Source organism: Dendrobates tinctorius, unplaced genomic scaffold (assembly GCF_039654945.1).
Source record: "Dendrobates tinctorius isolate UK_male_01 unplaced genomic scaffold, ASM3965494v1 ptg000468l, whole genome shotgun sequence".
Classification (NCBI taxonomy): domain Eukaryota; kingdom Metazoa; phylum Chordata; class Amphibia; order Anura; family Dendrobatidae; genus Dendrobates; species Dendrobates tinctorius.
Window position 1 is genome coordinate 1,198,210 of NW_027362130.1, and position 123,341 is coordinate 1,321,550.

The window sequence follows — 123,341 nt, forward strand, 5'->3', positions numbered from 1 at the left end:
TGAAATATATGTAGATAATAGGGGAGTGAACACATATCCCATATAAACAGGTGTATATTATATTCCCTGTGCTTTATAGGTGTGGAATGAATATGAAATATATGTAGGTAATAGGGGAATGAACACATATCCCATATAAACAGGTGTATATTATATTCCCTGAGATTTTTAGGTGGGGAATGAACATGTAATATATGTAGATAATAAGGGAATGAAAACATATCCCATATAAACAGGTGCATATTATATTCCCTGAGCTTTTTAGGTGGGGAATGAACATGAAATAGATGTAGATAATAGAGGAATGAGCACATATCCCATATAAACAGGTGTATATTATATTCCCTGAGCTTTATAGGTGGGGAATGAACATGAAATATATGTAGATAAAAGGGGAATGAACACATATCCCATATAAACAGGTGTATATTATATTCCCTGAGCTTTTTAGGTGGGGAATGAGCATGAAATATATGTAGATAATAAGGGAATGAACACATATCCCATATAAACAGGTGTACATTATATTCCCTGTGCTTTATAGGTGGGGAATGAACATGAAATATATGTAGATAATAGGGGAGTAAACACAAATCCCATATAAACAGGTGTATATTATATTCCCTGAGCTTAATAGGGAATGTGCATGAAATATATGTAGACAATAGGGGAATGAACACATATCCCATATAAACAGGTGTATATTTTATTCCCTGTGCATTATAGGTGGGGAATGTGCATGAAATATATGTAGATAATAGGGGAATGATGCACATATCCCATATAAACAGGTGTATATTATATTCCCTGAGCTTTATAGGTGGGAATGAGTATGAACTATATGTAGGTAATAGGGGAATGAACACATATCCCATATAAACAGGTGTATATTATATTCCCTGAGCTGTATAGGTGGGGAATGAGCATGAAATATATGTAGGTAATAGGGGAATGAACACATATCCCTTATAAACAGGTGTATATTATATTCCCTGAGCTTTATAGGTGGGGAATGAGCATGAAATATATGTAGATAATAGGGGGATGACCACAGATCCCTTATAAACAGGTGTATATTATATTCCCTGAGCTTTATAGGTGTGGAATGAACATGAAATATATGTAGATAATAGAGGAATGAACACATATCCCATATAAACAGGTGTATATTATATTCCCTGAGCTGTATAGGCGGGGAATGAGCATGAAATGTATGTAGGTAATAGGAGAATGAACAAACATCCCATATAAACAGGTGTATATTATATTCCCTGAGCTTTATAGGTGGGGAATGAGCATGAAATATATGTACGTAATAGGGGAATGAACACATATCCCATATAAACAGGTGTATATTATATTTCCTTAGCTTTGTAGGTGGGAAATGAACATGTAACATATGTAGGTAATAGGGGAATGAACACATATCCCATATAAACAGGTGTATATTATATTCCCACAGCTTTATCAGTGGGGAAAGAACAGGTAATATATGTAGATAATAGGGGAAAGAACACATAGCCCATTTAAACAGGTGTATATTATATTCCCTGAGCTTTATAGGTGGGGAATGAGCACTAAATATATGAAGGTAATAGGGGAATGAACACATTTCCCATATAAACAGGTGTATATTATATTCCCCTGAGCTTTATAGGTGGGGAATGAGCATGAAATATATGTAGATAATAGGGGAATGAACACATAGCCCATATAAACAGGTGTATATTATATTCCCTGAGCTTTATAGGTGGGGAATGAGCATGAAATATATGTAGATAATAGGGGAATGAACACATAGCCCATATAAACAGGTGTATATTATATTCCCTGAGCTTTATAGGTGGGGAATGAGCATGAAATATATGTAGATAATAGGGGAATGAACACATAGCCCATATAAACAGGTGTATATTATATTTCCTGAGCTTTATAGGTGGGGAATGAACATGAAATATATGTAAATAATAGGGGAATGAACACATATCCCAAATAAACAGGTGTATATTATATTCCCTGAGCTTTATAGGTGGGGAATGAGCATGAAATAAATGTAGATAATAGGGGAATGAACACATATCCCACATAAACAGGTGTATATTATATTCCCCTGAGCTTTATAGGTGGGGAATGCTCATGAAATATATGTAGATAATAGGGGAATGAGCGCATATCCCATATAAACAGGTGTATATTACATTCCCTGAGCTTTATAGGTCGGGACTGAGCATGAAATATATGTAGATAATAGGGGAATGAACACATAGCCCATATAAACAGGTGTATATTATATTCCCTGAGCTTTATAGGTGGGGAATGAGCATGAAATATATGTAGATAATAGAGGAATGAGCACATATCCCATATAAACATGTGTATATTATATTCCCAGAGCTTTATAGGTGGAGAATGAACATGAAATATATGTACATAATAGGGGAATGAACACATATCCCATATAAACAGGTGTATATTATATTCCCTGAGCTTTATAGGTGGGGAATGAGCATTAAATATATGTAGGTAATAGTGGAATGAACACATATCCCATAAAAACAGGTGTATATTATATTCCCCTGAGCTTTATAGGTGGGGAATGAGCATGAAATATATGTAGGTAATAGGGGAATGAACACATATCCAATATAAACAGGTGAATATTATATTCCCTGAGCTTTATAGGTGGGGAACGAACATGTAATATATGTAGATAATAGGGGAATGAACTCATAGCCCATATAAACAGATGCATATTATATTCCCTCAGCTTTATAGGTGGGGAATGAGCATGAAATATATGTAGGTAATAGGGGAATGAACACATATCCCATATAAACAGCTGTATATTATACTCTCTGAGCTTGGTAGGTGGGGAATGAACATTAAATATATGTAGATAATAGGGCAATGAGCACATATCCTATATAAATAGGTGTATATTATATTTCCTGATCTTTATAGGTCGGGAAACAGAATGTAATATATGTAGATAATAGCGGAATGAATACATTGCCCATATAAACAGGTGTATATTATATTCCCTGAGCTTTATAGGTGGGGAAAGAACATGTAATATATGTATATAATAGGGGGATGAACACATATCCCATATAAACAGGTGTATATTATATTCCCTGAGCTTTATAGGTGGAGAATGAGCATGAAATATATGTACATAATAGGGGAATGAACACATAGCCCATATAAACAGGTGTATATTATATTCCCTGAGCTTTATAGGTGGGGAATGAACATGTAATATATGTAGATAAAAGGAGAATGAACACATATCCCATACAAACAGGTGTATATTATATACCCTGAGCTTTATAGGTGGGGAATGAACATGTAATATATGTAGATAATAGAGGAATGAGCACATATCCCATATATACAGGTGTATATTATATTCCTTGAGCTTTATAGATGGGGAATGAACATGTAATATATGTAGATAATAGGGGAATAAACACATATCCCATATAAACAGGTGTATATTATATTCCCTGAGCTTTATAGGTGGGGAATGAGTATGAAATATATGTACGTAATAGGGGAATGAACACATATCCCATATAAACAGGTGTATATTATATTTCCTTAGCTTTGTAGGTGGGAAATGAACATGTAACATATGTAGGTAATAGGGGAATAAACACATATCCCATATAAACAGGTGTATATTATATTCCCTGAGCTTTATAGGTGGGGAATAAGCATGAAATATATGTACGCAATAGGTGAATGAACACATATCCCATATAAACAGGTGTATATTATATTCCCTGAGCTTTATAGGTGGGGAAAGAACATGTAATATATGTAGATAATAGGGGAATGAACACATAGCCCATATAAACAGCTGTATATTCTATTCCCTGAGCTTTATAGGTGGGGAATGAGCATGATATATATGTAGGTAATAGGGGAATGAACACATATCCAATATAAACAGGTGTATATTATATTCCCTGAGCTTTATAGGTGGGGAATGAACATGTAATATATGTAGATAAAAGGAGAATGAACACATATCCCATACAAACAGGTGTATATTATATACCCTGAGCTTTATAGGTGGGGAATGAACATGTAATATATGTAGATAATAGAGGAATGAGCACATATCCCATATATACAGGTGTATATTATATTCCTTGAGCTTTATAGATGGGGAATGAACATGTAATATATGTAGATAATAGGGGAATAAACACATATCCCATATAAACAGGTGTATATTATATTCCCTGAGCTTTATAGGTGGGGAATGAGTATGAAATATATGTACGTAATAGGGGAATGAACACATATCCCATATAAACAGGTGTATATTATATTTCCTTAGCTTTGTAGGTGGGAAATGAACATGTAACATATGTAGGTAATAGGGGAATAAACACATATCCCATATAAACAGGTGTATATTATATTCCCTGAGCTTTATAGGTGGGGAATAAGCATGAAATATATGTACGCAATAGGTGAATGAACACATATCCCATATAAACAGGTGTATATTATATTCCCTGAGCTTTATAGGTGGGGAAAGAACATGATATATATGTAGATAATAGGGGAATGAACACATAGCCCATATAAACAGGTGTATATTCTATTCCCTGAGCTTTATAGGTGGGGAATGAGCATGATATATATGTAGGTAATAGGGGAATGAACACATATCCAATATAAACAGGTGTATATTATATTCCCTGAGCTTTATAGGTGGGGAAAGAACATGTAATATATGTAGATAATAGGGGAATGAACACATAGCCCATATAAACAGGTGTATATTATATTCCCTGAGCTTTATAGGTGGGGAAAGAACATGCAATATATGTAGATAATAGAGGAATGAACACAGAACATATAAACAGGTGTATATTATATTCCCTGAGCTTTATAGGTGGGGAAAGAACATATAATATATGTAGATAATAGAGGAATGAAGACATAGCCCATATAAACAGGTGTATATTATATTCCCTGAACATTATAGGTGGGGAATGAGCATGAAATATATGTAGTTAATAGGGGAATGAACACATATCCAATATAAACAGGTGTATATTATATTCCCTGAGCTTTATAGGTGGGGAAAGAACTAGTAATATATGTAGATAATAGAGGAATGAACACATATCCCATATAAACAGGTGTATATTATATTCCCTGAGCTTTATAGGTGGGGAATAAACATGAAATATATGTAGATAATAGGGGAATGAACACATAGCCCATATAAACAGGTGTATATTATATTCCCTGAGATTTAGAGGTGGGGAATGAACATGTAATATATGTAGATAATAGAGGAATGAGCACATATCCCATATAAACAGGTGTATATTATATTCCCTGAGCTTAATAGGTGGGGAAAGAACATGTAATATATGTACATAATAGGGGAATGAACACATATCCATACAAACAGGTGTATGTTATATTCCCTGAGCTTTATAGGTGGGGAATGAGCATGACATATATGTAGATAATAGGGGAATGAACACATATCCCACATAAAAAGGAGCATATTATCTTCCCTGAGCTTTATAGGTGGGGAATGAGCATGACATATATGTAGATAATAGAGGAATGAACACATATTCCATATAAACAGGTGTATATTACATTCCCTGAGCTTTATAGGTGGGGAATGAGCATGAAATATATGTAGATAGTAGGGGAATGAACACATAGCCCATATAAACAGGTGTATATTATATTCCCTGAGCTTTATAGGTGGGGAATGAGCATGAAATATATGTAGATAATAGAGGAATGAACACACAGCCCATATAAATATGTGTATATTATATGCCCTGAGCTTTATAGGTGGGAAATGAACATGAAATATATGTACATAATAGGGGAATGAACACATATCCCACATAAACAGGTGTATATTATATTCCCAGAGCTTTATAGGTGGGGAAAGAACATGTAATATATGTAGATAATAGGGGAATGAACACATTGCCCATACAAACAGGTGTATATTATATTCCCTGAGCTTTATAGGTGGGGAATGAGCATGAAATATATGTAGGTAATAGGGGAATGAAAACATATCCCATATAAACAGATGTATATTATAATCCCCTCAGCTTTATAGGTGGGGAAAGAGCATGAAATATATGTAGGTAATAGGGGAATGAACACATATCCACTATAAACAGGTGTATATTATATTCCCTGAGCTTTATAGGTGGGGAAAGAAAATGTACTATATGTAGATAATAGGGGAATGAACACATAGCCCATATAAATAGGTGTATATTATATTACCTGTGCTTTATAGGTGGGGAATGAACATGAAATATATGTAGATAATAGGGGAACGAGCACATATCCCATATAAACAGCTGTATATTATACTCTCTGAGCTTTATAGGTGGGGAAAGACCAGCACATATCCCATATAAACAGCTTTATATTATACTCTCTGAGCTTGATGGGTGGGGAATGAACATGAAATATATGTAGATAATAGGGGAATGAGCACATATCCTATATAAATAGGTGTATATTATATTCCCTGAGCTCTATAGGTCGGGAAACAGAATGTAATATATGTAGATAATAGGGGAATGAATACATAGCCCATATAAACAGGTGTATATTATATTCCCTGAGCTTTATAGGTGGGGAATGAGCATGAAATATATGTAGATAATAGGGGAATGAACACATATCCCACATAAACAGGTGTATATTATATTCCCTGAGCTTTATAGGTGGGGAATGAACATGAAATATATGCAGATAATAGGGGAAAGAACACATATTCCATATAAACAGGTATATATTACATTCCCTGAGCTTTATAGGTGGGGAATGAGCATGAAATATATGTAGATAATAGGGGAATGAACACATAGCCCATATAAACAGGTGTATATTACATTCCCTGAGCTTTATAGGTGGGGAATGAGCATGAAATATATGTAGATAATAGAGGAATGAACACACAGCCCATATAAACAGGTGTATATTATATGCCCTGAGCTTTATAGGTGGGGAATGAACATGAAATATATGTAGATAATAGGAGAATGAACACATATCCCATAAAACAGGTGTATATTATATTCCCAGAGCTTTATCAGTGGGGAAAGAACAGGTAATATATGTAGATAATAGGGGAATGAACACATAGCCCATATAAACAGGTGTATATTATATTCCCTGAGCTTTATAGGTGGGGAATGAGCATGAAATATATGTAGATAATAGGGGAATGAACACATATCCCACATAAACAGGTGTATATTATATTCCCTGAGCTTTATAGATGGGGAATGAGCATGAAATATATGTAGGTAATAGGGGAATGAACACATATTCCATATAAACAGGTGTATATTACATTCCCTGAGCTTTATAGGTGGGGAATGAGCATGAAATATATGTAGATAATAGGGGAATGAACACATAGCCCATATAAACAGGTGTATATTATATTCCCTGAGCTTTATAGGTGGGGAATGAGCATGAAATATATGTAGGTAATAGGGGAATGAACACATATCCCATATAAACAGGTGTATATTATATTCCCTGAGCTTTATAGGTGGGGAATGAGCATGAAATATATGTAGATAATAGGGGAATGAACACATAGCCCATATAAACAGGTGTATATTATATTCCCTGAGCTTTATAGGTGGGGAATGAGCATGAAATATATGTAGATAATAGGGAATGAACACATCCCATATAAACAGGTGTATATTATATTTCCTGAGCTTTATAGGTGGGGAATGAACATGAAATATATGTACATAATAGGGGAATGAACACATATCCCAAATAAACAGGTGTATATTATATTCCCTGAGCTTTATAGGTGGGGAAAGAACATGAAATATATGTACATAATAGGGGAATGAACACATATCCCACATAAACAGGTGTATATTATATTCCCTGAGCTTTATAGGTGGGGAATGAACATGAAATATATGTAGATAATAGGGGAAAGAACACATATTCCATATAAACAGGTATATATTACATTCCCTGAGCTTTATAGGTGGGGAATGAGCATGAAATATATGTAGATAATAGGGGAATGAACACATAGCCCATATAAACAGGTGTATATTACATTCCCTGAGCTTTATAGGTGGGGAATGAGCATGAAATATATGTAGATAATAGAGGAATGAACACACAGCCCATATAAACAGGTGTATATTATATGCCCTGAGCTTTATAGGTGGGGAATGAACATGAAATATATGTAGATAATAGGAGAATGAACACATATCCCATATAAACAGGTGTATATTATATTCCCAGAGCTTTATCAGTGGGGAAAGAACAGGTAATATATGTAGATAATAGGGGAATGAACACATAGCCCATTTAAACAGGTGTATATTATATTCCCTGAGCTTTATAGATGGGGAATGAGCATGAAATATATGTAGGTAATAGGGGAATGAACACATATTCCATATAAACAGGTGTATATTACATTCCCTGAGCTTTATAGGTGGGGAATGAGCATGAAATATATGTAGATAATAGGGGAATGAACACATAGCCCATATAAACAGGTGTATATTATATTCCCTGAGCTTTATAGGTGGGGAATGAGCATGAAATATATGTAGGTAATAGGGGAATGAACACATATCCCATATAAACAGGTGTATATTATATTCCCTGAGCTTTATAGGTGGGGAATGAGCATGAAATATATGTAGATAATAGGGGAATGAACACATAGCCCATATAAACAAGTGTATATTATATTCCCTGAGCTTTATAGGTGGGGAATGAGCATGAAATATATGTAGATAATAGGGAATGAACACATCCCATATAAACAGGTGTATATTATATTTCCTGAGCTTTATAGGTGGGGAATGAACATGAAATATATGTACATAATAGGGGAATGAACACATATCCCAAATAAACAGGAGTATATTATATTCCCTGAGCTTTATAGGTGGGGAAAGAACATGAAATATATGTACATAATAGGGGAATGAACACATAGCCCATATAAATAGGTGTATATTATATTCCCTGAGCTTTATATGTGGGGAATGATCATAAAATATATGTAGATAATAGGGGAATGAACACATATCCCACATAAACAGGTGTATATTATATTCCCCTGAGCTTTATAGGTGGGGAATGCTCATGAAATATATGTAGATAATAGGGGAATGAACACATAGCCCATATAAACAGGTGTATATTACATTCCCTGAGCTTTATAGGTGGGGAATGAGCATGAAATATATGTAGATAATAGAGGAATGAACACACAGCCCATATAAACAGGTGTATATTATATGCCCTGAGCTTTATAGGTGGGGAATGAACATGAAATATATGTAGATAATAGGAGAATGAACACATATCCCATATAAACAGGTGTATATTATATTCCCAGAGCTTTATCAGTGGGGAAAGAACAGGTAATATATGTAGATAATAGGGGAATGAACACATAGCCCATTTAAACAGGTGTATATTATATTCCCTGAGCTTTATAGATGGGGAATGAGCATGAAATATATGTAGGTAATAGGGGAATGAACACATATTCCATATAAACAGGTGTATATTACATTCCCTGAGCTTTATAGGTGGGGAATGAGCATGAAATATATGTAGATAATAGGGGAATGAACACATAGCCCATATAAACAGGTGTATATTATATTCCCTGAGCTTTATAGGTGGGGAATGAGCATGAAATATATGTAGGTAATAGGGGAATGAACACATATCCCATATAAACAGGTGTATATTATATTCCCTGAGCTTTATAGGTGGGGAATAAGCATGAAATATATGTAGATAATAGGGGAATGAACACATAGCCCATATAAACAGGTGTATATTATATTCCCTGAGCTTTATAGGTGGGGAATGAGCATGAAATATATGTAGATAATAGGGAATGAACACATCCCATATAAACAGGTGTATATTATATTTCCTGAGCTTTATAGGTGGGGAATGAACATGAAATATATGTACATAATAGGGGAATGAACACATAGCCCATATAAATAGGTGTATATTATATTCCCTGAGCTTTATATGTGGGGAATGATCATAAAATATATGTAGATAATAGGGGAATGAACACATATCCCACATAAACAGGTGTATATTATATTCCCCTGAGCTTTATAGGTGGGGAATGCTCATGAAATATATGTAGATAATAGGGGAATGATCGCATATCCCATATAAACAGGTGTATATTACATTCCCTGAGCTTTATAGGTCGGGACTGAGCATGAAATATATGTAGATAATAGGGGAATGAACACATAGCCCATATAAACAGGTGTATATTATATTCCCTGAGCTTTATAGGTGGGGAATGAGCATGAAATATATGTAGATAATAGAGGAATGAGCACATATCCCATATAAACAGGTGTATATTATATTCCCAGAGCTTTATAGGTGGGGAATAAACATGAAATATATGTACATAATAGGGGAATAAACACATATCCCATATAAACAGGTGTATATTATATTCCCAGAGCTTTATAGGTGGGGAAAGAACATGTAATATATGTAGATAATAGGGGAATGAACACATAGCCAATATAAACAGGTGTATATTATATTCCCTGAGCTTTATAGGTGGGGAATGAGCATGAAATATATGTAGGTAATAGTGGAATGAACACATATCCCATATAAACAGGTGTATATTATATTCCCCTGAGCTTTATAGGTGGGGAATGAGCATGAAATATACAGTATGTAGGTAATAGGGGAATGAACACATATCCAATATAAACAGGTGTATATTATATTCCCTGAGCTTTATAGGTGGGGAACGAACATGTAATATATGTAGATAATAGGGGAATGAACTCATAGCCCGTATAAACAGGTGCATATTATATTCCCTCAGCTTTATAGGTGGGGAATGAGCATGAAATATATGTAGGTAATAGGGAATGAACACATATCCCATATAAACAGCTGTATATTATACTCTCTGAGCTTTATAGGTGGGGAATGAACATGAAATATATGTAGATAATAGAGGAACGAGCACATATCCCATATAAATAGGTATATATTATATTCCTTGAGCTTTATAGGTGGGGAATGAGCATGAAACATATGTAGATAATAGGGGAATAAGCACATATCCCATATAAACAGCTGTATATTATACTCTCTGAGCTTTATAGGTGGGGAAAGACCATGAAATATATGTAAATAATAGGGGAACGAGCACATATCCCATATAAAAAGCTGTATATTATCCTCTCTGAGCTTGATAGGTGAGGAACGAACATGAAATATATGTAGGTAATAGGGGAATGAACACATATCCCATATAAACAGGTGTATATTATATTCCCTGAGCTTTATAGGTGGGGAATGAGCATGAAATATATGTAGGTAATAGGGGAATGAACACATATCCCGTATAAACAGGTGTATATTATATTCTCTGAGCTTTATAGGTGTGGAATGAACATGAAATATATGTAGATAATAGAGGAATGAACACATATCCCATATAAACAGGTGTATATTATATTCCCTGAGCTGTATAGGTGGGGAATGATCATGAAATGTATGTAGGTAATAGGAGAATGAACACACATCCCATATAAAAAGGTGTATATTATATTCCCTGAGCTTTATAGGTGGGGAAAGAACATGTAATATATGTAGATAATAGAGGAATGAGCACATATCCCATATAAACAGGTGTATATTATATTCCCTGAGCTTTATAGGTGTGGAATGAACATAAAATATATGTAGATAATAGAGGAATGAACACATAGCCCATATAAGCAGGTGTATATTATATGCCCTGAGCTTTATAGGTGGGGAATGAACATGAAATATATGTAGATAATAGGGGAATGAACACATATCCTATATAAACAGGTGTATATTATATTCCCTGAGCTTTTTAGGTGGGGAATGAGCATGAAATATATGCACTGTAGGTAATAGGGGAATGAACACATATCCCATGTAAACAGGTGTGTATTATATTCCCTGAGCTTTATAGATGGGGAATGAGCAAGAAATGTGTGTAGGTAATAGGGGAGTGAACACATATCCCATATAAACAGATGTATGTTATATTCCCTGAGCTTTATAGGTGGGGAATGAGCATGTAATATATGTAGATAATAGAGGAATGAACACATATCCCATATAAACAGGTGTATATTATATTCCCTGAGCTTTATAGGTGGGGAATGAACATGAAATATATGTAGATAATAGAGGAATGAACACATATCCCTTATAAACAGGTGTATATTATATTCCCTGAGCTTTATAGGTGGGGAATGAACATGTAATATATGTAGATAATAGAGGAATGAACACATATCCATATAAACAGGTGTATATTATACTCTCTGAGCTTTATAGGTGGGGAATGAACATGAAATATATGTAGATAATAGAGGAACGAGCACATATCCCATATAAATAGGTATATATTATATTCCTTGAGCTTTATAGGTGGGGAATGAGCATGAAACATATGTAGATAATAGGGGAATAAGCACATATCCCATATAAACAGCTGTATATTATACTCTCTGAGCTTTATAGGTGGGGAAAGACCATGAAATATATGTAAATAATAGGGGAACGAGCACATATCCCATATAAAAAGCTGTATATTATCCTCTCTGAGCTTGATAGGTGAGGAACGAACATGAAATATATGTAGGTAATAGGGGAATGAACACATATCCCATATAAACAGGTGTATATTATATTCCCTGAGCTTTATAGGTGGGGAGTGAGCATGAAATATATGTAGGTAATAGGGGAATGAACACATATCCCGTATAAACAGGTGTATATTATATTCTCTGAGCTTTATAGGTGTGGAATGAACATGAAATATATGTAGATAATAGAGGAATGAACACATATCCCATATAAACAGGTGTATATTATATTCCCTGAGCTGTATAGGTGGGGAATGATCATGAAATGTATGTAGGTAATAGGAGAATGAACACACATCCCATATAAAAAGGTGTATATTATATTCCCTGAGCTTTATAGGTGGGGAAAGAACATGTAATATATGTAGATAATAGAGGAATGAGCACATATCCCATATAAACAGGTGTATATTATATTCCCTGAGCTTTATAGGTGTGGAATGAACATAAAATATATGTAGATAATAGAGGAATGAACACATAGCCCATATAAGCAGGTGTATATTATATGCCCTGAGCTTTATAGGTGGGGAATGAACATGAAATATATGTAGATAATAGGGGAATGAACACATATCCTATATAAACAGGTGTATATTATATTCCCTGAGCTTTTTAGGTGGGGAATGAGCATGAAATATATGCACTGTAGGTAATAGGGGAATGAACACATATCCCATATAAACAGGTGTGTATTATATTCCCTGAGCTTTATAGATGGGGAATGAGCAAGAAATGTGTGTAGGTAATAGGGGAGTGAACACATATCCCATATAAACAGATGTATGTTATATTCCCTGAGCTTTATAGGTGGGGAATGAGCATGTAATATATGTAGATAATAGAGGAATGAACACATATCCCATATAAACAGGTGTATATTATATTCCCTGAGCTTTATAGGTGGGGAATGAACATGAAATATATGTAGATAATAGAGGAATGAACACATATCCCTTATAAACAGGTGTATATTATATTCCCTGAGCTTTATAGGTGGGGAATGAACATGTAATATATGTAGATAATAGAGGAATGAACACATATCCATATAAACAGGTGTATATTATATTCCCTGAGCTTTATAGGTGGGAAATGAACATGTAATATATGTAGATAATAGGGGAATGAACACATATTCCATATAAACATGTGTATATTATATTCCCTGTGCTTTATAGGTGGGAAATGAACATGTAATATATGTAGATAATAGTAGAATGAACACATATCCCATATAAACAGGTGTATATTATATTCCCTGAGCTTTATAGATGGGGAATGAACATGTAATATATGTAGATAATAGGGGAATAAACACATATCCCATATAAACAGGTGTATATTATATTCCCTGAGCTTTATAAGTGGGGAATGAACATGTAATATATGTAGATAATAGGGGAATGAACACATATCCCATATAAACAGGTGTATATTATATTCCTTGAGCTTTATAGATGGGGAATGAACATGTAATATATGTAGATAATAGGGGAATAAACACATATCCCATATAAACAGGTGTATATTATATTCCCTGAGCTTTATAAGTGGGGAATGAACATGTAATATATGTAGATAATAGGGGAATGAACACATATCCTATATAAACAGGTGTATATTATATTCCTTGAGCTTTATAGATGGGGAATGAACATGTAATATATGTAGATAAAAGGGGAATGAACACATATCCCATATAAACAGGTGTATATTATATTCCCTGAGCTTTTTAGGTGGGGAATGAGCATGAAATATATGTAGATAATAAGGGAATGAACACATATCCCATATAAACAGGTGTATATTATATTCCCTGTGCTTTATAGGTGGGGAATGAACATGAAATATACGTAGATAATAGAGGAATGAGCACATATCCCATAAAAACAGGTGTATATTATATTCCCTGAGCTTAATAGGGAATGAGCATGAAATATATGTAGATAATAGGGGAATGAACACATATCCCATATAAACAGGTGTATATTACATTACCTGTGCTTTATAGGTGGGGAATGAGCATGAAATATATGTAGATAATAGGGGAATGAGCACATATCCCATATAAATAGTTGTATATTATATTACCTGAGCTTTATAGGTGGGGAATGAACATGTAATATATGTAGGTAATAGGGGAATGAACACATATCCGTTATTACCAGGTGTATATTATATTCTCTGAGCTTTATAGGTGGGGAATGAACATGTAATATATGTAGATAATAGGGGAATGAACACATATCCCATATAAACAGGTGTATATTATATTCCTTGAGCTTTAGAGATGGGGAATGAACATGTAATATATGTAGATAATAGGGGAATAAACACATATACCATATAAACAGGTGTATATGATATTCCCTGAGCTTTATAGGTGGGGAATGAGCATGAAATATATGTACGTAATAGGGGAATGAGCACATATCCTATATAAACAGGTGTATATTATATTTCCTTAGCTTTGTAGGTGGGGAATGAACATGTAACATATGTAGGTAATAGGGGAATGAACACATATCCCATATAAGCAGGTGTATATTATATTCCCTGTTCTTTATAGGTCGGAAATGAACATTAAATATATGTAGATAATAGGGGAATGAACACATATCCCATATAAACAGGTGTATATTATATTCCCTGAGCATTATAGGTGGGGAAAGCACATGCAATATATGTAGATAAAAGGGGAATGAACACATATCCCATATAAACAGGTGTATATTATATTCCCTGAGCTTTTTAGGTGGGGAATGAACATGAAATATGTGTAGATAATAAGGGAATGAACACATATCCCATATAAACAGGTGTATATTATATTCCCTGAGCTTTTTAGGTGGGGAATGAACATGAAATATGTGTAGATAATAAGGGAATGAACACATATCCCATATAAACAGGTGCATATTATATTCCCTGAGCTTTTTAGGTGGGGAATGAACATGTAATATATGTAGATAATAGGGGTATGAGCACATTTACCATATAAACAGGTGTATATTATATTCCCTGAGCTTTATAGGTGGGGAATGAACATGAAATATATGTAGATAAAAGGGGAATGAACACATATCCCATATAAACAGGTGTATATTATATTCCCTGAGCTTTTTAGGTGGGGAATGAGCATGAAATATATGTAGATAATAAGGGAATGAACACATATCCCATATAAACAGGTGTATATTATATTCCCTGTGCTTTATAGGTGGGGAATGAACATGAAATATATGTAGATAATAGGGGAGTGAACACATATCCCATATAAACAGGTGTATATTATATTCCCTGTGCTTTATAGGTGGGGAATGAGCATGAAATATATGTAGATAATAGGGGAATGATGCACATATCCCATATAAACAGTTGTATATTATATTCCCTGAGCCTTATAGGTGGGGAATGAGCATGAACTATATGTAGGTAATAGGGGAATGAACACATATCCCATATAAACAGGTGTATATTATATTCCCTGAGCTGTATAGGTGGGGAATGAGCATGAAATATATGTAGGTAATAGGGGAATGAACACATATCCCTTATAAACAGGTGTATATTATATTCCCTGAGCTTTATAGGTGGGGAATGAGCATGAAATATAAGTAGATAATAGGGGAATGACCACAGATCCCATATAAACAGGTGTATATTATATTCCCTGAGCTTTATAGGCGGGGAATGAGCATGAAATGTATGTAGATAATAGGGGAATGAACACATATCCCATATAAACAGCTGTATATTATACTCTCTGAGCTTTATAGGTTTGGAAAGAACATGATATTTTTGTAGATAATAGAGGAATGAACACATATCCCATATAAACAGGTGTATATTATATTCCCTGAGCTTTATAGGTGGGGAATGAACATGAAATATATGTAGATAATAGGGGAATGAACACATATCCCATATAAACAGGTGTTTATTATATTCCCTGAGCTTTATAGGTGGGGAATGAGCATGAAACATATGTAGATAATAGGGGAATGAGCACATATCCCATATAAACAGCTGTATATTATACTCTCTGAGCTTGATAGGTGGGGAATGTACATGAAATATATGTAGATAATAGGGGAATGAGCACATATCCCATATAAATAGGTGTATATTATATTCCCTGAGCTTTATAGGTGGGGAAAGAACATGTAATATATGTAGATAATAGGGGAATGAACACATATCCCATATAAACAGGTGTATATTATATTCCCTGAGCTTTATAGATAAGGAATCAACATGAAATATATGTAGATAATAGGGGAACGAGCACATGTCCCATATAAATAGGTGTATATTATATTCCTTGAGCTTTATAGGTGGGGAAAGAACATGTAATATATGTAGATAATTGGGGAATGAACACATATCCCATATAAACAGGTATATATTATATTCCCCGTGCTTTTTAGGTGGAGAATGAGCATGAAATATATGTAGATAATTGGGGAATGAACACATATCCCATATAAACAGCTGTATATTATACTCTCTGAGCTTAATAGGTGGGGAAAGAACATTAAATATATATAGATAATAGGGGAACGAGCACATATCCCATATAGACAGCTGTATATTATACTCTCTGAGCTTTATAGGTGGGGAATGAACATGAAATATATGTAGATAATAGGGGAATGAGCACATATCCCATATAAATAGGTGTATATTATATTCCCTGAGCTTTATAGTTGGGGAAAGAACATGTAATATATGTAGATAATAGGGGAATGAACACATATCCCATATAAACAGGTGTATATTATATTCCCTGAGCTTTATAGGTGCAGAATGAACATGTGATATATGTAGATAATAGGGTAATGAACACATATCCCATATAAGCAGATGTATATTATATTCCCTGAGCTTTATAGGTGGGGAATGAGCATGAAATATATGTAGATAATAGGAGAATGAACACATATCCTATATAAACAGGTGTATATTATATTCCGTGAGCTTTATAGGTGGGGAATGAGCATGAAATATATGTAGATAATAGGGGAATGAACACATATCCTATATAAACAGGTGTATATTATATTCCCTGAGCTTTTTAGGTGGGGAATGAGCATGAAATATATGCACAGTAGGTAATAGGGGAATGAACACATATCCCATATAAACAGGTGTGTATTATATTCCCTGAGCTTTATAGGTGGGGAATGAGCATGAAATGTGTGTAGGTAATAGGGGAGTGAACACATATCCCATATAAACAGGTGTATGTTATATTCCCTGAGCTTTATAGGTGGGGAATAAACATGTAATATATGTAGATAATAGGGGAATGAACACATATCCCATATAAACAGGTGTATATTATATTCCCTGAGCTTTATAGGTGGGGAATAAACATGTAATATATGTAGATAATAGGGGAATGAACACATATCCCATATAAACAGGTGTATATTATATTCCCTGAGCTTTATAGGTGGGGAATAAACATGTAATATATGTAGATAATAGAGGAATGAACACATATCCCATATAAACAGGTGTATATTATATTCCCTGAGCTTTATAGGTGGGGAATAAACATGTAATATAGGTAGATAATAGGGGAATGAACACATATCCCATATAAACAGGTGTATATTATATTCCCTGAGCTTTATAGGTAGGCAATGAGCATGAAATATATGTAGGTAATAGGGGAATAAGCACATATCTCATATAAACAGGTGTATATTATATTCCCTGAGCTTTGTAGATGGGGAATAAACATGTAATATATGTAGATAATAGGGGAATGAACACATATCCCTTATTACCAGGTGTATATTATATTCCCTGACCTTTATAGGTGGGGAATGAGCATGAAATATATGTAGATAATAGGGGAATAAACACATATCCCATATAAACAGCTGTATATTATACTCTCTGAGCTTTATAGGTGGGGAAAGAACATGAAATATATGTAGATAATAGGGGAATGAACACATATCCCATATAAACAGGTGTATATTATATTCCCTGAGCTTTATAGGTGGGGAATGAACATGTAATATATGTAGATAATAAGGGAATGAACACATATTCCATATAAACAGGTGTATATTATATTCCCTGAGCTTTATAGATGGGGAATGAACATGTAATATATGTAGATAATAGGGGAATAAACACATATCCCATATAAACAGGTGTATATTATATTCCCTGAGCTTTATAGGTGGGGAATGAACATGAAATATATGTAGATAATAGGGGAATGAACACATATCCCATATAAACAGGTGTATTTTATATTCCTTGATCTTTATAGATGGGGAATGAACATGTAATATATGTAGATAATAGGGGAATAAACACATATCCCATATAAACAGGTGTATATTATATTCCCTGAGCTTTATAGGTGGGGAATGAACATGAAATATATGTAGATAATAGGGGAATGAACACATATCCCATATAAACAGGTGTATATTATATTCCTTGATCTTTATAGATGGGGAATGAACATGTAATATATGTAGATAATAGGGGAATAAACACATATCCCATATAAACAGGTGTATATTATATTCCCTGAGCTTTATAGGTGGGGAATAAGCATGAAATATATGTACGCAATAGGGGAATGAACACATATCATATATAAACAGGTGTATATTATATTTCCTTAGCTTTGTAGGTGGGGAATGAACATGTAACATATGTAGGTAATAGGGGAATGAACACATATCCCATATAAATAGGTGCATATTATATTCCCTGAGCTTTTTAGGTGGGGAATGAACATGAAATATATGTAGATAATAGGGGAATGAGCACATATCCCATATTAACAGGTGTATATTATATTCCTGAGCTTTATAGGTGGGGAATGAACATGAAATATATGTAGATAAAAGGGGAATGAACACATATCCCATATAAATAGGTGTATATTATATTACCTGAGCTTTATAGGTGGGGAATGAACATGTAATATATGTAGGTAATAGGGGAATGAACACATATCCGTTATTACCAGGTGTATATTATATTCTGTGAGCTTTATAGGTGGGGAATGAACATGTAATATATGTAGATAATAGGGGAATGAACACATATCCCATATAAACAGGTGTATATTATATTCCTTGAGCTTTAGAGATGGGGAATGAACATGTAATATATGTAGATAATAGGGGAATAAACACATATACCATATAAACAGGTGTATATTATATTCCCTGAGCTTTATAGGTGAGGAATGAGCATGAAATATATGTACGTAAAAGGGGAATGAACACATATCCTATATAAACAGGTGTATATTATATTTCCTTAGCTTTGTAGGTGGGGAATGAACATGTAATATATGTAGGTAATAGGGGCATGAACACATATCCCATATAAACAGGTGTATATTATATTCCCTGTTCTTTTTAGGTCGGAAATGAACATTAAATATATGTAGATAATACGGGAATGAACACATATCCCATATAAATAGGTGCATATTATATTCCCTGAGCTTTTTAGGTGGGGAATGAACATGAAATATATGTAGATAATAGAGGAATGAGCACATTTACCATATAAACAGGTGTATATTATATTCCCTGAGCTTTATAGGTTGGGAATGAACATGAAATATATGTAGTTAAAAGGGGAATGAACACATATCCCATATAAACAGGTGTATATTATATTCCCTGAGCTTTTTAGGTGGGGAATGAGCATGAAATATATGTAGATAATAAGGGAATGAACACATATCCCATATAAACAGGTGTATATTATATTCCCTGTGCTTTATAGGTGGGGAATGAACATGAAATATATGTAGATAATAGGGGAGTGAACACATATCCCATATAAACAGGTGTATATTATATTCCCTGAGCTTAATAGGGAATGTGCATGAAATTTATGTAGATAATAGGGGAATGAACACATATCCCATATAAACAGGTGTATATTATATTCCCTGTGCTTTATAGGTGGGGAATGTGCATGTAATATATGTAGATAATAGGGGAATGATGCACATATCCCATATAAACAGGTGTATATTATATTCCCTGAGCTTAATAGGGAATGTGCATGAAATTTATGTAGATAATAGGGGAATGAACACATATCCCATATAAACAGGTGTATATTATATTCCCTGTGCTTTATAGGTGGGGAATGTGCATGTAATATATGTAGATAATAGGGGAATGATGCACATATCCCATATAAACAGGTGTATATTATATTCCCTGAGCTGTATAGGTGGGGAATGAGCATGAAATATATGTAGGTAATAGAGGAATGAACACATTTCCCTTATAAACAGGTGTATATTATATTCCCTGAGCTTTATAGGTGGGGAATGATCATGAAATGTATGTAGGTAATAGGAGAATGAACACACATCCCATATAAACAGGTGTATATTATATTCCCTGAGCTTTATAGGTGGGGAATGAACATGTAATATATGTAGATAATAGGGGAATGAACACATATCCCATATAAACAGGTGTATATTATATTCCTTGAGCTTTATAGATGGGGAATGAACATGTAATATATGTAGATAATAGGGGAATAAACACATATCCCATATAAACAGGTGTATATTATATTCCCTGAGCTTTATAGGTGGGGAATGAGCATGAAATATATGTACGTAATAGGGGAATGAACACATATCCCATATAAACAGGTGTATATTATATTCCCTGAGCTTTGTAGGTGGGGAATGAACATGTAACATATGTAGGTAATAGGGGAATGAACACATATCCCATATAAACAGGTGTATATTATATTCCCTGTTCTTTATAGGTCGGGAATGAACATTAAATATATGTAGATAATAGGGGAATGAACACATATCCCATATAAACAGGTGTATATTATATTCCCTGAGCTTTATAGGTGGGGAAAGAACATGAAATATATGTAGATAAAAGGGGAATGAACACATATCCCATATAAACAGGTGTATATTATATTCCCTGAGCTTTTTAGGTGGGGAATGAGCATGAAATATGTGTAGATAATAAGGGAATGAACACATATCCCATATAAACAGGTGCATATTATATTCCCTGAGCTTTTTAGGTGGGGAATGAACATGAAATATATGTAGATAATAGGGGAATGAGCACATTTACCATATAAACCGGTGTATATTATATTCCCTGAGCTTTATAGGTGGGGAATGAACATGAAATATATGTAGATAAAAGGGGAATGAACACATATCCCATATAAACAGGTGTATATTATATTCCCTGTGCTTTATAGCTGGGGAATGAACATGAAATATATGTAGATAATAGGGGATTGAACACATATCCCATATAAACAGGTGTATATTATATTCCCTGAGCTTAATAGGGAATGAGCATGAAATATATGTAGATAATAGGGGAATGAACACATATCCCATATAAACAGGTGTATATTATATTCCCTGTGCTTTATAGGTGGGGAATGAGCATGAAATATATGTAGATAATAGTGGAATGATGCACATATCCCATATAAACAGGTGTATATTATATTCCCTGAGCTTTATAGGTGGGGAATGAACATGAAATATATGTAGGTAATAGGGGAATGAACACATATCCCATATAAACAGGTGTATATTATATTCCCTGAGCTGTATAGGTGGGGAATGAGCATGAAATATATGTAGGTAATAGGGGAATGAACACATATCCCTTATAAACAGGTGTATATTATATTCCCTGAGCTTTATAGGTGGGGAATGAGCATGAAATATATGTAGATAATAGGGGAATGACCACAGATCCCATATAAACAGGTGTATATTATATTCCCCTGAGCTTTATAGGTGGGGAATGAACATGAAATATATGTAGATAATAGAGGAATGAACACATATCCCATATAAACAGGTGTATATTATATTCCCTGAGCTTTATAGGTGGGGAATGAACATGAAATTTATGTAGATAATAGGGGATCGAGCACATATCCCATATAAATAGGTGTATATTATATTCCTTGAGCTTTATAGGTGGGGAATGAGCATGAAACATATGTAGATAATAGGGGAATGAGCACATATCCCATATAAACAGCTGTATATTATACTCTCTGAGCTTGATAGGTGGGGAATGAACATGAAATATATGTAGATAATAGGGGAATGAGCACATATCCCATAAAAATAGGTGTATATTATATTCCCTGAGCTTTATAGGTGGGGAAAGAACATGTAATATATGTAGATAATAGGGGAATGAACACATATCCCATATAAACAGGTGTATATTATATTCCCTGAGCTTTATAGATAAGGAATCAAAATGAAATATATGTAGATAATAGGGGAACGAGCACATATCCCATATAAATAGGTGTATATTATATTCCTTGAGCTTTCTAGGTGGGGAAAGAACATGTAATATATGTAGATAATAGGGGAATGAACACATATCCCATATAAACAGGTGTATATTATATTCCCCGTGCTTTTTAGGTGGAGAATGAGCATGAAATATATGTAGATAATTGGGGAATGAACACATATCCTATATAGACAGCTGTATATTATACTCTCTGAGCTTTATAGGTGGGGAATGAACATGAAATATATGTAGATAATAGGGGAATGAGCACATATCCCATATAAATAGGAGTATATTATGTTCCCTGAGCTTTATAGGTGGGGAAAGAACATGTAATATATGTAGATAATAGGGGAATGAACACATATCCCATATAAACAGGTGTATATTATATTCCCTGTGCTTTATAGGTGGAGAATGAACATGTGATACATGTAGATAATAGGGTAATGAACACATATCCCATATAAGCAGATGTATATTATATTCCCTGAGCTCTGTGGATGGGGAATGAACATGAAATATATGTAGATAATAGGAGAATGAACACATATCCTATATAAACAGGTGTATATTATATTCCCTGAGCTTTATAGGTGGGGAATGAGCATGAAATATATGTAGATAATAGGGGAATGAACACATATCCTATATAAACAGGTGTATATTATATTCCCTGAGCTTTTTAAGTGGGGAATGAGCATGAAATATATGCACTGTAGGTAATAGGGGAATGAACACATATCCCATATTAACAGGTGTGTATTATATTCCCTGAGCTTTATAGGTGGGGAATGAGCATGAAATGTGTGTAGGTAATAGGGTAATGAACACATATCCCATATAAGCAGATGTATATTATATTCCCTGAGCTCTGTGGATGGGGAATGAGCATGAAATATATGTAGGTAATAGGGGAATGAACACATATCCCATATAAACAGGTGTATATTATATTCCCTGAGCTTTATAGGTGGGGAATGAGCATGAAATATATGTACGTAATAGGGGAATGAACACATATCCCATATAAACAGGTGTATATTATATTCCCTGCTCTTTATAGGTCGGAAATGAACATTAAATATATGTAGATAATAGGGGAATGAACACATATCCCATATAAACAGGTGCATATTATATTCCCTGAGCTTTTTAGGTGGGGAATGAACATGAAATATATGTAGATAATAGGGGAATGAGCACATTTACCATATAAACAGGTGTATATTATATTCCCTGAGCTTTATAGGTGGGGAATGAACATGAAATATATGTAGATAAAAGGGGAATGAACACATATCCCATATAAACAGGTGTATATTATATTCCCTGAGCTTTTTAGGTGGGGAATGAACATGAAATATATGTAGATAATAGGGGAGTGAACACATATCCCATATAAACAGGTGTATATTATATTCCCTGAGCTGTATAGGTGGGGAATGAGCATGAAATGTATGTAGGTAATAGGAGAATGAACACACATCCCATATAAACAGGTGTATATTATATTCCCTGAGCTTTATAGGTGGGGAATGAGCATGAAATATATGTAGATAATAGGGGAATGAACACATATCCCATATAAACAGCTGTATATTATACTCTCTGAGCTTTATAGGTTTGGAAAGAACATGTAATATATGTAGATAATAGGGGAATGAACACATATCCCATATAAATAGGTGTATATTATATTCCCTGAGCTTTATAGGTGGGGAATGAATATGAAATATATGTAGATAATAGGAGAATGAGCACATATCCCATATAAACAGGTGTATATTATATTCCCTGAGCTTTATAGGTGGGGAATGAACATGTAATATATGTAGATAATAGGGGAATAAACACATATCCCATATAAACAGGTGTATATTATATTCCCTGAGCTTTATAGGTGGGGAATGAGCATGAAATATATGTACGTAATAGGGGAATGAACACATATCCCATATAAACAGGTGTATATTATATTTCCTCAGCTTTGTAGGTGGGGAATGAACATGTAACATATGTAGGTAATAGAGGAATGATCACATATCCCATATAAACAGGTATATATTATATTCCCTGTTCTTTATAGGTCGGGAATGAACATTAAATATATGTAGATAATAGGGGAATGAACACATATCCCATATAAACAGGTGTATATTATATTCCCTGTTCTTTATAGGTCGGGAATGAACATTAAATATATGTAGATAATAGGGGAATGAACACATATCCCATATAAACAGGTGTATATTATATTCCCTGAGCTTTATAGGTGGGGAAAGAACATGAAATATATGTAGATAAAAGGGGAATGAACACATATCCCATATAAACAGGTGTATATTATATTCCCTGAGCTTATTAGGTGGGGAATGAGCATGAAATATGTGTAGATAATAAGGGAATGAACATATATCCCATATAAACAGGTGCATATTATATTCCCTGAGCTTTTTAGGTGGGGAATGAACATGAAATATATGTAGATAATAGGGGAATGAGCACATTTACCATATAAACAGGTGTATATTATACTCCCTGAGATTTATAGGTGGGGAATGAACATGAAATATATGTAGATAAAAGGGGAATGAACACATATCCCATATAAACAGGTATATTATATTCCCTGAGCTTTTTAGGTGGGGAATGAGCATGAAATATATGTAGATAATAAGGGAATGAACACATATCCCATATAAACAGGTGTATATTATATTCCCTGTGCTTTATAGGTGGGGAATGAACATGAAATATATGTAGATAATAGGGGATTGAACACATATCCCATATAAACAGGTGTATATTATATTCCCTGAGCTTAATAGGGAATGAGCATGAAATATATGTAGATAATAGGGGAATGAACACATATCCCATATAAACAGGTGTATATTATATTCCCTGTGCTTTATAGGTGGGGAATGAGCATGAAATATATGTAGATAATAGTGGAATGATGCACATATCCCATATAAACAGGTGTATATTATATTCCCTGAGCTTTATAGGTGGGGAATGAACATGAAATATATGTAGGTAATAGGGGAATGAACACATATCCCTTATAAACAGGTGTATATTATATTCCCTGAGCTTTATAGGTGGGGAATGAGCATGAAATATATGTAGATAATAGTGGAATGATGCACATATCCCATATAAACAGGTGTATATTATATTCCCTGAGCTGTATAGGTGGGGAATGAGCATGAAATATATGTAGGTAATAGGGGAATGAACACATATCCCTTATAAACAGGTGTATATTATATTCCCTGAGCTTTATAGGTGGGGAATGAGCATGAAATATATGTAGATAATAGGGGAATGACCACAGATCCCATATAAACAGGTGTATATTATATTCCCTGAGCTTTATAGGTGTGGAATGAACATGAAATATATGTAGATAATAGAGGAATGAACACATATCCCATATAAACAGGTGTATATTATATTCCCTGAGCTGTATAGGTGGGGAATGAGCATGAAATGTATGTAGGTAATAGGAGAATGAACACACATCCCATATAAACAGGTGTATATTTTATTCCCTGAGCTTTATAGGTGGGGAATGAGCATGAAATATATGTAGATAATAGGGGAATGAACACATATCCCATATAAACAGCTGTATATTATACTCTCTGAGCTTTATAGGTTTGGAAAGAACATGTAATATATGTAGATAATAGGGGAATGAACACATATCCCATATAAACAGGTGTATATTATATTCCCTGAGCTTTATAGGTGGGGAATGAGCATGAAATATATGTACGTAATAGGGGAATGAACACATATCCCATATAAACAGGTGTATATTATATTCCCTGTGCTTTATAGGTGGGGAATGAGCATGAAATATATGTAGATAATAGGGGAATGAACACATATCCCATATAAACAGGTGTATATTATATTCCCTGTGCTTTATAGGTGGGGAATGAGCATGAAATATATGTAGATAATAGGGGAATGAACACATATCCCATATAAACAGGTGTATATTATATTCCCTGAGCTTTATAGGTGGGGAATAAGCATGAAATATATGTAGATAATAGGGGAATGAACACATATCCCATATAAACAGGTGTATATTATATTCCCTGAGCTTTATAGGTGGGGAATGAGCATGAAATATATGTACGTAATAGGGGAATGAACACATATCCTATATAAACAGGTGTATATTATATTTCCTTAGCTTTGTAGGTGGGGAATGAACATGTAACATATGTAGTTAATAGGGGAATGAACACATATCCCATATAAACAGGTGTATATTATATTCCCTGTTCTTTATAGGTCGGGAATGAACATTAAATATATGTAGATAATAGGGGAATGAACACATATCCCATATAAACAGGTGTATATTATATTCCCTGAGCTTTATAGGTGGGGAATGAGCATGAAATATATGTAGGTAATAGGGGAATGAACACATATCCCTTATAAACAGGTGTATATTATATTCCCTGAGCTGTATAGGTGGGGATTGATCATGAAATATATGTAGATAATAGGGGAGTGAACACATATCCCATATAAACAGGTGTATATTATATTCCCTGAGCTTTATAGGTGGGGAATGAGCATGAAATATATGTAGATAATAGGGGAATGAACACATATCCCATATAAACAGGTGTATATTATATTCCCTGAGCTTTATAGGTGGGGAATGAGCATGAAATATATGTACGTAATAGGGGAATGAACACATATCCTATATAAACAGGTGTATATTATATTTCCTTAGCTTTGTAGGTGGGGAATGAACATGAAATATATGTAGATAAAAGGGGAATGAACACATATCCCATATAAACAGGTGTATATTATATTCCCTGTTCTTTATAGGTCGGGAATGAACATTAAATATATGTAGATAAAAGGGGAATGAACACATATCCCATATAAACAGGTGTATATTATATTCCCTGAGCTTTTTAGGTGGGGAATGAGCATGAAATATGTGTAGATAATAAGGGAATGAACACATATCCCATATAAACAGGTGTGTATTATATTCCCTGTGCTTTATAGGTGGGGAATGAACATGAAATATATGTAGATAATAGGGGAGTGAACACATATCCCATATAAACAGGTGTATATTATATTCCCTGAGCTTAATAGGGAATGAGCATGAAATATATGTAGATAATAGGGGAATGAACACATATCCCATATAAACAGGTGTATATTATATTCCCTGTTCTTTATAGGTCGGGAATGAACATTAAAGATATGTAGATAATAGGGGAATGAACACATATCCCATATAAACAGGTGTATATTATATTCCCTGAGCTTTATAGGTGGGGAAAGAACATGAAATATATGTAGATAAAAGGGGAATGAACACATATCCCATATAAACAGGTGTATATTATATTCCCTGAGCTTATTAGGTGGGGAATGAGCATGAAATATGTGTAGATAATAAGGGAATGAACACATATCCCATATAAACAGGTGCATATTATATTCCCTGAGCTTTTTAGGTGGGGAATGAACATGAAATATATGTAGATAATAGGGGAATGAGCACATTTACCATATAAACAGGTGTATATTATACTCCCTGAGATTTATAGGTGGGGAATGAACATGAAATATATGTAGATAAAAGGGGAATGAACAGATATCCCATATAAACAGGTATATTATATTCCCTGAGCTTTTTAGGTGGGGAATGAGCATGAAATATATGTAGATAATAAGGGAATGAACACATATCCCATATAAACAGGTGTATATTATATTCCCTGAGCTGTATAGGTGGGGAATGAGCATGAAATATATGTAGGTAATAGGGGAATGAACACATATCCCTTATAAACAGGTGTATATTTTATTCCCTGAGCTTTATAGGTGGGGAATGAACATGAAATATATGTAGATAATAGGGGAGTGAACACATATCCCATATAAACAGGTGTATATTATATTCCCTGTGCTTTATAGGTGGGTAATGAACCTGAAATATATGTAGATAATAGGGGATTGAACACATATCCCATATAAACAGGTGTATATTATATTCCCTGAGCTTAATAGGGAATGAGGATGAAATATATGTAGATAATAGGGGAATGAACACATATCCCATATAAACAGGTGTATATTATATTCCCTGAGCTGTATAGGTGGGGAATGAGCATGAAATATATGTAGGTAATAGGGGAATGAACACATATCCCTTATAAACAGGTGTATATTATATTCCCTGAGCTTTATAGGTGGGGAATGAGCATGAAATGTATGTAGGTAATAGGAGAATGAACACACATCCCATATAAACAGGTGTATATTATATTCCCTGAGCTTTATAGGTGGGGAATGAGCATGAAATATATGTAGATAATAGGGGAATGAACACATATCCCATATAAACAGCTGTATATTATACTCTCTGAGCTTTATAGGTTTGGAAAGAACATGTAATATATGTAGATAATAGGGGAATGAACACATATCCCATATAAACAGGTGTATATTATATTCCCTGAGCTTTATAGGTGGGGAATGAGCATGAAATATATGTACGTAATAGGGGAATGAACACATATCCTATATAAACAGGTGTATATTATATTTCCTTAGCTTTGTAGGTGGGGAATGAACATGTAACATATGTAGTTAATAGGGGAATGAACACATATCCCATATAAACAGGTGTATATTATATTCCCTGTTCTTTATAGGTCGGGAATGAACATTAAATATATGTAGATAATAGGGGAATGAACACATATCCCATATAAACAGGTGTATATTATATTCCCTGAGCTTTATAGGTGGGGAAAGAACATGAAATATATGTAGATAAAAGGGGAATGAACACATATCCCATATAAACAGGTGTATATTATATTCCCTGAGCTTTTTAGGTGGGGAATGAGCATGAAATATGTGTAGATAATAAGGTAATGAACACATATCCCATATAAACAGGTGTATATTATATTCCCTGTGCTTTATAGGTGGGGAATGAACATGAAATATATGTTGATAATAGGGGAGTGAACACATATCCCATATAAACAGGTGTATATTATATTCCCTGAGCTTAATAGGGAATGAGCATGAAATATATGTAGATAATAGGGGAATGAACACATATCCCATATAAACAGGTGTATATTATATTCCCTGAGCTTTATAGGTGTGGAATGAACATGAAATATTTGTAGATAATAGAGGAATGAACACATATCCCATATAAACAGGTGTATATTATATTCCCTGAGCTGTATAGGTGGGGATTGATCATGAAATGTATGTAGGTAATAGGAGAATGAACACACATCCCATATAAACAGGTGTATATTATATTCCCTGAGCTTTATAGGTGGGGAAAGAACATGTAATATATGTAGATAATAGAGTTATGAGCACATATCCCATATAAACAGGTGTATATTATATTCCCTGAGCTGTATAGGTGGGGAATGAGCATCAAATGTATGTAGGTAATAGGAGAATGAACACACATCCCATATCAACAGGTGTATATTATATTCCCTGAGCTTTATAGGTGGGGAATGAACATGTAATATATGTAGATAATAGCGGAATGAGCACATATCCCATATAAACAGGTGTATATTATATTCCCTGTGCTTTATAAGTGGGGAATGAACATGAAATATATGTAGATATAGGAGAATGAACACATACCCCATATAAACAGGTGTATGTTGGGCGGCGTGGTATGGCAGGCGAGGAGTGAGGGCGTGCCGTGGAGAGGCTCCCGCTCCTATAGCGGTAACTGATCAGAAAAGAGCCCGATACAATGCCCTTTACCCCGATGCCTACCAGGAGGAGCAAGGGGAGTGTGTCCACCGGTACCGCAGCGCCCGACAGGGCTCCCCCGAGCATCTCCCGCTACCTTTCGATGATGGACGCGGCGTGTGGAACGCAGCCGTCCCTGCCGGTGACAGGAGGCAAGGCACAGGAGGCAGGAGAGAAGCCCGGGGAGAAGAAGGTACACGGGGAACCCCTCGGGGATCTGGCGGTGCGACCGCGGAGGCCTCACAGGAGATGAGGCGCTCTCCCCATGATAAGATTGCTGAGCCCCTGGGGATCCGTCTCCCACAGGGAGACCCCACAGGCATACAAACACAACCACGCGCCAGTGAGACAGGCGGGAACTCTGGAGAGACTTCTGCAGAACTCCCCACGCTATGTCCACAGGGAGACATTATTAATCCCCCAGATACCAATATTAATGCCTCCATTAACACCTCCAGTGATTCTTCAGCACAAGGGGAAGCGGAGCCCATGATAAGAGGGCAAGCAGACTACGCTATGTTACCTACCCATCAGGTTAGACTGCCATTTAACACAGCTTCGCCGTCTGTCTGCCAAATGGATGCATCCCTACTGCCACAATACGGGACATCGGCCCCTCTGTTTGTAGGGCACTCCACGGCACCCATGAGAGTCGATTTCAATCTACTATATAGCAAAATAAAAGACATCCCGACGAAACAGGATATGGAACAGTACATTGTCTGCTTGGAATCTTCCTATAAAGCTGAACTTTCCATACTTAAAGATGATAACCAACAATGTGGTGAGAAAGTTGAATCTCATGACCAGCTCCTGGCCTCCCTAAATGAAAGAATGGAAGCTGAGGAGAATATCACAGCAGCTCAAGCCAGACAGCTGCATACCCTAGCAGAAATGCTGGATGATTCGGAGAACAGGGGACGTAGGAACAACATAAGAATTCGGGGGCTACCCGTATCTATACCTCCCCAGGAGTTAAATTTTACTCTGAGAGGCATCTTCAACTCGGTGTTGGATAGGCCCCAGGACACTCCACTGGAATTGGACCGTGCCCATAGGGCTCTGGGCCCGCGTCCTAGCGAGCAGGACCCACCGAGGGATGTGATATGCCGGGTACATAAATACCAACTTAAAGATGCGGTCATGGGGGCAGCCAGGAGGGCGAAGTCCATAAACCACTCGGACACCCGCATACAGCTTTTACCAGATTTATTCAGATGGACCTTGCAAAGACGCAGAGCTCTATGCCCCCTTCTGGAGGAGTTGCGGCAGCGTGAACTTTCTTACACATGGGGGTTTCTGTTTTGTCTTCGAGTACAGAAGAGAGGCAGAGTACACCGACTGAGCCACCCTGGCGGCATTCCAGCCTTTTCGGCCGCCTTGGATATACCTGAGGTGGATATTCCTGAGTGGCCATCCCTACCATCGTTTTATAGAATGGAAGACCCTCGCAGAGGTCCAGATCCTCAACCTCAGCGTAGATGCGGGAGATGGCCCAATGGACATGGGCGCGTATATCTAAGAGAGGAAGAAGCTGACTGATCATCCAGTATTGTTCACCTCAATTTTTTCTATCCGATTTGACGTGGGTCTACATATATTTGGATGGGGGTGGGACTCAGGGATCTTTGCTACGAGTAATACAGGGCTAAAATGTAAATATGCTTACACTATCAGATGATTCCCCTCCTCCATTCCTTCCTTTTCTCTTCACCCCCCCTTCCCTTTTGCTCCCCCCTCACGCCCTTAGACAGTTAATTCTTCATATTAACTACTCCCACAAGCTTTTATTAGTGGATTAATGTGGGGCGCCCTAGTCTAAAGGGAAGACTTGTTTTCTAAAAGTTATGCTGTTTTAGGATTATAGATTGGGGTGCCTTTAAACAATGGCGGGTTTGGTTGGGTTCTATTTTTTGATAACACTGAAAGTAATTACGAAATGGGATGGGTCACAGCTCATGTGTTCACAGTTAAGCTGGGTTGTATATGGCCGGTATCCATCTGACTCACTGCTTTAGAGGTTCGCGACTGATATAACGGGGTCGGAAACCGGAGGAGACGGCGTCTCCGACTCTTCTTCTGTCGTACACTTACCCCCCAGAGGGCTGCTTGGCCATTGAGGCGTGCAGCAATTAACAATAACCTCCACTAGGCTCCAAATTGTTTGTTGGAGTGTGCCTATCCACACTCGTATTGTTATAATTGCTTTTACAATTGTTTTCTTTAACCCTTACCTATATTTTATTGTACCTACTTCCCCCTATTAGCTTCCTCCTCCCCTCCTCACAGCGGGCACCGGACTCCGAGGCTGACCTACTCCTCTTGGCGAGGTCTGTGTTCTTGACTTCGGACTACAAACACAATGCCGGGTAAGAAGGCCATGCAAAAGATTATATTGGGCTCTTTGAACACTAGGGGCTTTAATATCCCGCAGAAGCTGTCACAAATCCTATATGGTATGCACAAGAAAAGAGTAAACGTGCTGATTCTGCAGGAGACACACTTTAAGAGTGGACATGTCCCTAATATACATGATCGCCATTATACAACCTGGTTCCATAGTGCCAACCCGGACTCACGATCCCGGGGGGTGTCTATAGCGCTCCATAAATCCCTCCAACATACAATGTTGGACACGCTGGTCGATGCGGAGGGCAGGTACGTGATCTTGAAAATTCAGATTTTTTTCAACAACATATACTATAGCAGGATGGTACGCCCCCAGCCAGGACCAAATCCGAGCCACTAGATCGTTCTTAAAGACAATGGCTGATTTCGCTGAGGGGGTTGTCATATTAGGGGGGACTTTAACCTGACTCTTAACCCGACATTAGATTCCTCAGCATCAAAATCTTACCTATCTCTTCGTCAGCTGTCCTCTTTGAAAAGAGACCTTCATGACCTGCGTCTTACGGATGTCTGGAGACTTTTTAACCCCAACGGGAAAGATTATACGTTCTTCTCCTCACCACATAACTCATATGGCAGAATAGATTTTTTTCTCCTTAATCATTGTGCATTGGCGTGGGATCCGAGACCATCTATTGGAAGTTTCCTATGGTCGGACAATGCTCCAATCTTCCTGAATATTAGTCCTCCTGATTCAGTGACACGACAGTGGACATGGAGATTGGACGATAACCTTTTAAAGGACCCTACCTGTGTGGCCAATGTTAAGACTACCATAGCAGAATTTTTACAAGATCACACACATGACATCACTGCCATGCCTATCAAATGGGAGACTCTTAAATGCGTCCTTAGAGGGGCTCTAATTAAACATGGTTCTCGCTTGAAACAAATGAAAAGTAGGGAAATTATGGACCTCACGGAGAGGATATTAACATTAGAGACGAAACACAAGAAGGATAAGGAGACGAAGATGTTGACTGAACTGATCAAATGCAGAGACGATCTGAAGTCCCTGCTAAATGAGAAGTCCCGACATCAAAGAAATCGCTTTAAGAGTATATTATACGGGCAGGCTAATAAATGTGGACGCCTGTTAGCTAGATTTCTACACCCCCGTAATCAGACCACATATATTCATTCTCTCCAGCGACATCGTGGCCAGACAACGTCAAATCCAACGGAAATTCTAGATATAATGCGGCGTTATTATCACACACTGTACAATATTAATTTTGATCGCTCCCCTCATCCGCCTCTAGACCCCCAACCACACATAGAATCATAATCACGCAATAGTTATGGAACATCTTGCGGTGGTGATTAGGAAGAACCCCAGTGTGCACGGTTTATGGGTAGACCATGTTCATTATAAGGTCTCTCTTTATGCGGATGACCTCCTTCTGTATATATCCCAGCCTCACATTACCCTCCCATCATTGATGGAAGAGTTTCAAAAATATGGAGCAGTCAGCAACTTTAAGATTAATTTTCAGAAAACCAAAGCCCTTAATATATCTTTGAGACAGACAGAGCTTACAAGAATCATGGGAAATTTCCCCTTTCGGTGGAAGGTCAGGGCTACTTGGGCGTTCAAATTCCTTCTGACATGACTGACCTGTACAAATTAAATTACTTGCCCCTCTTAGAATCGACCTTGAAACGTTTGAGGGAGTACGGACGGAAGAATATCTCATGGTTTGGCAGGATGAACTCAATTAAGATCGATATTCTCCCCAGATTTTTATACTTGTTTCAGGCGGTCCCGATTGTACCGCCAAAAACATTCTTCCAGACCATCAGATCGGCGCTGATCCGGTTTATCTGGCAGACCTCTAAACCCCGTCTAAAGTACTCTATTCTGACTGCCCCGAAGTCCAGGGGTGGCGCAGGCCTCCCTGACCTTGAGTTATACCATAGGGCGTCCATACTGGCACGTTTATTTGATCGGCAATTCGGTCATCACTCCAAACAGTGGGTTCAGCTGGAACAGACATCTTTTAATGTTCCACTGCGCCACCTCCCATGGATCCGACGCTATGACTCGGTCACAAATGATTCTGAGGGAACTACAGGTTTCTTGACTCGAGAAGTTTTACAGTTATGGAATCGTGTTAAAACCAGAAAGAAATTGATCAGCGCTCTGAATCCGCTGACACCAATATTTTGTAACCCGGATTTTCCTCCAGGGTGTCACAGAGACCAATTTCTGGGTTGGCATAGAAGTTCTGACTTGCGTCTGGGACAGGTGTTAATAGAAGGGAAGGCTCCATCTTGGGAAACCTTAACGGAGGGGTCCCCCACGGGAGCACTTTCCTGGATGGAATATAATCAGCTGAGATCATTTATTCGGGGACACTTGGGCGACCGTTCTTCTCACCCCCCACGACGCGGTTTGAAAACTTACTATCACAAGACCCTCCTTCTCATCTGATTTCTCTTTTATATAAGGAACTTCATTCAAAAGACACGGATGCGGCTCCAAGTTACTTCCGAGCATGGGAAGAAGAGATGGGACATAAATTTTCAGCTGAAGACCTTGACAAACTTATCTTATATGTTCCCTCCTCCCCGCAAATTGCCATCCTATCAATCCTTCCAGGTCCCATATCCACTCAGAAAAAAAGCCTTCTCAGATTTTGCATTACCGCGGCGCGCATGGTAAATCCACGCCAACAACACCACCGACTATGGCAGAATGGGTGACAGAATTTGCAGACATCTTCCGTACGGAGAAATTAATGGCCGAAATGGAGGGAGATAATACCCGCTTGGTCCATGTGTGGCAGCCTTGGATATTATTAAGGCTACTTTCACACATCAGGTTTTCGGCGTCAGGCGCGATCCGGCGTTGTGCCGGAACGCCGGATCCGGCAAATGTTTTGTAAAACCGGATGTGACGGATCTGGTTTTCTGCCGGATCCGTCTTGTTCTTGACAGACAAAACCGGATCCGTCTCATCCGGTTCATCCGTTTTTCTATCCGTTTTTCGACGGATTACGCCGGATCCGGTTTTTAAAAACACCCCTTGTGGCCTTCCGAACGGGATTGGCTACTGGAAAACTATATATAGCGTATTCCTACAGCCCTTCTTTGACAGGTTGTAGAGGAGAAAGTGCAGGTTGGAGAGAAGAGCAAGTTACTGGCGAAGATGGATGTTGTGATTGGAAATATTTTGAAGAATTTGGCGGATTTTACAGCGGAGGCGAATCATTTGAGGGTGATTGTTCTGGAGAAGGAGAGAGCGAGACAGCAGCGCATCAGGCATCGTAGACGACGTTTGTGGATCCACCCCATCACAGCCAAGAGAATGACACGTGGGGTCTATTCTACACTCTGCATGGACCTTCGACGAAACCCGGATAAATTTTTTGGATATGTTCGGATGAAAATGGAGAATTTTGATTACTTGGTGGAGCGCATTGCACACCTCATAAGAAAAGCGGACACCTATTGCCGCTTCTCTGTTTCACCCGCAGAGCGTCTGATGGTGACTTTAAGGTAAGCCACATTTATTGGATGTGCTCGCATCAGAGCACACTTTCACTGCAGTCTTGTTCGTGGTAGTTTGTATCTCCAAGTGTTATAGCTGAGTTTTGGTATGTAATGCTGTGATTTAAAACTAATTGATTGTTTTTTAATTCCCCACAGATTTCTTGCAACTGGAGAATCCCTTTCGTCACTGCATTTCCAGTACAGACTCGGGATTTCCACCATATCTGGAATAGTGAAGTACACATGCCGTGCACTGTGGGACTCCTTAGCTGAAGAGTTTTTACCAGAGCCCACAACAGAGAGGTGGATTGAAATTTCAGAAAAGTTTCAACAGATATGTCAGTTTCCAAACTGCTTGGGCGCTGTGGACGGGAAACATATCCGCATTGTAAAGCCAGCCGGATCGGGATCGGAATATTTCAATTACAAGAAATATTTTTCAATTGTCCTCATGGCCATCGCTGACGCGGAATACAAATTTATTGCTGTTGATATTGGGGCCTATGGCCGCTCCAATGACTCTCAAGTTTTCAAACTGTCTGCCATGGGGCGTAAACTGTATGGAAACACCTTCCAGTTCCCACCACCTAGACCGCTGCCGCAAACATCTGGTCCACCTATGCCATTTGTCTGTGTAGGGGATGAAGCCTTCCAGCTGTCAGAACACCTTTTGAAACCGTACTCTAGCAGAGGATTGACAAGAACAAAACGCATTTTTAATTACCGCCTCACAAGAGCAAGAAGAATGGTTGAATGTACCTTTGGTATTCTGACAGCCAAATGGCGGGTCCTATTGACTGCGATCAACCTCAAGACAGAAACTGTGGACGAGGTGATCAAAGCTTGCGTGGTACTCCACAATTTTGTTATCTGCAAGGAACCCATTTCCATTGAGGACACCTCTGAAGAAACCACCTTGCAAGATTACCATGACATTACCACTAGAAGTTCTGTGACGGTTTCAGTAATGAGGGACAATTTTGCACTATACTTTATGTCACCTCAAGGCAGAGTACACTGGCAGGATGACAGAGTGTGAAAGATTTGTGCCCTTAACCAAACTTGTGTACCTTCTGTACCAACAGTATATACCTTTGCCAACCAAAGTTGGCTATCTTGTCATGGTCTCTATTTTTAGCTTTAGGCCACAGGTGTGTACCTGGTTGTGTTTTATGCAAAGTATTTCACCTTTTAACAAAAGTTGTGTACATTGTTAGGAAATCACCAACAATAAACACAACTTTTTAGGTGAAATACTTTGCTTCAAACACAACCAGGAACACAACTGTGGCAAAAAGCTAAAATTTACCCACAGTTATATACCTGGTTTTGAATACCTTTTTACCTTTTAAATACCCTGTATTTAACCTTTTTTTTAAACATATTTCGCCGCAGAAAGAAATGACAGACAACCAGTGTAAACAATAATTTAACTTTTATTTAAAATATTTTTTTTTTGTAAACTGTTTTTAAAGTTAAAAAAACTTTTTTAATAAAGGTTTGAAACCAACTGGGCATTTTTATTACAAAACACATCATAAATCTGTGTAGTGTGGGGTGGAAATACTGCTGGAGGGGCTGCGGGACACTTCGACACTGGGAGTGTGGAGAGAGGATTTGGATCGTGGTGGGGAAGGAACAGTTAGAGGTGATGGTGTGGAAAAAGCTACAGAATGGGTGGACATGTGGGAGGCAGAAGAGGTGGTGGGCGGTGGAGTGGAGGGTTGGGCAGGGACTGTAGGAGCAGATGATGTTGATGGCAAGTTGTATGGGGAAGGAGTTTGGTACGGGGAAGGAGTTTGGTACGGGGCAGGTTGCTGGAAGTGGGGAGATGTCTGGTACTGGGGAGGTTGCTGGTACTGGGGAGGTTGCTGGTACTGGGGAGGTTGCTGGTATTGGGGAGGTGGATGGTATGTAATAGGAGGGGGAGGATGGAAAGTGGCTGGAGGGGGTGCAGATGTAATAGGAGGGGGAGGATGGAAAGTGGCTGGAGGGGGTGCAGGTGGAGGATCTACTGTGGTGGGAGGAGGAGGTTGGGAGGTAATGTGCTGGAGAGCACCGTGGCATGAATGCATTACATGCATCTGCTGGGTAGGAGATAGCGTTTCCATGCGCTCCACAACAGACCTGAAAAAGGTGTGGTTTGGCGAAGATCTTGCTTCTGAATGTATGGTTTGCAGAAGTGTCTTCACCTCCAGAATGGAGTTGATCTGCTGAAAGCCTGTGGAGATTTGCTCTGACAAGACTTTTAGACAGTTCTGGAAAGATGCATTCAGATGCAAGAACTCTGGCGCATAAGTCTTTTCCTGACCCCTCTGCCGCTGCCGACCAGTACCCGCAGGTGTACTAGAGGTGGCAGGGGCAGAAGGGTGGGGTAAAGGGAAAGCGATCTCCTCACCAGCAGCTTCATGTAATGTAGGCGGCCACGATGCTCCTGTGCTGGTGGGTGGGACAGATGGGTCGAATGTGTGGGAAGGCTGGGAGGGTGCAGATGTACCGGGGCGGTCGAAGTGTCCCTCGGTGCCGGTCTCCTCAGGGATCGCCTCAGAAGGGTCCAATCGTGCAGGCTCCCGAGTGCTGCTCACCGTGCTGTGGAATAAAGAGAAAAAAAACAATTAAAATAGTGACATGGTATGGCCCTGGCTGAAAAAAAAAAGTTACATCTAAACAATTTTTTGTCACATGTGGTGTGTAATATTTACCTTCTGGTGACCATTGTATCCCGGAGGAACGACAGGGCTTGTGCGTACTTGTACTTGCTCCTGCGTCCTCCAGATCCACTCGGGGCCCGCATCTCTTTATTGAACTCCTTCTTGAAACGATCCCTCACAGACCGCCACCGCTTCACAATTCTCTCCCCTGAAACGAGAAAGGACAAAATGGTTAGTATACAACATCAGTGTTTCCCAAACTCCAGTCCTCATGGTCCCCAGGGGTCATGTTTTCAGGATTTCCAAAGTAAATAGAAATCTTGAACACATGATCCGTGGGGACCACGAGGACTGGAGTTCGGGAAACACTGGTTTAAATCAAGCAACCGGTACTGTATATACTTACGCTCTTTAATCTGGGCCCGAGCATCGAGGTCCTCCCAGCGGTCCACAAGGAGCGAACAGATTTCCTCCCAGAGTCGTCGGGTAACGATAACGTCAGCGTGGCGGCGGTCAGCCATATTCCAGAGCAGCTCCCTTTCTCTGACGAGATCGATGAGGTGGTCCACATCGATTCCTCCATCCTCACCGTCAGAGTCGGGAGCACGCTGTGAAGGCTGTTAAAGAAAAAGACAAAAATAACATAATTAGCCTCCACAAAAGAAATGAAATAAAAAGTGCAAAAAAACAAAGCAAAAATATTTATACTTACACGCTGGTGACCGCCGCGTTGCTGTCGCCGACAACCCTGGGAGGCACTGCGAGGACCTCTTGGCCGAGCACCAGATTGGGAAGACTAGAGAAGAAAACAAAAAATGTTATGTCTTTGGATGTAGGCATTTGTTTGCTGTGTGTGGTCTGCAGAACATTGTTTTCTATGTGTTGTGTGTAGTGTGATGTTGTGTTTCTGCGTTTGATGCCAAAATCTTACCAATTGTGAGCCCACTCCAGGTGTCTGTCCACCCCTTCCTTCTTCTTCTGGGAGCTCCTCTTCATCTTGTGATTCCTGTTTTGAAATAAAAGGCAATGAATAGACATATATTACAGAGATGATGGATTTTGGAAATAAAAACTTACCGTCAAACGTTGACGATGCGAGGGAGGGCTCCCAGAAGAAGATGTGCTGTCCTGTTGATGGCCAGACTCCATGGCTGTGGGTATTGCTGCTGCTGTTGCTGCTGCCAGTGATGCCATTTCTGCTGCTGCTGCTGCTGCTGCATCTCTTGGGCGGCTGTTGAATAAAGAGAAACAAAGGGCCAATGAATATCTTGATATTCCATGGCCCTAGTTTGGAGGAATGGGGGATTTGATAATTACCGTCTCTCATCTGCTGCTGGACTCCCCTCCTCAGCATGTTCCATTTGCTGCTCCATTTGGCGTGGTGGTGGTGCTGATGGTGCTGCTGCAGATGTCTCCTGCCTTCTCCTGCTCCTGGTTCTTGGCTTGGGTGGCATGTTGGGTGTGGCTGAGGGTCCCACTGTCTTGCTTTTATATATGTCTTGTGGGCAGAGCTACTGAGCATGCTCAGACCAAAAAAACCGGATCCGGCCACCGGATCCGGCTGTCGCCGGATCAGGCGCATTGCGGCGCTCATAGGCTTTCATTGTGTGAAAAAGCCGGACACGCCGGATCCGGCGTGTCTGGCTTTTTCGCCGGAGACAAAAAACGTTACAGTAGCCGTTTTTTCCAGACGCCGGATCGCGACACATTGCCGGATCCGGCGAAAACCGGATAAAACGCATGGCCATCCGGCTCGATCCGGCTCTAATGCAAGTCAATGGGGGGGAAACTGGATCCGGCATTGCATTTCGCCGGATCCGGTTTTTGTCAAAAGCGCCGGATCGCGCCTGACGGCGAAAACCTGATGTGTGAAAGAGGCCTAAAGGAAACTCTCGAATTACCTTGCTTGGTCGAGGGAGCAAATTAAGGGTCGACTCGGAGGCCCGAGGTCCGATCTCCCCCTCCCCCCTCCCACCCTTTTTCTTTCCTCTCCCCGCCATACCCCCTATGAGGTTCTTATTTCCCTTTCTTAGTTTTTTCTTTCAATGTTTCTTGAAGTACACCTCTGCTGGTTACATGTGAGACATTGTTAAACACGCTCGCAGTTACTACTCTTTTATATTTGTTTATTAATGATGTTGATGTCCCGGAAGAAACACGGGGCGGTGTGACATCTCTTCAGGTTGATATCTGAATACGAGTCAACAATGTATAACAAATGTATATACAGTTTAGATTAACAAACCACGGGATGAAATACGTTTGTCCTCTGGTATATGACAGTACTGATGAATATGCACCGATTTTCATTCAACAGAGGAATTACGAGCCTTAGAACCAGAAGATATCTCGTCCTTATAAGAGAATGATTATTGTAACCTAATATGCCTTGGGGTACACTGTTTGTTGTCTTGTACCTTGTTACGTCTAATTGTTTCCAATAAAATAGATTCAACATAAACAGGTGTATGTTATATTCCCTGAGATTTATAGGTGGGGAATGAGCATGAAATAAATGTGATGATTTCCTAATTGTCTACATAATATTCATGCTCATTTCATATCCAAGATGCATAAGAAATCTATAATACCTCTCCATGTCTTTGGACCTATAAGTTACTATGTTCATTCTTTTTCTTCATTCCTTTTCTTCTATCTTTTTAGTCCGTCCCCGGAGTCTTTTCTAGGTGGTGAGATATAGAGATAAATCCCGGTAATGACCGGAGCCGGCTGTAGGTGGTATGTAGAGGTAATTCACGGTATTACCGGGCGCTTCCTGTAGGAGAGAGTATCACTACTTTCAAGGCCACACTCGCTGCAGCAAAACAAACCTACTTCTCATCTCTCATATCCTCCCTGTCTCACAACCCTAAGCAGTTATTCAACACCTTCAATTCTCTCCTCTGCCTCCCAGCACCTCCTCCCTCTCCACTCATCTCAGCTGAAGACTTTGCCTCATTTTTCAAGGAGAAGATTGAAAACATCAAAGTTTTGGTCGACAACCCCCAGAGCCCTTCCTCCTAACTGCCCTGCCCTCCTTCTCCAAAACCAACTTCTCCACCATTGAAGAAGATCGACTCTCCACTCTACTCTCAAGATCACATCTCACTACCTGTGCACAAGACCCGATCCCATCCCACTTCATCCCAAACCTCACCAGTCTTCATCCCAACCCTAACCCATCTCTTCAACCTATCACTAACAACTGGTGTTTTCCCCTCAAGCTTTAAACATGCCTCAATCACACCTATCCTCAAAAAGCGCTCTCTTGACCCATCCTCTGTATCTAGCTATCGCCCTATATCACTTCTCTCCTATGCCTGAAAACTACTGGAACAACATGTCCATCTTGAACTATCCTCCCACCTCTCTTCTTACTCCCTCCTTGACCACTTGCAATCCGGCTTCTGGCCACATCACTCCACTGAAACTGCCCTAACTAAGGTCACCAATGACCTACTAGCCGCCAAGAGCAAGCGACACTACTCTGTCCTCCTCCTCCTGGACCTGTCGGCTGCCTTTGACACAGTGGACCATTCCCTATTACTACAGACCCTCTCATCTCTTGGTATCACAGACTTGGCCCTATCTTGGATTGCTTCATACCTAGCAGACCGGACATTCAGCGTCTCCGATTCGCACACCACCTCCTCACCGCGCCCACTATCCGTTGGAGTCCCGCAAGGTTCAGTCCTAGAACCACTGCTCTTCTCCATTTACACCTTCGGCCTCGGACAGCTCACTGAATCACACGGCTTTCAGTATCTTCTCTATGCTGATGACACACAGATCTACATCTCTGGACCAGATATCACCTCCCTACTAACCAGAATTCCATAATGTCTGTCTGCTATTTCATCCTTCTTCTCCGCTAGATTTCTAAAACTTAATATGGACAAAACAGAATTAATCATCTTTCGCCCATCTCACGTGACCCCCCCCCCAACGGACCTATCCATTAAAGTAAACGGCTGCCCACTCTCCCCAGTCCCACAAGCTCGCTGCCTCGGGGTTATCCTTGACACTGATCTCTCTTTCAAACCACATATCCAAGCCCTTTCCGCTTCCTGCTGACTTCAACTCAAAAATATTTCACGGATCCGTACATTCCTCAACCAAGAATCTGCAAAAACCCTAGTCCATGCCCTCATCATCTCCCGCCTTGACTACTGCAACCTCCTGCTCTGTGGCCTCCCCTCTAACACTCTCGCACCCCTCCAATCTATTCTTAACTCTGCTGCCCGACTAATCCACCTGTCCCCCTGCTATTCCCCGGCCTCTCCCCTCTGTCAATCCCTGCACTGGCTCCCATTACCCAAAGACTCCAGTTCAAAACCCTAACCATGACATACAAAGCCATCCACAACCTGAGTCCTCCGTACATCTGTGATCTCGTCTTCCGGTACTTACCTGCACGAAACCTCCGATCCTCACAAGTTTTTCTTCTCTACTCCCCTCTTATCTCCTCTTCCCACAATCGCATACAAGATTTCTCCTGCTCATCCCCCTACTCTGGAACTCTCTACCACAACATATCAGACTCTCGCCTACCATGGAAACCTTCAAAAAGAACTTGAAGACCTACCTCTTCCGACAAGCCTATAACCTGCAGTAACCACCGATCGACCAAACCGCTGCACGACCAGCTCTACCCTCGCCTACTGTATCCTCACCCATCCCGTTGTAGATTGTGAGCCCTCGCGGCAGGGTCCTCTCTCATCCTGTACCAGTCGTGACTTGTATTGTTTAAGATTACTGTACTTGTATGTATAATGTATACCCCTCCTCACATGTAAAGCGCCATGGAATAAATGGCGCTATAATAATAAATAATAATAATAATATAGCTGTAATTTCCGGTTTTACACAGATCCTCCTGTAGGTGGCGGTATATTGGGTAGATCCAGGTATTATCTGGACTTTCCTCTAGATGGCGGTATATGAATGGCGAAGTCTATGAGATCCCTGCGCACTTGGTTCATGGTCTGTAGTGTCACTGCTCTTTCTGTAGAAGGCGGCGCTGTCTCGTTCCTGTACTTGTTTCTGCCGTCTCCTAACATGGTGCAGTTACTCGGCTATGTCTCTAGAGGTCAGACCAGTTGCAGTCGCCGCTCTACCTGCTGTTGTAAGCATGGGCGCTCTTTACATATTGTTGTGCATCTATCATTAAAGCCTACAATCTCCATGGTGATTATAGACGTTCTAGTGTAGTTTATTCGTCTCTATGGTAAGGTGAGTGACAGCAACGAAGACCGGGAGCTGTCACCCTGGGAAATGTGAGGAGAGATCAGAGAGAACTGCCGGACAGAGAGGTGAGTGTGCGGAGTGGGGGGTCTTTGGTGGGCGCTGTACTGACGAGGAGACTTGTTCTCTGGAAGCTGGGGCGAGGTGTTTGGTGGGGGGGACACATTCCTGCAGTGACTATATGGGGGTGGAATCCCTGGGTGTGCTGTTTGTTTGGGGGGATGGTATCCTTGGGTGTGCTATATTTTCAGGGTGTGGGGGGCGGTATCCTCAGGTGCGCTGTATATTTGGGGTGTGGGGGCGGTATCCTCAGGTGCGCTGTATATTTGGGGTGTGGGGGCGGTATCCTCAGGTGCGCTGTATATTTGGGGTGTGGGGGCGGTATCCTCAGGTGCGCTGTATATTTGGGGTGTGGGGGCGGTATCCTCAGGTGCGCTGTATATTTGGGGTGTGGGGGGGCGGCATCCTCGGGTGCGCTGTATATTTGGGGTGTGGGGGGCGGCATCCTCGGGTGCGCTGTATATTTGGGGTGTGGGGGGCGGCATCCTCGGGTGCGCTGTATATTTGGGGTGTGGGGGGGCGGCATCCTCGGGTGCGCTGTATATTTGGGGTGTGGGGGGGCGGCATCCTCGGGTGCGCTGTATATTTGGGGTGTGGGGGGGCGGCATCCTCGGGTGCGCTGTATATTTGGGGTGTGGGGGGGCGGCATCCTCGGGTGCGCTGTATATTTGGGGTGTGGGGGGGCGGCATCCTCGGGTGCGCTGTATATTTGGGGTGTGGGGGGGCGGCATCCTCGGGTGCGCTGTATATTTGGGGTGTGGGGGGGCGGCATCCTCGGGTGCGCTGTATATTTGGGGTGTGGGGGGGCGGCATCCTCGGGTGCGCTGTATATTTGGGGTGTGGGGGGGCGGCATCCTCGGGTGCGCTGTATATTTGGGGTGTGGGGGGGCGGCATCCTCGGGTGCGCTGTATATTTGGGGTGTGGGGGGGCGGCATCCTCGGGTGCGCTGTATATTTGGGGTGTGGGGGGGCGGCATCCTCGGGTGCGCTGTATATTTGGGGTGTGGGGGGGCGGCATCCTCGGGTGCGCTGTATATTTGGGGTGTGGGGGGGCGGCATCCTCGGGTGCGCTGTATATTTGGGGTGTGGGGGGGCGGCATCCTCGGGTGCGCTGTATATTTGGGGTGTGGGGGGCGGCATCCTCGGGTGCGCTGTATATTTGGGATATGGGGGGCGGTATCCTCGGGTGCACTGTATATTTAGGGTGTGGGGGGGGGCGGTATCCTCGGGTGAGCTGTATGTTTGGGGTGTGGGGGGCAGTATCCTCGGGTGCGCTGTATTCACATTCCTGCTGTGACTATATGGGGGTGGAATCCCTGGGTGTGCTGTTTGTTTGGGGGGGACGGTATCCTTGGGTGAAATGTATTCACATTCCTGCAGTGACTATATGGGGGTGGAATCCCTGGGTGTGCTGTTTGGGGGGACGGTATCCTTGGGTGTGCTGTATTTTCGGGGTGTGGGGGGCGGTATCCTCAGGTGCGCTGCATCCTCGGGGGCACTGTATATTTGGGGTGTGGGGGGGGCGGTATTCTCGGGTGAGCTGTATGTTTGGGGTGTGGGGGGCGGTATCCTCGGGTGAGCTGTATGTTTGGGGTGTGGGGGGCGGTATCCTCGGATGAGCTGTATGTTTGGGGTGTGGGGGGCAGTATCCTCGGGTGCGCTGTATTCACATTCCTGCAGTGACTATATGGGGGTGGAATCCCTGGGTGTGCTGTTTGGGGGGACGGTATCCTTGGGTGTGCTGTATTTTTGGGGTGTGGGGGGCGGTATCCTCAGGTGCACTGTATGTTTGGGGTGTGGGGGGGGCGGTATCCTCGGGTGCGCTGTATATTTGGGGTGTGGGGGGGCGGTATCCTCTGGTGAGCTGTATGTTTGGGGTGTGGGGGGGCGGTATCCTCGGGTGAGCTGTATGTTTGGGGTGTGGGGTGGCGGTATCCTCGGGTGCGCTGTATTCACATTCCTCCAGTGATTATATGGGGTGGAATCCCTGGGTGTGCTGTTTGTTAGCTGGGGGCTATTTTTAAAGATCAATTCCTAGAAGGGTCTTACAGGCGGTGACAGGTGCTGGCTCCATTCATGTCACGCTGTCTATCATTCCTGAAATATGCCAGCTGTGCCTTCGGTGCCCCTTTCGCCCCTGTGTAGTCGGCCTGGCAGGTTGGATGGGGGCTCCTACAAGTTCTTGCACCCCCATCTCTCTGCCCTTAAACAGACACCTGTTATCCTTTCACATACGCCTTTGTGGGCTGCACCGACACTGAGCCCCTGTGCCATGTCCCTGTTCCGCCAGCCCCCGGGGGTGACTAGTGCAGATGCCAGTCTGTGCCCACTGTTGGCAACTCCTGAACGCTGCTCTGTGTGGGTCCGGTGATAGAGGGCTTCCCCGACTGTTATTTCCCAGAATCCCCTGAGTGTGCAGATTCAGCTGTGAGGTCAGGAAGTAACGTGCTTCCTCTTCTTATTTCTTCTCTCTCACTTTCACCGGCTGTGTCTCATCCTGTCGCTGCCACCGCGCCATCCTCTGCTCTGCCCTCAACGTCCTGGCCATAACTTTACCAGTCGTCACCAACCTCGGCTCTGACCCAAGCGTCCCCTGCCCTAGCCATAATTCACCAGTTAGCACCATCCCCAGCTCTGCCCCATGCATATCTGGCCCTGACCATAACTTTACCAGTTGGCACCATCCCCACCTCTGACCACAGCGTCCCCAGCCCTGACCATAACTTTACCAGTCGGAAGTGTCCCCGGTACTGATCACTTCATCTCCCGCTCGCTGATCTCAGGCCAGAAGGACCCCCAACAGCTGCCCTGCCACATTTCAGGGTGAGCCGCTGCCCCATTGGCTTGTGACCTAGAATGTCTGTGTAGTGTCTAACTACTCCAATTTCCACTAATAATTTGATAGGGTTGTGTTCCACCATGAATGAGTCTGTTGTGTCCCCCCAGTGCCTGTGAGATGCAGCCATGATGGAGGATGGGCCGCCGAAGCTGGTGGATTACTTTGTGGTCGCGGGGTTGACAGGCACATCTCGCCCACTGGAGGAGGAGAATCGGCAGAGACCAGCACGGCCGGCAGAACTCGTCACCGATGTGGCCGTCATCATCCGCTCTCAGGCCGAGGAGGTGCCACATGGATTCACCTGCATCGAGAAGACCCCAGGGGGCCACACGGCTGACCTCAGCTCCAGCTTCATCACCAACCAGCAGATGTACCTCTGCTACCGCCGCAGCCGGGATAAGACGCCAATCACAGAGCTGGGGTGAGGGTGCCCCCCGAGGAGAGTGGATGCCATTTTCTAGCAGGTAATAAACTGTGTGTTCTCTTCACAGCGTCCACTACGAGGGAAAAGAGACGCTGCGCCCCGGCTTCCAAGTCATCGACACCACCCCCTACAGTCACTCTGCCAACCTGAGCTCCGGGACCCCCGGCCATCCCAAGACCTTCCTAACCTACAAGCGGGCACCTGAATCCCTGGGGCTGAACACACTGGGCGTCATGGACATCTGCGTCATCAATCCCAGCAAGGGGGACAGCACTCCACACACATTCTGCAAGGTAGACCGGAACCTGAACACCAGCATGGTGAGTGCTGACGGCCCCTCACCCCCTCAGACCGTCCACCGCTGACCTCAGAATAGTGACTGCAGCTCTGGAGGTGACTGTTTCTCATGTCTGCCGTTCTCTCTCCCTCAGTTGGGGCCGGCTCTGTCGCTGTTGGTGGTGTCGGGCTGATTGTCAGGGCGGCCCCTTCTTCTAACGTCTGACGTTCTCTCTCTCCCTCAGTTGGGGCCGGCTCTGTCGCTTTTTGGAGTGTCGGGCTGGTTGTCAGGGTGGCCCCTTTTTCTCACGTCTGACGTTCTCTTTCAATTTGGGCCGGCTCTGTCGCTCTGGGCTGGTTGTCAGTGTGGCCCCTTTTTCTGACGTCTGCCGTTCTTTCTCCCTCAGTTTGTGCCTGTTGTGTCGCTCTCTGCGGTGTCAGGCTGGTTGTCAGGGCGGCCCCTTTTACTCAAGTCTGCCATTCTCTGTTCCTCCGGGCCAGCTCTTTTGCTGTCAGGGAAAACTGATCAGTGCCACACAGGAAGGTGTCCTGGCCAAAGGTAACTGCTCCTGAGGTAGTGGGGAGGTAGTACCCATGGCCGAACAGACTGATTGGACTGTGGATTGCCCATGAGATTCCTCTCGCTGGACACTTGGGGATCAGCAAAACTAAGGCCCGGCTGTCTTTGCACTACTATTGGCCAAAATTGGGGACAGATGTAACGAACTACTGCCGCTTCTGTACCACATCTCAAAGACTGGGGAAGTCAGAGCCTGCTCCCAATGCTCCCCTGATCTCTTTCCCAGTGATAGAGGAACCTTTTCAGAGGATCGCTGTGGACATTGTAGGACCACTGGCCATACCCAGCAGCTCTGGTAAGCGTTACATCCTTACTGTGGTAGAATATGCTACCCGGTACTGGGAGGCAGTGGCTCTGTTCTCAACTAGGGCAATTAAGGTGGCGGATGCCCTGTTGGCCATTTTCTCACGGGTAGGATTTCCCAGGAAGATGCTTACTGACCAGGGAACTCAATTCATGTCTCACCTAATGGAGGGTCTCTGTAATAAAATGCAGGTGAAGCGTCTGGTATCGAGTGCATATCACCCCCAACCAATGGTTTGTGTGAGCGCTTCAACGGTACCCTCAAACAGATGCTAAAAATGCTGGTTGAGACGCAGGGATGCAATTGGGAGCGGTACCTCCCACACCTGCTATTTGCTTACCAAGAGGTTCCGCACGCCTCAGTGGGGTTTTCCCCCTTCGAGCTCCTGTACAGCAGGCGAGTCCGGGGACCCCTTGGGTTGGTACGGGAATCCTGGGAAGAAGAGCTGAGCCCTGACTATCGTGGAGGTTGTCATGCGCTTCCGTGACAAGATGCAGACCTTGACGCAGTTGGTACATGACGACATGGTGCAGGCCCAGGCTGACCAGAAGCTCTGGTACGACTAGGAACGGACCTACCAGGTGGGTCAGAAGGTGTTGGTGCTTATTCCCCGTGCTAAAGGATAAGCTTCAGGCAGCCTGGGAAGGCCCGTACGTCGTACACAAACAGCTCAACCCAGTAATCTATGTGGTCACACTTGACCACGCTCAGGGTAGGCGCAAGGCCTTCCACGTCAATATGATAAAGGCTCATTATGAACGTGGAGCCTGTGTCCTACAAGTCTGTAACCTGCCCGAGGATGGGGAGGACGACCCCATTCTGGACACGCTGGCCCAAACTAAGATCAGCTGGTCCATAGAGAACGTGGAGGTAAGCGCCTTGCTATCCGCACTCTAGCAGTTGCAAGCTGCCCTAGAATCCTTCCGGGCCATGTTTTCCAACACACAGAAAGACTGAGGTAGTGGGAATCATGCCCCAATCCGGCGGACATCTTATTGGATCTTGTACGAGGTGCAGCACGTTATGCGCCAGGAGATGGATGAGATGTTACAGTTGGGGGTGATTAAACGGGCGTGGGCCTCACTTGTAGTCCTGGGATCAGACCACCCGGTTCTGTGTGTACTACAGGGGGCTCAATGCCATAACAGCCTCCGATGCGCACCCAATGCCACGCAACGAGGAGCTGCTTGAGCAGTTAGCTGGCGCGCGCTATCTATCCATTGTGGATCTGAGCTGGGGATATTGGCAGATTCCCCTGAGCCCCGAGGCACAGGAGAAGTCCGCCTTTATCACCCCCTTTGCACTGTACGATTCCATGGTCATGCAGTTTGGTATGAAGAATGCACCTGCCACATTCCAGCGGATGGTCAACCATCTGCTTCAGGGACTGTAGAGGTGCACGGTGGCATACCTGGATGATATTGCTCTCTTCAGTTCCACCTGGGAGGAGTACCTCGAGCGCATCCACCAAGCAAGCCTGACCATCAAGCTGAGAAAGTGCCAGATGGGCATGAGCGAGGTTCACTACCTGGGACACCGGGTAGGCAGGGGATCTATGAGGTCAGAGCCTGGGAGAGTTGTCATCCTGGCTATCGGGTCCTGACCCACCCCCAGGACCAAGAAGCAGGTGATGTCCTTCTTGGGCACTGCAGGGTACTATAGGCACTTTGTACAAAACTATAGTAGCCTTGAAAGCCCTTAACAGACCTCACCAAGGAAAAGCTACCCCATACAGTTGATTGGACAAACGACTGTGAGGTGGCTTTTATGGCTTTGAAAACAGCCCTGAGCAGCTCTCCTGTGCTGAGGGCTATCGACAGCAGTCGGCCATTCTTAGTACAGACCGACGCCAGCGAGTTTGACCTCTGTGCTCTGATCAGCCAGGTCGACTCGGGGAACCAAGAGCACCCTGTGTTGTACCTGAGCCGGAAGTTCCTGCCGAGGCAAGTGGCCTATTCCACCATAGAGAAGGAGTGCCTGGCCATGGTTTGCGCCCTGCAATGATTGCAGCCCTTCCTGTACGGGCGCACCTTCACCGTGGTGACCGACCACAACCCCCTGAGTTGGCTGAACACCCTGTCTGGCACCAACGGAAGGTTGCTACGCTGGAGCCTTGCCCTCCAGCAGTACGAATTTACTGTTAAACACAAAAAGGGCAGCGAAGATGGCAACGCAGATTGGTTATCCCGGCGGGGCGAGCCCACAGAGGTGCGCATGGAGGAGTACCGAGAGGTCCTGCCTCCGTAGCGCAGTTCAAAAGGGGGAGGTGTCAGGAAAATACGAGTTAATTCCTAAAATCTTAGATATCATACAGTGCTCCTGCTGCCCCACCCCCTTTGGCTTGTGCAGTGTAACACTGAGCTCCACATTGCAGCCCCCCTCAACTGCAAGACTCCCCCCCCCCCCCACACTCTCCACTGTGTAAATCTATCCACTCTCCCCCCCCCTTCAGCTGTTGGTCACTTTTTTACCCAGACCCGGTAAATGCATTTCTTTTTTCCAGCCACATGGGCCTTTGTCTATTCCAGATCAAATTTAATAAAGCACGATAATCCTAGAGACAGGAAACATATATTTTTAGAATCTGTATAATTAAAGCTACGCACGGCAGCGTTTTGTGACTTCTAGGGTCACCAGAAACCGAGGAAATGGTTTGTGCACCCCAGTGACACGCAGACGCTCATCTGGGGGGGTTTGTCAGATGCCAGCTGTCACAATTCCGCCGCTGACACCGGTATGTCACGGACGGAGGGATGACATGCACTGCCAACACACGGCTGTCACAGGCACAGGGGGGGCTTATCTTAGTTATCCAACCGCTGGCACCCTGTGATAAAAACAGCAAGCTAGCCTTGACCTAACAATTTATCGCAGGGGGTTATTTTGGATGTCCCACCACTGCTAACAATCTTCCACGAACTGTGGGGATTTATGTATATCCCACTTTTTCAGTTCCACTTTGGAACTCGCAGCTCTCCGGCGCCCCTCTTACCCTCAGGTCAGTCAGGGAACTACACCTGGGATAATGGGTCGCCGGCCGGCTGCTTCAATGAGGTCTGGCCACCCGGCACGCTGCATTGAGGGAATTCTAAAATGCTCTGGCCGCAGCCACCCAATTAGCTTATAAAATCCCTTTCCGTCACAGCAAGCAGTACCCGGGGCCCAGACCACACGTCGCTGCCACCAGCTACGATTCTCTTGATCAATGAGTTAATTAAGAGGGTCCGTAGCAAACCCCCAAATTAGTAGCGTAATTATCTTAAAGGGGATCTGTCACCCCTTTTTTGAGATATCATATAATGATATCATTCAATTGTGTGTCACATAAGGATTTTCTTAGTACTTTTGCTTCCCCCTGACCCCGCACCTTTCATGCATAAATACCTTTTTTATATCGGTTCAGATGTATGTAAACTGCCACGGTCCGGTCCGCTGGGCGGGGCTTATTCAACTGCTCGCCACCCTGTCTTGCTCTACACAAGTAGAAATACGTAGAGCAAGACCTGGGACAATGTAATAAAGTTAAAAAAAAAAAAAAAAAAAGTGTAAAAATAATTTAAAAAAAATCGCTAAATAAATTAGTAAAAAAAAAAAAAATCCCCAATAAATTCATTTTTTGAAAATAAAAAAAATAAAAAAAATAAAAGTACACATATTTGGTATCGCCGCGTCCGTAACGACCCGCCCTAAAAAACTGTCCCATTAGTTAACCCCTTTAGCGAACCCCTTAAAAAATAAAAAACGAAGCAAAAAATAATGATTTATTATCATACCACCGAACAAAAAGTGCAATAACGCGTGAAAAGAAGATGCATATCAATATCCATGGTACCGCTGAAAACGTCAGCTTGTCCCGCAAAAAACGAGCCGCCATACAGCGTCATCCGCAAAAAAATAAAAAAGTTATAGCTCGCAGAATAAAGCGATGCAAAAATAATTATTTTTTATATAAAATAGTTTTCATTGCATAAAAGCGCCAAAACATAAAAAAATGACCTAAATGAGGTATCGCTGTAACCGTACCGACCCGAAGAATAAAACCACTTTATCAATTTTACCGCACGTGGAACGGTGTAAACTCACCCCCCCAAAAGAAATTCATGAAACGCTGGTTTTTGTTCATTCTGCGTCCCAAAAATCGGAATAAAAAGCGATCAAAAAATGTCACGTGCCCAAAAATGGTACCAACAAAAACGTCAACTCATCCCGCAAAGAATAAGACCTCACTTGACTCGGTGGGTCAAAATACGGAAAAATTATAGCTCTCAATATGTGGTGATGCAAAAACTATTTTTACAATAAAAAGAGTCTTTTAGCGTGTGACAGCTGCCAAACATAAAAACCGCCATAAATAGTAAATCAAACCTCCCGTTATCACCCCCTTAGTTAGGGGAAAAATAATAAAATAAAAAGAAAATGTATTTATTTCCATTTTTCCATTAGGGCTAGGGGTGTGTTGGGGTTAGGGTTGGCATTATAATTGGGGGGTTTCCACTATTTGGGCACATCAGGGGCTCTCCAAATGCAGCATGGCGTCTGATCTCAATTCCAGCCAATTCTGCGTTGAAAAAGTCAAATGGTGCTCCTTCCCTTCCAAGCTCTGCCATGTGCCCAAACAGTGTTTTACCCCCACATATAGGGTATCAGCATACTCAGGACAAATTGCAAAACAGCTTTTGGGGTCCAATTTCCCTGTTACCCTTAGGAAAATAAAAAGATTGGGGGCAAAAATGTCATTTTTGTGGAAAAAAATGATTTTTTTATTTTCACGCCCAGGCGTTATAAACTTCTGTGAAGCACTTGGGGGTTCAAAGTGCTCACCACACATCTAGATATGTTCCTTAGGGGGTCTAGTTTCCAAAATGGGGTCATTTGTGGGGGGGTTTCCACTGTTTAGGTACATCAGGGGCTCTCCAAAAGCAACATGACACCCGCAGACCATTCCATCAAAGTCTGCATTCCAAAACGTCACTACTTCACTTCCAAGCCCTGACGTGTGCCCATACAGTAGTTTTCTCCCACATATGAAGTATCAGGGTACTCAGGACAAATTGGACAACTACTTTTGGGGTCCAATTTCTCCTTGTACCCTTGGGAAAATAAAAAAATTGATGACTAAAAGATCATGTTTGTGGAAAAAATACGATTTTTTTATTTTCACGCCCGGGTGTTATAAACTTCTGTGAAGCACTTGGGGGTTCGGTTCAAAGTGCTCACCACACATCTAGATAAGTTCCTTGGGGGGGTCTAGCTTCCAAAATGGTGTCATTTGTGGGGGGTTTCTACTGTTTTGGTACATCAGGGGCTTTCCAAACGCGACTTGGTGTCCGATCTCAATTCCAGCCAAAAACGTCAAATGGCGCTGCTTCCCTTCCGAGCTCTGCCATGCGCCCAAATAGACATTTACACCCACATATGGGGTATCAGCGTACTCAGGACAAATTGCACAATAACTTTTAGGGTCCTGTTACCCTTGGAAAAATAAAAATTGGGGGTGAAAAGATCATTTTTGTGGAAAAAATATGATTTTTTAATTGTACCGCTGTATGTTCTAAACTTCTGTGAAGCCCTTGTGGGTTCAAAGTTCGCACCACATATCTAGATAAGTTCCTTGGGGGTCTAGTTTCCAAAATGGGGTCACTTGTGGGGGGTTTCCACTGTTTAGGTACATCAGGGGCTCTCCAAACGCGACATGGCGTCCGATCTGAATTCCAGCCAATTTTGCATTGAAAAAGTCAAACGGCGCTCCTTCCCTTCTGAGGTCTGCCATGCGCCGAAACAGTGGTTCCCCCCACATATCAGGTATCGGCGTACTCAGGACAAATTGCACAATAACTTTTGCAGTCTAATTTCTCCTGTTACCCTTGGTAAAATAAAAAAAATTGAACCTGAAGTATTTTTTTTGTGAAAAAAAGTTAAATGTTCATTTTTTTTTTTTTTAAATATTCAAAAAATTCCTGTGATGCACCTAAAGGGTTAATAAACTTCTTGAATGTGGTTTTGAGCACCTTAAGGGGTGCAGTTTTTAGAATGGTGTCACTTTTGGGTATTTTCTATCATATAGACCCCTCAAAGTGGCTTCAAATGTGATGTGGTCCGTAAAAATAAAATGAGAAATCGCTGGTCAATTTTTAACCGTTATAACTTCCTAACAAAAAAAATTTTGGTTCCAAAATTGTGCTGATTTAAAGTAAACATGTGGGAAATGTTATTTATTAAGTTTTTTGTGTGCCGTATCTCTGTGATTTAAGGGCATAAAAATTCAAATTTGGAAAATTGCGAAATTTTCGCCAAATTTCCGTTTTTTTTCACAAACGCAAGTTATATGAATGAAATTTTACCACTAACATGAAGTACAATATGTCACGAGAAAGCAATGTCAGAATCACCGGGATCCATGGAAGCGTTTCAGAGTTATAACCTCATAAAGGGACAGTGGTCAGAATTGTAAAAATTGGCCCGGTCATGAACGTGCAAACCTCCCTTGGGGCTTAAGGGGTTAAAGACACATGTTCGTTTTTAGAGCATGATGACAAACTAATAAAGTTACAATTTATTCCCCAAAAGGGGGGGCAGTGATTACAGAGATAAAAGATCTTACAAAGTTGAGATGTTAGATATGTACAATGCAAATATAAAATAAACGGGATGAAAATAGAGGTTAACACTTACAGTTGCTTAGATGGTCTTAGGCTAACCATGTGGGGAGAAGGCGGAGCCACACGTCTCCACTCATCTGAGGACCTCTTGGCATGAGATCTCTTAGGTGGAATGACCAATTTTAGGGAGGTAATAACTTATAGCTTTGGGTTTGTGACATCACGAAAGGGGCGGTCTGGTGATGTTCCTCCCCCTGCGTTATGAGTTACAATTCTGACTACAAAACTTATAATGACTATATCTCACAGAGGGTACCTCGTATAAACACGCACATCGTATGATTTTCTTTAGCCTGTCAAAGCCAATAATTCAAGACCAAACATGTAGTAATTATGTCACACCGTTTAAAAGAAATCCAATTCTCGGTTTCTGTGGGTGCTGGAACAGTGGAAATTATGGGCCAGAACGCTGGTTTCGTGCCCTACGCAGATATGTGATTTTTATATCTCTGTTGAGTATCATTTTTGCGATCCAGTCTCTTTAATATTACCCATACTTATATCCAGCCGCATGGTAGGGAACAAAGGACACTCTTTTAACTTAGCTAATTAACATTCCTTAACTGGAGAGGAAGGAGCAGGGAATGTTAGCACAGGAAGTGTCTGGTGTCCTGTTACAGATGCAGCCACCAGATGTAATGTGTGTGAGCTGGGGGAGAAAGGAGGGGTTGCAGCTATGTGACAGTCAGAAGTCTCATCTGTAGCGTATAGAATGGGAGATTCTGGAATGTTCCAGAGAAGTCATATTTTATCATTACACCAGTAGTGCCAGCTAAGACGCTGTGCTGAAAGACCATTCTCCCTTAGGAAAGCGCTCCTCCCCTTTATCAACACGTCATCTGTGACTGAGAGTAAGCCTCTTATCTTAATCCCTTTTATTTATAACTGTTGTACATACTGTATTTTGTCTCCTTTTGTAATATCTTTTGTATTTTTGTAAACACTGCCTATATTTTCTGGAGTAAACTTATAAATTTACTAGTTTTGTTTTCCTTGCTCTATGATCAAGCTGTCACGCACTCCTTGCCAAAATACGCTACCGGTGGATGTGTTCCTGACCCAATATAGCAGGGGTCCCCAACCGCCGGTCCGCGGCCCAGCACCGGGCCGCTGCAGTACCCTTGCCGGTCCGCGGACACAAGGAGAGCCAGGGGCGGTCAGTGGCGTAGCGGGGGCTGGGGCGGCGCGCAGCAGTTCTTAGCGGCGGCCAGGGAGCGATCAAGCAGCTCCGCTGCCTGCAAGAGGGAATAGCAGGAGCGGAGCTGCAAGGACCCGTCCAGCTTCCTGCCCGCCGCCCGCGCTTCCTGTCTCTGACTGAGAGGAGCGCGGCCGCTGCTGTGTCAGAGCGAGGAAGCGCGGGCGGCGGGCAGGTGAGAGGAGAGAGGTGGTGTGTGTGTGTGTGTGTGTGTATGTATGTATGTCTGTCTGTGTGTGTGTGTGTGTGTGTGTGTGTTGGTCTGGGTTTGTGTAGCCTGGCCCTGGAAGAGATGGGGACATGAGGAGAAGGCCATGAGGGGAGTGATGGAGAGATGGCAGTGATGGGGTGCAGGCAATGATGGGGAGAAGGGAGTGATGGTGTGAAGGCAATGATGGGGAGAGGGGAGTGATGGTGTGAAGGCAATGATGGGGAGAGGGGAGTGATGGGGTGAAGGCAATGATGGGGAGAAGGGAGTGATGGGGTGAAGGCAATGATGGGGAGAGGGGAGTGATGGTGTGAAGGCAATGATGGGGAGAGGGGAGTGATGGGGTGAAGGCAATGATGGGGAGAAGGGAGTGATGGGGTGAAGGCAATGATGGGGAGAGGGGAGTGATGGGGTGAAGGCAATGATGGAGAGATGGCAGTGATGGGGAGAAGGGAGTGATGGGGTGAAGGCAATGATGGAGAGATGGCAGTGATGGGGTGAAGGCAATGATGGGGAGAAGGGAGTGATGGAGTGAAGGCAATGATGGGGAGAAGGGAGTGATGGGGTGAAGGCAATGATGGAGAGATGGCAGTGATGGGGAGAAGGGAGTGATGGGGTGAAGGCAATGATGGAGAGATGGCAGTGATGGGGAGAAGGGAGTGATGGAGCACTTATTCAAAACCTATGGTGAGTTGTCACATTATAAATGTTATTTAATTATAAGTATGCACTTCTACACTACAACCGTGTCCATAGCCCCGCCCCCTTATGACCAAAGCCCCGCCCCTGCCACACCTCCATCCCTGCCCTGCCGGGCCATGGAAGAATGGTCTTGCTTGAAACCGGTCCCTGGTGCAAAAAAGGTTGGGGACCACTGCAATATAGTCTTTAGTATCCAGCGAGGAACCGGTGGCAACAAAGTGTCCTGGTGATATTGGGAAACCCTGACAGTGACAGATCGGAGGTTTATGTGTGTATTTCCTGCCTGAGACTGGTGATATACATATCGCCCTCACTGCAGAGTACCCGATAGCCAGTACGCGACAAGGCAGCCTTTCCGGCGACTACTTATCCTAGGTGCAGTTCCCTGACTGTCCTGAGAGTAAGGGGGGCACCAGAGAGCTGCATGTTTCTAACCGGAACCGAAAAGTGGAAACACGGGAGTTATATATCACCCGACCATATATATAATATTTAAATTCCTGACTGGGGGCAAACTGCCTCCGGCATCCCTGACAGTCGCTCTTTGGAATGTCGGGCTGGTTGTCAGTGCGGCCCCTTTTTCTCACGTCTGCAGTTCTCTGTCCCTCAGTTTGGGGCCGGCTCTTTCGGTCTTCGTGGTGTCGGGCTGGTTGTCAGGGCGGCCCTTTTCTCTCACGTCTGCCGTTCTGTGTCCCTCAGTTCGGGCCGGCTGTGTTGCTCTCGTTGGTGTCGGGCTGGTTGTCAGTGCGGCCCCTTTTTCTCACGTCTCTCGCTGTCGGGGATGTCAGGGTGGTTGTCAGGGCGGCCCCTTTTTCTCACGTCTGCCGTTCTCTCTCCTTCAGTTCGGACCGGCTCTGTCGTTCTCGGTGGTGTCGGGCTGGTTGTCATTGCGGCACCTTTTTCTCACATGTGCCGTTCTCTGTCCCTCAGTTGGGGCCAGCTCTGTCGCTCTGGGGTGTTGGGCTGGTTGTCAGGGTTGGCCCTTTTTCTTACGTCTGCTGTTTTCTGTCCCTCATTTGGGGCCGGCTCTGTCTCTCTGGGGTGTCGGGCTGGTTGTCAGGGCAGCCTCTTTTTCTCACGTCTGCCGTTCCCTCTCCTTCAGTTCGGGCCAGCTCTGTTCCTCTGCTACAAGAAGGCGATGGCCAAGGTGCACAGCCTGGTGTATGAAGCAGGTCAGTTCTCGTCTAGCGCCTCCGGTAATGGAGGGTCAGCAGATTGGGTTTAACCCTGTCTTGTCCCCAGGGGTGATCAGCCGGTTTCCGGAGACGGACAGTGAAATGTTCCCTTTTCCGGAGTTGGTCCCGATCTTCTGTCTTCCGATGGGAGCCACCATCGAGAGCTGGTCGCTGAGCACCAAGTATCACCTGCCAGTCTTCTCCACCTTTGTGCTGACTGGGGCGTCCGGAGACAAGGTGAGTGATGGTGTGGTCTTGTATTAGCGTCGCTGGCCTGAGCGGCTGATCATTTGCTTCCTGTAGGTTTATGGTGCCGCCATCCAGTTTTACGAGCCGTACCCCCGGGAGAAGCTTTCTGAGAAACAGTGCCAGCACCTCGGCCTCCTCAGTGTTGTGGACAAGCGTCCGGTGAGCAGCAAGTCCGTCCAGACCAAGAAAAGCATCTGCGTTCTGTCCCGCTGGCCGATCTTCGACGTGTTCCAGAAGTTCCTGACTTTCATCTATCGGTACTCCATCTCGGGGCCCCATGTGCTTCCCATAGAGAAGTGAGTGATTACCAGCATGGGCGCCGGGTCTTCTTAGAGGGCGGATCACTGACTTCCATAAACTACAACACCCGCATGTCCAGTTGGAGACTGTAGCTTTTTCAGGTACTCCCATCTTCTTTTCACAGACACATATCCAACTTCATGTTCAATGTCCCCTTCCCGTCCCCGCAGAGACCCCGCATCCTGATCCAGGTGGGTATTTCAGAAAGTGTGTATGGTGCCACCTCCTTATTGGTGCCTCATCCTGCTCGACCTCACCCTCCATCTCTCTCCAGATGTCTCCGTATGATAATGTTCTGCTCTGCCAGCCGGTGTCCTCACCCTTGCCCCTCAGGTAAGATGGAGGTAGCAGACAGTGTATGTGAAACTCCCCCAGCACAGAGGGCAATATGCTCAGCCAGTGTATAGAGTGCATTTAAGGGACCTGTCAGCAGGATTGTGCTCAGTGACTACAGGCAGTGTCAGATTGGTGCCGTTATGCTGATTACACTGATACCTGCTCAGTAACTATAGGCAGTGTCAGGTTGGTGCTGTTATGCTGATTACACTGATACCTGGGGATGAAATCCATCTTGTGGTTTTTGTGTAATCTTTATTTTCAGTTTTGAGTTAATTATATGCTCGTGCTCCGGGGTAGCCTGTGTCTACCTGGTTTGTGAATGACTTGCTGCCCCACCCCCATTAGGTTTGTGCAGTGTACACACGAAGCCCCATGCACAGCTCACAAACATCCCCCTCACAGCAGCACCAGCCCCCTTTTTCTCCCTGATGGAATGTCCACTCGCCCCTCCCTGCAGGTAAACCAGCTTTGTGTAATGTGAGCTCCTGACGGGTTAAATATGACTTTGTTTAAGAACGTGTTTCTTTGTTCATTCAAACTCGAATTTAAAAACACAGAATAACCATAGGGGCAGGACAAATATATTTATGGAATCTGCATAACTAAAGCTATTCACAGCAGCATTTTGTAGCTTGTGTGGACGCCAGAAACCGAGAATCGGATTTCAGCCCGCCCGCCCCACCCAGACACGTCATGTCTGGTCTTAAATGAAAGAGAATGTCGCAACCGAAAAGATATTCCCCCCTTCCCCCCGTCATCTGCTAGCTTCTCAGCGATAGCTATGGCCAGTGGAAGTTTTGATAACTCTTCCAAAAGGAGCGTGCGTTCCCTGACTCAGCCCCCACAGTGGGGTCAGCTAGAGAAGAGCATAACTGTAGGATGCTCGATTTAAGAAGTTGTCTTTTGCTTGGAGAATCAGCTGTGCATTTGTACCCCTTTTTTCTGGGAAGTTTCTTCTCCCCCCTCATCTACATGGCATACTGGTGACCGTGAAATGCAAGTTCTTATTTTAATCCATTTATTTCTAACTGTCTGTATATACAGTCATGGCCAAAAGTTTTGAGAATGATACAAATATTATATTTTCACATGATCTGCTGGCCTCTGGTTTTTATGTGTGTTTGTCAGATGTTTTTATCACATACAGAAATATAATTGCAATCATATTATGAGTAACAAAAGGTTATATTGACAGTTAGAATGAGTTAATGCAGCAAGTCAATATTTGCAGTGTTGACCCTTCTTCTTCAGGACCTCAGCAATTCTCCCTGGCATGCTCTCAATCAACTTCTGGATCAAATCCTGACTGATTGCAGTCCATTCTTGCAAAATCAATGCTTTTATTTTGTCTGAATTTGAAGGTTTTTGTTTGTCCACCCGTCTCTTGATGATTGACCACAAGTTCTCAATGGGATTAAGATCTGGGGAGTTTCCAGGCCATGGTCCCAAAATCTCTATGTTTTGTTCCCTGAGCCATTTAGTTATCACCTTTGCTTTATGGCAAGGTGCTCCATCATGTTGAAAAAGGCATTGTTGATCGCCAAACTGCTCTTGGACGGTTGGGAGAAGTTGCTCTTGGAGGACATTCTGGTACCATTCTTTATTCATGGCTGTGTTTTTAGGCAAGACTGAGAGAGAGCCCATTCCCTTGGCTGAGAAGCAACCACACACATGAATGGTTTCAGGATGCTTGACAGTTGGCATGAGACAAGACTGGTGGTAGCGCTCACCTGGTCTTCTCCGAATAAGCCATTTTCCAGATGTCCCAAACAATCGAAAAGGGGATTCATCAGAGAAAATGACTTTACCCCAGTCCTCAGCAGTCCACTGACTGCACGTGTTTCTTTAGAGATAACCATGGTTAACAGAAGAGAAACAATGATGCCAAGCACCAGCCTCCTTTTAAGTGTCCAGTGGTGTCATTCTTACTTAATCATGACAGATTGATCTCCAGCCCTGTCCTCATCAACACCCACACCTGTGTTAATGGAGCAATCACTGAAACGATGTTAGCTGGTCCTTTTAAGGCAGGGCTGCAATGATGTTGAAATGTGTTTTGGGGGATAAAGTTCATTTTCTAGGCAAATATTGACTTTGCAAGTAATTGCTGTTAAGCTGATCACTCTTTATAACATTCTGGAGTATATGCAAATTGCCATTAGAAAAAATGAAGCAGTAGACTTTGTAAAAATTAATATTTGTGTCATTCTCAAAACTTTTGGCCATGACTGTACTGTATCTTGTCTGTTTTGTAACAACTTTTGTATTTTTGTAAAAACTGCCTGTATTTCTGGAGGAAATCTATAACATTTACTAGTTTCATTTTCCTTGCTCTATGAACGGAGTGCCACGTCCTCTGCGCTAAATTACGCTACCTTGTGGGTGGGCTCCTGACCGGATATTGGTTTTACTGTCAAACGAGGAGCTCGTGGCAGCAAAGTGTTCTGGGGGATTTGGGAAACCCTGGCAGTGATGGAACAGAGGTTTATGTGTGTATTTCTGGCCTGAGACTGAGAATATACAAAGCGCCCTCACTGCAGAGTGCCCAATAGCCAGTACACGGTAAGGCAGCCTTTCTGGCAACTACTTATCCTAGGTGCAGTTCCCTGACTGACCTGAGGGTAAGGGGGGCACCAGAGAGCAGCAAGTTTCTAACCAGAACTGGAAAGTGGGCTAGACAAGTCCCATATACTTTAGATGACTATGTAAGCGAAGCACCACGTGAAGACCACCCCCACACACACTCACAGGCCGCCCCGGAGCACGAGCATATCATTAACTCAAAACTGAAAATACAGAGTCCACAACAACCACAAGACGGATTTCATCACCAGGTATCATTATAATCAGTATAATGGTAGCTTACGGAGCACAATCCTGCTGACAGGTTCCCTTTAAGTCCCCAAGATTTGCCTCACCGCCATTTCCCTGCCCAAGTATAATGCAGTAATGATATGTCGCCCCCTTGTGACCTGGCTGTTGCGTTGCAGCGGGGCCAGTTACGTGACGTTCCTGCAGAACCTGGGCCCGGAGAATGCGGTCACCTTACTTCTGGCCGTCCTTACGGAACAGAAGCTGCTGATCCACTCGCAGCGGCCAGACGTGCTGACCAGCGTTGGAGAAGCCTTGGTGTCGGTGCGTAGTATCATTCCTGGGCATGATGGGGGACAGACAGGATGCAGTTTGGATTGGACCCCCTTCACCTCTTGTGTCTGCAGATTATCTTCCCACTCAGATGGCAGTGCCCCTACATCCCCCTGTGTCCGCTTAGTCTCTCCGACGTCCTCTGTGCCCCTGTGCCCTTCATTGTGGGCATCCATTCCAGCTACTTCGACCTCCATGATCCGCCACCAGATGTACTCTGTGTGGACCTGGACACCAACACCCTTTTCCAGTGAGTACATGTACGCCTGTAACCTGGGGGATGAGCATGAAGGGTGTTACTGACCACCGCTGATCAGTGGCTGTCACCTCCAGGAGTGAAGAGAAGAAGATCCCCTCGTATCAGACGCTGCCTCGGAAACCCTGCAAAGTGCTGCGCAACTGCCTGAACGACCTGCACAAGCAGCTGGACGAGAGTAAGGTGGCCCCTGTCTCCCCGTCCTGTCCCCTGCCGCATCCACTGCCGCCACTGACCTTCACCTTTTCCACCAGTGTACAACAAGCCCATGGAGGAAGCATCTCTAGAATTTCTACTCAAGGACTACGACCTGATATATGGGCGCCGGACGCAGCTGGAGCTGGATGTGCGCGCCTCCTTCCTGCGCTTCATGGCCTGTCTGTTTAAAGGCTACCGCTCCTATCTGCTGCCGATCACGCAGGCCCCGTCAGAGCGGACACGCGACTCTAGCAACCTGTTCAACCTGGATGGTAGGTGCGCAGTAATGGCTAATAACAGGGAGCAGTAGTGAGAGCGAGATCATCTGACCTAAGTCATTACTGCAGGATTTAGGAAATCCCGGGACCGTGCTCATCAGAAGTTCTCCACACAGATGGTGAGGACGCAGATGTTCATGCAGTTTATTGAGGACTGCTCTTTTGTCAGCGACCGCCAAGCTTCACTGGAGTTTTTTGACAATTGCGTGGAGAAGGTGAGCATCCCTGTCCCTTTCTTTCTCTTCTCCTGTCCTCCACATCCCCGACTCCCACTGCTCCTGCCCCACCCCTCTGGCCTCTGCATCCCCGACTTCTGTTTCTTTCTGTCCCTTGCTCTTGCTCCCCTGACGTCTCGGTGTCCTTGACTCCTTCTCTCCTTCCACTGCTCCTGCCCCATTGGCCCCCGTGTCCCTGATTCCTTCTCCTCTGTCCCCTGCTCCTGCTCCCCTGGCCTCAGTGCCCCCCACCCCTGCTTCTCTCTGTCCCTGGCTCCTGCTCCCCCTCCCCCAGCTTCCTCGTTTCTGACTCTTCTCCGTCCACTGCTCTTGTCCCCCCAGCCTCCTTGTCCCTGACTCTTGCTCCTCTCCTGCCCTCACCTCACCTCCACCCCCCCCCCCCCCCCTCGGTGTCCCTGACTCATTCATCTCCATCCTTTGCTCTATTCCCCCGCTGACTTCCATGTACCCGACTCTTGCTCTTCTCTGTCCACTGCTCTTGTCCCCTCAGCCTCCTCTTCCCTGACTCCGGTTCATCTCCCACCCCCGGCTTCTCCTTCTCCTCTCCATCCCCGGCTCCTTCTCTCCGGCTCCTTCTCTTCTCCGGCTCCTCCTCTCCGTCCCTGGCTCCTTCTCTCCGTCTCCTCACCATCCCCCACTCACCCACTCTCCTCCAAATTGTGTGTCTTAGGTGCAGGTGGACGGGGAGAAGATGGAGGATCTCCACCTGGTGGAGCTGGATGAGTCCCATCGCAGTGAGCACACCGTCTTTATCATGCCGGCAGAGGAGCCTATGGACCTAAGCGGATCAGAGCCTCCGGCACTATACAAGTCAGCCCTTTGTTTTCTCTTTGAATGCTTCCCCCTGTACAGCACTCCGCTGCTGAGACCACCCCGTACATCTCCCCTCACAGGTACGAGAGTTTCCCCGTTCTCCAGAGAGATTTGTGTGAGCTGCCGCAGGACTCCCTCATGGCACCCCCGAGCCAACTCAAAACCAGCGCTCCCAGCAGTCCATCCCCACGACGAACCAAACAGGTGAAGGAACGGGTTAATGCTGGCCATTTCCTCTTCCCCTCTGTTTCTGACTGGTTTCTTTCTGTCATTCAGGAGATCAAGTCCGCTCAGCGTGTAGCCCATATCTACTCCTCCATGCCCGAGATGTGGGCCAAATGCCTCCTGGGGCACTGCTACGGCCTGTGGTTCATCTACCTGCCCACGTTTGTCAGGGCAACGGTCTGCAAGGTGCGAGCTCTGCAGACGGCATACGATGCCCTGAAACAGATGGAGACTAAGAATGTCGTTTTACCTGATGAGGTGAGCAACCCCAATAAAGTACTGGCACAGGAGTTACACCTCCATCATCCGCAGTGGGTCCCCAAAGCTGCTGCTACATTGCTGTGGCGCCCCATTCGGTCTGTCCTAACACTATATTTTCCCCAGGTCTGTTACCGTATCTTAATGCAGCTGTGCGGTCAGTACGGGGAGCCGGTGCTGGCGGTGCGGGTCATGCTGGAGATGAGGAAAGCGGGGATCGTTCCAAACGCCATCACCTATGGCTACTACAATAAGGTGCATGATGTGGTGGTGACCCCGATGTGGTGGATGAGCAGTGTGATGTGATGGTGACCCTGATGTGCTGTGGGAGCAGCGTGAAGTGGTGGTGAACCTGATGTGGTGGGGGAGCTGCGTGATGTGATGGTGACCCTGATGTGCTGTGGGAGCAACATAATGTGATGGTGACCCCGAAGTGGTGGGAGAGCTGCGTGAGGTGCTGGTGACAGTGATGTGCTGTGGGAGCAGCGTGATGTGATGGTGACCCTGATGTGCTGTGGGAGCAGCGTGATGTGGTGGCGACCCTGATGTGGTGGGGCAGCTGCGTGAGGTGTGGTGACCCTGATGTGGTGGGGGAGTTGCCTGATGTGATAATGACCCTGATGTGCTGTGGGAGCAGCGTGATGTGCTGGTGACCCTGATGTGCTGTGGGAGCAGCGTGATATGATGGTGACCCTGATGTGCTGTGGGAGCAGTGTGATGTGCTGGTGACCCTGACGTGCTGTGGGAGCAGCGTGATGTGATGGTGACCCTGATGTGCTGTGGGAGCAGCGTGATGTGCTGGTGACCCTGACGTGCTGTGGGAGCAGCGTGATATGATGGTGACCCTGATGTGCTGTGGGAGCAGCGTGATGTGGTGACCCTGATGTGGTGGGTCAGCAGCGTGAAGTGATGGTGACCCTGATGTGGTGGGGGAGCTGCGTTAGGTGCTGCTGACTGTGATGTGGTGATGACCCTGATGTGGTGCGGGAGCAACGTGATGTGTTGACCCCGATGTGGGTGAGCAGCAGATGTGGAGATGACCCCGATTTGAAGGGTGAGCAGGGTGATGTGGTGGTCACCCTGATGTGGTGGGTGAACAGCGTGATATAATGGTGACCTTGATGTGTTGCCGGAGCTGCGTGATGCTGTAGTGACCCCGATGTGGTGGGTGAGCAGCGTGTTATGGTGGTGACCCTGATGTTGTGTGGGAGCAGAGTGATATGTTGACCCCGATTTGGTGGTGACCCTGATGTGGTGGGGGAGCTGTGTGGAGTGGTTGGGGAACTCCAGTGTTACTGAAGAAAGCATCGTGATGTGGTGGTTGCGGGACCCCATTGTGGGGAGGGGGGAATCGTGATGTCGTTAAGAGACCACACGAGATTGTGGGGAGTCGTGATTTGGGGGGACCATAGTATGAATGTGGGGGTCAGCGTGATTTGGGGGTACTCCGACCTATGTACTCACTGCTCTGTGTCCTCCACAGGCTGTGCTGGAGAGTAAATGGCCGTCCAGCAGTCAGAGCGGCCGGCTGCGCTGGGCTAAACTGCGGAACGTTGTCCTAGGAGCTGCCCAGTTTCGTCAGCCACTACGTCAGCGTTCGCCGGGGTCCAAGATTCCCCCTCCAAGTGAGGACTTGTCAAAAAGCAGATCAAGAGGTGAGAGGCCTTCCCAGAACAATGACCATTGGGTCCAAAGACGGTAATGGTGGTGGTGCAAGCGCTGGATGGCGGTACTTGACGTGTGTCACTATAGTATAATGAGTATCCTGATTTCCTGGGGTTTATATCTGTTGTTATGGAGAATTGACCACTGCCGCTTGACATAACTCCAGTCCTGATGTAGGAGAATATAAAAAGTCTGCACGCCCCAGTAAAATCCATAGTCTTTGTCATATAAACGGTCCTACCAGGAAGTAACATTTCAGGACTTTTTCCACTTCCATGTTGCCCATAATTTGTACAAATTCACTGAGAAGCAAACGGAAATTATTTTGGATGGAAAAGAAGTAAACGTGGTTGCATAAATCTGCACACCCTTCCATGACTACTTTATTGTAGTCCTCTGTGAATTTCTGGCAGCAATTTCTTGTCATTTCACCAGTGTTTGAAGAACATCTAGTTCTCGGTCATGTCCGTGTTGTGCACATTTAGGCCTCCTCTTGATGTCTTCAGTGTCCATGGTCGATCTGATGCCAACTTTCCACAATGAGATCCTTTGCTGTGTTGTCAGCCGTTTACGAGCTGAAAATGTCAGGAAAATGATCTCCCCAGTCCTGCAGGCCATCCCCCTTGCGCTGGGCAACCCCCTCTTTCTCCCTCTTGGTGAATTTCTACTCCCCCCCCCCCCCCACCCTTTCTTCAACCAAATGGTCATTCTGGAATGTGAGCAGAATGTGTCTTTCCCGCTGAAAACTCCTTTGTTATAAGCAGCTGACATGTGCCCGCAATAGGCGTGAGCGGAATCGCTATCTGCCTGCGCCCATTAACTAGTTAAATTCCGCTGTCAGCATTTAACTACCGCTTCCGGTCGCCGGGCTGGAAATGAGCGCATCGCCGACCCCCCCCCCCCCGCCGGTCACTTGATCAGGGGTCAGCAACGCGTTGCCTTGACAACCAGAGGGCTCATAGAGACCTCTCTGGTTTTTGCAGGCACATTGCTATGAGCGCCACCCTGTGGTCGGCGCTCATAGCAATGCTGTAAATCTGCTGCATATAGGTGATCTGCTCATCGCCCATATGTAGCAGAGCAGATCAAGTATGGCATGCTTCAAGCCTCCCATGGAGGCTATTGAAGCATGCCAAAAGTAAAAAAAAAATATAAAAAACCCTAAAAGTTCAAATCACCCCCCTCCCCTTCGCCCAAATCAAAATAAAACAATAATAAAAAAAAAAATCACACATGCACATATCAGGTATCGCCGCGTTCAGAATCGCCCAATCTATCAATAAAAAAAAAAAAAAGAATTAACCCGATCGCTAAACGACGTAGCGAGAAAAAAATTAAAAATGCCAGAATTACTTTTTTGGTCGCTGCGACTTTGCATTAAAATGCAAGAACGGGCTATCAAAAGAATGTATTTGCAAAAAAGTGGTATAATTAAAAACATCAGCCCGGAATGCAAAAAATAAGCCCTCACCCGACCCCAGTTGACGAAAAATGGAGCCACTACGGGTCTCGGGAAATTGCGCTTTTTTTTTTTAAGCAAACTTTGGAATTTTTTTTCACCACTCAGATAAAGGTGAACCTAGACATGTTTGGTGTCTGTGAACTCGTCATGACCTGGAGAATCATAATGGCAGGTCAATTTTAGCATTTAGTGAAACTAGCAAAAAAGCCAAACAAAAAACAAATGTGGGATTGCACTTTTTTCTGCAATTTCACCGCACTTGGAATTTTGTTTCCCGTTTTTGAGTACACGACATGGTAAAACCAGTGGTGTCGTTCAAAAGTACACCTCGTCCCGCAAAAAATAAGCCCTCACATGGCCATATTGACGGAAAATTAAAAAAGTTATGGCTATGGAAAGAAGGGGAGCGAAAAACGAATAATCGAAAAAAGCTCCGGTCATTAAGGGGTAAATCCTAGTAACATGAAAATTAGATGTTTGGGATTGGGGAGCTTGAAGCTATGCATGGCAGCATTGTGCGGCATTTAGGACCATCAAAAACCTGGGAAATGAATTTCTGCCCAACAGCAAATCGCAAATATATAGTGTTTGGACTCTAAAGAATGGTAAAATCACAAGGGAAAAAATAATGCCAATATCGTTGGCCTGTTAGCTTCCAGGCCAAAGATATAGAGAAAAGTAGTTTTTGATAACTTCCTGTCATGATCTGAATTTGATCTGACAGTTTTCCCGTCTCCCATGACGGCACACATGAGAGAGGGGATCCGCCCAGTCAGGACAGGAACCCTACTGAAGATAAAAGGGCAGTACCTCTCCCTCGCTTCAGTTGGGTTTCCTGTCCTGACAGGGACCCGTGCTGAAGACAGCAGGTCACACTTACCTGCCCCTCTCCCGTGCCGGCGTAGAAGATCAGGCTGGGCTCCTGAGCGCTGGGCGTCGGGATGGAGGAAGCGCCGTCCGCGGGTCCTCCGGGGCTCAGCGTCCGAGCGGGCGCAGGAACAGCACGGCGGGGGTCCTGGGGCTCTGCCATGGCTGCCGCGCCGCCCTCTCCCCCTCTGCCGGTGATTCCCTACTCTGGAGCAGCTCAGGAGCATTGAGGGAGCGGCCGCTTCCGGGTCGCGCTCCTCTGACGTCACGCGCAGGGCACGCTGGGGAAGGGGCGTGCCCGCGTGACGTCGGAGGCGGCGCCGACAATCCAAGATGGCGGCGCCCATGGTGAAGAACGCCGATCGGTGGAAAGAGATCCCGGCGGTATGGCGGGGGGGGGAGGGGCTGTGGGGGTAACCGGAGGAGGCTTAGAGTGCAGTGGATCCCCCTTACATAAGGGGGATGACCACAGAAGACGCACTCATGCCCAAGGCTTCAGAATGGAAGTGGGGCAAGACGAGCAGCGTCAGCAGCAGCGACAGCAGCAGCGGCAGCAGCAAGACCTCTCGCCAGATGCCAGGCCGAGCTACCAACATACCAGGAGCAGTCGCTCAAGTGGTGGGAGCGGCAGTCATAAGCGCAATCGGCATGACTCTGGGACGTCCAGGAGAAACGTCACGAGTGCATCTGAGGAGCCTCCGAGATCGGTACCCCTGATTGACAGCGGTGGTGAGTGATCTACGTGAATGTCACCCTTATGGTAATGGGGTTCCATTTTTTCTGTTTGATCACTAGGGGGCGAGGAAGGCCAGCAGCAAAACCAAAAATAGAGAATGCGCCCTATGTAAAAACCCGCTGGCAGATCAGTGGCAGAAAGATCTCTGCGCTGACTGTATTAACAGGACTATACAGGAGGAGACCCCTGATTTGGTGACTAGTCTGAAGGAGTTAATACATCAGGAGGTGAAAGGTTCCCTAAAGGCAGCCCTTAAAAAGAAAAGAAACCGTAGAAGGAGCACCGATTCAGAGGCCTCGCCAAAGCAGAAGGGGCGGGATAGATCTTTGTCCCCCTCCACCTCCTCTTCCTCTACGCAGTCCTCAGAATCCTCCTCGGACAGCGATATAGGCGGCCGTCCATGTTTCCCAACGGAAGACGTAGAAAAACTGGTCAAGGCCATTAGAGCTACAATGGGCCTTAAAGAAGAAAAAACTCCCAAATCATTAGAGGATGTAATGTTTGGAGGACTGGAGGAAAAGCAAAAGCGTACCTTCCCTGTAAATGATAAAATAAAAGCGTTAATTGACAGGGAATGGAAAAAGACAGAGCGGTCAGGGGGCTTACCTTCCACATCAAAGAGGAGGTACCCCTTTGACCAGAAGGACTCAGAAACCTGGGCTTTCCTGGCCGATTCCTCTGCAGACTCCGCAAGATTGACAGCTAGAGCAGCAAGCCTGTCAAATGCGGCAAGACGAGCCCTGTGGCTTAAAGGGTGTCCCGGAGATTTACCCTCTAAGCACAAGTTATGTTCCATTCCATGCGATGGCCAATTCCTCTTCGGGGAAAAAACTAGAAGAGATTTTGGAGCATGCGGGGGATAGGAAGAAAAGCTTTCCCCGATTTCCGGGAGAACCTAAGAAGCAGCCCTTTCGGAGGAGGAGATTTAACAGGGGTCGTCCCCCGGGAGATAGAAAAAGCTGGGACTTTAAAGAAAAAAAGGATCGGGCTATATGTTTAAAGGGCCCTCCACTTCCTCCAAAAAATCTCCCCAATGACATTGGGCCGGAGGTGGGGGAAGGCTTTCTCTCTTCCTTTCCGCCTGGGCAAATATCTCCCCCAGTACATGGGTCCTAAATATAATCAAGGACGGCTTAAAAATAAAATTCATCCGTCTGCCCAGGCATACCTTCATAATAACACCCAGAAGGAAAGCCCAAGAGCAACAGCTGGCCCTGGAGACGGAAGTCTTGGGACTAGTGAAAAAACAAGTCCTACAGGAAGTCCCAGCGCAAGAAGAAGGAAGGGGGTTCTACTCCCCCCTCTTCTTAATACAAAAACCAGACGGCTCTTGGAGAACCATTGTCAACCTGAGGAGACTCAATCAGTGGATAGATAATTGCTCCTTCAAAATGGAGTCAATCAACACGGCCACAAAGATCCTGTTCCAGCATTGCCTCATGGCAGTGATAGACTTAAAAGATGCCTACTATCACATCCCAATCCATCGGGAGTATCAGAGATATTTGAGAGTAGCGCTCTATATCCAGGGGCAGGTGAGACACTACCAATACGCAGCCCTTCCGTTTGGCCTGTCTACAGCCCCCAGGGTATTCACCAAAGTGATGGCCGAAGTAATGTCTTTTCTGCGATCCAGGGACATAGTGATCGTCCCATACTTAGACGACTTTCTGGTAATAGGGAGGTCGGAATCCCACTGCACACTTCAAGTGAAGGAAGTAATAGCAACTCTAGTAGGACTAGGATGGATAGTAAACATCCCCAAGTCAAGGATAACCCCAGTAAAAGAGCAATCCTTCCTAGGGTTGATATTGGACTCCGAGCAACAACGCTGCCTCCTACCAGAGAGGAAAGTGACCAAGATAAGAGGCCTAGCTCGCACAGCAATACAAAGACCAAATATGACACTGAGGAACGCAATGTCCCTTTTAGGCTCACTGACATCATGTATACCCGCAGTAACATGGGCGCAGTACCACTTAAGGCAACTAGAGTGGGAAGTCCTGTCAGCGCAGAAACAATTAAAAGGGCATTTAGAAGGCAAACTATGTCTCTCAGTGGCTGTAAGAGATTCCCTGCTCTGGTGGACTGTAGAAAAGAATCTAACAGCTGGTGTCCCGTGGCAAAAACCAGTCGAGGACATCATTACGACAGACGCGAGTGCCACAGGGTGGGGAGCACACCTGAGATCCCATACAATACAGGGGACCTGGTCATCACTAGAAAGCGATCAGAATTCAAATGTAAAAGAACTATGGGCAGTGGAAAAAGCCGTGAAACATTTCCTTCCCTTCAGGGCCGCCACACCCGGGTCATGACGGACAATCAGGCAGTAGTAGCCTACATCAATCATCAGGGGGGAACGAGATCTCGGGGCCTCATGCAAATATCAGATCTACTCTTCCAGCTAGCAGAACAACATCTGTTATCCATCACAGCATTGCACATAAAGGGGGCAGAAAATATACAAGCAGACTTCCTGAGTCGCAGGCATCTAAGACAAGGGGAATGGTCCCTAAACCCCCGAGTCTTCCAACAAATAGTTCAGGCCTGGGGCAGACCAGAAATAGACCTGTTCGCTACCGCACACAACTGGAAGGTCAGGAAGTTCTGCTGGCTAAATCCAAGGGAAAACCCCTTCGCAGTAGATGCCCTACAAATACCCTGGAAGTTCATCCTGGCCTATGCATTTCCCCCGGTAACAATGATCCCAGTAGTAGTCAGGAAAATCAGGGAGGATCGGGCAAGAATAATTCTTATAGCTCCTTTTTGGCCGAGAAGGCCTTGGTTCTCCCTTCTGAGGCTCATGTCAGTGACAGATCCATGGATACTACCAGAGATTCCAGACCTGCTTTCCCAGGTACCAATGGTCCACTCTCAGGTGAAGGGCTTCCATCTAGCAGCCTGGAATTTGAGAGGGCGCTACTGAGTCGCCAGGGATTCTCTCCAGGGTTAGTCTCCACCCTGTTGAAAAGTAGGAAACCAATAACATCCCAAATCTACGGTAGAATGTGGAAAAAGTTCCTAGACTTCTTGGGGGAACCTTTAGGGGATGTAGCTCCAGTGGGACCTATCCTAGAGTTCTTACAGTCAGGGCTGCAACTGGGGTTAGCCACTAACACACTCAAAGTTCAAGTCTCAGCTTTGGGGGCCCTATATAACTGCAATTTAGCAGCCAATAGGTGGGTGTCCCGGTTCATTAAGTCCTGTGGCAGGTCAAGGCCGGTCATTATCCCAAAGATACCACCCTGGGACCTGAACCTAGTTTTGGAGGCTTTAACCAAAGATCCCTTCGAACCACTACTAGAGCTGTCACCAAAGCTACTTACACTTAAAACGGTCTTACTGGTAGCCTTAACGTCAGCCCGAAGAGTCAGCGACCTACAAGCTCTGTCTATATGTCCTCCTTATACACAGATCTTGGATGACCGAGTGGTTCTAAGACCAGACCCGGCCTATCTCCCCAGGGGTAGCCCAAAAGTTTCATAGGACTCAGGAGATCTCCTTGCCGTCGTTCTGTAACAATCCCAGAAACCCGGGGGAGCAAAAGTTCCATACATTAGATGTAAGAAGAGCCATAATACAATATATGTCAATAACTAGTCAGTGGAGGAAAGATCAGTCCCTTTTTGTAGCCTTTCAGGGTAGTAGAAAGGGGCACGGGGTAGCTAAAAGTACCATTGCCAGATGGATCAGGGAGGCCATTATGTTATCCTACTCCGCAAGTGGCGCTCCGGTTCCAGAAGGCATCAAGGCTCACTCCACCAGAGCCGTGGCTACCTCCTGGGCAGAGAAGGCTGAGGTATCGATTGAGCAAATTTGTAAAGCCGCTACTTGGTCCTCACCTTCCACCTTTTTTAAACACTACCGACTTGATCTGTCTTCCTCTACTGACCTAACCTTTGGTAGAAGGGTGCTGCAAGCGGTGGTCCCTCCCTAAGGTGTCTTATTCTACAAAAGTCTCTCATGTGTGCCGTCATGGGAGACGGGAAAACACCAAGGTTACTTACCGGTAGCCGGTTTTTCCGGAGCCCATGACGGCACCTGTATATTCCACCCCTTTTCACTCCTTTGGTGTGCACTTTAGTTTGGGTGTTTTTTTAGTTAGATATAATGTGGTGATAGTTTTACCATGTGTACTAACCCGGGGGGCCTCTCATGCTCTGTAAACCAACTGAAGCGAGGGAGAGGTACCGCCCTTTTATCTTCTGTAGGGTTCCTGTCCTGACTGGGCGGATCCCCTCTCTCATGTGTGCCGTCATGGGCTCCGGAAAAACCGGCTACCGGTAAGTAACCTTGGTGTTTTAAAAGCACAGAGTGAACTTTTTTTTCCTTTTGGCAAGTTGCCAAAGTGACTTGACTGTCCCCGGTGGTGGTTAGTGGTATCGCACTTTAGGTTTAATTCACACATAATTATGAATCAGGTGTGGGGCTCTATAAATGAGTCTCAGGGTGTGTAATCACTGCTGGTGATATTCATTCATTGATTCTGAGTTGGTGAGAGCCTGGGGAAGGATGGAGCTGAGGAGGAGTCCTGCGCAGCTTAGCCAGGGGGGACGTGTGTCAGCTATAGTGTCTGGACGAAGGGCTGGCATGGCGTGGTGGGGTCGCAGTGATGGTGTCGGCAGGAAGTGTCTGCATGGACTGGTGGAGTGGCGACTATGGAGAGTGGCTCTCACCATGTGGGACTTGGCTGCTGAGCTGGACTCAAGCATGCTTGCCTTCGTGGCAGAAGCTGAACTCATCTTTGGGACTCTGTTACTAAGCAGCAGCAACTGGTGGTGGACTCTGCTCCAAGGCTGCACTATGGTGAAGGATCCTGTTATGGTGATGGATCCGGGTGGAGGAGAAGACGCACGCAGGTGGAGGGCTCTGTTGCAGGAGCATAAGCACAGAGCATAAAGTTAAGTGGTGTCCCCCTGTATTGTCTCTTTCCCTCATGTGTGTTATTAGTGCAGTGGTGGGATTAGTTTCCGCACCGACCAATTCCCTAGTGAGGGTTTAGGGTCAGGGCGAGCAAGGGTTTAAGGTTCGCGTGCGGCGACAGGTGCGGAGCCTGTATAGGGAACGTAAGGAGTGCAGGGACGCTGGCTCAGGGGAGCTTAGGAGGTCTCCACGTCCCCATTCCCTATCGCAGGGCCCACCATTGTTAATGTTTCCCAGGTCCCCCTTATTATTTAAATTCGCCGTACTGGAGGCGGGGTTTCCAGAATTTATATTAACGTGTAATACCTAAATTCGCCAGGTGGAGGCGGTGTATCCATCTGCACGTATTATTATTTAAATTCGCCACTGGAGGCGCTGTATCCAGGGTCACGTGTGTTATGGGTTCGCCTTGCGGTAACATCTGCGTCCAGACACACAGTGACCGTGACACTTCCAAAGTGATGTGTCCCTCCCCGAAAACAGCCCACGTGTTGTGGATTGTGCTGTGGATTTTTCCGCTCGGATTTTGCAAAATCCGCAGGTAAATCCGCAGGTCAAAAGACCTGCGGGGTTTATCTGCGGATTAGCCTGCGGTTTTGCCCTGCAGTTTGACACCTGATCATGGAGCAGGTGTAAAATCGAGGAGTTCATTCCCTAGCTCCGCCCACCCAGTAAGGTCATGAGACAGAGGGTATAAGTCTATGAAGCCCAATTAGGAAGTTGTCTTCTTGCCCAGGGAATCAACTATGAGAGGCTTTGCATTTTGACCTGATGATTTGGAACGTTTCCCCTCCCCCCCACTTCCACATGGCGTACCATTAACTGATAACTGTAAGTTTCATATCTTAATCCACTTTATTTTGTAATTGCCTGTATATACTGTATCTGTTGTAACATCTTTTGTAAACACAGCCTATTCTTTTTGGAGTAAAATCTATAACATTTACTAGTTCCGTTTTCCTTGCTGTATAAACTTATCGCCACGTCTCTGTTTTGGGGATTTGGGGAGACTCTGCTAGTGACGGAACTGAGGTTTTATGTGTATATTACCTGCCTGAGATGGGACATACCATATTTTCCGGCGTATAAGATGACTTTTTAACCCCTGAAAATCTGCTTAAAAGTCGGGGGTTGTCTTATACGTCGGTTGTCGTCTTATATGCCGAGTGCAAAAGGTGGGGGAGTGGTCCCGATTTTGAAGTGAGGGTGTAAGTGGTGTTATCATCCCCTTTTACCTTATTGGTGGCAGCGGTGCAGCAGCTCCTCATTCAGCAGTGTGGCGGCTCTGTGCTGGGGGTCGTCTGCTCCTGTTTGTTCAGCGTGGGGGCGCTGTGCTGGGGGGCGGCTGCGGCGGCTCTCTGTCCAGCGTCGGGGCTCCTCAGGCATTTCCCCATAGCCCGGAGGCCCAGGCAGCTCCATTGCTGCGATGGGGTGGCCTCCGGGAAAATGGCCGCTGGAGCCCGCGCGAGCTCAGATTTAGATCTCGTCCCCTGCGATCTCGGGACGAGATCTGAATCTGAGCTTGCGCGGGCTCCGGCGGCCATTTTTCCGGAGGCCACCACATCGCAGCAATGGAGCTGCCTGGGCCTCCGGGCTATGGGGAAATGCCGGAACCCCGACGCTGGACAGAGAGCCGCCGCAGCCGCCCCCCAGCACAGCGCCCTCACGCTGGACAAAGAGGATCCGCCGCCGACACTCAGCACAGAGCCACCACACTGCAGATGGAGGAGCCAACGATCCCCACAGCACAGAGACCCGCAGCACCGCTGCCACCAATGAGGTAAAAGGGGGATGATAACTCCACTTACACCCTCCCTTCTTCATCGGGACCACTCCCCCGCCACATGAAGATTGCTCCGCACCCGGCATATAAGATGACACAATCGTATAAGAAGATCCCCCGACTTTTAAGAAGATTTACTATTTTAACTGGAAAAGTTGGGGGGTCGTTTTATACGCCTGGTCGTCTTATACGCCAGAAAATAAGGTACATATCGCCCTCCCTGCAGAGTGCCCAATAGCCAGTGCAGCCAGGCAGACTACTTCTGGCGACTACTTATCCTAGGTGTAGTTCCTTGACTGACCTGAGGGTAAGGGGCGCCAGAGATCTGCAAGTTCCAAACCGGAACTAGAAAGTGGGATATAATAAATCCCTGACGAACTGGGGGCTACCACACATCCTCGGTTCATGACAGTCTCTTTTGTAATATCTTTTGTAAACACTGCCGACTTTTTCCGGAGTAAACTTAAATAATTTGTTAGCTTTGTTATACTTGCTTTATGATCAAACTGACACGTACTCTGTGCAAATTGACGCTACCTGGGGTTGGTTTCTGACCCGATATAGGCTTGGTAACGGACCAGTCTTATATCTAACGAGGGACTGGTGGCAGCTTAGCGTTCTATTGTTATTGGGGGATCCTGGCAAAGACGGACCATAGGTTTATATATGTATTCACAGCCTGGGATTGGTGATATACATACCGCCTTCACTGCAGAGTGCCCCGATAACCAGCACGTGACAGGGCAGCCTCTCTGGTGACTACTTAGCTTAGGTGCAGTTCCCTGACTGACCTGAGGGTAAGGGGGGCACCAGAGAGCTGCAAGTTCATGAACTGAACTAAAAAAAGTGGCTTTCCTGACAAATTGGTGGCAGTGCGGTGGGATCATAGAGCATTAGTGATCTGTTTTGAGCCATCGTTTCGCTCACTAAAAACTTGCATGGTTCTTGCGAGGACTCTGCGCAAAATGTTTTGAAGATCGAACTTGGTGTTTACTAGATCTGAAAAAATACTGTATATGTAGCAGTTACACCCTACCCCTCTTTGTTTTTCTGTCCTATCTTTTATTTGGCAATTATGGCTACTATGGGAGAGTTCTGGTATAACCAGAAGACCAAGGATGCTCTTATTGTCCTTATCGCTGAGACAGATTACTCCATGGGCAAAACCAGGCACCTAATGATTTCGGAACTGATGCAATGTGCCGCAGAGCCAGTCCGTCACCAGAGCCCTGGTGACGCAGAAGCCAGCCCAAGCGCAGGTGGTTGTCATGATCCAGGATGGGGTTTGTCTTTGGCCCGTACTGGTCAGACAGGGGTTAATTGTTTCTGCCTCTCTCTGGCAGAGGGCGGCTATTTAATGCTCACTTGACCTAGGTCCGGTGTCAGTTATACTCCAGCTCTCGGCTGAGTTAGTTGACCTCGTGCGTACGTGTGCCTTGTGCCTGATAACTTGTTGCTTGTTTGGTTTTGATCCGGTTCTGTCCCTGTTACGAGTTCTGCCTGTCCCTCTTGTACTGCGCTACCTCTCTGTGTATGACCCTCTGCCTGTGATTTGACTATTCTCTGCTCTTCCCCTTTGGTACCGCACAGCCCTCTCCGTGTACGAACCCTCGCTTATCTGACCTGCGTTTTTCTCTCCTCTACAACAGTTTCCCTGCAGTAGGTACATTACATCATCTGCAGCAGTAGGACGCTAAGCCCCGCCCCCTGCAGTCACATGATCGTAGGTCCTGGGACTCCTTACTATTTTCAGTGCAGCAGGTCCTGTCTGCTTGAACCATCACTACAGTATTGGACCCCGCGCTCTCCCATAGTGTGGGTAAGTCACCCTGCTCTGCGCGGCAGTTTGCCGACGCTGACAGGGTCCTGACATTAGAGTCCTGACATTATAACTGACCGTTACCAATTTTTTTTTCTCCGCTCCCCTTCTCCTGTGTGTGTGATGGATCCTATGCATGCTCTTTCTGAGCAGGTAAAGCACCTGACTCAGATGTCTCAGAAACTCCTGGGGGAACAACTAGCCCTGGCTCAGTCTCAGCAGCTGATCGCTGACACTGTGCAGGGGGTTTTATCATCGGGGGCTCGGGATGTTACATTAGTTTCCCCTGAGTCTCCGGTTAAGTTACCGGATACCTTTTCTGGAGATAAAAAGGAATTCAAAGTTTTCAAGGAGGTCTGTAAGCTTTTGTTTTCATTGAGACCACTCTCTTCTGGGGATGAAAGTCAAAGAGTGGGGGTCATTATGTCTCTGTTAAGGGGAGCCCCCCAGGCTTGGGCTTTCTCCCTTCCGACCACTGCCCCTGAGCGTATGACTGTGGATGCATTTTTTGAGGCCCTGTGGCATATTTATGATGAGCCTGATCGGATGCGTATGGCTGAGGACATGGTGATGAGTGTGTGCTAGGGGAAGCACTCAGCCGAGTGGTTTTGCTCAGAGTTCAGAACATGGGCTGCTGAGGTCTGCTGGAATGATGCCGCCCTCCGGGGCTTGTTCCGTAGAGGCCTGTCTGAAAATCTGAAAGATGCCTTGGCTCTCCACCCTCCGCCTGATTCCCTGGAGGAGGCTATGACACAGGCCGTCCGAATGGATCGCAGGCTACGGGCGAGGGGAGTGATGCAGATTAAGACCCCGTTATTCTCCCAAGGAAGGGGAGCCAGTCCTACATTGGAAACCATGGAGTTGGGAACCAACGACCTCAAGGAGAAAGAAAGGAGACAACGGCGCTTGGGAAAATGCTGTTTTCACTGTGGGGATTCTGGACATTGGAAAAAGGATTGCCCCTCCTGTCCACTGACCAACAAGCGACTGAGCCTGGGTGATTGTCGTGGAGGTCACCCAGGCTCTCAGGTACCCTTTTCTCCATTTTCAAAAATGTTGTTGCAAGTGGAACTTTGTTGTGGGAGTGTCTCCACATCCACTTCTGCCTTCGTGGATTGCGGATCGTCGTTGAACTTTATTAGCTCTGACATGGTATCCAGGGACTGTATGGTAAGAGACCCAGGAAGACCCCACTTCTTACCCCGAGACATAAAAAAGCCAGGCTGGAGTTTGCCAAAACTTACCTGAAAAAGCCTAAAACGTTTTGGAAGAATGTTCTCTGGTCAGATGAGACAAAAGTAGAGCTTTTTGGGCAAAGGCATCAACATAGAGTTTACAGGAGAAAAAAAGAGGCATTCAAAGAAAAAAACACCGTCCCTACAGTCAAACATGGCGGAGGTTCCATGATGTTTTGGGGTTGCTTTGCTGCCTCTGGCACTGGACTGCTTGACCGTGTGCATGGCATTATGAACTCTGAAGACTACCAACAAATTTTGCAGCATAATGTAGGTCCCAGGGTGAGAAAGCTGGGTCTCCCTCAGAGGTCATGGGTCTTCCAGCAGGACAATGACCCAAAACACACTTCAAAAAGCACTAGAAAATGGTTTGAGAGAAAGCACTGGAGACTTCTAAGGTGGCCAGCAATGAGTCCAGACCTGAATCCCATAGAACACCTGTGGAGAGATCTAAAAATGGCAGTTTGGAGAAGGCACCCTTCTAATATCAGGGACCTGGAGCAGTTTGCCAAAGAAGAATGGTTTAAAATTCCAGCAGAGCATTGTAAGAAACTCATTGATGGTTACCAGAAGCGGTTGCTCGCAGTTATTTTGGCTAAAGGTTGTGCAACCAAGTATTAGGCTGAGGGTGCCAATACTTTTGTCTGGCCCATTTTTGGAGTTTTGTGTGAAATGATCAATGTTTTGCTTTTTGCTTCATTCTCTTTTGTGTTTTTTCATTTAAGACAAATTAAATGAAGATAATAATACCGAAGAATTTGTGATTGCAGTCATTTTCAGGAAGAAGCTGAGTATTATCTGACAAAATTGCAGGGGTGTCAATACTTTTGGCCACAACTGTAAGTGGTTTTCGAAATTAGATCTACGGGGAGCGTATAACCTTATCCGAGTCCGGGAAGGAGATGAGTGGAAAACTCCTTTTCTCACTACTGAAGGGTTGTTTGAAAATTTGGTCATGCCTTTCGGTCTGACCAATGCTCCAGCGGTCTTCCAAAATTTCATTAATCACTTGTTCTCTGATTTTATTGGACGTTTTATGGTTGTGTATTTGGATGACATACTGATCTACTCACCTGATAAACAGGCTCACATTGGTCATATTCGGGCAGTTCTCCAAAGGCTTCGGGAGAACTGTCTCTTTGCTAAACTATAGAAATGTTTATTTTTTGTTCAGGAACTGTCTTTTCTGGGATTCATTGTGTCTGCTGAGGGGTATCGCATAGATCCTAATAAGGTGCAGGCCATTGTCGATTGGGTTCAACCTTGTGATTTGAAGGCTCTGCAGCGTTTCCTAGGATTCGCCAATTATTATCGCAAATTTATAAGGGGGTTCTCACAGGTGGTTAAACCCCTCACAGACATGACTCAAAAGAGGGCCGATATCAAGAATTGCGGCGTTTCAGTTTTTAAAAAATGTTTCATGTCTGCTCCGGCTCTTATTCAACGGGACCCGTCTGAACCATTTATTGTCGAGGTGGACACCTCAGAGGTGGGGGTGGGGGCGGTATTGTCCCACGGACCCGCCACTTTGACTAATTTGAGACCCTGCGCCTTTTTCTCGAAGAAATTCTCCCCTGCGGAGAGAAAGTATGATGTTGGGAATCGAGAACTTCTGGCCGTGAAGTTGGCCTTTTGAAGAATGGAGGCATTTTTTGGAGGGGGCTGACCATCCTATAACCGTAATTACGGACCACAAGAACCTAGCTTACATTGAGTCAGCTAAAAGGTTGACTCCTAGACAGGCTAGATGGTCACTTTTTTTTTCCCGATTCCACTTCTCTATCACTGTTCGGCCAGGATCCAAAAATGTCAGAGCTGATGCCTTGTCACGCAGTCTAGATCCGGTTCCCCCCCCCCCGAACCTCCATCCTCCATTCTTCAGCCTGGGGTGGTGGTGGCTGGTATTTCTAATATGTTGGAACGGGAGATTCGGGAAGCCCAGTTTCTTGCACCTCCGGCTAAGCCGGTGGATAAACTTTTCGTACCAGCTCAATTTCATCTCAAGGTCCTCCGGGAGTTCCACGACTCAGTTCTGGGTGGACATCCAGGGATCTCGGCTACCCGCAAGGCCATCGCTAGAATATTCTGGTGGTGTTCTTTAGCCTCTGATGTTGAGGAATATGTGTGTTGAGGAATATGTGTCTGCTTGTGATGTTTGTGCCCGTTCGAATACCCCCCCCATAACCCGCCGGCCGGGGAATTGGTACCACTGCCAATTCCTGAGAGACCATGGACTCATTTGTCCATGGATTTCATCACAAACCTCCCCCCCTCCAAGGGTAATACCGTCGTTTGGGTTGTGGTGGACAGGTTTAGTAAGCAGGTACATTTTGTACCCTTGGCAGCTCTACCTAATGCGGAAACGTTGTCCAGATTGTTTGTTGAGCATGTGGTGCGGTTGCATGGGGTACCCTTGAATGTGGTGTCTGATAGGGGAGTACAATTTGTTTCCAGATTTTGGAGGGTATTTTGTAAGAGGTTGGGTATTGGTCTGTCCTTTGGTCCGCTCAGTCTGCCCATTAGTCTCTGGATGGTAAGCGGACAAAATCAGTCTCTGGAGCAAATTCTGCGTTGCTTGACCTCAGCCCGACGGGATGATTGGTGTACTGTGTTACCCTTGGCCGAGTTTGCGTTTAACAACCGCATTAACCAGTCAACGGGTACATCTCCCTTTTTCTGCAACTATGGGTTGTTTTTTTTTTTTAATTCGTTTGAGCCATAAACCATAAACAGGTGCACAATACACATATTGGTACATGACGTTAAGCATAATACAAAATATGCATGTTTCCTATGACATTAAAAAGTAAAGTAAAATGTACATACCAGTTATATGCAAATAAAATAAAACTTAATGCCTATTAAATCACAATGACCTCGTGTTGTTATTCCAGCGATGAAATCTTCCTAACTTCAAAACCATGACTATTCCTACAAGAACAAAAACTAAAACTACTCTGCAGCCTACTTTCACCTAATTAGCTATTTATTATGTGACATCTCCACTCTACAGAGTGAGGTGAGAGGAATTCCACCTCTCCCAAATCTTTTCGAATTTACCTGGGAATCCTCTGTTCTGATACAACGTACGTTCATATGGGATAACTGAATTCACTAAATTGACTCAGGATCCAAGAGAAGGAGATGAACCCCCCATCCATCGCAATGCCAGAACCTTCCTTGCCATAAATAGTGTCTCCCTTAGGAAAATTCCAACATATTGACCCCATGTCTCCTCGTCCCATACTCTAAATAAACAAACCAGCGGCTCAAGGGGAACAGGATCTTGTACCAGAGATGTCAATAGTGATGTCACCTCCCTCCAATATTGTGCAACGATAGGACAACTCCAAATCATATGGATAAAATCTGCATCTACGGAATGACATCTCAAACATTCCGATGATTGGTATCGGCCCATCTTAAAAAGTCGAGTTGGAGTCAAATATGATTGGTTCATAATATATAATTGTATCATCCTGTTGTTAACAGATGGAGATACTCCGATCAATGACTCTAGAATTTCTTCCCATTCCTCTTCCTGTGTATCTGGGATGAGCCTTTCCCATTTCTTCCTAACGGAGTGTATGGTAGATTCTGTCCCCACTGACAGCATATACGTATACAGAGAAGAGTTGAGACCCTGGGGGCCCTGTGATTTAAGGATCCCTATCAAAGGTAGAGACGAGATAGTGCTATCCATACCCATACATCTCATGTGTGACTGAAAAGCCGACCTTAGTTATAAATAACGAAAGAACTGGGACCTCAGGACATTGCGAGTAATCTGTAATTGTTCAAAAAAGATCAAAGTTCCATGATCATACAGATCGCCTATCGTAAAGACACTATACTGAGCCCAAAACTCAGCAGATGGATGTTCAAGTAGCATCGGTAGATAGCCATTATTCCACAGGGGCATCTCAGCCACAATATCCGCAAATCCAACCACTTTTTTGATCTGTTTCCACATTGATCATGCTAGATGGAGCAGGGGCAACAATCGCGAGACACTGGCTTTCCTCATTTCCAAAAAACCCAGCGGGCAACTAATTTGTGCGGCATGAAGTAGATGATCTTCGGAATTAGGGAGGCGGCCGCCGGGCATTCATGTGCTTATGGCTCTGGCCTGCCCAGCCAGATAATACAGAAAGAAATCTGGTAACGCGGCCCCCCCTCCCCTCTTGGGTCTCTGCAGAGTGGATAGTTTAAGCTTAGGCCTGGTTTTTCCCCAAATAAAGGATGTGACCTGGGAGTTCAGATTAGCGAAAAAGCATCTGGGCACCACTACAGCACTGTGTTGGAGAAAATAGCTAAGCTTGGGGAGTAATATCATTTTAATTAAATTAATATGTCCGGCTACAGACAGTGGAAGTTTACCCCAGATCGTAAATTTAGCTTTGACCATCTCCAATAATGGAGATATGTTAAGTTGTAAATCCAATTTACTGTCTTGAGAAATATGGACACCCAAGTATTTAAAACTGGTTCCAATGGGTAATGAGCAAAGAGTCTCAAGTCGTGGCATTGGAGCATGGGAGAGAGGCATCAGAGCGGATTTCTCCCAATTTATATATAGGCCAGAATATTTACCAAATTTATTAATAATAGCAATCACTTTTGTCAGGGTTTCTCCTGCTTTGTCCATAAATATCACGATATCACCATATCGTCAGCATATAAGCCTATGGTGTCTGTCCGATCCGCTATCTCTATGCCAGCTATATTAGGGGAAGATCTTATGCGAATTGCCAATGCCTCAATAGCAAGAGCAAACAGAGCCGGGGAGAGGGGGCACCCCTGACGAGTTCCCCTATGCTGTGAAAATAGCTCAGATATGGAATTATTTACAATGACCCGGGCCTTGGGTTTCATGTATAAAATACTGACCCATTTTTTAAATGTATCACCAAAACCATACCTCTGCAAACATGCCCGAAGAAAAGGCCATTCTAAAGAGTCAAAGGCCTTGGCCGCATCAAGCGATGCCAACGCCCATTCGTTGTCCGGTACCAGAGAACTATATTGGACCACCGACTGGACCCGTCTAATATTAATGGAGGAGCTCTTACCAGGCATAAAAACAGTTTGGTTAGAGTGTATGAGGTCCAATATGACTGAGTTCAATCTTTTGGCCAAAATTTTTGTAAAAATCTTATAATCTACATTTACCAATGATATGGGTCGATAAGATCCACAATCTAGAGGGTCCTTCCCCTCTTTTTTAAGAACTATTATATTGGCCTCATAAAAGGATTCCGGCATGCAACCTCCCTCCCAAATCTCACGAAACACCGTCAACAAAAGGGGGGCCAGTATTTCCTGGTATTTTCTATACAGTTCAACAGGAAATCCATCCGGCCCAGGGGCCTTTCCAGAGGCCATATCCCTTATGGCATCCTCCACCTTTTCCAAAGTAAACTCAGCATCCATAAAGGCCTGTTGGGGAGGGCTTAGTGTGGGAAACTCCATATCTGACAGATAATTTAAACACTCCGGGCCATCACTATCAGTTTTAGAGTTATACAATGAACTATAATAATCAGAGAAGCATTTCAGAATTTCTTCAGTTGAAGAAACTAAAGTACCATCCGGACTGCGAATCTGCAATTTACTTGCTTGATTCCCCATCTCAAAATAAGATTGCCGGGCAAAAAATAATTTACGCTTGGTTTTAGTGTCAATATATTGAGTATATAGCCTTTGAGCAGTCAACCACTCTACCCTATTATTATTTGTTTGATTAGATATGTAGGCTGCCTCCGAATCTTTCAGACGTCGCTCCATCTCGCCATCCTCCCCCGATGTCACCCGCTTAATATAAGAGATTGTAGAGGATAAACAACCCCTCAGATAAGCTTTAAGAGTATCCCAAAATAGATTAATATCTCGGGGTTCAGGGTGGGACGAGACGAAGCAACGCAACTGATCGATCGTTTTATCTGGCGATTTTATCAACTTCAGCCAAAAGGGGTTCAGCCTCCATGTCGTCCTATTAGTCGATAGCCCATATTTAAGCTTAAGAACAACCGGACTATGTTCTGAAACCCCCCTGTTGCCATGTTCAATACTACCAACCCATATTGATAAGCTGCTGGATCCAAAAATGTAGTCTATACGGGACAGAGAGCGTTTAGTGGAGGAATGGCAAGTATACTCCCTCGCCTCAGGATGACGTATTCTCCATAGATCCAGCCACCCACTACCCGCCATAAATTGCGATAGCTGGGAAGCGGCCAAGGGGAGGGTCCCACTCTGTACTCCATCGCCCAGTCTCAACCTATCCAGATGATTATTCATAACCAAATTAAAATCTCCCATACAAATGACGTGGGCATCCGGGTAATTCAGGGCGAAACTCAATGCCTTCTGGATAATTGACATGTTGGCCGGAGGAGGGTTGTAAATACACAAAATAACATATTTCTGAGAGTTGATCAGCGCATGCACAAGCACAAACCGTCCTTCAGGGTCTTTCCGGGCCTCTCTGATCTCCCACCGAACATCTTTATGTATTAACAATGAGACTCCCCTCGAGTAACTAGTGTGAAAAGCATGTATAAACCACTATACCCACGGCTTCTGCACACACCGAACCGTATCCCTGGTCAGGTGTGTCTCAACCAGAGCCACAATATGAGGGCGATAGTCTAATTTGTGAGAACACCTTGATTTTCTTTCGGGGTTTTTTTATTCCTCTAACATTCCAGGTCATACAAATCAGCTCAAACCCATTCCCGCCTATCCAAATATGTTGCATCGCGGTACCCAAACAGAGTGCAGAGATATCACCTAGAGAATAAAATTGGCATTGGCTGCGGCATTTACCTAAATAACTACAAAAACTACAATCCTTGAGAAAGAAAAAACAAAACAGGAACCTAATAATATAGGAGCATAGTCTCTCGCCCCTATCAAAAAATAAACAAGGGGATACCATCACTGCACACAGTGTCCGGTATTGTTGGTAATTGGATACTCGCCAGAGAGAGCTCCAATTAGACCTTTACCCAAAAGGATCTCAATCAACAGTCGCCATATCAGGGTTCCTTCGCTGGGGATCCCCCGTGGGATCGTAGCCACTCAGACGCCTCCGCTGGATCTGTGAAAAACACTGAAGTACCTCCGTGACCAACTCTGAGCCGGGCCGGATATATCATTGAATACATAATGTTTCTGTCTCTGAGCCGCTTCTTAATCTCGATGAGCTGTGCCCGCTGCTTCTGCAACTCCATGGAGAAGTCCGGAAAAATGGATATTACAGCATTGTTAAACTTGATGGGACTCTTTAGTCATGCGAGGCGCAGAATGGCATCTCTGTCCTTACAATTGAGGATGCGTGCCAGTAAGGGCTGAGGTGGGGCTCCCGGAGGCAGGGATTTTGTAGGGACCCTATGAGCCCTTTCAATGGCAAACACAGAGGAGAATTTATCTCCCAGGGAGGTCTTAAGCCAATCCTCCAGAAACTGCTCAGGGTGCTGACCTTCCGAGCGTTCAGGTAGACCAATAATGCAGATATTATTTCGACGCATCCTGTTTTCCAAATCGTCCGCCTTTTCCTTCCAAGCATTCATAGAACCCGCCACCTTCGTTAACTTGGTCTCCATAGGCGTAATGGTATCTTCCACCCTGGACACCCTCGTCTCCACCTCCGTAATACGTCCCTTCATGGCCTGCATATCCTGGCGTAGTCTCCCCACCTCCGTGTACACATCCTCTATTTTCTCGGCCAGGGATGTCTTGGTCAGAGAGAGAGCCTGCATCAGTTGCTCAGATGCTTGTTTAAGAGTCAATTCCTCCTGCTCCATCTCTTCCTCACCCCCAGAAGAGCGATTTTTGCGTTGAATTTGGGAGGAAGTATTCCTATGAGGTCGTGCACTTTCGGAGGGATCAGGTCTTGCAAACTCCCTTAGCTTTTCTGCCGCTCCCGGCCCTTTAAGTCGACTCATGGCCAGCTGTAATGCAGTCTAGCCAATTAGCCAGAAATGTGCGTCTCGGACACTTGCCACAACAGAGGGCAGTCACAGCAGGGCTATTAATGGATTATAGTTCAGATCATAGAAAGGTGGCTATATGGAATTATGAGGGCAATGAGCACTGATCCAGAAAAGGTCTTTGCGGCCAGGGGAAGGATAGGGGGCCCCTCACAGACAGCAGCAGCAGGGGAGGGTTCTCAGAGCCTCCCTCAGTAATGGCGCTAGCCGGCGCAGTGAGGATGGAGCTGAGGGGAAGTATCACGCAGGGCCCAATCTTGCAGGGCACTCACCACGCATCCCCTCTGTTTATCTGCCGCTGTCTTCACTGCCTGAGCAGCGGAGCAGCAATGTAAGTCGGCGCCGCAGCTCTCAGCAGCTGAGCCGCGCGTCCCAAGATGGCCGCCGCCTCGTGGAGGAGCAGGACCAGCCACCCTCTCCAATCTCCCTAGCCGCCCGCTTACAAGAGCCACCCGCCCTCCTGTGGGGCACCGGAGGGATCCCGACGTCCAGGGGGGTCCAAATGGCGGCGGGTAAGCCGCATAAAAAGGGTCCAGAGTCAGGATATTACAGGATTTTGAGGAGCTCTCTCTCTAAGCTTCCTCTCTTGTCTGCTACATAGCCACGCCCCCCCTGCAACTATGGGTTTCATCCACATTTTGGAGAGTTTTCCCGTTTGGACTCTGGGTGTCCTGGGGCGGATGAGACTATCCAGCGGTTGGGGGAGGTATGGCGGGAGGTCCAGAGTAACATTACAAAAGCCCAGGATAAATATACGGTAAGTTTTTTGCAGACAAAAAACGGTCCGTGGGGCCGGTGTTCCAGGTTGGGGATAAGGTATGGTTATCTACCAAGAATATAAGGCTCAAGGTCCCCTCTGCGAAGCTTGGTCCTAAATTTATTGGTCCCTATGAAATTACTGAAGCAGTTAACCCGGTGGCTTTTCGTTTGTGTCTCCCGCCATCTCTACGGATCCCCAATGTTTTCCATAGGGCCCTTTTGAAACCTGCGGGGTCCTGTGGGGAGGGGTCATCATCTTCCCCGCCACCGGTTTTGATAGACGGGCAGTCTGAGTACTAGGTGGATCGAATTGTTGACTCTAGGTTGGTCCGTCGTGCCCTTCAATATCTTGTACATTGGAAAGGCTACGGTCCTGAAGACCGGTCGTGGGTTCCTGCTCGATCGGTTCATGCGGATCGGTTGGTCCGGGCCTTTCACGCCAAGTATCCTGAGAGACCCGGGGGTCCAGTGGCCCCCCGTAGAGAGGAGGGTACTGTCATGATCCAGGATGGGGTTTGTCTTTGGCCCGTCCTGGTCAGACAGGGGTTAATTGTTTCTGCCTCTCTCTGGCAGAGGGCGGCTTTTTAATGCTCACTTGACTTAGGTCCGGTGTCAGTTATACTCCGGCCCTCGGCTGAGTTAGTTGACCTCGTGCGTACGTGTGCCTTGTGCCTGATAACTTGTTGCTTATTTGGTTTTGATCCGGTTCTGTCCCTGTTACGAGTTCTGCCTGTCCGTCTTGTACTGCGCTACCTCTCTGTGTATGACCCTCTGCCTGTGACTTGACTATTCTCTGCTCGTCCCTCTGGTACCGCACAGCCCTCTCCGTGTACGAACGCTCGCTTGTCTGACCTGCGTTTTCCTCTCCTCTACAACAGTTTCCCTGCAGTAGGTACATTACATCATCTGCAGCAGTAGGACGCCAAGTCCCGCCCCCTGCAGTTACATGATCGTAGGTCCTGGGACTCCTTACTATTTTCAGTGCCGCTGGTCCTGTCTGCTTGAACCATCACTACAGTATTGGAGCCCGCGCTCTCCCACAGTGTGGGTAAGTCACCCTGCTCTGCGTGGCAGTTTGCCGACGCTGACAGGGTCCTGACATTAGAGTCCTGACAGTGGTGCTGCTGTGGAGGTCCAACCAGTGAATGTCAGCCCTACTTGTAACTAGAGTATTGTGGTCCCTCCCTGCTGATGGCCTTGGAGCATCTCCATGCAGACGATCGTGAGGGACGTCTGAAGCTGATTCTGCAATTCCAATAGCGAGAGGCTCAGAGAGCTGAAGAGGGATGAGCTGAAGAGCTACAGGCCCAGGCAGAATGGGAAGAGAGGAAATACCAGCAGGAGATAGCCTGAATCCAGTACAGCAGTGAGTCCAGCAACGCTCATTTCTTTAAACCTCGTCACAAGCATTTTCCTGTGATGGACAAGGACGCGGACTTGAACATATTTCTGCGGGGGTTTGAAAAAGCCTACAGACAGTACCAGCTGCCTGAGGACCAACATTTAACTCCAGGGCTCTGAGGAACAGCTCAGGAGGCATTTGCTTCTCTTCCTTGAGATGAAGATGGAAACTATGAGGCCATCAAGCAGTCCCTGATAAAAAAAAAAGTACCAGCTGACCCCTGAGGTTTACCATAAAAAGTTCCTGTTCCTCCAGCGTGGACCACACAACAGCTTCAACGATGTGGTGCATGGGCTCGGAACCCACTGAGCAGTAGGTTCAAGGACTGTCAGTGACCACCTTTAAGCAACTAAAGGACCTGATGGTGAAAGACCAGTTTCTACATCTTTGTCTGGCTGAGGTGTGACAGTTCGTGATAGACCAGGAGCCAAAAGAGGCAGATAAAGCAGCGCAGATTACCGACACCTACGAGGCTAAACCGGAGGTGCGGAAGCCGGTCACCGCCAGCTGAAAAGGGGGTAAGCCATCGACCACCATCCCTGCCCCTGCCGGCCTACCCTCCAGAGGCCTTGTCCTCTTTGCCAACGCAAGGCCTACATCGGATCCCTGCAAGTGTTATTTCTGCGACCGGACACCTTAGCGCCACTTGTCCGGAGAAGAAGAGCCCCCCCCCCCCTTCCAAGGCCCCAGGGCCTAATGCAGCAGTTTGTTTTTTTTTGGTGGTGAGGCGGTTGGGAGGGCCTGTGAAAATTTGCAGACTGTCACTGTGGGAGCACTGTGGGGAGCACTATCCCTGTAGGTCTTAAGGACACCGGGGCCAAACAAACCCTCATCCAATCCAAACTGGTGACCCCTGAAGAGATCATCCTGGGGAAAACCCTGACTGTCACCGGGATTGGGGGCATCCCCTATCCCTTGTCAATGGCCCGGGTTTTTATAGATTGGGGTGCCTGGAGTGGGGTGAAGGAGGTGGGGGTGTCCGAAAACCTATCCACAAACGTTTTGTTGGGAACTGATTTGGGGAGGATATTTGCTTATTATGTCCCCGATACCTCTTACCGATCTGATACTGATGGTAATGTTAATGATGTGAATGTCAATGCTTTAAGGGTATGTGCACACGCTGCGGATTCTGCTGCGGATCTGCTGCGGATTTGGCCTTGCGGGTCCGCAGCAGATTCTGCTGCGTTGTACAGTACCTTTTTCTCCTATGGAAAAAAAAAAACGCAGTGCACACGCTGCGGATTTTTCCGCGCGGATTTGCTGCGGGTTACAATCCGCAGCATGTCAATTCTTTATGCGGTTTCCACTGCGGTTTCACACCTTATCATTATGAGGTGTGAAACCGCAGGGCAAAACCACAGGCTAATCCGCAGATACAAAAGTCCTGCGGATTTACCTGCGGATTTTTAACAAAATCCGCACAACTTAAAAACTATGTGGGCACATAGCCTAACTGATAATGATGTATCTGGAGGTACAGGAGAACTCATCCATGGCACGCTGCAGGGTGTTATTGCTGAGGGTCCCGTAACAGGAGCAAGCGTCAGTGCTAAGGGCGATGGGTTGAGGAACGGGAACCATGAAGCATGTACTACCGAGTAACTGACCAGGGTCACAAAGGAAGGTAAACTGGCTGATGGTAGCTGCTCCATAATTAGCACTGCTCCTGAGGTAATAGGGGAGGATGGGGAGGTAGTATACATAGCAGGGCAGGCTGATGGGACTGTGTTTTTCCCCGGGGAGATGGCCTATATAGAATCATAGATTCTATGATTCTATATAGCCGCTGTAACCTGCAGTAAAAGTGTCCAGAACGCAAGTAGCGCCCTGCCTTCTGGACCCTCATCAGCCAGAGGAATAACTGACCCAGTTATGGACCCAGAGCAGGCCCAAGATGGTCCCCGTGAGAATGAGACCTTTACGTCACTTCTGACTGCCTCCAGCCAGCTCTGCACTTAGATGCTAGCCTGGAGACGCTGAGGAACCTCGCTGAGAAGCCCACTTTCGAGACTGATAAGGAGAGGGTGTTCTGGGAGCAAGAGAGGTTGTATAAGGAGATGGTTCCCTGTAAACCCCAACAGGAGTGGTTGAGGGAGAAACAGCTGGTCGTACCCAACCAATTTAGGGATGTGTTGTTACGGCTTGCCCATGAGATTCCACTCGCTGGACATTAGGAGTCAGCAAAAGTAAGGCCCGGCTGTCTCACCACTTCTATTGGCCCAAAATGGGGACAGACGCAACAAACTACTGCCACTCCTGTATCACGTGTCAAAGAGTGGGAAAGTCATGGCCTGCTTCCAAAGCTCCCCTGATCTCTTTGCCAGAGATAGAGGAGCCTTTCCAGAGGATGGCTCTGGACATTGAGGGTCCACTGGGCATATCCAGCAACTCTGGAAAGCATTTCATCCTTACTGTGGTAGGATATGCTACCCGGTATCTGGAGGCAATGGCTCTGTCCTCAATTAGGGTGGATAATGTGGCGGATGTCCTGTTGGCCATCTTTTCTCGAGTAGGATTTCCAAGGGAGATGCTTACCTACCAGGGGGCTCAATTCATGTTTCGCTTATTGGAGGCTCTCTGTAAGAAAATGCAGGTGCAGCGTCTGGTATTGTCATGGGAAGCCTAGGTAACTTTAGGCTGAAACGCCGGGGCCCCTGCGGTGTCCCTCAGACTAGGGGAAACCCTGTCTGTCCCTCAACCCAGGGTTTACACTGAAGGTGTGCCTGCCTGGGCCTCCACCCTGTCCTTGTCTCCTGTCCAGCCCTAAGCTGAACCCACCACCCTCCACCCAGTGAGGAGACCAAACACCAGACCCCACAAATAAGTATGGACAGGGATAAAGGAAACGCACCACGCCGAGTACACACAGGAGAATACAATAATGTGCAAGGGCAACCAAAAAATACAACACAGGGAGGCAAAATGGCAACAACGGAATATACTACACCAGAAACCGTATGCTCCTTAGACCACCACTCCAGACCGGTATCGCTAGCACAAGGCAAGAGCTATAGTTGGCGACGCCCATAGTCACGCAGGACAATTTAAATACAGCGGGCGTGGCTAAGCCCTCAGCCAGAATGACAACCTGGTTAACCCAATCCAAGCCGGATCAGAAGACCAACCAGCGCCGCTGAGAACCAAGTGGTAAGATGGGGTATTACCGCTGTCTGCCGGACACCCTGGTGCGAACAGTGTCCGACATGACGGGTATCGAGCGTGAATCATCTTCAAACCAATGGTTTGTGTGAGTGATTCAACGGTACCCTCAGATGTTAAAAATGCTGGTTGAATCCCAGGGGCGCGACTGGGAGCGGTACCTCCCACACCTGCTATTTGCTTACCGAGAGGTTCTGCATGGCTCGCTCGACGGGGTTCTCCCCCTTCAAGCTCCTGTACGGTAAGCGAGTCCAGAGACCCCTTGGGATGGTAAGGCAATCCTGGGAAGAAGAGCCGAACCCTCCAGGAGTGTCCATTGTGGAGTATGTTGTGCGCTTCCATGACAAGATGCAGACCTTGACACAGTTGGTGCATGGCAACATGGCGCAGGCCCAGGCTGACCAGAAACATTGGTACGACCAGAACACCCAAGAGCGGACCTACCAGGTGAGTCAGATGGTGTGGGTGCTGGTCCTTGTACCAAAAGACAAGCTTCAGGCGACCTGGGAAGGCCTGTACGTCATACACCAACACCTCAACCCAGTCACCTACGTGGTCACTCTTGACCATGCTCGGGGTAGGCGAAAAGCCTTCCACGTTAATATGATGAAGATAAAAGAAACCATAAAAGCGCGCCCATAGGGCTTTACCAGATATAATAAGTAAAATTTGAATTGTTCAGGGTGCTCACCCTCAGAGGTTGTGTAACGCCACAACTGCTAAATACGCTCAATCCCATATAATGAAGCTGCAGCAGGAGGGTGTAAACAGACAGTGTCTGCTTCCATTACTCAGAGGAGATCCCAAAAGGGAAAAAAAAAAAAAAACCTGGTTCCCGCACTGCTATACTTCAACCCTCAAATGGAGGAAATCCAGTCTATTCTAGGAGTAGGTGCCGGGGATATTGGCAGATTCCGCTGAGCCCCGAAGCACAGGAAAAGTCCGCCTTTTTCACCCCATTTGGACTGTGCGAGTCCAGGGTCATGCGTTTTGGTGTGAAGAATGCCCCTGCCATATTCCAGCGGATGGTCAACAACCTGCTCCATTGACTGGAGAGGTACGCAGTGGCATATATGGATGAAATTGCCGTCTTCAGCCCCACCTGGGAGGATCACCTCTAGCATCTTCAGCAGATGCTCGTGCGCATTCAGCAAGCAGGCTTGACCATCAAGCCGGCACAGTGCCAGATGGGCATGAGTGAGGTCCACTACCTGGGGCATCTGGTAGGTGGAGGTATTTTGAAGCCGGAGCCTGGGAAAGTGAACGCTATCGTGTTCTGGCCCACCGCCAGGACCAAGAAGCAGGTGATGTCCTTCTTGGGCACCGCAGGGTACTATAGGCGCTTTGTTCAAAACTATAGTAACCTTGTGAAGCCCTTGACGGTCCTCACCAAGAAAAACCTACCTCATACAGTTGATTGGACAAATGACTATGAGGTGGCCTTTCGGGCTTTGAAGACTGCCCTGAGCAGCTCCCCTGTGCTTAGGGTGGTCGACAGCAGCCGGCCATTCTTAGTACAGACAGAATCCAGCGAGTTTGGCCTCGGTGCTATGCTCCGCCAGGTCGACTCTGGAAACCAAGAGCACCCCGTGCTGTACCTGAGCTGGAAGCTCCTGCCGAGGGAATTGGCCTATTCCACTATAGAGAAGGAATGCCTGGCCATGGTTTGGGCCTTGCAACGCTTGTAGCCCTACTTGTACTGGTGCACCTTCACCGTCGTTACCGACCACAACCCCCTGAGTTGGCTGCCACTGTGTCTGGTACCAATGGGAGGTTGCTACGCTGGAGCCTCGCCCTCCAGCAGTACGACTTTACCATTCAGCACAGAAAGGGCAATGAGCTTGGCAATGCCGACTGGTTATCCCAGTGGGGAGAGCCCGCAAGATGCGCATGGAGGAGTATCGAGTGGTCCTGCCTCCGTAGCTCAGTCAAAAAGGGGGATGTGTCATGAAGATATGAATTATTTTTTCAGTATTCTAAGGGACCCAGTCCTACAGGCATCCCCCTCGTGCTGCTGCAGCCCCCTCTTTCTCCCTCTTTCTGAATTTCTACTTTCCCCTCCCTTCAACCAAATGGTCATTCTAGAATGTGAGTTTTATGGCTCTGCCAGCTAGCAGAGCAGAATGTGTCTTTCCCACCGAAAATCCCTTTGTTTGCTAGGCATAATACTCAAAAGTCGAATTCAATAACACACCTTAATCCTAGAAACGTGACAATTGGATTTTCAGGACCCGGGAACTTGGGGATACGCATGGCAGCGTTGTGCGGCGTTACGGGCCATCAGAAACCTGGGAAATACATTTCTGCCCACCAGCAAATCAGACATACCGTGTTTGGACTCTAAAGAATGGTAAAATCACGGGAAAAATGTCAATATTGTTGGCCTGTGAGCTTCCAGGCCAAAGATATGGAGAAAAGTAGTTTTTAGTAACTTCCAAAGTGATGTGTCCCTCCCCGAAAACAGCCCCTATATGAGGTCAGCAAAGGGGGAAGTTCTTAGTTTCCTGGCCAAACCATAAAACAGGAACCTCCATTTTTGGGAGGCATTCAGAGCCGGAGAGCCAGCTAGACACCATGCTGGGGTACTGAGTCCTTTGGGAACTCTCCTCTCCTTTATTGACACGTCATACCTGTGACTGGGATTTAGTAAGTTTCGTATTTTTATCCCTTTTATTTTCACAACTGTTTGTACAAACTTGTATTTGTCTCTTTTGTAATATCTTTTGTAAACACTGCCGACTTGTTCCGGAGTAAACCTACATAATTTGCTAGCTTCGTTCTCCTTGCTCTATGATCGAACCGACACGTACTCCTCGCAAACTAACGCTACCTGGGATTGTTTTCTGACCCAATATAGGCTTGGTAACAGACCGGTCTTATATCTAACGAGGAACTGGTGGCAGCTTACCGTTATGGTGTTATTGGGGGATCTGTTGTGAACACTTGTGACCTGACTTCTTAGTTTGGGCTCCCTCTGGTAGTTGTTGCGGATTATGGAGCTGGTCGAGTTGACAGAAGTCAATCACCTGAAGAGGATGATTGGAGGTCAGGTGTTACAGACTGGGAAGATTTAAGTGAGCAGACTTCACTCAGTTGTTGCTGGTGATTTTGGTTTTCTTCCTGTGCATTTTGAAGTCCGCTTGGTCCTGCATCTTTCAGATAAGTTATTTGCTGGAATCTTTTTGCATTTGATCCAGTTTTTGCCATTCTCTGCTTTCTGCTTTGCTGTGTGGGTTCAGCAGTGTTCCCTGCTGGGACCTGTGCTGGACCCCTTTCCATATGCCACAGCTCATGTCAGTCTGTTCAGTATTGCTAATCCCCTGTTATATCAGTATCTTTTGTTTTGCTTCCAGTTCACACCAGAATTCTGATCTAGTGGGGGAGATTTCGTGTGGCCTCAGTATTTTTGCTTATCAGACGTGTTGGATTTTTCTTAGGTTTTTTTGCGTGATTGCAGCTTGCAGCCAGTATTTTCCTGTCCTGTTCTTTCCAGACAGTTTGGACCCCATCATTTTACTCTATTTTCTGTCTGTGTTTGTGCTGCATCTTGTCTCACCGGCAATATTTGTTTGGGGGCTATCTATTCCTTTGGGGTTCTACTCTGGGACAGTTTAGCTTTCCCCTAGCTTTAGGCTTAGTTAATTCTTTGGCTCTGCCGAGGCATCTAGGGCATCGTAGGTACGTCCCACGGCTAATTCTAGTTGTGTTGTTAGGTTTAGGGGTCTGCAGTCCGCTAAGTTACCAACCTTTCTGGTTATCTTTTTGCCTAGCTTATTCCCCGGCTGTCCTCCTCAGTGACCTAATCATAACAGAATCACCAGCTTAAACTGTAGATTCTAGGGTACTCTAAAGGAGGAAAAAAAAAAGTGTCAGAATTTTTTGTGTATTTTTCCTCTTTTTCTCTGGGGGCCGTAGGAGGACTTTTCTTTAATGGAGATTAAGCAATTGTCCGATCGTGTTGAGCAGCTCGCTGCTGAAGTTCGGGGAATTTCTACCTATCTCGCTCAATCGTCTGCTGTAGAACCAAAAGTCCCTATTCCTGATGTATTTTCTGGGGATCGGTCTAAATTTTTGAACTTTAAGAATAACTGTAAACTGTGTTTTGCTTTGAAACCTAATTCCTCGGGGAACTCGGTGCAGCAGGTTAAAATTGTCATCTCCCTGTTGTGCGACGACCCTCAGGACTGTGCTTTTTCTCAGACACCAGGGGATTCTACTCTGGCTAATGTGGATGCATTTTTTCAAGCTCTGGGGTTGTTGTATGATGAACCTAATGTTATTGATCAAGCTGAGAAAACTTTATTGGCATTGAACCAGGGTCAGGAAGCGGCAGAGTTATATTGTCAAAAATTCCGAAAGTGGGCGTTCCTTACTAAATGGAATGATGACGCCCTAGCAGCTCTTTTTCGGAAAGGTCTGGCAGAAACCGTAAACCATGTTATGGTGGGATTTCCTGTCCCCTCTGGTCTTAACGACTCTGTCATTAGCCATTCAAATTGATCGACGTTTACATGAACGTAAAACTATGTGAGAGGCGGTGCTGCCTGTCGAACAAACTTCTGAGCCCATGCAATGTGATAGGGTTTTGTCTAGGGTGCAATGTCAAGAGTTTAGAGGACGTAATTAGTTGTGCTTCTTTTGTGGGGACGCCTCTAATACTATTTCTGTCTGCCCTAAGCGGGAAAAATGTTTTGCTCACTCATTTGCTGTGGGCAATGTACAACCTAAATTCCTTTTGGGGGTTTCCTTGATCTGCTCCTTTTCTTCATTTTCTGCTAAGGCTTTTGTTGATTCAGGAACAGCCCTGAACCTGATGGATTTTGACTTTGCCAAACGTTGTGGTTTTCCCATGGTACCCCTGCGGACTCCTATTCCTTTAAGGGGTATTGATGAGGGTGGCAGTGGGATTGGGGTGAAGGAGCAGTTATCTGACAGGAGAAAACCAACTCCTCCACCATGCTGGCTGCTGGGGCGGGGTGTGTGGGAAAGGTGGAATCCACCATACGATAGTGCAGCAGGAGAGGCTGTGTCAGAGGGGGTGAGCCAGATTTCGGTGATGGCGAGGAAGGCAAGTTTGTAAGTAATAAAAAGATCATGGATGAAGGAAAGTTTGTTGCAGACAGAGCCAGCGTTCCACAGAGCTCCTGTTAGTGGGACTGGGGAAGCTGGGGCCGGGCGAATGGGTATAAGGTTGGAGAGGTTATGGAAAGATGTGATTGAGCGTGAATGGGAGGTAGAAATGACTGTGGGAATGTGGTGAGGAGGACCAGGGTTTGGAGAGATATCACCAGCAGTGAGGAGGAGCAGAAAGAGTGTTAGCAGGTGGGATCAGGAGAGGGCATGAGGGTGCTGTCTGTGTTTGGAGACAGAGGATTGTATGTTGAGAAACAGATCTGAGGAAGAGGTGAGATGGATGGGGAGAATTGAAGAAGAGATGAACAGTTCCTTGCTTGGTGTAGGATTTAGGGGGGTTAGCAGAAAGTGAAGGATTATAGGGGTCAGAGTGAAAACAAACAAACATTGTTTACAGTGACTGTATCCAGGTACCTTCAGTTCCCTTCTGGTTCAATTCTGGATTAACTCATATCATCTCACACTTATAGGATACACACTGCAGACTAAAGTCTTGGCAGACTTGTGCTATGCAATATATGTGCTACGAAGTGCATTCAGGTGTGAAGCAGAGAGGAGTGGTCTGTGCTCATCTTTTTCAGATAATTAAGAGTGGACCAGATGCATATGATCAAGCCAAGGTAAACAAGGTCATAAATAACACTGGGCTAAAGCAGGGGGTTAGTTGAAAGACATACTGTACCAAGTGAATGCTAGCAGCAAAGGTAAGAAGTCTGTGTGGCAAGCTGAGTGACGTACCTATAGGGAGAATAGATAAGTAGACATACTGGTTAGAGTGCGATGGTGGCAGAAGGTAGGGCACAGTCTGTATATATCGTTCTGGATTCATTCATATCATCTCACACTTTTAAGATACACACTTATAGGATACACACTGCAGACTTCTATTCCTTCTCATGGCACCAGACCAAGTTGTCCTCTATAATCCTCTATTCCTTCTCATGGCACCAGATGACGCTGTCCTCTGTAATCCCATATTCCTTTTGTTTTAATTATGGAGCCATTTGCTGAAAAAAGAAATAATCACATTTTTAAGGGAATTTGTCACCCCTTTTTTCGAATATGAGCTGCCGGCACCGACATCAGGGGCTTATCTACAGCATTCTGTAATGCTGTAGATAAGCCCCCAATGTAACCTGAAAGATAAGAAAAAAGAGATTATTCTCACCCGGCGTCCGTTCCTGTCCGATGGGTGTCGCCGTCCCGTCCGGCGCCTCCCATCTTCATATGATGCCGCCCTCTTCTTTCCTTCCTTTCGTGGCTCCTGGGCAGGCGCACTGCGCTGGCACCGGAAAAAGTCCGGCGCCTGCGCACTGCAGTATTCTGCTCTGCCCTCAACAGGGCAGAGCAGTGCGCCTGCGCAGGAGCCACGACAGGCAGCAAAGAAGATGTCACCGTTAGAAGAAGGGAGGCGCCGGACCGCAACACCCATCGGCCCATGACCGGACTGCTCCCCCAGTGAGTATAAGGCTGGTTTCACATTTGCGCTTTTGTGCGCAGCGCATCGTGCGAACCCGTGCGCATGCGCACTGCGCACCTATGTTTAACATGACGTGCGCATGGTCTTGCGCACACTTGCGTTTTCGTGCGCATGCGTTTTTTTGTCTTTTGCGCCAGGCGCGCCAGACGCAACATGTTGCATTTTTTGGTGCGCCCTGTCTCGGCAAAAAAAACGCATGCGCACGCTTGCGCACGGAATGCGCAAAAACAACACATTGAAGCCTATGGGAACGCATGCGTGCGCATGGTCTTGCGCACGGTTGCGTTTTTTTGCGCATGCGTTTTTGAGTGAAACAAGTCTAGAATGTTCTCTAGACAATGGAAAAAATGTCACACCTAAAAACGCATGTGCATAAAAAAACGCAAACGCATGCAAAAACGCATGTAAAGCGCAAGCAACGCTGCGTTTTTTTGACGCATCAGCGTGCGCATGACGTTAAAAAAAATGCACGTTTGTTTTGCGTTTTTCTTTGCGTTTTTTATGCGCACGATGCGCTGCGCAAAAAACGCTAATGTGAAACTAGCCTAATATACCTCATTTTTCTTATCTTTCAGGTTACATCGGGGGCTTAACTACAGCATTACAGAACACTGTAAATAAGCCCCTGATGTCGGTGCCGGCAGCTCATATTCGAAAAAAGAGGTGACAGATTCCTTTAATGGGGTGCCTACTGAAATTAGGTATTATAAAATCAGTTTATTCTTTCGGTGACAAATCCACTGTCATCCTTGAGAGAAATTTCTAAAGAAATTGAAGAATTTGCGAAGGTTTTCTATTATAATTTTTTTAAATCCGAAATATTAGACTTAGACATAAACAATGAGCTAAAACAAATAATTTAGGTGAGTTTGACTATAAATGGAACTATCTCATATCTGGGAATCGTAATTACAAGAGTTACAAACACATTGATAGAGGAAAACCTGGAAATGACTGAAGACTACTAGAGAAGATTTATTGAAAACCATGAATGTGTTAGTTGGGGAGAACCACAAATCACAAAAGGGATCCCTCTTCTAATTAGTCCGGAATGGATCTCCACATTTCAAGGTTGGTTATCGAGATTTGTGTGGAGAAATAAAAATCTACGTGTCGCTAACAAAAACCTTTAAAAAAAAAAAAAAAAAATGTGGGTCCGTGAGTGCAGAATATTTCTTCCTATCATGTAACATCTCTGAGCTTTCAATGGATAACGCCCAATAATTTCTCCAGTTGGTCATTGTTAGAAGAATATATTGTTAAAAAAAACGACCTTTTCGTACCTGTGTGACAATAATTTACCCTCCCCAATATCTCTGACAATCCCTGGGAGTATGAACGCTGGGAAATCCCTATATACATCACTGAGATGGATGCCGATAGGACTTGAAACTGAAATACCTAGTGAAATGTTAACGGTAATCATCTCACATATGAATCTAAAAATCTGGAAAAAGAAATTCAAGAAATTAATTATAGATTTATTTCTAGATAATGACAAAATCTTTTCTTCCTTTTATCTCTTGCAAGAAAAATTGAAACTTGATGGCATTGATGTTATCCCATACTTAGCTATAAAGAGATACCTTCTCCAAAAAGAAACATTTGCTAAGAATCCTTTCACCACCAGTGATCTCCGTCTCACTCGGGGAACCCCGCAGCTCCTCTACGTGAAGCACTACAAATCTCAGGAAACATTTGCTAAGAATCCTTTCTCCAATAGTGATCTCCACCTCACTCATGATTCCCCGCAACTCCTCTACGTGTAACACTACAAATCTCATGAAACATTTTCCAAGAATCTTTTCACCAACAGTGATCTCTGCCTCACTCGGGGAGCCCCACAGCTCCTCTACGTGGAGCACTACAAATCTCAGGAAACATTTCAATAGTGACATTAACTTTACTAAACCCACTAGTGTTCACAACTGGGAAAAAGATTATAATAAGAAATTCCAATTGTGGGAGAGGACTCTGAAAATCACCTATAAATCAAAGCCTTGCATCACTTGGATGAAAGCCATACGGTATCTGACACCTGAAAGATTAATGAGATCTCTTCGTCCGAATCTCCCCTTTGTTGGAGACCATATGGACATAGAGAACATTTAAACACTTGTTCTGGGATTGCAGCAGTATCTGCGTACTTTGGAAAAAGGTTAAAGGGAATCTGTCACCTGTTTTGGCTGCTATAAGATGCGGCCACTGCATTTCAGGGCTTATCTACAGCATTCTATGATGCTGTAGATAAACCCCCGGTTCAACCTGAAAGATAAGAAAAAAGTTTTATTTTACTCACCCGGGACCGATGGGTGTCGCAGGTCCGGGTCCGGCGTCTCCCATCTTCTTTCGACACCACCCTCCTGCTTGCTTCCTCGCTCCCCGACATCGCACTCTTGTGCGCAGGAGTACTTCTCCGCCCTGTTGAGGGTAGAGTAAAGTACTGCAGTGCGCAGGTTCCGGCAAAGGTCAGAAAGGCCAAAACAGGTGACAGGTATACTTTAAATCTCTTATTACTGAAGTCCTAGGTAACCAAATCTAACTCACCGCTTCCCTAGCAATTCTTTCCTTGGACATCAATAAACTGTTAAAAGAGAAGCAATACCTTATCTCTCGTACCCTAATTACTAGCAATAGCTACATTGTGGAGATGTAGAGACCCTCCTCTTATCGAGGATATCACGGAACGAGTAGCCACACAATCAGAGCATGATCAGGCTCTTAAAAATTGCAGTATTTTAAAATATGAGAAAGCTTGATGTCTTTGGAACAAGAGATTTGCTACTTCTTTGTGTTAAGTCCTTTCCAGTAGCATTTATGGGCCGATTCCTTCTGTCAGCAGCAGTAACTCTGTGTAATACATGGTAAGCTCACTGTCACGATCCATTTTTGGATCTGTCAGATTTTGGATTCTCTTTTATAAACTTTTTCCCTTTCAGGCCATCGGGGGTTAATGTCAGTTCTTGCCCCCGGTGGCTGCTGGTGTTGCTACATGTTTAGTTACTTAGAAGGTGGTGACTTCTCCCACTTCCCTTTATAAGGCCACCTAGTGCTGCTGGGTCCCCCCCCCCGGTGGTCGCTGGTGTTACTACATGTTTAGTTAGTTAGCAGGAGGTGGTGACCTTCTCCCACTTCCCTTTATAAGGCCACCTGGTGCTGCACATCACTGTTGGTAATACTGGTCATTTGCTAACCAACTTTGGTGGAGACTGGACCTACCTTGTGCAGAGGGGGTTCAGCTTTTCTGGAGCAGTGGTGTTGCTGCTGGATGCTGATTGGGTGCCTTTCTCTGCTGCTGGGAGCATTGCCAGCAAATAAAGCTAAGTTTTGGTTTTTAGTTGCTTTAACCCCGTGGTGTCTGTTTTATATTTCCCTTCGTGTTATTGGTGCAGTTCACTTTATTCCCTGTCTCACCTCCTGGGGAGGGGGTTGGGTGTTTAGCTCAGGGTTAAACGGGAGATAAGGACAGGTCGGGGACTTGGGCTTCACTACCATCAAGTGTACCCCCAAGTTAATGAGAGTCGGAGCACCCCCCTTTAGACTGAGGGGTAGTTCAGGGGCCCTGGTTCCACATCTCTTGTTTCCCCGCAACTGCCCCGTGACACTCACTCATTTTCAAATGCAACGGAAACTAAGTTTACTATGTGTACATTGGCGACTTCTTGGTCACATACTATGTGTTCATAGCCTCCTTTATTTTGTGTGTTCTAATTACACTTTCCTCCATTACTCTTTCACTTTAACATTTTGGTTTTAGTTCAGATATTTTCCCTAATTCTTCCCCTTGCCGACGCCTGCTCCTTGCCACCACCTTCCGTTGTTGACACCTCCTCCTTGCCGTCACCTTCCCTTGCCGTCCCCTAGCCCTTTTGCCCCTTTAAGCTACTAATTGTTACATTATCATTTGCTTATTTGCTTTCCCCTGTTAAAATTTTAACTTAATAAAATTAAGTTAAGCAGTAACACTTTCTCTAGGGACAATCAGAATGGCTGTAAATGACGACAGCCGAGAGCTGATTAGTAGGTAACATGGGGGAAATGTGATCGGCTGACTGAGCACAGCCCCAATTATAGGCAATAGACATTATTGTTGTTTATATAACCCCTTTACCCCCAAGGGTGGTTTGCACGTTAATGACCGGGCCAGTTTTTACAATGCTGACCACTGTCCCTTTATGAATAACTCTGGAACGCTTCCACGGATCCCGGTGATTTTGATGTTGTTTTCTCGTGACATATTGTACTTCATGATAGTGGTAAAATTTCTTTGATATGACTTGCGTTTATTTGTGAAAAAACGGAAATTTGGTGAAAATCTTGAAAATTTTGCAATTTTCCAACTTTGAATTTGCATGCCCTTAAAACAGAGAAATATGTCACACAAAATAGTTAATAAATAACATTTCCCATATGTCTACTTTTACATCAGCACAATTTTGGAACCAAAATTTTTTTTTAGTTAGGACGTTATAAGGGTTAAAAGTTAACCAGCGAATTCTCATTTTTACAACACCATTTTTTTTTTTTTTAGGGACCACATCACATTTGAAGTCACTTTGTGGGGTCTATATGTTAGAAAATACGCAAAAGTGACACCATTCTAAAAACTGCACCCCTCAAGGTGCTCAAAACCACATTCAAGAAGTTTATTAACCCTTCAGGTGCTCCACAGGACTTTTTGGAATGATTAATAAAAAAATGAACATTTTAACTTTTTTTCACAATTTTTTGTTTTACCAAGGGTAACAGGAGAAATTGGACCCCAACAGTTGTTGTAAAATTGGTCCTGAGTACGCTGATACCCCATATGTGGGGATAAACCACTGTTTGGGCGCATGGCAGAGCTCAGAAGGGAAGGCGCGCTGTTTAACTTTTCAGTGCAAAATTGGCTGGAATTGAAATCGGACACAATGTCGTATTTGGAGAGCCCCTGATGTGCCGAAACAGTGGAAACCCCCCACAAGTGATACCATTTTGGAAAGTAGACCCCCTAAGTAACTTATCGAGATGTGTGGTGAGCACTTTGAACCCCCAAGTCCTTCACAGAAGTTTATAATGTAGAGTTCTAAAAATAAAAAATCATATTTTTTTCACAAAAATTACCTTTTTTTTTATTTACCCAAGGGTAACAGGAGAAATTCGACCCTAAAAGTTGTTGTGTAATTTGTCCTGAGTATGCTGATACCCCATGTGTGGGGGTAAACCACTGTTTGGGCGCATGGCAGAGTTCGGAAGGGAAGGAGCACTGTTTGACTTCTCAATTCCAGCCAATTTTGCATTGAAATCGGATGCCATGTCACTTTTGGAGAGCCCCCGATGTGCCTAAACAGTGGAAACCCCCCAATTCTAACTCCAACCGTAACCACAACACATCCCTAACCCTAATCCCAACCCTAACCCTAAATTTAGCCCTAGCCCTAACCCTAAATTTAGCCCCAAACCTTACCCTAGCCCCAACCCTAGCTTTAGCCCCCAACCCTAGCTTTAACGCTAACCCTAACTTTAGCCCAGACCCTAATGGTGAAATGGAAATAAATATATATTTTTTTATTATTATTATTTTTCCCTAACTAAGGGGGTGATAAAGGGGGGTTTGATTTACTATTTATAGCGGGTTTTTAATTTTGGCAGCTGTCACACACTAAAAGATGCTTTTTATTGCAAAAAATAGTTTTTGCATCACCACATTTTGAGAGCCATAATTTTTCCATATTTTGGCCCACAGAGTCATGTGAGGTCTATTTTTTATTTTTTTTTGCAGGACAAGTTGACATTTTTGAATCGCTTTTTATTCCGATGTTTGGGAGGCAGAATGAACAAAAACCAGCAATTCATGAATTTCTTTTGGGGGGGGGGGGGGGGTGTTTACACCGTTCCACGTGCGGTAAAATTGATAAACCAGTTTTATTCTTCAGGTCCAGTACGATGACAGTGATACCTCATTTATATCATTTTTTTATGTTTTGGCGCTTTTATACAATAAAACTTATATCAAAAATATTTTTGCATCGCTTTATTTTGAGCGCTACAACCTTTTTATTTTATTGCTGATGACGCTGTATGGGGGCTTTTTTGTGGGACAAGATGACGTTTTCAGCAGTACCACGTTTATTTAAATCCATCTTTTTTATCGCGTGTTATTCCACTTTTTGTTTGGCGGTATGATAATAAAGCATCTTTTTTTTGCCTTATTTTTTTTATGGTGTTCACTAAAGTGGTTAACTAGTGGGATAGTTTCATAGGAAGGGTCGTTACGGACGTGGTGATACTAAATTTGTGTACTTTCATTGTGTAGATTTTCTTTTATTTAAATATTTATTGATTGAATAAATTTTTTTATATTTTTCTTTTTTTTAAATATTTTTACAATTATTAATTTTTATTTAATTCTTACTTTTACACTGTGTCCCACTATGGGACACTCATTTTGTCCAGGCTGATCGCTTCTATAGCATGCAGATCTGTATGCTATAGAAGCTGTCAGCGCTGCACTCTGTGCACAATGACCTGAGAGACTTCCTGGTCATCACTGCGCATGACATGAAGTCTCTCAGCAGTTGTGACCCGGATGTCATCGTGATGACATCTGGTCTCCATGGCAGCGATCGGGACCCCGCGTCATGCTGCGGGGTCTCCGATCCAAAGGCAGAGGGGCTGTCACAGCTGACAGCCCCTCTCTCTGCTACTGGAATGCTTTGATCATGTTTGATCGCAGTGTGCCGAGGGTTAAAATGCCGGCAGCGGTCCGTGACCACTTCTGGCACTTAGTGCCGGGAGGTCAGCTATGATAATCATTTGACACCCCTGGCCACAATCAGCCGCGCCCCCCAAGTAGTATTCCGTCAATGGGAATTAAGTCCCAGGTCACATGGACGTAATAGTACGCCTAATAGCAGAAAGGGGTTAAAGCGACCCTGTCAGCAGCTTGTGCTCAGTAACTACAGACACTGTCAGGTTGGTGCTGTTGTACTGATTAACATTATACCTGGTGATGAAATCCGACTTGTGGTGTGGTGTAATCTGTGTAGTTTTCAGTTACTGAGATTCTTGTGCTTTGGGGTGCCTTGTGGGTGGGGCTGTGAGTGCCCTGTGGGCGAGGCTTTATGTGATGCTCTTCTAACATATGCATCCTTATGGGCTTATGACAGCTCTGTGATCCCTCAGTCACCTGTCTCCTATTTTACATACTGCACTTTAGCAGTTCATATTGTGGTCTACAGCAAAATGGAGCCGGCGGTGCATGTGCAGTAGCATCTGTGGAGACGCTGGGGAAAATAACACATAGAACACAGGGCTGAGGGTTAATTTACCAAATCCACAAATATGGACACAGATGATAATATTGATCCCACTGAACAAGAAGCGGATAAACAAGGACTTTTAGCAGGACGAGAAGATGCGGGAGAATTTTTTGCAGATTGCAATCATAAAGAGGAATTACAAATCATAACTACTAAATCTCTTGAATCAAGAATTTATTTTCTGGCTGAAAAAGAAATTCTGCTTTTTTGGACAATAAAATCGTTGAACTCATATATTGAATCTGATCAAGTACCAAGAGGCCTTCGTGTATTCAAGGAAATTTTGCAATTCCAAGATGACCCCATATTCCAGAAAGAATGGGAACAACTTCATCTACAATGCTCTCAAAACTTTAATAAGTCTTGCGGCTTCTAAAAATTAACAAGAATATACTTCACTCAGCGAGCAACTGGAAAAAGCTAAAATTGAATTACGTTCTCGTTTAACTGAAAGTCAAAACTCAAATTTTCTGAAAAAACTGGAAAGAAAACTCATATTAGTCCAGATTGATATGAAACAGAAAAAAAAGGAAACATTTTTACGAGACAAAAATGACTATGATACAGGTCACGTTTTTTCCTGAAATAACAAAAAGCGATTTTCTCAGAATAGAAATCGCAATCAAAAACCTACAAAGAAAAGGCACAGCACAGACGGGTGGTTTACAGATTCCGACTCTAGTGCCACAGAAGATCAGGTGGAGGCAAATGCAAGCAATTCTACGATGAACACAGCTACACCCATCCATTTAGGATGCACACGTAGAGGCGGTACAAACCACAAATCAAGGGAAAAATGAAAACAAGTTTCGTGGAGGAAATGATTACATCTAATGAAGAGCTTCAATTTGTAAATTTGGCTAAGAGACATTTAACCACGGACCATCTTTCTGTGCTATCTAATCTAAGGGATTGAATTTCTCTATTCCGGAACATTTTGATTTAATTGATTTTAGGATTGAGCTATTTTAGAGTATTAAAAAACTATGTTTACAAAAATCTTTTGCAAATGCTGAATCGCATGATTCTTCCCATTGTCCAGAAGGAGAGAGCCCTGTTTCAACTAGTCCCTTAGACTTCATAACAAAGCCATTTGATTATCCTGATTTCATTAGCGATGTATCTACAGTACATTGATATATCAGATCCTTCTTTTACACCACCTGATAGCAACAATTCTTACTTACCATGTAAACCTTTTACAGGGGGAGTCAAATATAATTATATGCCACCAATCTCTCTCCCGGAAATGTAATAGATCTATTTTAGAACTTGTAATAAGTGTCAGGAAAATATGAGTTATTTCCTAATATCCTAGGTACAATTCCACACCTTTATTACTCTGGCAAGTTAAGTGTGGGGTTTCTTTTCCCTCTAGAATGTCCTTTGTCCTAATCCTAAAGTGCTTAAACTCAACTTTAATAACGCCCGTTAAACCTAGAAACAGGAAAAGTAGATTTCCAGGATCAGGATAATTAGGGCTACACACAGTAACGTTTTGCAGCCTGTATGGCCATCAGAAACCTGGGAAATTAGTTTCTGCCCCCAGTAACACACAGACACGCCGTGTTCGGTCTCAAAAGAAAAGTAAATTCGCAGGGGAAAATATAATGCCCCTGTTGTCACCTGTGAGCTTCTCAGCCAAAGATATGGCAAGGAGAAGCTTTTAATAACTTTTCAAAATCGGAGGTTCTCCTGGGAACAGCCCATATGTGAGGTCAACAAAGGTGGGAGTTCCTAAGATTATGCGCAAACCATAAAACAGAAACAACCATTTTGATAGGGTTCAGAACCTGGGGAAGACAGCTAACATCCATGCTGTGGACTGAATCTTTTCTTTGGGAACTCCCCTCCCCTTATCAACATGTCATACAAGTGACTGAGATACAGTAAGTTTCCTATTTTAGTCCCTTTTATTTCTGACTGTCTGTACATATAGTATTTTGTCTCCTTTTGTAATATCTTTGTATTTTTGTAAACACTGCCAATATTTTCTGGAGTAAACTTATAAATTTACAAGTTTCATTCTCCTTGCTCTATTACCGAACTCCGTGCCAAATTACACTACCTGTGGGTTGGTTCCTGACCCGATATAGGCTTTAGTATCAAACGAGGAACTGGTGGCAGCCTAGCAACCTGGTGGTATTGGGGAACCCTGGCAGTGACGGATCGGAGGTCTATGTGTGTATTCCCTGCCTGGGACTTGTGATATACATACCGCCCTCACTGCAGAGTGCCCGATAGCCAGTACATGACAAGGCAGCTTTTATGGCGACTACTTATCCTAGATGCAGTTCCCTGACTAACCTGAGGGTAAGGGGGGGGCGCCAGAGAACTGCAAGTTCCTAACTGGAACTGAAAGTAGAAGCAAAGTTGTTGGGTCGATCCCTGACACAAAAATACGGAAGCGTTATCAATTACCGGAAACAAATTTAAATGACGCAGAATTTAAATTTAAATGATGCAGAATTAAAAGCTTTAGAAGATATGAAAAAATGGAATGACATTATTTTCAGGAGGGCAGACAAAAGTGGAAATCTAGTATTATTGGAAAGAGAATACTGTATATCAGAAGCCCTATCCCAATTGAGTGATTTGCGCAGTTATCTCCCCCTGGACAATAACCCGACTCAGAAATTGAAAAATAAATTGCGTTCTCATTTTGAGAAAAAATGTAGAAAGGGGAATTTTGTCGAAAAGTAAGGCAGAAAAACTGCTGTCAGAATATCCAGAAATTCCACACTGGTATAGCATCCCAAAAATTCATAAATCTTTGCAAACACCCCCTGGCCGCCTGCTTTATATTGGGAATAAGTTCACTTACTGAGCCTTTATCTCAATATTTGAATTGGCTTTTAAAACCTTTAATGCAAAAAATTCTATGTTTTATAAAAGATTCAGGAGATTTTTTGATGATATTAAAAGAAATAGGCAAACAAGTTTTGCTTTAGGCCTCTTTCACACTTCAGTCTTTTAGAATCAGTCACAATCCGTCAGTGTTGAAAAAACGGATCCTGTGCAGATTGCAAAAAACTGATGAGAGAGAATGAGAGAATTTTTATGTGCCAGAAAGGCTGTGGGGGTTAAATTGTTCTGGGCATGCTCATTTTAAAAAAACGGAATCCAGCTACGGGTTCCGTTTTTTGATGGACAGCGACGGATTTTGCTCCCATAGGCTTCCATTATAGCCAACGATGGACGGCGCTGGATCCGTCGCTGTCCGACTTTTCGACGTACACAAAAAACGTTACTTTGTCCGTTGTCTCCGGCTGACGGACAACGAATTTATGACGGATCCATCAAATGACGGATGAAACGGACGGCCATCCTTCACAATCCGTCGCTAATACAAGTCTATGAGGAAAAAAAACGGATCCAGCGAGCAAATTTGCTGGATCTGCTTTTTTCACAAAACGACGGATTGTGACTGAAACAAAAAGTGTGAAAGAGGCCTTAGTCTTCATAGACGTGGAGAATTTATATACAGTCATGGCCAAAAGTTTTGAGAATGACACAAATATTATATTTTCACTGATCTGCTGCCCTCTGGTTTTTATGTGTGTTTGTCAGATGTTTTTATCACATACGGAAATATAATTGCAATCATATTATGAGTAACAAAAGGTTATATTGAGAGTTAGAATGAGTTAATGCAGCAAGTCAATATTTGCAGTGTTGACCCTTCTTCAGGACCTCAGCAATTCTCCCTGGCATGCTCTCAATCAACTTCTGGATCAAATCCTGACTGATAGCAGTCCATTGTTGCAAAATCAATGCTTTTATTTTGTCTGAATTTGAAGGTTTTTGTTTGTCCACCCGTCTCTTGATAATTGACCACAAGTTCTCAATGGGATTAAGATCTGGGGAGTTTCCAGGCCATGGTCCCAAAATATCTATGTTTTGTTCCCTGAGCCATTTAGTTATCACCTTTGCTTTTTGGCAAGGTGCTCCATCATGTTGAAAAAGGCATTGTTGATCGCCAAACTGCTCTTGGACGGTTGGGAGAAGTTGCTCTTGGAGGACATTCTGGTACCATTCTTTATTCATGGCTGTTTTTAGGCAAGACTGAGAGAGAGCCCATTCCCTTGGCTGAGAAGCAACCCTACACATGAATGGTTTCAGGATGCTTGACAGTTGGCATGAGACAAGACTGGTGGTAGCGCTCACCTGGTCTTCTCCGAATAAGCCGTTTTCCAGATGTCCCAAACAATCGAAAAGGGGATTCATCAGAGAAAATGACTTTACCCCAGTCCTCAGCAGTCCACTCCCTGTACCTCTTGCAGAATATCAGTCTGTCCATGATGTTTTTCCTGGAGAGAAGTGGCTTCTTTGCTGCCCTATAATAATAATAATAATCTTTATTTTTATATAGCGCTAACATATTCCGCAGCGCTTTACATTTTGCACACATCATCATCACTGTCCCCGATGGGACTCACAATCTAAATTCCCTATTAGTATGTCTTTAGAATGTGGGAGGAAACCGGAGTGCCCGGAGGAAACCCACGCAAACACGGGGAGAACATACAAACTCCTTGCAGATGTTGTCCTTGGTGGGATTCGAACCCAGGACCCCAGCGCTGCAAGGCTGCAGCGCTAACCACTGAGCCACCGTGCCTGCCCTCCTTGAGACCAGGCCTTGCTCCCAGAGTCTCCGCCTCACAGTGCGTGCAGATGCACTCACACCTGCCTGCTGCCATTCCTGAGCAAGCTCTGCACTGCTGGTAGCCCGATCCCGCAGCTGAAACACTTTTAAGAGATGGTCCTGGCGCTTGCTGGTCTTTCTTGGGCGCCCTGGAGCCTTTTTGGCAACAAGGGAACCTCTCTCCTTGAAGTTCTTGATGATGCGATAGATTGTTGACTGAGGTGCAATCTTTCTAGCTGCGATACTCTTCCCTGTTAGGGCATTTTTGTGCAGTGCAATGATGACTGCACGTGTTTCTTTAGAGATAACCATGGTTAACAGAAGAGAAACAATGATGCCAAGCACCAGCCTCCTTTTAAAGTGTCCAGTGGTGTCATTCTTACTTAATCATGACAGATTGATCTCCAGCCCTGTCCTCATCAACACCCACACCTGTGTTAATGGAGCAATCACTGAAACGATGTTAGCTGGTCCTTTTAAGGCAGGGCTGCAATGATGTTGAAATGTGTTTTGGGGGATAAAGGTCATTTTCTAGGCAAATATTAACTTTGCAAGTAATTGCTGTTAAGCTGATCACTCTTTATAACATTCTGGAGTATATGCAAATTGCCATTAGAAAAAATGAAGCAGTAGACTTTGTAAAAATTAATATTTGTGTCATTCTCAAAACTTTTGGCCATGACTGTACTTGCATTCCTCAAAAAACAGGAATTGAAGCTACACACGTGCTCAAAATTGTTGGTACCCCTCGTTTAATGACAGGAAAACCCACAATGGTGACCGAAATAACTTGAATCTGACAAAAGTAACAATAAATTAAAAAAAAATTCTGAAAATGAACAAATGAAAGTCAGACATTGCTGTTTAACCATGCTTCCACAGAATTTAAAAAAAAAATAAAACTCATGAAATAGGCCTAGACAGAAATGATGGCACCCCTGAAAATAATGTGACAAAAGGGACATGTTAAATCAAGGTGTGTCCACTAATTAGCATCACAGTAGTCTACAATCTTGGAATCAGTGCATGGGCCTGTATAGAAGGCTACAGATACTCACTGTGCTGTTTGGTGACATGGTGTGTATCATATTCAACATGTACCAGAGGAAGCGAAGGAAAGCGTTGTCTCAGGAGATTAGATAGAAAATTATAGACAAACATGATAAAGGTAAAAGTTATAAGACCATCTCCAAGCAGCTTGATGTTCCGGTGACTGCAGTTGCACATTTTATTCAGAAATTTAAGCTCCATGGGACTGTAGCCAACCTCTCTGGATGTGGCCTTAGGAGGAAAATTGATGACAAATCAAAGAGACTGATAATACAAATGGTAACAAAAGAGCCCAGGAAAACTTCTAAACAGATTAAAGGTGAACTTCAAGCTCAAGGAACATCAGTGTCAATCGCACCATCTGTTGTTGTATCAGCCAAAGTGGACTTCATGGGAGATGACCAAGGAGGACACCATTGTTGAAAAAAAATCATAAAAAAGCCAAACTGGAATTTGCCAAACTACATGTTGATAAGCTACAAAGGCTCTGGGAGAATGTCATATGGACAGATGAGACAAAAATGGAACTTTTTGGCAAGGCACATCAGGTCTATGTTCACAGATGGAAAAATTAAGCATATCAAGAAAAGAACACTGTCCCTACTGTGAAACATGGAGGAGGCTCTGTTATGTTCTGGGGCTGCTTTGCTACATCTGGCACAGGATGTCTAGAATCTGTGCAGGGTACAATGAAATCTCAAGACTATCAAAGGATTCTAGTGAGAAATGTGCTGCCCAGTGTCAAACGGCTTGATCTCAGTAACAGGTCAGGGGTCTTGCAACAAGATAATGACCCAAAACACAGCTAAAAACACCCAAGAATGGCTAAGAGGAAAACATTTTACTATTCTGAAGACTATTCTATGAGCCCTGACCAAGTTATTTCTGTCACCATTGTGGGTTTTTCTGTCATTAAACCAGGGGTACCAACAATTTTGACCACCTGTTTAGAGTCCGAGCTTTTATTTCTTGTCAAACCAAATTTGTCGTGTACATTTTATTCTGCCCATGCATATACTTTTATATAGGAAAAACAATAAGACCTCTAGCTACTAGATTTTGCAAGTTTTATCAATCAATAATTACAGGAAAAGGTTCATTGAGACGCATTAAACATATAGAGGACAAACATGATGCTAATCCCGAGACATTACGTTTTGCAGGAGTTGAAAAGGTGAATTACCCTCCACAAGGTGAAGGTGGACACTATAATAAAATCCTTTTAAGGCACGAAGCCCGTTGGATCTTAAAATCTAATGCACAAGGTCCACTTGGGCTCAATGATAGATTAGATGTATCGATTTTACTCGAATAATATTAAATGTCAATTTGCAATACAGTGTGGGCCATTTATATGGATACACCTAAATAAAATGGGAATGGTTGGTGATATCAACTTCCTGTTTGTGACACAGTATATGGGAGAAGGGAAACTTTTCAAGATGGGTGGTGACCATGGTGGCCATTTTGAAGTCGGCCATTTTGTATCCAACTTTATTTTTTTCAGGTCTCCCCATCTGACCCCCTCAGACTTTTAGATTTGGGGTCATCTGAAGGCAATTCTCTATGCTGTGAAGATACGAGATGTGCAGCATCTGAAACAACGCATACTGGAAGCCTGTGCTAGCATTTCTTCTGCGGTGTTGCTATCAGTGTGTCAAGAGTGGGAGAAGAGGGTTGCATTGACAATCCAACACAATGGGCAGCACTTTGAACACATTTTATAAGTGTTCATAAACTTGTAAATAACTCATGAAAGAATAAAGTTACGTTAAAGCCAAGCATACCATTGTTTTTTCTTGTGAAATTTTCAATAAGTTTGTGTCATATGACCCTCTTCCCATTGGAAAAAATAAAGCTGGATCCAAAATGGCCGCCAAGATCACCACCCATCTTGAAAATTTTCCCCCTTTCCCATATACTAATGTGCCACAAACAGGAAGTTGATATCACCAAACATTCCCATTTTATTTAGGTGTATCCATAGAAATGGCCCACCCTGTAGATAAGTAATTACCTGCTTTAACATGTTTTTAAAAAGATTTTGTTTTCAATCCATTATATGTTTCACATTGTATTCACATGGTCTTAACCCCTATTACTCACGTGGATCCGTTGAAGCGATCATACGCAAAATGGCTGTCTTCCTTTTCTCCCCGCATGCCTTGCTAACCTGGATGAATGAACTCATGGAGATCAACATCCAACACTGCGGAGACACCATCACGTGTTTCTCAACGCAGTGATTCTAGAGCACTGCCCCCATCCCTTATGGGAAATGTGCAAAACATGCAAAACAGAAGCCGCGGAGACACCATCACATGTTTCTCAACGCAAGCAATGACCAGCCAGGTCTTTCCCCGGGAAGGAACAACCACGGGAAGGGCAGTCTCCAATGAAGGAAACCACCTATGCCAAAACATGGTATCCATCCACAGACAGCTGTTTCGGGGTATTGCCCCTCATCAGTGTGGAGTAGGAAACTGGCTGGTAGGAGCAATGCCTAGTAAAAGACTGTGAAAATGAGGATGAATGAACTCATGGAGATCAACATCCAACACTGCGGAGACACCATCACGTGTTTTTCAACACAGTGATTCTAGAGCACTGCCCCCATCCCTTATGGGAAATGTGCAAAACATGCAAAACAGAAGCCGCGGAGACACCATCACATGTTTCTCAACGCAAGCAATGACCAGCCAGGTCTTTCCCCGGGAAGGAACAACCACGGGAAGGGCAGTCTCCAATGAAGGAAACCACCTATGCCAAAACATGGTATCTCCGCAGTGTTGGATGTTGATCTCCATGAATGAACTCATGTTGATCTCCATGAGTTCATTCATCCTCCACACTGATGAGGGGCAATACCCCCGAAACAGCTGTCTGTGGATGGATACCATGTTTTGGCATAGGTGGTTTCCTTCATTGGAGACTGCCCTTCCCGGGGAAAGACCTGGCTGGTCATTGCTTGCGTTGAGAAACATGTGATGGTGTCTCCGCGGCTTCTGTTTTGCTTGTTAACCTGTATGTCCGACACTTTGTCCATATCACAAAATGGTGAAATAAAGGACATGGGAATTTTTTCAAGTTGGTGAGTGCCGCATCTTTTTCTTCTAATTTAACACATAGAACAGTCCCAACCAAATAACCAAAATGGTGAAAAATTACAGAGTCTCACCCTTCCGCTGACTTGCTGCGATAAGAGCAGTTGTGACTTCCAGAGCTGACTAACCCACTTGTGGCATGCACACAGATGAGGTAATGACAAGCATAGGAAGCGAACAGTCCATTCAGGTACGAGGCCAGGTGACCGGAGGGTCACAACCTGACTTCTCTGAACATCTCCATGGAACCATGCAACTGGCGGGTCCCATTCCTGGCCCCCACAAACGGACCCATCGATTGCCTGAACCCCATGGATACAAATCATGACTACGCCAAACATATCCATGGATTCGCGATAATCAATGGAGCATATCTGTATTCTTCCACCCGGGACATGGTCCCCTATGCCGGCATCCTGTAGAATGACAAATCTGTGTCCCTCATGATGGAGCCATGCTGTCTTGGCTACTGTCCTATAGAGAGTCTCTGGTTCTTTGGTTCTGTGTCTATTGGATGTCTGGAGATATAACTGTTAGAGAGGTATCTGCTCTTTTTATAGTTAACAACTGACCTTCAAACCAGCATCCAGAGGTCAAGAGAAAGATGTGTTAAGGTTGACTCGCATTGTTTGACAATTTAATCTATTTGCACATTTTTTCCTCCTCTATTTTGCAAGTCAACAAGCTGGCTGACCTGGACAATGTATAATCAACTTATCAGCAAACATAATTTGTTCCGTGACACTCTATCTCTAGTCATCCGGGATAAGAACACAATTTGTTACAACTAATTGTCAACTTACAAGTTAATATTACAGGCTTAAACAAACAATAGTCTGTTTTCTTGACCGACCAGAAAAAGTCAAAAAAAGACAATGTTTTTTAGGAATCACAAATTATTTAAAGTGAACATATAATCCCTTAAAAGTACTAGTTTATTCAATAATTTTAAAACAAACACATTCCCAGTGAAAAAATGGAAATGACCTATTCTGAGATGCTGCAAAGGCCCTAGATTAGACCTATCTGATCTCTGCCTGTCTGTGGAGGTTGGCACCCTAAGGGCCCCGTCACACACAGCGAGATCGCTAGCGAGATTGCTGATTTTGTGACGCAGCAGCGATCTCTCCAGTGATATCACTGTGTGTGACGGGGATCAGCGACCGGCCCCCCTGCCAACCTTACGGGCAGCGCCCCCCTCCACAGGCCGCCCGCAGCGCCACCCCTCCATAGGCCACCCGCAGCGCCCTCCCCTCCACAGGCCGCCTGCAGCCCCCATTCCCACAGGCCACCCTAGAGCACCAGAATCTCAGTAACTTATGGAGGGGACGTCGCTACCCACCTGATTTTGGATCGTAACGCACGGAGGGGATGTCGCTGCCCCTCTGAATTGTGGGGTGTAACACACGGAGGGGATGTCGCTGCCCCCCAAATTGTGAGGTGTAACGCACGGAGGGGATGTCGCTGCCCAGGGATTTCACTACCTGATGATGTATCTGTTTGGTGTGTTGCTCTGCAGATACTTGGACAAACAGCAGTTGCTCGGGAGACCTCCCCCCACGACTCAGCCTGCTGAGACAGACCACTTGGTCCGGGCACCCAAGTCGGGGTCCTGAGGGCTTCACTACCGGGAAACTGGTGAAGAGCTGGAGCGTCATCTGTACACGGAGTGACGCGTGTATGCTGGAACTGGGGGAGACGCACCGTAAGTGACATGCAGAGCACCGTGCATTTTGGGGGCCTTGGTTTGGATGGAGAATCCCATTGAGCTGTTCTTTTACCTCCATGTGTTTTTTTGTTTTTTTTCTTTCCCCATAGTGATGGAGGATCTGAAAGTTGAGTCTGCCCCCATAGATCCGGACACCAGAGCTGGTGAGGTGCCGCTGATTCTTGGACCCTCAGAAAATGGGAGCTTATCCAATGTCAGCTTTCTCACGGACGGCACGGGCAGCGGGATGGTCACATCCGATGACTCTGAGCTGCTCCTGACAGAGAGCTCCACTGTCAGCAGAAGCCGGGATGACGTGGGCAGCAACAGCGGCAGCTCTAAGGATGGGCTGCCGAGACGGAGCCTGGCTGGGAAGATCCAGCAGCTGCTCACCCCCTCCAGGAAGCCGTCAAAGACCTCGCTACTGCGGAAGACTGGCAGCGTGTCTGAGTCGCCTTCTCTCATGTTGGAGCACAACTCTGGTAGAAGGGGCCACAGGAGACCCGAGTCCACGGCCTCTGAGGTGGGCTGCTGCTGCAGTAGTCGTAGGGGGGGTCTCACCTTCTGATGGTTGGAATTAGTCCTGTTCGCTCTTCTTCCAGAGCTCGGTGTCCCTGGGAAGTGAGGCTGACTCCTTTGATGCCTCAGTATGTAACTTTACAATCCATAAGTCCATGGAGCGTCTGTTGGATGGTGACCAGGACATGGACACTGTGGAGGTGGGTGTCATATCAATAAGGACACCTGCTGTTGCTGACCTCGGCACGTGACTGCTCCTTTCCCGCACCTTAGGTCCTGCTGTCCAGCTGCTCTCTTTGTCCCACCTGTCACTCCCTGATCTATGATGAGGACATCATGGCTGGCTGGACGTCCGATGACTCCAACCTGAAGACGGCGTGTACGTTCTGTGGACAACACTTTGTGCCCTTCCTGAATGTCAAGATCACTGACCTGCAGAGACCGCATAGGTGAGGGCTGGCACTCCCCTCTGTGGGGTACTGCTCTGATCCGGGGCTCGTGGTTAACACTCTGTATGCTGCAGTCATATAACAGGAAAGTAACACATGATCTGTACCCATAGGCACAACCCAGCGGCCATTGTAGGCCTCTAGAGGTGTCCGCACTGGATACTTGGCTGCACCTAACGTGTGGTAGCATATAGAGGGCAAAGCCCCAATATTCAGATTACCCACAGCTGCTCATTATGTCACCCTCTGTGTTGGCAGCACTGATGACCCCTGTGAAGCGGCCACCGATGGAGGCGCTGTGAGCCGCGGTCCAGTATTAAGCGACCGCTACCAGTGTCTGGTGCTGGATGAGGACGGGTCTCGTGTCCCATGTAATGGCTACCCTCAGGTCCAGGTACTGTGCTGCGCATCCCCACTGGCAGAGCAGACATCAGTCCATTTCCTCATTCTGTTTCCCTCCTATCAGCACAGCGCCAGCGACATGAAGTCAGAGATGGTGACGGTGGCGTATCTCTGCCCACTGGTCCTCCGCAAAGAAATGGAGAGCTTGCTGGAGAACGAGGGCGGTGACTTCCTGTCCCAACCGGAGCTGGTGGACAGCCATCCCATCATCTACTGGAATCTGGTCTGGTATTTCCAGCGCCTGGGTTTGCCCAGTAACCTACCGCTGCTGGTTTTGGCATCAAAGCATGTACAGCTGTCTGCACAGGTGGGCATCAGGCGGAGTGGTGGCGGGTCTCTAAAAGGGGCACCGAGGTACAACTGCCCAGATCTTCCTGCCTTACAGGTTATAGACCATCCGCACGTCAGAGTCCGTTTATTATGGGATGTCCTGCTGCAGGACCCTGACCGATGGCCACCCATGTACGCCCTGTGGAAGCTTCACCGTAAGTAAATGTCTCCTGTAGGATGCAATGGAGCAGCGCCACCTGGTGGGCAGGTTCCATAAACTTGAACGTTTTGTCCTGCACAGGAAACCTCCCCAATCACCTGTACGGCTGGCGCTCCCACTCTCACCCCTTCACCCTGGAGTTCCTGGAAAAGATCCTGAATTTCATTGGACTCTTCGAAGTCCATAAAGCAATTGAGCTGCTATTAAATGTCCTCCAGGAGCAGAACTCCCCATCGCAGATCATCCAGAGGTAGGTTATTAGTAAAGGGGGGTCCACCTCACAGCACACTGCCTCCAACCCATGCCCTGCCCTCCTACAGGGGGATCTACCGCGAGATGCTGCTGCTGACAATGGCTGCCCTGGGGAGGGAGCACATGGATGTAGGTGAGTGACTGGTCACATCTGAGGTTGGGGTCCATGCGGATCCGTATGTGCCCCCTAATCTATAGATCACTTTTATAACCCGCAGCCGCATTCGACAGCCGATACAAGATGGCATGTAAGAAACTGAGCAACTCGCTGGGAAAGGAGGAACTGCGCAAACGGCGGGCTCTGCTCCCCAGCACCAAAGCCTTGGACTGCCGCAAGACCTTTGGCGCAACCCTGGAGTGCTAGGCCTCGCCGCTCGCCACTTGGAAAGTGCAATATGGAGCTTCGTCTCTGTTCTAGTCAGAGTCTGTGTGCGCGGAGAGCCGGGAAGGGTAGGCAGCACGGTCATCTTGTCATGGGCACTGTGCTGGCATTGTTCACCTGCCACCCCCTCCTGTCCTCGCTCTCCAACCTTTCGCCGGCTGAGCAGAGTGACAGCTGCCAGCTTTTCCTGCATCTCATCAGACGCGTGCCAACCAGTGCCTACCGCCAGGACGCTCCACCGGACGCTTCACCATTTTTAATGCTGTGACCTCAGTTTTCCGGAGCTGCAACCACTGCTGATAGCCCTTCCTGCTTTTTGCTGCTTAAGTCAAAGAGGGGGTTAATCCCAGGCGCCAAAGATTTTTCTTTTTTTTACCACTTACCATTACTGCCAAGTGTCCGTCTTCCAAAGATACTGTCCACTATGGCCGTGTGTAGCCTTGGTCCACTGTGTTTTATGTTTCCGGATGGGGGAGCGGCATCCCCCGCAGGACGCCAGTGTTAGAGGTGTATATTTCGTTATTTATTTATGTGGCCCCCGGGGTCCCTGTGTTTTACCGTACAGTGTTGTGAGGCATCCAGTATTAAGTGTCTGGTGGGCTGCGGGTCACGTGACTGCGCTGTGGAGACCTCTGCGCCTGTAGCATTTTCTAATTATTTCTGGCCATTATTTTATAACCAGTTTGATGTATAGATGATATCATTTTTTATCGTTTCTATTTGCTTTTTGTTTTTTTTTTTTACTATTTTTAATCCCACGATATGCATAGGCAGGGCAGGGTAGACAATCCGGCAACATTACCGTCACCCATAGCGCTCAGTATACGTTTGTGTGTAGGACGGGGCTAGGGTTACTGGAAATAAAAATGTTTACTTCATTCACTGAATCAACTTTGTGTCGTGTTTGGCAATCCTCAATGAGGAAATAGAGGGTTAATAAAATATCCACCACTCTAATAATGTGACAGGTCTTAATGATACTCATAACCTCAAGTATAGTGTCTGTCATAAAAGAGCAGAATCGGTCAATGGTCTTTGGGGGGGGCAGTCTGGCCTGGAGGAGAAACAGATCCTGACCAATGGTGTACAAGGGTCTGTCTGACCTAGAGGACGAGTGGAGTCTAACCAGTTGTCTACGAGGGTCACTCTGGCCTAGAGGAGGAGCAGAGTCTAACCTGTGGTCTACGATGTTCACTCTGGCCTTGAAGAGGAGCACAGCCAGGTCTATGGTCCACAAGAATCACTCTGGCCTAGAGGCAAAGCAGAGCCAGGGCTATGGTCTACGAGGTCACTCTGGCCTAGAGGAGGAGCAGAGCCAGAGCTATAGTCTACGAGGGTCATCTGGCCAAGAGGAGGATCAGCGAAGTCTAACCAGTGGTCTACGAAGGTCACTCTGGCCTTGAAGAGGAACACAGCCTGGACTATGGTCTACGAGAATCACTCAGGCATAGAGGATGAGCAGAGCCAGGGCTATGGTCTACGAGGGTCACTCTGGCCTAGAGGAGGAGCAGAGGCAGGGCTATGGTCTTCAGGGGTCACTGACCTAGAGGAGCAGAGCCAGGGTTATGGTCTACGAGGGTCACTGGCCAAGAGGAGGAGCAGAGGCAGGGTTATGGTCTACGAGGGTCACTCTGGCCTAGCAAAGGAGCAGTGCTAGGTCTATGGCGTACGAGAGTCACTCTGGCCTACAGAAGGAGCAGTACCAGGGCTATGGTCTTCAGGGGTCACTGACCTAGAGGAGCAGAGCCAGGGCTATGGTCTACGAGGGTCACTCTGCCCTAGAGGAGGAGCAGAGGCAGGGCTATGGTCTTTAGGGGTCACTGACCTAGAGGAGCAGAGCCAGGGTTATGGTCTACGAGGGTCACTCTGGCCTAGAGAAGGAGCAGAGGCAGGGCTATCGTCTACGAGGGTCACTCTGGCCTAGCAAAGGAGCAGTGCTAGGTCTATGGCGTACGAGAGTCACTCTGGCCTACAGAAGGAGCAGTACCAGGGCTATGGTCTTCAGGGGTCACTGACCTAGAGGAGCAGAGCCAGGGCTATGGTCTACGAGGGTCACTCTGGCCTAGAGGAGGTGCAGAGGCAGGGCTATGGTCTTCAGGGGTCACTGACCTAGAGGAGCAGAGCCAGGGTTATGGTCTACGAGGGTCACTCTGGCCTAGAGGAGGAGCAGAGGCAGGGCTATGGTCTTCAGGGGTCACTGACCTAGAGGAGCAGAGCCAGGGTTATGGTCTACGAGAGTCACTCTGGCCAAGAGGAGGAGCAGAGGCAGGGCTATCGTCTACGAGGGTCACTCTGGCCTAGAGGAGGAGCAGAGTCAGGGCTATGGTCTGGGAGGGTCACTCTGGGCTAGAAGAGGAGCAGAGCCAGGGTTATGAACTATGAGGGTTACTCTGGCCTAGAAGAGAAGCAGTGCCAAGGCTATAGTCTACAAGAGTCAGTCTGGCCTAGTGAAGGAGCAGTGCCAGTGCTATGGTCTACAGGGGTCACTCTGAAATAGAGGAGCAGAGCCAGGGCTATGGTTTAAGAGAGTCACTCTGGCCTAGGAGAGGAGCAGTGCCAGGGCTATGGTCTATGAGGGTCACTCTGGCCTAGAAGAAGAGCAGTGCCAGGGATATGGTCTACAGGAGTCAGTCTGTCCTAGCGGAGGAGCAGTGCCAGAGCTATAGGGGTCAGTCAGGCCTAGAGGAGAAGCAGAGTCGGGGAAAGTCTGAGTCAATCTAGTCTGGTTTTAGTTTAGGAGTGTCAGTTTGGCGTAGAGATGCAGCAGAGCTGAGGCAATAGTCAACTAGGGTCATTTCAGTCTATTAGAGGAGCACCACCTAGAAATGGTCTACAAGGGTAATTCTAGTATGGTTTAGGAGTAGAGCTGGGCCAATGGTCTGCGACGGTCAGTCTGGCCTAGATGAGGAGCAGAGTTTGGCCAATGGTCGAGGGTCAGTCTGGCCTAGAGGAGGGACATGGAAATGGTCTAAAGCAGTGGTTCCCAAACTCCAGTCCTCGTGGATCCCAACAGGTCATGTTTTCAGGATTTCCATAGTGTTACACATGTGAGAGAATTCCTAATGCCTTGATGATACTTCCATCACCTGTGAAATACTAAGGAAATCCTGAAAACATGACCTGTTTGGGTCCGTGAGGACTGGAGTTTGGGAAACACTGGTCTAAAGGGTCAGTCTGGCCTAGAGTAGTAGCAGAGGCGGGAAATGGCCTATG

General features: G+C 44.6%; 1 protein-coding gene across 2 annotated transcripts; it reads left to right on the forward strand.

Annotated features, from left to right (window-relative positions):
- The first annotated feature begins 44,535 nt into the window (after positions 1–44,535).
- DENND4B (DENN domain containing 4B) lies at positions 44,536–121,015 on the forward strand. Of its 2 annotated transcripts, none has more exons than XM_073564634.1 (28): positions 44,536–44,753; positions 47,692–48,005; positions 48,076–48,328; positions 59,035–59,104; positions 59,175–59,344; positions 59,411–59,652; positions 59,781–59,847; positions 59,931–59,989; positions 62,986–63,130; positions 63,214–63,389; positions 63,473–63,573; positions 63,650–63,865; positions 63,941–64,086; positions 64,778–64,917; positions 65,001–65,124; positions 65,197–65,403; positions 65,530–65,658; positions 66,887–67,058; positions 117,446–117,631; positions 117,745–118,157; positions 118,237–118,353; positions 118,427–118,602; positions 118,861–118,996; positions 119,069–119,311; positions 119,390–119,489; positions 119,576–119,744; positions 119,815–119,879; positions 119,965–121,015. In XM_073564634.1, exons 2-28 carry the CDS (start codon positions 47,710–47,712, stop codon positions 120,108–120,110), a joined length of 4,464 nt encoding a protein of 1,487 aa, XP_073420735.1. In that variant the 5' UTR covers positions 44,536–44,753; positions 47,692–47,709; the 3' UTR covers positions 120,111–121,015. The 2 variants fall into 2 exon arrangements, with proteins under 2 accessions (XP_073420735.1, XP_073420736.1); XM_073564635.1 differs by lacking the exon at positions 44,536–44,753 and adding an exon at positions 47,128–47,568.
- The last annotated feature ends 2,326 nt before the right edge of the window (positions 121,016–123,341 follow it).

Bases quoted from the DNA above. Each gene is read 5' to 3' on its own strand.
- DENND4B (XM_073564634.1), top strand. From the start codon at position 47,710: ATGATGGAGGATGGGCCGCCGAAGCTGGTGGATTACTTTGTGGTCGCG. The intron at 63,574-63,649 runs GTAAGGTGGCCC...CTTTTCCACCAG, and splicing joins GCACAAGCAGCTGGACGAGA to TGTACAACAAGCCCATGGAG. The intron at 118,603-118,860 runs GTGAGGGCTGGC...CTGTGTTGGCAG, and splicing joins GACCTGCAGAGACCGCATAG to CACTGATGACCCCTGTGAAG.